At 41.0% G+C, this 142826-nt stretch overlaps 8 protein-coding genes across 10 annotated transcripts; 3 read left to right on the forward strand and 5 right to left on the reverse strand.

The window, feature by feature from the left end:
* Positions 1-346: 346 nt before the first annotated feature.
* LOC146663315 (cilia- and flagella-associated protein 337) lies at positions 347-15987 on the reverse strand. The gene is given in 16 exon segments (XM_085416003.1): positions 347-565; positions 643-791; positions 1495-1543; positions 1545-1638; positions 2164-2348; positions 4974-5123; positions 5229-5696; positions 5815-6006; positions 6953-7141; positions 7288-7440; positions 7527-7573; positions 7657-7828; positions 7907-8029; positions 14104-14250; positions 14438-14675; positions 15593-15987. Coding segments are annotated over 16 exon segments (2646 nt in total). The 5' UTR covers positions 15664-15987.
* Positions 15988-17596: 1609 nt separating this feature from the next.
* LOC146663316 (myoferlin-like) lies at positions 17597-44653 on the forward strand. Of its 3 annotated transcripts, XM_085416007.1 has the most exons (55): positions 17597-17847; positions 18421-18476; positions 18754-18845; positions 22743-22851; positions 22955-23048; positions 23171-23334; positions 23684-23812; positions 24012-24074; positions 24152-24202; positions 24292-24322; positions 24775-24890; positions 25027-25153; positions 26847-26950; positions 27065-27133; positions 27280-27323; positions 27957-28039; positions 28257-28295; positions 28589-28713; positions 28822-28935; positions 29436-29613; positions 29701-29825; positions 29982-30091; positions 31262-31454; positions 31706-31861; positions 31970-32101; positions 32219-32382; positions 33012-33126; positions 33303-33405; positions 33483-33625; positions 33872-34042; positions 34262-34355; positions 34454-34531; positions 34672-34853; positions 35204-35362; positions 35716-35814; positions 35912-36073; positions 36768-36933; positions 37702-37778; positions 37891-37947; positions 39661-39672; positions 39776-39874; positions 40007-40135; positions 40262-40417; positions 40504-40595; positions 40687-40857; positions 40960-41108; positions 41805-41944; positions 42032-42120; positions 42201-42296; positions 42447-42588; positions 42726-42825; positions 42904-43094; positions 43390-43499; positions 43591-43738; positions 43871-44653. In XM_085416007.1, exons 1-55 carry the CDS (start codon positions 17760-17762, stop codon positions 43907-43909), a joined length of 6225 nt encoding a protein of 2074 aa, XP_085272133.1. In that variant the 5' UTR covers positions 17597-17759; the 3' UTR covers positions 43910-44653. The 3 variants fall into 3 exon arrangements, with proteins under 3 accessions (XP_085272133.1, XP_085272131.1, XP_085272132.1); XM_085416005.1 differs by lacking the exon at positions 37891-37947 and having other exon boundaries at positions 17598-17847; XM_085416006.1 differs by lacking the exons at positions 28257-28295; positions 37891-37947 and having other exon boundaries at positions 17598-17847.
* A 37-nt stretch (positions 44654-44690) lies between these two features.
* Positions 44691-47852, reverse strand: aarsd1 (alanyl-tRNA synthetase domain containing 1). The gene is made up of 12 exons (XM_085416008.1): positions 47733-47852; positions 47063-47191; positions 46752-46911; positions 46602-46659; positions 46366-46522; positions 46164-46280; positions 45948-46078; positions 45794-45860; positions 45535-45623; positions 45322-45376; positions 45147-45241; positions 44691-45064 (listed from the first exon to the last, which is right to left on the reverse strand). The coding sequence occupies exons 1-12, from the start codon at positions 47769-47771 to the stop codon at positions 44926-44928; spliced, it is 1236 nt and encodes a 411-aa protein (XP_085272134.1). The 5' UTR covers positions 47772-47852; the 3' UTR covers positions 44691-44925.
* A 599-nt stretch (positions 47853-48451) lies between these two features.
* ptges3l (prostaglandin E synthase 3 like) lies at positions 48452-50304 on the reverse strand. The gene is made up of 7 exons (XM_085416009.1): positions 50103-50304; positions 49880-49993; positions 49711-49777; positions 49527-49625; positions 49049-49138; positions 48863-48925; positions 48452-48687 (listed from the first exon to the last, which is right to left on the reverse strand). Exons 1-7 carry the CDS (start codon positions 50135-50137, stop codon positions 48679-48681), a joined length of 477 nt encoding a protein of 158 aa, XP_085272135.1. The 5' UTR covers positions 50138-50304; the 3' UTR covers positions 48452-48678.
* Positions 50305-52031: 1727 nt separating this feature from the next.
* kat7b (K(lysine) acetyltransferase 7b) lies at positions 52032-57943 on the forward strand. The gene is made up of 14 exons (XM_085416010.1): positions 52032-52219; positions 53154-53304; positions 53405-53653; positions 53764-53846; positions 54237-54320; positions 54453-54551; positions 54652-54762; positions 55022-55213; positions 55433-55522; positions 55625-55765; positions 55871-55964; positions 56101-56247; positions 56820-56926; positions 57174-57943. Exons 1-14 carry the CDS (start codon positions 52202-52204, stop codon positions 57273-57275), a joined length of 1668 nt encoding a protein of 555 aa, XP_085272136.1. The 5' UTR covers positions 52032-52201; the 3' UTR covers positions 57276-57943.
* LOC146663320 (uncharacterized) lies at positions 57840-59237 on the reverse strand. The gene is made up of 6 exons (XM_085416011.1): positions 59124-59237; positions 58568-58664; positions 58419-58448; positions 58241-58294; positions 58002-58073; positions 57840-57874 (listed from the first exon to the last, which is right to left on the reverse strand). The coding sequence occupies exons 1-6, from the start codon at positions 59235-59237 to the stop codon at positions 57840-57842; spliced, it is 402 nt and encodes a 133-aa protein (XP_085272137.1).
* Positions 59238-128849: 69612 nt separating this feature from the next.
* Positions 128850-132485, forward strand: dlx4b (distal-less homeobox 4b). Its single transcript, XM_085416012.1, has 3 exons — positions 128850-129459; positions 130422-130615; positions 132023-132485. Exons 1-3 carry the CDS (start codon positions 129138-129140, stop codon positions 132278-132280), a joined length of 774 nt encoding a protein of 257 aa, XP_085272138.1. The 5' UTR covers positions 128850-129137; the 3' UTR covers positions 132281-132485.
* A 5512-nt stretch (positions 132486-137997) lies between these two features.
* On the reverse strand, positions 137998-140611 carry dlx3b (distal-less homeobox 3b). The gene is made up of 3 exons (XM_085416013.1): positions 140081-140611; positions 139054-139238; positions 137998-138772 (listed from the first exon to the last, which is right to left on the reverse strand). Exons 1-3 carry the CDS (start codon positions 140421-140423, stop codon positions 138455-138457), a joined length of 846 nt encoding a protein of 281 aa, XP_085272139.1. The 5' UTR covers positions 140424-140611; the 3' UTR covers positions 137998-138454.
* Between the last annotated feature and the right edge of the window lie 2215 nt (positions 140612-142826).

A 142826-nucleotide genomic window follows, 5' to 3' on the forward strand; every position in this document is an offset into this window, starting at 1 on the left:
ACACATTTCTGTCAAGACCACTAGTCACAATAAAAATGTTATTTCCATCTACAGCTGTTTATATCTGGATGTACGGCCCTCTGCTGGGACCTTCCACCATACCATGCACAAGCATGGAAAGATGCAGAAATGAGCAGGGGCATGGGAATGCACGGTAGACCTGACATTGATTAAGTTGGATACAGCATGAACAGCATGAAATGGAGGAGGTGGGTTGCAAGGCAGATTGCAGAGGATGCAAGCCAAAATAACTCAAATAGCAGATCCAGAACCATCATCCAAAAATGCTCTCTGTAATTCTTTATGTGTTTTTTTTAATAATTAATGAAGACACAAGCCAGTTTACCTACCTATGATAAGTTCCTGGGTCAGCGATATTCCACGTCACCTCTTGCCCAAAAAACCCCACATGATTGCCGTCCTCTGTCCATAGTCCAGCAGAACCATCAACTGATGCTGTCAGGACAAACAGTCTGTCAAACACTTCAAGGACTTCCACACATATCAAAGCCCTTTTGTGAGCCCTCCAAGATTGCAGCAGCAGTGGAGGTTGTTCACAAGTTGCCTGTATGAAGAAAAATATGTCAAGTATATGGGGATATGAGGTGCAGTGCACCAGGTGCAATCTTATTCCCAGCACACCTCAGGTTGGATGTCCACTGCAAAGGAAGAAATGTCCCAAATCTGAAGTGAGCCTGTTGTGTCACCTGAGACCAGAAAGGTGTTTTTAGACTGATCTGAGTTCAGGCTAAGCACACGCTCACCTGGCTGCTCTGGAGCGTAGAAATGACCTGGAGGGAAAAAACACAGAAAAAATAGACTTGTGCTCATAAACTCATCCAAGCATAAAGTACTAAGTACAATCTAAAAGAAATTTTCTTGTAACAATAGGCTTGGATATATCTTTATAGGCAGTTAAAAAGTCTGCTGGTTCACTCAAAAGTGCATGCAAGCAAATCTATTTATATTCTGCTTTTGTACCATTTTCAAGAATTCTTTCTTCACTTCAATAACAAAAGTACTTCTGAGACAAACTGCAAACTCTTCAACAGATTTTAGTTGTCACCTGCATTCCTCTTATGTCATGATTTCAAATCCCCCTCTCTGCTGGAAGCATGCACAGACACATAGATACATATATAAATCTATACAGACATACAGTTCACTCAAATGCACTCATGCAAGCCTGTACCCATATGCAGTGGTTACAGTGCATGAATCCCACACCACTAAACACAGATGGGATCTGGAAAGAGACATAGTTGTGGGCTGCCAGGAATGGTACCGGCTGGCAGCCAAGTCGACAGTTCAGCCTAACTGTCACTGCTTGCAAGGGCTGTTTGTAAATCCTTCTTATGGGAGGAGGAGAATTAGAAGTGACGGATGATTAAGAGTTTTTATCTTAGATTAATGTTTTCTACTGCAGCATCTTTTTTTTTTAAAGGACCTCACATCAATCTCTTCTTTAAGCTTTTTCTTGTGCATCCCACTCACCATAACTGTGATTGTCATCAGTGATGCTCCAAAAGCACAGCCAACCAACCACCCTGGGATGACACTAGGACACCCTTGTTTCTTAATTGTTTCCTGCCAGCTCGATGCTGAAGGAACAAGATGCTATCCACGGGGAGAGCTGACCTGGACGCACACAAGCAGAAAGAAAACCACAATCATGAATATGTCACTATCAGCTAAGGATGCAAGATACTTGACTTCATTTATTCATCATTTAATTAACTGTCAGGAAAATTTATGAGAAATTAGTTTGATTATGTCTTCGTTACTTTAATTACTTATTCTTTTATACCTTTATCATTCATGCATGATGATAAAAGGAATACCTTTTTTGAGTTCTGACATTTTACATCTATTTGATATTTCAATAATAATCTGCATGTTATTTAAACATTTGTTAATCTAAGCTTTTATTGTGTGTTATCGTCAATAAAGACTGCAGAGAGCCAAAGATAAATAATTTTTTACCACGCCAGCAACAAAATTTGATCTGGGATATAAGAAACACGATGTAAATTAGTAGATAAATCATTAGTAAACTGATCCATGCTGATTTGTTTTGTGTCAAAACCTGCAAGTCATACACATCAAGTTTAATAGTAAACCCTCACTGACTGCAAGACAGCACTCGGAGCTGCATCTCCTTACCGTGCCTGCGTCCCTCTCTGCAGGTGGAGCATCGGTCCTTGTGTCTCCATGCTCCAGATCACTACCTCTCCATCATAACTGGCTGTAGCAACAACGCTCAGAGCGGAGCACTGACACACAGCCAAGATGTCTGATTTGTGGACACCGCTGGACTTCCAGGACATGTCTGCTCTCACCTTCAAGTCCTTCAGTGCACGAGTAAAAGAAAAATAAAGCACAGCTTAGTGCACAAGCATTTTGGTTGAAATGATGATAACTATATACCTATATACCTCATTTATAAACACAGTTTATAAATGAGGTGAAATAACCTGTCTCTTCTGTAGAAGCTCTACTTACTTCCCCAGGTTGCTCATAAAAAAGTGTACCATGTTGCAGTAGACTTTTTTAAACAAATTATGGCTGTGTGAAGAATTTGAACTTACCAGGGGCGTATATAACGTATGCATATATATAAGTGCAATTTACTGATTTGTGATTGCCCCTCTAGGTTTTGGAAATGAAAAAAATATATAACGAAACAGACAAGCTAAGTTCTGCTTAAGCGAGGGACTTTACAGTGAGAAACATTATGTAACTGGGCAGAGGAAAGGAAAAAAGCAGCATTAAGAATCTGCTGCAGAAGCATAAATACTCAGTGCTACTACTGTTCGCTTTAACAGATGACTCCAGCCACAGAGCAGATGGCAGCTGAAGGTTGAAAGGTAAAATGTAACACAAGAATTTGAAGCTTGAGAATAATGTGCAAATGCAGACTGTTATATATTTATACACTGAGACCTGTGCAGCAGCATGCATAGCTGTAGGTGGATGTGGGTTTGTATTTATGCGCTGAAAAGACTTTAGAGACTTTCTTCACTACTGACAGGAAAACACAAGACTTCTGAATTATTATACTGAATATGATGGGACAAGTTAGTGTTACTATTGGAGGAAATATTTTCTGAGCCTAATTTGGACCACAGTCTTCTTAAGGCCAAGTTGTTGTTGGCATTCTTAAAAAAAACACTTAAATGTTTTCTGAGTCTGTACTAGATTAGTCACTATGGTGACAGCTGTTTGTGTAGGACTCATCACGCTGCTTTAAACATCTGGGAAAGAACTTGTAGCAAGAAAAAAAAATATGTCAAGGCTAAAACTCTGTGAGACTAATTTTATAGCATCTTAATGTATCTGAGCTTCTTGGGTGGACTGCATTACCCAGAATCCCCTGTCAATCAAAAGTTTATGTAATGCATTTAATACTTTGTTATGTTGTTCTTTCTTGACCCACAGCTAATGAATTTTTTTCACTGCCTTTCCAATCTGAGAACCAGCAGCTACTGTCAGATGACTAAGAGTGTGGAGATGAAGGTCAGTGTTACAAATGCAGGTAAATTTAAAAAGCAAATATAAAAGTTAATCATTATCAAGTTACAGCAAAATAGTTCTGAGAACACATTTTAGCGTGTCTTTTGCTGCCTATGGAGGTTCTCAGTCATCCAGATCACAGTAGTTTTGAGAGCTTGAAAAGCCCTCACGTGCTTCAACTATTTTTCTTTTGTCCCTAGCTGGCGGTCGGCAGGGAAGGTCGTCCACCAAGCCAATACGTCGCTGTGGGTGCCGCAGGGTTCTCATCTTTGTCAGCGATGCACTTCCAAGACTTGCGATCTGGCCTTGACCTTTTCTTGCTTGAGGATTAGACGTCATTGTTGAAGATCGTCTTCAGTTTGCTTGATCCAAGTCTTCTTGGGAGCGTCATGCTTGATTCCCTAGTGTGTGGCCAAACCATTGCAGTCGTCGCTTCTGGATCAGCTCTTCCATCTAGGGCTGATGGTGACATTGACTACGCATTGTGCTGTTGCTGAGACGGTCACGGGGGGACACCCGGATAATCTGATGCAAACAGCGCACGTGGAAGACCTCAAGCTTGTTGAGGTCATGCTTGAGGATGACCCAGGTCTCGGATCCATAGAGAAGAATGGGCAATACTAGTGCGCGGTACAGTTGAATTTTGGTGATGAGGGTGACGTTTGTCTTACGTGCTTCATCTACCACACCTTACCTATGTTTCTATATATTCATACAAGCAGCATAAGATATAGGACATTCTGCCTTCTTCTTTCAAACTCTCAGTGCTTGTTGTTCTTTACAGGACTGTTTATCTGCACCTAACCAATGCCTGATCAAACCTGATTGGTCAATACTGCAAGCCACAACAGAAAAGTTCCAGTAGCTCACATTCTGCTGTTTGCCTACAAATTCAGCGTGTTCCTGTGACGATTAGACATTACTGCTTTTGGAAAACTTACAGTTATCCCTGTCAAAACCACAGGCCAGCTGGTTTCTTGCTGTGTTGAATATACACGTTACATATAAGTTACGTTGAATATAATAATTTTAGGTGCATTTGTGAATGCTTGTCTCTCTTTGCCGTTTGCCTTGTGATTGATTGGTGACCTGTCCAAGGTGTACCTGGCCTCTCTCATCCTATGACACCTGAGATAGGCTCTTTGACCCTGAAACAGTAAAGAAAATGGATGGATGGATGGATGGATGGGTGTTGACTGTATAAATGGCATCCATGGAGCTTTTTTTTAGATAAAAGACAGAGCCGAAAAGGATAGTAAAACCCAGAGTACCAAGTCAATCTTAATTTTAGGATATTTTAGGATGGAAAGATAAACTATAATCCTCCCTGAAAATACGTTTTCTTTCTTCTCTGCAAAACTAGAGCGGGAAGAAAAACATTGTTTTCCAGCCTGGTGTTCAGTAACCCTTAAAACTGTATTTATGTGTGGATTATAACTTTAACGCACCCTTGAGTTTACCTTGTCTCCTGCAATGCTGTACTGAGTGATGCACTGGTTCCACCCCACAGCCAGTAAATGGTTGTCATGGAGGCAGGTCAACCCAGTGACTTCAGAGTTGGTGACGGGCTCCAGCTTGTGTAAGTTTAGGCCATTTAGTAGATTCCACACCTGCTTGGGGAGTGGCCAACACTCTGATTTAAGTATTTTACACATTGATGCATTACAGCCAAATTTCTTTCTCTATATAATAATAAGTAATAAGATGTATTGAACCTTAATAGTGCCATTACGAGCTCCCGTGATTAGTCTTCTGTGAGAGGAGTCCAGTGCCATAGAGGAGAGCACCTCTTCTCCATGAGCATTTAAAATGTAAAGCCGCCTCCTTCCTGTCTCTACATCCCACAGAAAGACTGATGAGTCAGCATGTCCAGTCACCACCTGCCTCAGGGTGGGGTTGTACAAGGCGCAGGAGAGGTATGGACCCTGTTTAAATTCTGTCCTGAATTCCTCATCAGTCAACCAACCACCTCCTCCTCTTCTCTTTTCTGACAGATTGAGCACTGCCAGGTAATCTTTGCAGGCCACCACTAAATGAGGTTGCATCTCATCAGGAAGAGGAGGGCTAAGCAACAGGAAGGGGAAATTTCCATGTTCTGGGATGCGACCTGGTTGCAGACAGGGAAACTGCAGACGGAGAACTTTCAAACACTGATGGGTAGAAATGTCCCAAACTCTCAGTTCCTGGCAAAAGAAGACAAATGCATCATCATTAATTCGAACATAAACAAGCTCTACTAGCATATATTCACATAAAATATACAATTATGTATGCATTTATGGTAAATCCTAATTCACTCACAGCATCTCTAGAGTAGCTGAAGATCTGCCCGACATGTTGGTAAATTGCAACATCTAGTACCGTGGTGTGGTGACCCGGCAGTGTAGCCACAGGACTTGAAGTCACATATTGTGACCACAGTCTGACTTTTCGGTCAGAGCCTCCTGTAACCATCAACTGTAGGGACGCGTTGTAGTCGAAACACTTGGCTCCCTGACATGAGGCAAAAGCATTAATATCGTATAGTATACAGAAGATGGTGTTTTATGCAGGTGAAAATATAAATGAAGTGGTGGTAAATGCTTCTTTCCTTTCAAAGATACATGACTGAGATTTTTGTTTTACAATGTTCAGACAGTTATTTGGAGAGTAAACCTTGGGTTTCAAAAAAACAAACAAAAAACAAACAAACCCATTGTGAGTGACAGGAAGCATCACCACCCAGTTTTACTCCTTTCACAGCAGCCGGTGACACTGTCTGTTTCTGCATACTGCTGTGTTTGCTCTTCTAGATAAAACTGGCCAGTTATAACAGCATTTACTACACTGTAACACTGTCACACTAGGACATTTAATACTATATAAAACTCTTTCTCTCTTAAACAGAGTTTATTTTCACATGTCAACCTGCCCTCGTAGGTCTGTGTCACCCAGTCCCCAGTGCTGTGACACACAGGTCTGACTGACATTGATCCAGATCAGAAGTGGATAACTATGAAAATCACAACAAAGTCTAAAAGCCACAACATGAGAAGTTGATTTGAAGTCAGTGATGTTACCAGATCTTATAAATAAAACAATTCAACTAAAATGTAGAAGGCAAAGGGGAGGATAAGAACACATTTGATTTAATTTCTTCAGGTAAAATAAATGTATTCAAAATAAAACAGGTAATGTTAATGAGCTTATCTCCTGACATCAACGGAGTTGACCCTGGCTTGGCTCACTCTAGCATGTAGAGGCCACATTAAAATGAAAGCTATAGCAACTGTTTTCACTGCAGATGACATATTACATGTTCAGTACTACAATAATTATGAAATATTATAAATAAATAATGCTCACAAAAGTGGTCCAACCTGGTGCTGGAAAAATGTATTTTTGAAGTGGCCAATGAGTGTATTATCAATCAAACTGACCTTGTTACCTTGTTAATTACCTGGTTAAATTTCCAAATGTAAGGCTCCTGCTTCAATGACACATTCATAAAGACCACAGATGTGGTGTTACTTTCTGACGATGTCATGATGACATTGGCACTGGGTTCAAACATTACTCTGGTAATTGGTTCCTGGTGGATGCTGGGGATGTGTTGATAGGACACCATGTCGCTGTGTTCACCAAGATCCTGTGAGGAACGAGGGTGAAACAAGAAAAAACAGTGAGTCCAAATGATGTTTAAGGAAAAGTTGTAGTGTAAGCAGCAACACTTCAAAGCTTCTTGCTTCCATGCTTCTGTAACAGAATTCAGTAAATAGAGGAGGGAAAACCTACTTGGAAAAAGATCCTTTGTGGACCTTTGTCTCTCTTTGATGGTTTCTTAAAAAGTCCCTTGGATGAGTTTAGGAACCACATCAGGTGGACTCCTCCTTTTTCATCCCCCAGTAGCAGCAGAGGAGGCTGTTCTAGACTCTTGGAGTGAAAACCCTTTAGATTGAAGTGATGCATTTAGTGCTTTCCAAATGGAGACATCCAGCTAAAACAGTAACATCTCACACAAACAGTTGTCCTACCTGCACATCATACCAGTAACACAGACAGGTCGGCACACTGCGAAACCCTGGGAGCAATTATAGGACAAAGAGTTAACAATATTTCCGGGCTTCACGTGGTTTAGTTGGTTTTTGTTAGGAATAAAAGTACCATATAAGTGAATTTCCTCCAACAAACAGTTTGAAGAAATAGTAACAAAGCGCAAGTCCCTGCAGTCAGTTGCTATGGCAATCTTGTGGACGTTGCCCATGTACACCGCATCGGTGGTCCAACCCCTGAATCTCCTTGTGTTTGCCACTTCCTCTGTTGGGTCTCCAGCAAGCTGGTTTAAATAGAAAAACGTGAGTGAGTGTGCTGTAATTCCACGTGGATATTAAAGTAGCAACATGATGTCACTCACCCCTAAAGTTTTGAGGGTGTGTAGGCTGCTGTTCCAGGCGGTGATCTGACCCCCCTTACTGACGCTAATATAGCGGAGTGGAGGAGGATGGGAAAGAGCAACCACACGAACTGTTGGCTCCCGCTGCAGAGCAATAAGTATGAGACAAGTGTAATCAATTAGAGAAAGGTTACAGGAGGAAAAAAGTAATGGTTGTCAAAAATAACATATAACTCAGAGCAGAAAAATTAAGATGCTTCATCTTTCATCTATTAAAGTAATGGAACACTTTATTCATTATAATTTATAGGAGCAGCTGAGTGCACTCTTTTATACTTACATTGGTTAGATTTAACAGACCCTGATGAACCCTAGAGTTATTAAAAAGGTTTGGCAAACTGCCCTGCTTAACTCCTGCAGGGTGAAATCCAAAAGTAGTGAATGATACTATAATAATATATGAGAATATCTTCACAGGCCAGGTGAAAATAATTAAAATAATGAGTTCCAAGGTCTGTTTAGCTTCTTTAGCCATTTAGTGCAGCACAGTTAGCCTGTAACCATTATGGCTGAGGCAAGAAAGTCATCACAAATCATGTGTTTCACTACTGTAACCAGTCAAAATGTCTCAAAGGCTACATTCACACTGCAGGTCTTAAAGCTCAATTCCCATTTTTTGATCAAATCCGATTTTTTTGTCTGCTTGTTCACACTACAAATAAAATGTGACAGCAAACGCGCTCTAGTGTGAACCCACTGTTAGGGTCCCTGGGTCGTTGACCCAGTGTTTTGTGTTTTTGGTTCTTTGATTTTGTTATTTCATTATATTCTAGCTTTGCTTTATGGGTTTTAGGATCATTCTTAGTTTAGGTTCTCTGGGTGGGGTTGGTTAGAGTTTTAGTGTTCTGGTTTTCTGTCTGTGTTCCATAGTTGCTGTCTTCCCTGTCTGCTGTATCCCCACATCCAGTCAGTGTTTGTGTCTGCCCTGGTCCCACGTCTCTGTTCCCTCTGTAGTGCCTGCATGTGAGTCTGTGTTATGTGTTTCCTGTTTTACTTTGAAGGTCTCTGTCTTATCTCAGTGTGTTCAGATTACGCTTCTTTGGTCTCGTCAGTTCTGATTTGTCCCAGCTGTGTTTCCCTCCTGTTACTCATTCCCTGATTGCTCCCTCTGTGTATTTAAGCCCTGTGTTTCTCTGTGTCTGTGTCGTGATCTACCGTTTATTTTGCTGTGTGTTTTGCCAGTCCACCGGTGTTAGTTTATTTTCAGTTTTTCCCAGTTATGTTATGTTTGCGTTCAGCATTAAAGCTGTTTTGGTTTAAGTTTGTCTCTGGAGTCTGCATCTTGGGTCCTATTCCTGTTTGCACACAGCCGTCACCTAACAGAAGATCGCGACCAGAACATGGACCCTGCAGACTCCTTTTTCTCAGAGTTCAACGGCGAGATGGAGCGGCTGGTGAGCCTGCTCGACCGCATCGCCCAGTCCCCGGATTTAAGGACCATGGCAGTGGGGCTGAGCGCGGTGGAGGCCTTCATTCGGCATAATCCCCGACTTAGCCAGTTTGCTAAGGACACTGATTTGGGGAACACCATAACTGCCTGGAGAGAGCAAGTCAGGGCTAGTGAGCTTGCTCTCTCTCTCACTACATTTTCCCCACCGCTGCCGCAGGGCAACGCACACTCTGCCTCATCGCCACTGCAGGCTTCCTCCCCTTCCTCACGCCAGCCGGGACCTTGTTCGCCTGTCCGTTCGCCTGCCTTTTTTCTGGCAGCTGTGTGGTCGGAGGATGAGGAGGAGGTCTCCGTTTCTCCACCGGTTCCTGTTCCCTCGTCTAAAAGGAAGCGACGCCACCGTCACTCCTCTCTTCGGTCATCCGTTCAGCCTCACGCCTCGTCAGCTGGAGGACCCGAGGAGCCCGTTCAGCCTCACGCCACGTCAGCTGGAGGGCCCGGGGAGCCCGTTCAGCCTCACGCCACGTCAGCTGGAGGGCCCGGGGAGCCCGTTCAGCCTCACGCCACGTCAGCTGGAGGGCCCGGGGAGCCCGTTCAGCCTCACGCCACGTCAGCTGGAGGGCCCGGGGAGCCCGTTCAGCCTCACGCCACGTCAGCTGGAGGGCCCGGGGAGCCCGTTCAGCCTCACGCCACGTCAGCTGGAGGGCCCGGGGAGCCCGTTCAGCCTCACGCCACGTCAGCTGGAGGGTCCGAGGGGCCCGTTCAGCCACCTGTCTCCGCTGGAGGGTCCGAGGGGCCCGTTCAGCCACCTGTCTCCGCTGGAGGGTCCGAGGGGCCCGTTCAGCCACCTGTCTCCGCTGGAGGGTCCGAGGGGCCCGTTCAGCCGTCTCTTCCTGCTGGAGGGTCCGAGGAACCGCTTCAGCCACCTGTCTTCGCTGGAGGGTCCGAGGAATCGCTTCAGCCGTCTCTTCCTGCTGGAGGATCCGAGGGGCCCGTTCAGCCTCTTGCCTCGTCAGCTGGGGGTCCGGGAGGACCCAGCCAGCACGTCCCAGTGTCTGCTGATGGTTCTGGCGAGGCCGTTCAGCCACCACCGGCTCCACCGCCTGGTCCGGCCCCCGAGTCTGCAGTTCCACCTGGTCCGGCCCCCGAGTCTGCAGCTCCGCCTGATCGGACCTCGGCCTCTGCAGCTCCGCCTGATCGGACCTCGGCCTCTGCAGCTCCGCCTGATCGGACCTCGGCCTCTGCAGCTCCGCCTGGTCCGGCCTCCAAGTGTTCAGCTTCGTCTGCTCCTGAGGTCTCCATGCTGTCTGTTCCTGCACGTCTTGTCCGGCCTGCACGTCCTGCACGTCTTGTCCGGCCTGCACGTCCTGCACGTCTTGTCCGGCCTGCACGTCCTGCACGTCTTGTCCGGCCTGCACGTCCTGCACGTCTTGTCCGGCCTGCACGTCCTGCACGTCCTGTCCGGCCGATGACTGGACGTCATTGCCGTCATGGACGGCCCCCTGAACTACGTCGCCGCCGGTGCCTCCCTCCCGCCCGGCCGGCCTCCTGACCTGCTCCGCCGCCGGTGCCTCCCTCCCGCCCGGCCGGCCTCCTGACCTGCTCCGCCGCCGGTGCCTCCCTCCCGCCCGGCCGGCCTCCTGACCTGCTCCGCCGCCGGTGCCTCCCGCCCGGTCGGCCTCCTGACCTGCTCCGTCGCCGCCGGTGTCTCCTGCCTGCCCGGCCCCCTGAACTGTTTTCTGGGCTCTTGGGCCGTCAGCCTCCGGGCCGCCCCCCTGAACTGCCCGGGTTTGGACTATTGTGCTGTCAGCCTCCGGGCCGGCCCCCTGAACTTTTTGTGAACTGTTTTTCCTGGCCGCCTGCGCCTGTCGTGAGCCTGTTTTTTGTTCTGTTGCTTTCCGGGCTCCAGTGTTTGCACTTTTTTTTGTTTCTGGCTCAATGTGTTTCATTTGTTTTGTGCCCTCCGTCCTGTTTTCCCCCACCGCCCACCCTGGTTGGGTTGCTTTTTTTTGTTTTTGGTGTTCTGGTTTGGGCTGTCTGGAAGCCAGCCCTTAAGGGGGGGGGGGGGGTACTGTTAGGGTCCCTGGGTCGTTGACCCAGTGTTTTGTGTTTTTGGTTCTTTGATTTTGTTATTTCATTATATTCTAGCTTTGCTTTATGGGTTTTAGGATCATTCTTAGTTTAGGTTCTCTGGGTGGGGTTGGTTAGAGTTTTAGTGTTCTGGTTTTCTGTCTGTGTTCCATAGTTGCTGTCTTCCCTGTCTGCTGTATCCCCACATCCAGTCAGTGTTTGTGTCTGCCCTGGTCCCACGTCTCTGTTCCCTCTGTAGTGCCTGCATGTGAGTCTGTGTTATGTGTTTCCTGTTTTACTTTGAAGGTCTCTGTCTTATCTCAGTGTGTTCAGATTACGCTTCTTTGGTCTCGTCAGTTCTGATTTGTCCCAGCTGTGTTTCCCTCCTGTTACTCATTCCCTGATTGCTCCCTCTGTGTATTTAAGCCCTGTGTTTCTCTGTGTCTGTGTCGTGATCTACCGTTTATTTTGCTGTGTGTTTTGCCAGTCCACCGGTGTTAGTTTATTTTCAGTTTTTCCCAGTTATGTTATGTTTGCGTTCAGCATTAAAGCTGTTTTGGTTTAAGTTTGTCTCTGGAGTCTGCATCTTGGGTCCTATTCCTGTTTGCACACAGCCGTCACCTAACACCCACAAAGCGGCCCGCATGCGCAAAAGAAGGCGTCACACACAACGTGCTCTGTTTAGACCCAGACCAAACAATATTGTTTGACTGATGGCCCTTAATATAAAGACTTGTTTCAGACTTTACTTTTCCCAATTTTGCTTTAAGTTATAAAGTTATTTTGTTATTTACAAATGGCCTAATAATTATCCTTATTGCGGTTTTAGAGAGGAGCGGTGCTTCAAAGTATAGTTGCAGATTTCTGTCAGAATCTGCAGATTATACAGTACAAATAAAATGTTCACGTTTCTCCAACGTTGTCGTCCCAACAGTTTCACTAACATCTACGTTTGCAATGTCTTCTCCGGCGCTGATAATAACAAGACATCTGTCTTGTGTCGGTGACGTAAAAGACGGATTTAATGCGACATGACCGTTCAAACAGCAGTGGCTTTCTAAAACATCAGATATGTATCAGATTCAGTACCACATACGAAAGTGACCCAGATCACTTTTAAAAATATCGGATTTGTGCTTTTCACACTGTCATACCATGATCGGATATGGGTCGCATAGGGTCAAAAAAGTCAGATTTGATGTACTTTCGCCTGCAGTGTGAACGTAGCCAAAGAGAGCCCTAAGACACAATTTTTGGCCACAGAAGAACTCTTTAAGCTAGGCTAACAAGCTAAATAACCTATAAAAAATATGACCACCTAATACTTTTCTCTGAAGTCAGGTAATAAATTAATACAGTCCAACATTATTATATTCTCTTACCTTTGTTGGTCATCTTCCATGAACAATGGCTCTGTCTTTTTTCATTGCTAACTCTATAGTTGCTAACTTTATCTTTGTGCCATTGTTATTTTTACTAGAGACTGTTAGCTTAGCTGAAATGAAGAAAAAGTTTACACAGTTGTCAAGGGACATAAAACCTTTTTTAAAAAAACAAAAAAAACCCCAACAAGCTTTAAATAGACAAAGGCTTTGTAGTGCTGCAGTGTTGATTTTTTTTATTTATATGCGTGATAATCTTTATATTGAAAGTAGTAATTTAATTCATCAAATAAATTTTGCCTAAACTAGTTAAACTAGCTTAAAGTAAGTAAAAGTGACTTGCTGTATTGGATTTTCTTGTAAAGAAGCTTGTATATTCATCTCCTACAAATACACAGCATGCCAAAATATTTTGATACATTTTCTACTTTATTTACATGAAAGTATAAACAACCTATTAGAAAGCATCAAACGTTTAGGAAATAAATATAGCATTAACATTAGAAAAAGTAGCCTATATTAATAATAGTAGTATATTTGGTATCATATCTATTAATGTATATGTGTATGCCGCTTTTAAATTACATTTTCAAAAATAAATCTTTTAAAAAAAATCTTACTTCTAATTAATTGAAAAATGTTTTCAAAAGAGACTTTTATTGAGTGCTTATTGTTTATTGATTTCCATAAATCAATTTCCCATTTGAATTATTTATTGATCATATAAATATTTTTGTAAAATTTTTTTTCTTTTCTTTTAAAATATCTGATAGTGATAGATAATTTGAATGTCTAAATATACAACAACAATTTACAATTTAAGTAAGTTGTCATTGATTTTAATATATTTATACTGTACAAATCATTTATTAATGGTTAATTCCATTTCCTCTGTATTTCTTTTTACTGGGTAGTAAAATATAAATGTTCCATTTTGTAATATACCATTAAACTCTTAAAAAGTGATTACATATTGTTTTAAGTTTTATGTCCTTTTCCAAATACTAACTTGGAGTCACTGACCATTTACTCTCTATAACTGTTTCTCCTTTAGAGATACAAAATACTCTAATCCATTTGAGTTTCTTTTCCCCAAGTTTGTTTAAGTCATATTATAATGTTGTTCATTTTAGTATTTGGATAGCAATTTTGCTTTGAGACAGTTTTTTTTTCTGCTGCACTCAGCTTTTGGGAGGTTTTTGAAACTTGAATTCTCTAAATGTTAATTTTGACTAGGTAGTTGCCTAATTCTGGTAAGTAATTTAAAAAAAACTGTCTAAAAATCAGACCATCTGACCACGATGCACCAGAGTTACCTTGTTATGAGAGCAGTGTCTAATCTGAGGCTGGGCCTCCAGCAGAGCAGCTGTGGGATTGGAGGCCCGCTGTCGCTCAGTGTACTCCAAAAGCAAGTAGGAACACAGCTGCTGCCATTTTATTTGTCCAGTGCAGCTGATATCTACCTAGACATGAAGAATGTAAGAGTCAAGTCAGCAATACACCACTGTTGTCTTTTAATAGGACAGTCACTTCAAACCAGTAATAGACTGACAGGATGCTGTTTTATAAACTTTTTTTTAAATCGTGGATTACAATATAACCCGCATCCAGTTTTGTCAAGACTTATAAAAAAACTTTATTACTTTTTACCTCATAAAAGAATCTCTTGCACCACGTGTCCTCAATATTTGGGCCGATGACAGACTTCAGAACATCCCAAAACTCCTCAAACGTCAATCCACGTTCTTCACTTGTACCTCTATTGCTTCCCTTCAGCTTGTGTTCCTGTGTCTCAAGTCCAGCCTTTGAACAGGTAAAAGCATTTCTCAGAAGCTGTAGGTGCTCTGGGCTCAGTTTCTCTGCAGGACTGACACCGCAGGCCGGATCACTGCAGAAAGCAGCACATCAATGATCAGTGAAACGAAAGAGCAGAAGTAGAATAAAATGTGGAGGACATTGCCAATAAGGCAGCACCCCAGCTTAACTGAGCATAAAAACATGATCATTTCTTAAGCATTAAAGAACTGTTAAGTTCAGTGTCTAACCCCTATTTTATTTTTTATTTCTGATTCTTTATTGAAGCCATTACATCACTGACAGCTAGTAAAAAGCTCACTGCAGAATGAGTGCAGCACTCCCATGTGGTAGTTTTGATATAACACACTTTTTTTTTCAAATAAAGGGAATACGTAATGAAAGAATATGTAAAGTTAGGGGGATGTGTTTTTAAGAAAAGCGCTCCCTGCCACCAGCACCTCCGGTGTGGGCCTGTTGCTAAGGGAAACTAACAATAAGTCACATGTCTTACCATTGTGAGGTATTTTCCTGGTCCATTGGGGCATGCATGAGTGGTCCTTTACATCATACACATTACTTACAATCAGCAAATGGAACAATAAAATAATTAAGTAATAAAGAAGCTGTTGTCTCTGAGTTTAAACTGTGTGGAGTGGATGGAAGAGAAATGAATGGAGAAATGTGTGAATTTAAGAAGTTATTTGAACGTTTGATACCAGTGTTCAGCTTCTATTGACTTTTCATGAATTGTTTAAGGTGGAAAAATGGAATGAAGTACAAATAATGAAAGTTAAAATGTTTTTTTTTTTTTTTTTTTTTTTTTAGCTTATTAGAAAATATAGGACAGAATCAGATATAAGAATGTGTTAGCAGGCACTACTATCCAGAGGTGACAAAAATCCATATCAATGTGCAAAGTTTATAAAACAGATTTTCTACATAAAGCAATCCCTAATTAAAAATAATATTTTATGTTTGCCAAGACCAAACAAGGGGAAAAAAACTTACCAAAACCTGCTGTGTGGCACCTCTTTCTCATAAAGTGTCCACAAATTTTTTTTGTTTCTAAAAGTATCCATAGTGATAGCCCGATTCTACCTTTATCACAGTCTGAACTCCTCCTTAAACTCTTCTTTTATGGTGAGCATGAAAAAAGAAATGAAGAGAGAAGCCAAGACTTCTGTATAAATGAGTTGAGTCGACTCCGCGATCCTGGCTGTGCCTTGAGCCTAACCATGCACAGCCGTTGTTTCTGTCCACTCCTCTCGCTTTTCATGCAGTCCTCAAACAAAGCCTGTTGTCTTCAGACAGGGAAGGAATGTCCACATCCACAGAAGCTATCGGTCGCAAATGTTTGACCACACCGACAAAAGATAGTCAACACATCTCTGAAGAGACTGCCAAGGAGACCTGAGAATTTCCAAAGTCTATTTGGGGCAACAGAGCCACAAACCCCACAGACCTCTGTGGGTTAATCATTTAAAGAAGCAAAGTTATTCACCACCAAGAAAAGGCTGAGCTTTCTGAGCTTTATCAAGAATCTATGTATATGGGATATAGTTTCTACCATAAGTAGGACTGTCCAGAAATCCTAGATATTAAATCAGGAACATCTATATTCAAAATTAAGAGAGGGTAAAAGCGAAAAGTCATGATATGGTGGCATATTTTCAGCTATTCTTATCGTTCTTCAACTGATGTAGTTTAATCATTGCCAGGCAACCAGCAGCAGTTCTCTTCCTTATAATGAGCTATCAAAAGTGCTGTCTTACTATGTTTAATGAATATACTCAAGTCCCAGTGTTTCACAGTCTGCTGAGCAAGTCCTTGAACTTGATCTCCTTTTAGGCTTGCAATGTCATTTAAAGCAACCTTCTTTTATCCATCTGATAAAAGAGTCAATAACAGTCAAGAAGTCAATAATAATGAATAAGCTCAAACTGACCCACTGAGTGTTTTATAATGCACGTAAAAAGTAAAAATAAAAAGGGACAAGTGGAAATGATAACACATATGTTAATAATTATATTATTAAGTACCCCCACTTTGGTTTTGGTGTGTCCAGAATGAATAACCTGCACAGGCAGAAACTGTTAGAGGAAACATTATGTATATGTATTATATATATTTTAAAATATGATATACTGTTAGTAGACATTATTAAAAACTACCCAGAACTACTCATCCATTGTCTCTCACTCATCCTGTCAGGGAGACTGGAGCTTAACACATTCACACCAATTTAAGAATCACCAATTAACCCAACCCCACTAACTGCATACCTGCATAACTACCACCTGGACGCTCCGAAACTTTCAGTTGTACGCCTTGTAGTTCCTTTATCTACAAGGCTTAAACAACAAGATGTTCACACACACACACACACACACACACACACACACACACACACACACACACACACACACACACACACACACACACACACACACACGTAAGATTCTGAAACTAACACAAACATCGACATGGAGAATTAACTACAAACTTGTAAATAGCAATTTAGACCTCAAAAACACAAATATGGTAGTTAAAGCCATAATTTGAAAAAAAAAAACAACCGATGGACTGACCTATGAAAACTACTCACGTATTCACACGTTTGATCCCGATTTTTTTTCAGTTAGGTTAAAATCCATAAATGCATGAAAATTCGTGTCCAATAGACATTTCGTGACTATTTCAGGGACTGCTGAGAGACCAGGTCGTGCATCCGGGTACTGCCACCAGATGGAGCCAACCACGGTTGCAATGATGATCTTGGCTATAAGAGCTGGATTTTTTTATTTTATTTTATTTTTTAAAAGACACTTGCGAAACGTTTTTAAAGATTTATTTTTTAAGTTATTATCCGTTTCTTTTTCAGGAATGTGAATACACTTTTGTAGCCTATGAAACAACTATTTCCCAGTGAACCGTTTTCCAGCTGCGTTTTCTCTTTTCCACTCACACCAACAGAAGGCAGCAATAGTTAAGGCTGTTGCTCAGCATAATTATAGACCCGTGATCCGCCCTTGTTCCTGAATCCTGGAGCTAGACTTTGTCAGCCCTGCCCTGACAGCTTCTGTGATGGGGCCGTGAGGATGTCGGTCTTGCGTGGACATTTCTTCTTTTAAACTGATTAGTTTAGTTTTCTTTTCATTTAAACTCATTTGGTGTCATGTTGCGGGTTGTAGTAGAGTCGGCTAAGGGTCTACCTAAAAAGACCCTTGGAGTTCCTGATCCAATTACCACTGTGATTTTTAGAGGTAGGTCTCTTTTCTCTACACGTAAAACAGTTTGGGTGTGTTCTTGTCTTCAGTAAAAAGTAAATGTTGCCTAATAATTTGTAATAGTGATTGTTGCAGGGCTTGAAGTTTTTTAGGCATCTAATTTAATATTCTTTCATCTGGTTTGTGGTAGCTGAGGTACAGAGGTGCTGCTGAGCTCATCAGATGAACTGGCCAGATTACAAATGTTAAAAAACAAAAGTGCTTTTTTTTTTTTTTTAATCCAAGAATAATTTAATTTCCTGACGCATAGCTGGGGAGTGACTTGTTTGCATGTGTGTGATACAGTGAAATGAACTCGGGCAAAGAAGTGAACAGACAAGTTTGAGTCTGTACTCAAAGTTGGCTTCAGCCACAGAATTAAAATCATATATGACAGTTCTGCACAAGACAGAGCAGACACAGTACTGACTTACAGTACTGATCCTAGCATTGCTGTTGCTATAAAGGTACCGTGTCATTTGATTTAAAACAATAAGATGTGAATGTTACTTTTCTTAACTTTTCAATAAAAAGGGAGCATTAAGGAAAAAAAATGTGTTCCCCTTTCAGATGACAAGAAGAAAACAAAATCGATTGACAAAGAGTTGAATCCAGTGTGGAATGAGGTAAATCACACAGACAAAGAAACACTCTGCAATACTTCACTCCCTTTTACCTGTTTTTATTATTTTTTAAGATGAATTGCCAGGAATGTAGCAATACTTAATGCAAACTTTCCATACTGCAATTGCAGTCCCACACACCACATGGCTAACATACACACATATATGATTATCTGTAATATATATGTTGTTCCTTGATAAAATGTGCTTATTTAAGACATGACAGCAGTTTAGGTTCTGTATCTGATGGCATGCTTTTCTCACATTTGTTCGCTTGTAGTTGGTTGAATTTGATCTAAAAGGCAAGGCACTGGACTCCAGCTCCTTCATCGACGTGATTGTGAAAGACTATGAAACTATTGGGAAAGATAAGTAAGTACACTGCATGCCTGGAAACTGAGATCCCCTCTCAGCTTTGTGCAACAAGTCATGAAAAGCTTTGCCTCACCTTACTGAATTACAATACAAGCTTAGTATTGTCTGAAACAGGAGCTTGTAAGAATTGAGCCTGTTTAGTCAGGTAGCAGATTAGTCAACACAGGTAGAGGTGTGTGTCCCGTTTTCTTTTATGTTGCTTTTAAGAAACTGATTATTCGCTTACTGCAGAGCCATCATAGCTTGAGCTGTGCATGGGCTACCTGCTATTTGCACATGTCACAGGCTGCTACTACCAGTTGCTTAGAAGCAGGATCAGAACAACATAACAGCATCAACATATTGTGTGTGCGTGTGTGTGTGTGTCAGAACAAGGACACACCAATATAAACAAAAAGAAGTTTGATGTGTTCATAATAACTCAATATTGCAGCTATGTAGTTCGTTTTTTCCAACCCCCTCAGCCTGCTACACCCTTCTTGCCATGCTGAGACTTGCAGAGCTGTGTGGGATGCCTTCTTGTGCAACAATGGATGTCTTTTTTTCCCCCGTCTTTGAGATTTGTGTAGCACAGTGTGATAGAGAACAAAGCAAATTCTCAAAGCTAATGTGGAGTTGTTGTAGTAGATGTAGTGGTATGAGCTATTTTAATACTGTCTGAGTGAGATGTGCTGTAATGCCAAAAAAAGCCTGAACCTGCTCCAAAAATACACTAAAAGGTTTTCACTTCCAGCTAAAGCCAGAATCCCATATGGGACTGATTCAGGCCAACCACAAGGAATGTTTCCCCAACATCACTAATTATCACGATCAAGGTCTTTTTTATGCTAAGAAAACCGATGATGCTAAAAGTTCTTGTTTTGTATGAAACATGTCAGTCCTGAGATGGATTTCCTGTGGATTTATGCACACATATGTGCTAAACTGAGTAAAAGTTTCCCTTGTGCATGGGACAGTCATAACTGAAGGAGGGGCTTTGCAAATGTGTCTCCATACAGAGTAAAGTTTTCCACTGAGCTGGCCGTCTGACACACTCTCTAAAGAGCTACAGAGTGGAAGCAGAGGAGGATTTGTCCTTCTCAGATAGCTTTGCAGATACTGTTATGGGTATTCCCTGTCGCTGTAGCAACAGGAGGGAGGAAAATACGCATTCTTCCTGACTAATTTGATTTTGTGAGGAATCAGAAGATTGTGGGATAAAGTCTCCCAGTGCAAACAGCGATGCAGTCTTTAACATGAAACTGAAGAAAAAAAGAGTCCAAGTATCAACAGCCATCATAGTTCATACCCTGCAGACAATGAATATCTACAGCATATTTCGTTGTAACTGCGACACTGTTTTCCACAGCTTCTGGTTAATAACTTACCTTTGAAGTCCATTTGAAAGCTTGTGGTCTTAACTATCCTCCCTTTACCTGCTTTGCATCCATCCCTGATAGAACTTTTCATTTCCCCTGTTATGCAGTTGAGGCTCAAATAGAGCTGTAGGCTTTTAGAAATCACTGAATGGTTCATGACTCGACAATAAAAAAATTAAAATGTAAGCGTATAAAATTTGACTGTATATTTGAAATGCAGAGATTTCCAGTTTGTCACAGTTTTTGGCTGAGGGAATTCTTTCATATCAAACGCTTAAGTAGTCTCATTTCCTGTTGGTCTGTGCAAATATTTCAAACCACTTTTCACTTGCCGATGAAAGATATTTCTGGGCTTTTAAGCTTTTTAAGTGCAACATGGGTGATTTTCACACTCTTGTCACAAATGTATCTCAGATGAGCCGCAATATTTCAAAGCCGAGCAGTCGTGCAAAGGGAAATGAATGTTGACAGAGGGTGGGTGGCAGACATTCAAGGTTATTTGTACTGTAAGTCACTCATTCCCGTTAACACATAGTTAATTATAGTGATTGAACTGATATAAGTGAGAACGTCATTGTGTCAGAGGCACCCTTGTATATTTGTATTCTTAGAAAAATTTAACATCCTGACAAAGTGGAAAAAAAACCCTGAGTTATTACAATAATAACTCAGTATGAGTTCAGATTTTATCCTGCATGTAGGCGAGAGCAATATTTTGAACATGACATCACCAAGCCTCGACAATGGTCACAAAGTCTGCTGGTTGTTATTTGTTTAAATGGGAAGTTGGCACTCCAGGTATAATTTCCCTACTCTGCACTTACACCAGGGCTCTAATGATTTTCCCACTGCTCAGTGAGGACGCTAACACAGTTAGTACGGCACTACTTAGTATTTGAATGTTCTAAAAACAGCAGATATGCAAAGTCATGTGCTGAACCATGTCAAACTCTCTGCTGAATGGCCTTCATTTGTCGAGAGATTTTGGTCAGGCTATGCAAGGAAAAGCTCTAACACAGGCTCTTCCTGCTTGGAAACACTATTTGATAGAGCTTTAAATTCTGTTGTGTAATAAAATACACAAAAAGGGCTGGTTTAATATGAGGTTAAATGCCAGTTTCATGAGTCACTGAATGTCTAGGGAGTACCAGTGTTGGTCTCCTTCCTCATGTGGAATAATGACTGGATCTCCTCCCCACAATAAATTCTGTCCAAGTATTTGTACAGTGTCCTAAAGTCATCTCGACAAGTTAAGTTACTGCTCATCGTATCACCATGTCACACTCACTGCTGAGGTTTTTTGAGTACACTATTATAGTGCATGGATAGTAGTATATTTAAATCTCTTTCACACGAGATGTTTAAATGCTGTAGCCTTTGGTGTCAGATGTAGGTCAGCAGCAAGTTTATGTTGCAGGAATTCCTCTGCCAGGAATGCTGCCAAAATAAAATAACAGTGTCCACCCAAAGAGAGACAACTTACACGGTGTTCATAACACTCCATTGGGTTAGCTGTATTCCTTTTGGACACAGTAATGTTTTCTCTGTCTATATCAGGAGGAGAAAACATGGGTTTGAAATTCTGGCCTTTTATACGTTTAGTTGCAAGTTTTGCAGTTTTAGTAGTTGCTGTCAAATTTCTTGTAATTGTGAAAGAATAAGCAAGATAAACAGGAAACAGTGTAGTTTTTGACTGCGCGCCAAGGCAGACACAGACACAATAAGCAATGAAAGGACAATGCTGGAAATGCTGAGATACACTGTGTGACACTGGTGTTTTGGGCATAGCTCACATAGCTCACAGCTCACATAGTTTCATTTGATTTGTTTTCTTTAAAACATTAAAGGACACGTTAACTGAGGAAAACAATTCTGTTTTTCCCAAGGAACATTAATCGGGTTAATAATTACTTGACTTTGGAGATGAAATAATTGGGTAATGCTGTAAGTAATATTACTTTTAGTAGATGTTTGATGCCTTCAAAGACGCATGAGATTTATCAGAAAACCTGTTTTATTCGATCATTGCATGATACATATGGCAGTGGTGTTTTGCACATTTTAATACTGTAGAGTTGTATTGTGTTATTCATTTATTATTATTTGGAAGTTTAAACTTTATCACTCCCACTTTTTAAAGGTCTCCCAAATAGGAAGCGTTAATTCATTTCCGTCCTCGGTGCAGAAAGTTGTTGCTGTTTAAAACAGAGGCTGGTAGTATTGAGTGTGTGGTAGCTCATAGTGTTGTGTTTGTGCATCTGAACAAGTATGGTTTGTTAGCTCTGGGTGGTGACCTTCTCCATGGCTTTTTGTGTGAATGTAGACTTCACTGTGCACACATGCAGCTTTTAATTTTTGTGTAATCTGTGTAATCTGATTACTGGTAAATTTGCCGACTAAAATGGTAGCACATGTTTTGCCCGATTCAATCAGGACATTGAAACAGAATGGTCACCCGGCAAAGTCCTCCAAGTTGTGTGTGTGTTGTATGTATTGAAAAGTATGCTGTCTGACACTGTTTGTTTTTTTCCAATAGATTCCTCGGGTCTGCTAAAATCTATTTGAAAGACCTCGCTTCAGGTCAAGCGAGATCACTGCCGTGTAAAAATGTTCCCCTGGTCAGTGAAAGTGGACAGAATATTGGAGTAAGTTTTCATCCTTTGATATGAACTCAAAAATATAAGCAAAATATAATTTCATAAAAAATATATATTTAAAATAGAAGACTAGCCAATAATTTCCTTTCAGGCAACAATCAATCTTTTGGTCGGCTATGATGCTCCAGCAAACGCTGTACCAAACCCCAATGATCCTCAGTCAGGAGAAACTACAGTGGATGCTGGTATGTTTATGTAATTTCCAGTAATACTGCACAATAGAGCATGTGTCTACTGAGAGTATTACATTTTTTTAGAGGTTTGTCAGGTATTTGACCTGTGATCGCCCTGTCTTTGTGCTTTTTAGGAGGTGGTGGTGGCGGCGAGGAGGGCAATGGAACTCTTCCAGATGGGAGCCAAAGCGGCCCTGCAGGGACGTCCCCATCCGGTGGTCAGTCGGTTAATCTTCGTCGGGGTGTGGCCAGGGCACAGAGTCGATATCGACTTGCAAATAAACCTCAGGACTTTCAGGTCAGTTTGATTATCAATAAAGATCAATAACTGCAGAAAAAAACTTTGGATGTGCTGGTGAGGATCAGAACACGAGGATCGTGAACTTTAAATTAAGCCCTTCATGAGTGAGATGTTACTAAAATATTTATGTAGTTGGTGGTGTACAAATTTGTACAGTGCATTGATTCTATGTTCATGGGAGAAGATTGTTTATAGACAAGATATATATTCCTCAGACAAAAATCTGTGAGGAATATTTTCAGCACCTTGTTAAATCTGTACCACGAAGAATTAAGGCAGGTCTGAAGTCAAAAGGCTTCTTGTGTGGTGTACCTGTAAATTTATCCTCCCTCATTCTGTCTCTCAGATTCGAGTCCGGATCATCGAGGCCCGTCAGTTGCCTGGCAACAACATCAAACCAGTAGTCAAGGTTTACGTTTGTGGGCACACCCACAGGACCAGGATTAAGAGGGGAAACAACCCCTTCTTCGATGAGGTACTGCCATTTATTTGCACAGAGTGACTACACAAAACTCAGATATGGATAAAAATATTTTTCTTATTCTATCAATCTCATTATAACTAATTAAAGTCGAGTCTATCCAAACATGCCACACCAGATTCTACAGAGATGTGAAATGTTTTGCTTTGTTTGAACCTTGTATGATGTTTTTTTCCTTTTTCCTTTTTTGCAGATATTCTTCTACAATGTCCACATGTTACCGTCCGATCTGTTTGATGAGAACATTAGTTTTCGGGTTAGTATTAATAGGAAATGTTGAAGTCCTCTGTTAGCATTTATACCACCTGCTGATGGTTGCACTCTTCTCTGCAGGTGTATAACTCCTGTTCACTGAGGGCTGACAGTCTTATGGGAGAATTCAAGGTACCCGGTCTACTCTCCTCCATACAAAATGCTGAAACATCTAAAATGACAAACAAGTCTGGCTAATCTCATCTTATTCTCTCAAACAGGTGGACGTTGGTTATGTTTATGATGAGCCAGGTAAGCTGGTTCAACCACAGATTTGAGTGTCATTTGCATCCACACAGACGGTACTTTAGTTTATTTTGTGGAGATCATAATGCAGTGGGCTGCTGTCAGTGTCGCATGGTGCATGGTGGAGGAGAAAATCTTAGACAAAGTGACCAGTTTAAAGGTCAAAATCAAGACAAAAAACTAAGACCAATTACAACTTTGTAGGCAAAATGTCAGTATTGTGTTACTGGTGCCAACAAGGGGCCAAAAAGCTTGTGCCAGATTTAGTAACCACTATGTTATTTAATGTCTCCACATCTAAAATGCTGAAAACTAATTTTCTTTTACTTTTTCTGAGATTTTTTCAAAGTTACAAAGTCTGAAGTGCTTTTTAACTTCTCCACACACTCTCCCTGATGGTGCCCTAGTAAAGTCTGTTTATCCTATGTGGTATTTTTATGTGTGTGGTCCTTTTACAGCCCATTGTGTCATGAGGAAGTGGATCCTTTTGAATGACCTAGATGACTCCAGCTCTGGGGCTAAAGGCTACCTGAAAGTCAGCCTCTTTGTTGTCGGGACTGGCGATGATCCTCCGGTATGACCGATGAGCTGCAGCTCTCAGAGGACTTTGACTGCAGCTCTTTGCTTCCTCCTCCACAATGTAAATAGGCTGCTTACACGATTCGCTTTCTCTCATGCATTCTTTCTTTGTTCTGCCTCAAACGCTGCAGGTGGAAAAGAGAGAGTCCAATGATGACCATGATGACATAGAGAGTAATCTGCTGCTTCCAGCGGGCGTGACTCTTAGATGGGCCACGCTGTCACTGAAGGTGTTCAGAGCTGAGGACATTCCCCAGAGTAAGAGCAGATCTAGATCAGCATTCACTCTGCATTTATACCAAACCGACTGGTCATTTAAATCATAATAAAATGAAGTTTAGTTCTCCTTGTTAACCCTATTAAACTGATGTTTTTATTGTCTTAAATAAATTAAGACTGATTCTTTCTTGCACTGTGTTAAAAACGGTTCTTTTGATTCTTAGGGCCAAAAAGACACAGCTCAAAAGTGGTCTTTTACTTTAAAAAATGATCTTTATTTACATATCCCGGGATATGGAGACTGAGCACACACAGAAACGCCTGCTCACATCAGCCAGTCTCAAACAGAAAACAGGAAGCCAGGTTATTTATGTACCTCTCGACGTCACATACGTCACACACAGTTTCATTACCAGTGTTGGTCAAGTTACTTGAAAAAAGTAATCAGTAACTAATTACTGATTACTTCCCCAAAAAAGTAATCCCGTTACTTTACTGATTCCTTATTTTCAAAAGTAATTAATCACTTAGTTACTTAGTTACTTTTTAAAAACACGATTTACAACCTGAATAGGTGATAAAGCGATAGATCTCTCAGCCCAATTCTACTTTTTCTACAATCCATCATACAAAATGTAATCAAATGGAAAAGTCCCTTTTTAAAACTTGTTTTATTAGTTTTAATCTTTTAACTTTATGCATCAAGCAAAAATGTAATTATATGCAACATTCTCTGACTGGAAGAAATTTGTTTAATATTTAAACCTATTTTCTGCACATTCCAGCACATAAAAAGTGTTTACACTCAGTCTTTCAAATAGATGCAAGTAAAACACAGCAGAGAATAAATAAAATCAAAGACTAGCGGTCCTTTTGCTCTATTTTCACCTGTAAAGCAGGAGTGAGGTAGGCGGAGATTTACCCTGGTGCAGGTGTGCCGCAGCGGTCAGTGGAAGAATCCGCGAGTTTCTCTGTGAATTTCCCATTACGTCGTAGCGCACTCGGTGCTTGCTTGGAAGTTTAGGGGTTTTTTTTCGCTGTAAAAAGAAGTTTTCTTCCCACGCACGATGGACGCTAATGTTTTTGTCACTTTTTATGGAATCAAACTTAAAGTAAGGTCAGTACTTTCACGCTTTAAACGCTGCACGCTCATACTCTCTCCCGCACTTGATATATGATCCATTGTTGATCTGCAGACAGCTGTTGTCACGAACATCGCACTCGCTTACGTCACTGTCGTGAGACATTCTCGCAAAAAAAATCACGGTTTTAGTAACGCAGTAATGCAGCGTTCCTACGGGAAAGTAACGGTAATCTAATTACCGTTTTTGCAATAGTAATCCCTTACTTTACTCGTTACCTGAAAAAAGTAATCAGATTACAGTAACGCGTTACTGCCCATCTCTGTTCATTACACACAACACTTCTTCTATTCAGTTCCTCTTTTCTGTGTCTGATTTTATTGATATGCCTGTGCACTAAAACTTCCTGTGCAGCTTGCAATAACCTCCTCTTTCTAAAGTCTGTTGAGAGGGCAACCTGTCACCCTTCTGTCTGAACTTAGTTTCACTCTGTCTGGAGCTCATATTCTACAAAAACATGCAGTTTCTGGTCAGCCTGTAACCTAGTTTTACACTGAAGTCTGGGTCTCTCTCATATAAACCAATAATAATCAGCATATAAGCATTTAAGATTATATATTTATTACCTAACAACTGTTTTCTTGCTACAGTGGATGATGCATTTGTCCAGAATTTGAAAGAACTTTTTGGAGGAGAAGCAAACAAGAAAAACCTGGTGGATCCCTTTTTGGAGGCTAGCTTTGCTGGCAGAAAGGTTCTCGATTTTCCTCCTTTTTTTTGGGCTATAATGTTAGATTAAGAAAATTAGATTTTTTATTCTTATCCTATAGAGAAAAAAATGCTGATGTGTGTTATTCTGCCTCTCCAGTTGTGCACACAAATCATTGAGACGAATGCCAACCCAGAGTGGAACGAAGTACTGAACCTTCAAGTCAAGGTAGTGCTCCTTAAGATAAAAGCTAAATAGCAGAAAGTAACAGAGAAATTACTGTGTTTAAGCTGTGTGTGTGTGTGTGTGTGTGTGTGTGTGTGTGTGTGTGTGTGTGTGTGTGTGTGTGTGTGTGTGTGTGCGTGTGTCTCTAGTTCCCCTCCATGTGTGAGCGTGTCAAACTAACGGTGTTTGATTGGTAAGTTAAATACAATTACGGTTTAACTGTAATGTTCTGTTCTTCTTCTTTTTTTATATTATTACTAAAGAAAATATGAGGCACTTGCTTTTGGCTGAAACAGTATTGCACAAAGTTTGTGTAGTGTGGTCAGTGTGTGTGTGCACGCAGGTGTGTGCATATCCTTGTCCTAATACTAGCTTTAAGAGAATAATGCTGTGCTAGCCACACCCTTCCCTGAATAACATGCTCGGCTGGCACTGACTCTCGGGTAATCATTGTGTGTTTCTGAGAAAAGCAACTGTCAGATAACTCGGCTCCAGGAAGGCTGGATAGAAAAAAAAGTGCCAGAGGAAAAGGTTAGAAAAAAGTCTGTTAGGTGTTGAAAATATACTGAGAGGGCCATAAAGTCCACTGTGAAAAAAAGAAAGAAAAAACAGAAAACATCCCAAAACTTCCAACAAAAAGCAATAAAACGTGAGCCATTGTTCAATGTCCTACTTCATAGTGGTAGTGGACAAAGCAGAGCGTAGCACCGCAGATACACTGTGACATTTGCATGTCATTTTACAGTTAATCGCACGAGTGCGGGCTATGTGTCTATGTGTGCATGTTTGTGTGGACTGGGCCTGAAGTTATTATGTGTGACTGCAGGGATCGTTTGACAGGAAATGATGCCATCGGCACCACGTACCTGAATCTGGCCAACATAGCCTCCTCTGGTGGAGAGATAGAAGGTAATCATTTATTTATGTCTACTTTATCCCAGAAAACAGGACCAAGACGTAACATTTTAGCTTTAAATTAAAACGTCAGCAGAGAAGTTGATTTTTTCTTCATCTCACATATCTAGATGTTGTTGTATGAGTGTATGAAAAATGCATTATACCAATGTGCCTCATTGTGTTCCCTTCTAAATGGTACTCGACTTGTCCTTTTCTTCTCCTGGAATAGAGGAACATCCAGAATATGGGGCAACGGCGTCTTATGAAGGTTTCTCTTTTTGCTCTGTGTTGCATGGGTCATAGCGCATGACGCTCGTGCTACAATGTTGATTATGTCTAACTTTCTTTGTTCCCTGTTGCCAATATAACTGTGCGTTGCTCTGTTTTCATATTGAATGTTTTGCTGTCACAGTCTCTGCACCTGCTTGCCCCACCATTCACTGCCTCCAGCCGCCACCTCCAATAGTCACCTAGTAACACCTAGTGGCATCAAACCTTTCGCTTTAGCTTGACTTTGCTTCACTATATCAGCTTGACTGTTTTGCCATTTTCTCTCTCCAGGTAACTCAGGGGAGTCTGAGGTGGGCTTCCTGCCTGCGTTTGGGCCCTGTTATATCAACTTGTATGGCAGCCCCAGAGAGTTCACTGGCTTCCCAGACCCCTATGAGGATCTCAATTTTGGCAAGGTAGTGGAGAAGACACGATAACTGCTATCTTATGAATTTCTCTTTCATGCTTTTTCTTCAATCGCCTTTGTTGGGTTTTTAAGATTTCATTATGTTGTCCTTGTAAAGGGAGAAGGCGTGGCGTACAGAGGCAGGATTCTGGTCGAGCTGTCCACTAAGCTAGAGGGGAAAGCAGACAAAGCAGTAGACAAAATCCACAGTGATGACGTCCTGGTGGTACAGGTATTGGCTGTCGTGTGGCTGGGTTCAATTTTCACTTTTCCTGTTACTTTTTTCATAGGTCAAAACCATAGACTGTATATAAAAGATGGATGCATATTTGGATATCACCCTTATATGAGTGACTTGTCAATCTTGGCTTAAGGCGTACCCTGCTTTATCTTCCATGTTATTCTGAATGAGCCCATAAGTTAGAAAATAAACAACAAGATTATAAGCTAGTTATTGAAATCATAAGATCTTTAGAAAAAAGTTTAATGAGCCAATGAATCGTGTGGAAGGCTGACTAATTTGGTCAGAGACTTCTCATGGACATAGAATTGGGTTTCTTTTTGGAACCAATAGTCACCCCCTGCTTTCCATTAGGAAGAATGCATTTTTAAGGCACCTTTAGCGCTGGGTTCAGTTTTTAAGACCAGAAGCTATGGCCATCTTTTATATACAGCCTATAGTCAACAACTTTCTACCTCTCTTTCTCTGTTCTGCGTCTCCTCCTTAATCAGAAATACCAGAGGAGGAGAAAATACTGCCTCTGTGCAGTCTTCCACAGCGCCTCAATGATTCAGGAACCTGGAGAACCAATCCAGTTTGAGGTCAGCATCGGTAATTATGGCAACAAACTGGACACCACCTGCAAACCGCTGGCCTCCACCACACAATATAGTTGTGCTATATTTGATGGTGAGTGGTGAAATCTGCACTGAATACATGATGTTCTCAAGCACTGAATGACCACATGATTTTTAATGGCATGTAATGTTTCTCCAGGTAATCATTATTACTACCTGCCCTGGGCAAACACTAAGCCAGTGGTTGTGGTTACCTCATACTGGGAGGACATCAGCCACCGTCTGGACTCTGTCAACATCATCCTCTACATTACTCACCACTTGGTAATACTGCAATGAATGCTTTCAGTTGAGTTTAGGATTCATGGCCTGTACAGAGCCTGCTTTGAAACGGCTCTGCTAATGTTTGACATGTGTTTGTAACTCCGTGAGGTGGGAGCATAATCCAACATAATCCTCACCACTGTTTTGTTGTTGCAGCAATCAAACTTGGAGGAATTTAAAACGGCAATCTTGGCAAAAGTCTCAGACAACCAGCTAGCTGAGGTGTGGCTGAAGTTACTCAATCAGCTGATTGAAGACCTAGAAAGGTAAATGGAGCACGTTGTGAGAAATACAAATAAATGAAGCACAAGTACATCCTGGTGATTCACGGGATGGATCCCTTAAATAAATAAATATATATATATATATATATATATATATATATATATATATATATATATATATATATATATATATATATATATATATATATATATATATATATGTATGTGTATATATATATATATATATATATATATATATATATTAAAAAAAAAAAAACACCCAGCACGCCCCTGCGGGCGGTTTATCCTTCAAGCTCGGGTCCTCTACCAGAGGCCTGGGAGCTTGAGGGTCCTGCGCAGTATCTTAGCTGTTCCCAGGACTGTGCTCTTCTGGACAGAGATCTCCGATGTTGTTCCCGGGATCTGCTGGAGCCACTCGCCTAGCTTGGGAGTCACCGCACCTAGTGCTCCGATTACCACGGGGACCACCGTTACCTTCACCCTCCCTATACATATACATATATATATATATATATATATATATATATATATATATATATATATATATATATATATATATATATATATATGTATAAAATCCATTTATCAAAGGACCTGTGACTTATCTCACCTGTTTTGAATTGCATTTTTTAGTTCAAGTCTTATTTATCCTCTACTATAGCCACTCTTAGATATGTGGTAGTACTGGTCATAAGACATAAGCATGGAGGGTTGTTCAAAAAAATTTTAACATTTTATGGATACATACACTTGAAAAGTTTCCCTTTAGACTCACTAGCTTAGATTAATTTGTGAATGAATTCTCTGTGTCATATCTCTAATGTGTAGCAACTGTTTAGAGATCATGGTCCTTTTTTAACTCTAGAGTGACCTACTGCCTAAGAAACATGCAGTGTATAATGACTACTCGGCCTGATTCCTACATGAAGTACACAAACTATTGAGAGTACATGATTTATATATTAGGTAAAAATGGGGGGGGGAAAAGGATTTTACATAAAACACTGTCTTAATTTGACAGCAATTCATAACAGTTGAGATATGCCACATATTTGCTTGAGAGGATTTTGAGTATATAAGATGATAGTAGGCTGAGAAAGAACCGGCTTCAGTTATGAAGAGTTAACTGCTTAATTATTTAACTTTTTTGGCCGCGCTGAAATGAGTAAGATTGTGTCTGCTTTCCTTGAGTTTCCCAACACCTGAGCTCGAGGGCCACTCCAACCTGACAACTCTGGACATCCAAATCAAGAAGCTGCGAGACAGGGCTTTGACCAGCATCAAAGATGGAGCGAGACGCATGAGAGAGGAGGCCGGAGAGATCCGTGACACTTTGTCCGATTTGGAGTCCTGGGTAGAAAAGCTCAAAACGCTGGCTGAAGAGGTATAAACACAGCAAAAATGCTTCTTTGATTTAAAAAAAAATTGCATTAGTAGGAAAAATAGTATTTGTAGGAATCTGTACAGCATTGATTATATACACTGTGTCATGCAAAAGCCTCGTGATGCAGTAACATGTCAAAAGAATACAAGACATTCATCCTAATTATTGGACAAATCTGTGTGCTAAGGCATGATACACAGTCTTTCCATAAGCACTGCATAAGTTCACATGGTTTTTCTAACTGTGTCCAGCCCCAGATCAGCATGCCTGATGTGATCATCTGGATGCTACGGGGTGAGAAAAGAGTGGCCTGCAGTCGCATCCCAGCTCATCAGATCCTCTACTCTACATTCAGTGAGCAGGCCTGTGGGCAGCATTGCGGCAAGACACAGACTGTGTATTTACAGGTACACATGAACTGTCAAAAACAGACTAAATAAATAAATAAAAGAAATGTTTGAATGTTATGTAGTAATCAGCTGCTTTTCTATGCTTTTTATTCTCCATCTCCACAGTACCCCATGGACAAGAACAAGGGCTTAAAGGTGCCAGTTCAGATTAGAGTTAACATGTGGCTGGGTCTGTCTGCACATGAGAAAAAGTTCAGCTCATACTCCGAGGGAAGCTTCAGTGTGTTTGCCGAACTGGTATGTTTCTCCCACACATACCTGGGATTCACACACAAGTATTACATTGTAATACATGTGTCTTATTACAAGTGTTCTCAGCTCCTAAAACCAAGCCCGTCTTCCTGTGTATTACAGTACGAAAATCAGGCTCAGGTGTTCGGGAAGTGGGGGACTACGGGACTGGTGGGGCGCCATAAGTTTTCTGATGTAACCGGCAAACTAAAGCTAAAAAAGGAGTACTTCATTCCACCCAGAGGATGGGAGTGGGAGTCTGAGTGGTTCATTGATCCAGAGAAAGCGTGAGTGTAATTGGAATTGGTCATCTAAGCAGGATTTGTTTGATGTTTTCACCACTACCTTACCTTGGTAAACACTGAGTGGTGCAGTGTGAAGGAAATAAGCCACATGGACTCTCTCATGTTTACATTCTCCTCATGCCACAGAGCAGTCAATTAATGGAAATGTATCAAACTGACGGAAGTCATTCACGTAATCTTTTTAACCTATCTGTAAACTCAGAGGCGAACTCATTCTGCACTCCAAGTGTTACCAGCCGATTTTTGCCTCTCACTGTATACCCAAACTTCTAGCTGTCAAAAAAAGCAGAGTAAAGTGGAAAAACAGAACTCCCAAACATTGTTTGATGGAGGGTGTCAGACGTGAGTCTAACAGTAATAATATGGAGCACATACTTTCAGTAAGATGAGCACAGGGTTTGTTAGGCTAACTTATCGGTTAGGAAACTCCCAACATGTAAACACTGCTTGACAAACTATGTAAACGCTTCCTTGTGTTTCACACCACACGCACACACGCTACAGTGCACTGATGTTGCCGCGTGTTTTGTGTTTTTGATACTGACGTTTGCAACGGTAGATATTCTCATTGTTGAATTCTCTTTTCATATTTAGTCTTATTTCATATTCAGTCTGCTAACAGAAGCTGATGCAGGACACACTGAATTCATGGATGAGGTTTTCCAGAATGAGACCCGCTTCCCAGGTGGAGACTGGAAGGCTGCTTCTGAACCCTTCACTGATGTGGTGAGAACACAGTTTTCTTTTCTTCTTGATAAACAAATATTGAGGCATTAATGTAACCATACACGTTAACTGCTGACTCACCCAAATGCCTGGAATAGATAATAATCCCACACTCTTAATATAGATACATTTATAAGCATATATATACCACTAAGTGACTCTTTTTGGTTGTGCAGAATGGAGAGAAAAGTCGCAACCCTACAGAGTTTGATTGTCCCCCAGGTTGGAACTGGGAGGATGAGTGGACTGTGGATATCAACAGAGCTGTGGATGATCAAGGTGCAGACACTCACCTCACAGCATAATTTAAAAAAAAATTTAAACCATATAACTAAGGACATTTTTGGTGTTTAAAGGCTGGGAATATGGAGTCACCATTCCTCCAGATGACAAGCCTCGGTCCTGGGTTCCTGCAGAGAAGATGTACCACGTTCACCGCAGAAGAAGGCTGATTCGACCCCGCAAGAGGAGTAAAGTCCCCGGAGGAGCAGCTGTGGAGGTCAGCACTGCACAGTAGGGCAGGACTATGTACTGCTTTGCCATTTCTTTTATAATTGATTCTAATTTTGTAAAATACAGTTGCAACTTCCATGCGTATTGACACATACATGAGATAATTTGCCAGGGCTGTGGCTGTGTTTGACTTGGTGGCCTGCCTGAACTAATGCTATGCTCAATTTAGTTCTTAGATCCAGGTAGAACAAATGTTTCTACCTGTTAACTACAAGTCCCTTTTTGCACGCAGAGACGGGATCAAGGCAACCCTGAGGGCTGGGAATTCTCTTCTCTGATTGGCTGGAAATTCCACAGAAATGAGAGGTCATCAGATACGTTTCGGCGAAGGCGCTGGAGGAGAAAAATGGCACCGGAAAGTCGCCTCGGAGCAGCTGCCATCTTCCAGCTGGAGGGAGCATTGGTGAGAATGAGAAAATGGCATAGTAGTAATAGTGCGAGAATAAGCCAGAGAGGATGGGATGTTATACAAAGCTGGAAGTCAACCTGATCTTGCTGAGTCACCAAATATTTGCTTATGAATTAACCCCATCTACAGAGCTGTCATGTGTGTGTGTGTTTTCTTTGTTCCTGGGAGCGTGTGAAATATGAATGTGTAATAACTCTCTGGTTTTCTTGGCAGGGTATTGACACAGAGGAGAACGAGAAAGATTCCAAGGGTGACGCTACCAAGCTATTTGGTGCCAACACGCCTACTGTGTCCTGCTCCTTTGACAGTGAGTGATGCACATACAAGTGAACATATGAATGCATTTCGCATTTGCATAGAAGGATTTTTGACTGTCCGCTTCATTCATGTTGTGTTCCTCTTTAGGGTCATATATGTACCATCTCCGTGTCTACGTCCATCAGGCACGCAACATGACCTCCATGGACAAAGATAGTTTCTCTGGTAAGATTAAATCAAGAATGAAATTTAATGCATATAAAACCTAAGACTTCGAGTGGATTTAGATTTGAACTTAAATAAGTATCACTGCAAAAGCCCTTTGTTAAATAAAATGGTAAAACTACTTTTTTTTTCCACCACAGATCCATATGCACATGTCTCCTTCCTGCATGTCAGTAAGACAACAGAGAAGCTAAGAGCAACTCTGAACCCAACCTGGGACCAGACTCTGATTTTTAATGATGTAGAGATTTACGGAGACCCCCAGAAGATTGCTTACCGCCCTCCCAATGTTGTCCTGGAGTTCTACGATAGTGACCAAGTGGTACGCTGAGGGATATAGAGCGTATATAGAGAAGTCTTCTGCACAATGAATCTGTTTGTTCAGTGCTTACAGTGTTGTAAGATCCCTGATTGATGATTTTGTGCAGATACTTACAGTAAAACTGTATTTTGAAATCACACTGAAGTTGACTTCAGTGAAACTTTTTACTTTTCCAGCTTAAATTATAAGAAAAAACATTTGACATCTTCCTTTACACAGTTTTAATTGTCTTTAAAGCAATATACATCATTCATCTGTTACTCTTACAACATCCTCTGTAAAACTCATGTTTATTTAATTATGCACACATATCAGAATATGCATGGTAATCTTGGAAGTTTCTGTTTCAGGGGAAGGATGAAATGCTGGGCCGCAGTATTTGTACCCCAATAGTAAAACTGAATTCTGCTATGGATCAGACACCAAAACTGTTGTGGCATCCCATCATCCAGAAGGGGAAGGTGGCCGGGGAGGCTCTTGTGGCTGCTGAACTCATTCTTAAAAACAAGGTTTGAAAAGAAAGTAGTGGACAATAGTCTGTTTTATAGCATTGTTTAAAAATTGTTCTCTGGGCCTTCAGGTCTGTGAGACGTCCTCAAAACTGTGTTACCTCCGTCGCACGCAGTCTGTCATACATACATACTGAGTAATAAATCCTTAACTTAAACAATGTTTTCATCTTTTCGTCTCCTTTTATCATGTCCATGTAGTTTTGGTGATTACTGTTGACATTTCTTATATGAAATGTAAGGTGTAATGTTGTTTTCGTCATTCCTTTATAACTCCCATGGAACCAAGTGTAATCTTGTAGGAAAAATAACAAGAAAAAAATAAAGCCTAATGAATGCCTCTGTCTCTGTAGTCAGGAGACTCAGATCTTCCACTAGTTCCCCCAAAGAGAGAGAACATCTACATGGTACCTCAGGGCATTCGGCCTGTGGTGCAGCTGACTGCTGTGGAGGTAAAATACAGCCTTATATATAACTTTCCCTTCTAAAGTGATGGACACGCATGGAATTTGACCTCATTAAAACTCCCCAATCTATAATTGATTTCAGATTCTTGCATGGGGCCTGAGGAAAATGAAGCCATACCAACTGGCAGCAATATCGTCACCCAGCCTCGTGGTGGAATGTGGGGGGCAGAGGGTAGAGTCGGCCGTCATCAAGAACATGAAGAAGAATCCAAACTTCCCGAGCTCTGTCCTCTTCATCAAAGTGGTAATGGCAGTACTACACAAGCTCTATGTTATGCATAAGAATTAGGAAAATAAGTGTCTGAAAGAAAGAATAATTTAACTAAATTAACTTTTAATTTTGAAACTTTTTTCGATTCATTTCAGTTTAGTTTTGTTTATATAGCCCAAAAGCACAACAGTTTCTTCAAAACACTTTATATTTTAATGTAAAGACCCTACAATAAAATAGAAAAAACAGAGAAAACCCCAACGATAAGAAGACCCGCTATTAGTAAGCACTTTTCCAACCGTGAGAGGGAAAACTCCCTTTTAACAGGAAGAAACCTGGGGCAGAACCAGGCACATCTGCTATTACCATATGTGTCGTGGGTGAGGTGAGGAAGACAAAACAAAGACATACTATGGCAGAGAGCCAGAGATTAAAAGTAAATAATGATTAAATGCAGAGTTGTGTATAAACACTCAGTGAGTGAAGAAGAAAACCAGTGCATCATGGGTAGCCCGTAGCAGCCTAGACCTCTTGCAGTGTAACTAAGGGAGGTCACCCGATCAAGCACCAACTATATGCTTTGTCAAAAAAAGGAAACTTTACTCTTGCTCTGAAAAAGTCTAAAAAAACACCAACACCCGAATCATTCAACTTAATATTCAATTATTATTTATTATTGATTTAAACCCTGATTATTTATTCCATTTCCTCATTACTCTCCATCCAGCTTCTTCCGAAGGAAGAGATGTACACGCCTCCAATTGTGCTGAAGGTAATAGACCACCGTCCATTTGGCAGGAAGCCCGTGGTAGGCCAGTGCACTATCAGTTCTTTGGAGCAGTTCAGATGTGATCCATATGTCATCACCGCCGAAGGAGCAATGTCATCTAAAAGTAAGAGCAGATCATAGACTGCAGCAACCTGCAATGAACGTCATGTTGAAAAACTAGCAGTTAACTTTTGCTTTGCGACCAGAGGAATTGGTCCCTACGGCCATTAGAAGGAATTTAAGTTTAAGGCACTTAAGCTGGGACACTGTGCAACCATGTAATAGAAAAATAATGTGATGATTTCAAAATCTCATCACAACAGAAAATAGAAAACTTATCAAGTGTTTATCAGAAAAAAAATTACTTTTGATGGCAGCAACTTTCTGCAGCTATAACAACAGCATGGATTCCTAGGAGAAGAATCTGGGGTCTGGATGTGGCCTGCCTGCAGTCCAGACGTTAAAAACATTTGACACATCATGAAATGAAAAATTCCACACAGAAGATTGAGAACTGTTGATCAACTAGAATCTAACATCAGACAAGAGTGGGACCACATTCCCCTCCCAAAAGTTCAGCAACTGGTCTCCTTAGTTCCCAGATGTTTACAATCTGTTTGTTAAAAGAAGATGGGATGCTATACAGTGGTGAACAGTGCTGCCACCAAATTCAAAAGGAACTAATTTTCTTTCTTAAATTATACCATTTGATATGTTTTATTGGGCTTATGAGATTTCTGAATCTTTATTTATCCTTTTTTATTCCCGGCATCCCATCTTTTTTGAATTAGGGTTGTTTATACAGCCTGTAGTATGTTAATAGAGAAACGCTAGGTACAAACTCTGATACAGTTTATGCACAGAGATAAAAGTAACTGCTCAATGTTAACAGTGGCTCTGATGATGGCGTCGCCTCACAAACATGTCTCTATCACCATGGAGGAGACAAGGCCACTGCTAGAAGCTCAGGTACGCCCCACCACCTTTCCTAACACTCAGACGTTTCCTCTGTTCACCTAAGAGCAGAATTTGACTATCAAGTCAAATCTGACAAACTTACTCTGATTACTCTGGCTTACAGTTTATGTACAGCATGTCAGCTGCTGTCGACAAAATGGCATCCCCTACCTCCCATTTTGTATGTATGGTTACTTATTATGGCTTTCTAATTCATAAGGCGGGGCTCCAATGATGCTGAATGGCTGACAATCACAGAGCTAAAGAAAGCTGAACAAAAATCCTATCACAAAGCCATGAATCTACAGGGGAGTTGCCACAGTAACTGCAGTCTTATCTGGCATATTTTATTGAGCACATTGTTATTGTAGCATCGATTGTAGCATAGATGTTCAGGCATCTAAACTTAGAAGCTAGTGCTGCTACTGAAACCTCAAAAAGAACATGCCTACAAGTTTCCTACTTAAAGAAAGTTTGATACTTTGGGAAATACCCTTATTTTTCCTATATTTTCCTGCATGGAGTTTAAAAATGAAACTGCTCTAAATGCTAAATGTGATGCTACTGCTAGTACTCAAGTTCAGACTCAAATTAGGTAGAAAAAGCTAGTCTGGGATTGTCCGTGGGTACAGTCTAAGTGCTATTATTAATTCATTCAACAGTTCAAACAGTAGCCAGTATTAAATCTGTAAAAAAAATACTACTAACAACAGCAGTCTTTATGCAGAGATAACTGGGTGGTGGCAGTAGACTCAAATTTAGCACATAGACGTGTGTGGAATCATAATGATTGTTTGCATCTAAATCGTGTGACTCAAGAAAATAAAGGTACAGTATTGTGCAAAAGCCACCTCTCATTCATATATGAGGCTGTTGCTGATTCAGTGCTTTCCACATGCTATTTTATATGGGAGCAAAATCAGAAGCTATATTTCTGCATTTATAATTCCATCAGTTTTGACAGGATGCTCAACCTGACTGGCTTAAATGCAGCTCCAAACCATGTTTTACAGATGGCTGTAGACAGCCACTGTTGTACCTCTCTCTTGTTTGTGGTGACAAAGATTTGAACCAAATGTTTTCTCCCTGTTTCCCTTCCTTAAGAATGGCTTCTTGACAGCCATCCTTACATCGAGACCATTTCTAATGAGGCTTCGGATACTAGAAGAGGCATTGCACCTAGTTTTGTTTTGTATTCCACTCGTCCAGTGTCCTTAAATTTCTTTAAGGACACAGCGCAGACAATTATCCTTGGAAGTAAAATATGCAGAAATGAGGGGTGGCTCAAGACATTTAGACAATACTGTATTTCCCAAAATGTCTTTTTTTCAGTTGACCAATAAATAAATTGTTGTTCTGACCACAAAAGAAACTTAGTGAAAAATGAAATCTATGAATGACGTGAAAATTTAGTCCTTTGATTTATTTAAAAACAGATGTCAGTCATGGCAGGCAATGGGCCTCACCACCAGAGCCACGCTACCTGCTATTAGCACCCTTTTCACAGCAGACATTTTAAACTGGCATAGCATGAAGGGCATATATGAAAAATAAAATCAATATTGATTCAGTAAGTTAACACAAGATATTAAAACAGCAATGTCGAATATTAAGGTATACACTAAATGAAATGAATCATTTAGATCTCAGTTTGATATGTCAAAATGTCTGCTGTGTTAAAAGCTCATTGTTGTTGCTACACCCTTTCACAGAATCACTGTCAGTCATCAAACTGTGGCTGAAAGCACTTTATCAACTTCTTTGCATTTCGATTTTCTGCTATCTTTTCAGTTTTGTTCCATTTAATGTTTGTCTTCTTACTTTTTTTGTTACTGTTATAAATATTTTTGACTTGTTTTTATTTTTGTTTTTGGTGCATCTTCAATCGCCAAAGGTTGCTGAGAAGGTAAGACTTATTAGTAGTTGATGAAATAAGATTTAATAGCAGACAAATCAACTTCTTTTCCCAAATGCAGTGAGATTAAAATGCAGGACAATTCCATCTTTAGGAAAAAGAGACAGTTGATTGGTGGAGTAAATTCTACGTCTCGCTAGGAGACCAGGAGAAATGTGGTCCTTACCTCAAGAAAGGATACGATACCCTCAAAGTAAGCCAGCTCCATTTCCTCACACAACACTCATAAACTAATCATTCATCTTGGTCTATGTATTTCAAATAGTACGTACGCTCCTCTTTGGTTGTTACAGACAACTTGAATGTGAGTGTTGTTCATTTTCAGATCTATGACTGCGAACTGGAAGATGTCCCAGAATTCAAAGGGCTTACTGATTTCTGCGACACCTTCAAACTCCAGCAAGGCAAGAACGACAATGGCGATGATGATCCCACTGTGGTTGGAGAGTTTAAGGTTGTCTAACATCATTTAGAACAATAATATTTGGAGATAGAGAAAAACGTTAATTAACTACAACGGGGGGACTACAGTGAACTTGATTTCTTTGTTTGAGTGTGGGGTTTACTCTTGTACCTGCAGGGTTCGTTCAAAGTGTACCCCTTGCCAGATGACCCAGGTGTAGCTCCTCCACCGCGTCAGTTCAGAGAACTCCCAGATAGCGGACCTCAGGAGTGTCTGGTTAGGATTTATGTGGTTCGGGGCATGGACCTCCAGCCCAAAGACAATAATGGCAGTGTGAGTGTTAATCTGCATTACCTACAGTAATACAAATCTTGTCAAACATAGTACGGTCAGTACCGTTTCTTGTCTTTTCTGCTCAGTGCGATCCATACATAAAGATATCACTGGGAAAAAACACGATCGATGACAGAGACCACTACCTACCCAACACCCTCAACCCTGTGTTTGGAAGGTAAACCTTATGTGTCAATGGATTCAAACAGGTATAAATAGAAAATTTATTACATCTTAAGATTTCTATAACTGTCCTTTTTGTTGTTTAGGATGTTTGAGATGACGTGTTTCCTGCCCCAGGACAAGGACCTGAAGATCTCTGTTTATGACTATGATCTGCTTACTCGTGACGAGAAGGTCGGCGAGACAGTGATCGACCTGGAGAACCGCTTCCTGTCTCGATATAATTCATACTGCGGCTTGCCTCAAAGCTACTGCATGTAAGGAAGCAGATGTGCCTGAGTGGGAAACCTTTTAATATTTTTTGGAAAACATGGAGTCAGAGCTGAGGAAATATTAATTCCAACTGTCCTGTCATCTAGTTCTGGCATCAACCAGTGGCGGGACCAGCTGAAGCCATCTCAGATTCTTGAGAATCTGGCTCGTCTTAAAGGACTTTCCAAGCCCAGGACGGAAGATAATGGAAATTCACTCACCTTCAATGGAAAAGAATACACACTGGCTCAGTTTGGTAAGGGGTTAGAAGTATAATAGTATAAATGAGTGATTTAGATGTTTTGTGTTGAAAAATGAGCAACAATTAAGCCCTATTATGCCCGTCTACATGCCCTCATTGTTTGGCAAAGATTAACAGTACGTTTTGTCTTTAGCACATTTCACATTGCTACATATTGTTATAGTTTAATTCCCTAAAACATCTAATACTACCGTATATGTTTTATTAATTGAACAAAATTTATTTGAATGCAGCTAAAACAGCACAATTGTTTTGAAATTCAGATGTGTCTCCAACTTTCAGATTTCAAGAAGATGAATCAATTCATTTGAATCTCTTACTGTTTAAATGATAAATGACTGATCATCATACAGCACATTAGTATCCTACTTCAGCTACCAAAGTGCTTTGTACAGCATGTCTCATTCATCCAATCACATACACATTCACACAAGCACTTTATTCTACATTTAAGGGCTTTATATCGAACTTTCACACTCCGATGAATGTACTGGGAGGAAATTGGGGTTCATCATCTTGCCCAAGAATACTTTGCCATGCAACTGCAGGCATCGAACCACCAACCTTCTGATTAGTAGATGCGTAGGTCGCAACAACAATACAATATTGTTGTGACTGAACTGTTTTGCCCCTATAACACCAGATTGTTTTAATACCAATCTAGTGATCGATTTCTTTTTCTACATTAAGAGAGCAACAAGGAAATTCATCAGCACTTGGGTCCACCTTATGAACGCCTCTGTCTGCACGTGCTCAGAACACAGGGTCTCGTCCCTGAACATGTGGAAACTAGGACGCTTTACAGCACCTTTCAGCCCAACCTCTCTCAGGTTAGACATCTCATACTGTACCTGTTTCTGGCTGCAATGACTCAGGCTCAGTTATTTTTGTAAAATGTATATATTGCATTGGTTTAGGGACAACTTCAGATGTGGGTGGATGTTTTTCCCAAAAGCTTAGGCCTCCCCGAGCCTCCCTTTGACATCACACCACGCAAACCAAAGAAGTAAGTGCTGTGTTTCTCTTCAGTACTTCATCGCTGCGGATGTCACTGAGAGCTAACAATGACTGTGTTCAAATATTCAGGTATTTCCTGCGTGCTGTCATCTGGAACACCACAGATGTGACTCTGGATGAGACCAGTATCACTGGAGAGCGCATGAGCGACATCTATGTTAAAGGGTGTGTTAATTCTGCATCAAAGCCCTTGTTTGTCCAAATCTATTGTTGTTTACTTTCTCCAAAATCTTCCTTTAGGAGGTAGCAGCACTTTGTGTTAGAGGGTTACTGTTAAAGGCCAATGATTATTCATGCTTGTTGTTTATGTGCTAGCTGGATGCCAGGAATGGAGGAGGACAAGCAGAAAACCGATGTCCACTACAGGTCTCTGGATGGCGATGGTAACTTTAACTGGCGATTCGTCTTTGGGCTTGACTACCTGCCAGCTGAACAACTCTGCCTTGTATCCAAGAAGGTGAGGCTTGTTGACAGTTGGTTTATCATACTGTAGATCAAAGATTATTTTAATACCATTTTAAAAAAATAACACAGGTATTGTTGGAATTAAGTTAAAGCATGTTTGAATGTCTTCTTCTTCTTTTTTTATAACAGGAACACTTTTGGAGTCTTGATAAAACAGAGTTCCGGATTCCTCCCAAACTGATTGTTCAGATTTGGGATAATGACAAATTCTCACTGGATGATTACCTAGGTAAGAAACTTTCAAGTCCAACCTGTGTGTCTATGCCTAACCTTTATAAAACCTGAGTACAATGTGCTGTGATCCCAGGTACTGTGGAGCTGGATTTGCGTAACCTGGTTGCTCCTGCGAAGACCCCAGAGAAATGCTCTCTGGATATGATGGATAATGTGGAAATAGGTCCACACAAGGCAGAGCAGAACAAGTCTCTGTTTGCTCAGCAGTCAGTCAGAGGCTGGTGGCCTTGCTCTATTGAACAAGATGGGAAGAAGGTCCTGGGTGTAAGTATGAATAGAAACTTCAGTTTTCATTTGATAAGATGGAACCACAAGACATTTGGAAATGTAGAGTTAAAATACAATATTCCCAAAGTACCATGAAGAGAAAAGATTAAGAGCTTTGGACAACAACATTATACTTCTACTTTATTTTCTATTGACTAGTCCTAAATTCCTAAATTGGAAATGTGTTACTTGCAGAACATTGTCAGATAAATTGGTCTTAATTTAGTTGACGTATTCCAAAAATATCACAGGTCCTTGTCGTCTTGTCACTCTGTTTGTGTTGGGTTTTCAGGGCAAAGTGGAGATGACACTGGAGATTGTGAGTGAAGTGGATGCAGACGAGCGACCTGCAGGAAAAGGTCGGGATGAACCCAACATGAATCCAAAACTGGACCTTCCAAAGTAAGAGCCTGCTGTACAAGATTAGCTGGGCTGAATTTTGAAAGGTATACAGGCAAGATGTCTACTAAATACATTTTCTGTCAACTACTAGTCGCCCAGAAACATCCTTCTTCTGGTTCACCAACCCATGTAAGACCATGAAGTTCATTGTGTGGAGAAGGTTCAAGTGGGTCTTTATTGGACTTATCATCCTCATCATAGTGGTCCTCTTCATCGCCATCCTGTTGTATTCTTTACCGGTAAGGACAGACAAAAGCGAACCACTGGACACCAAAGTTTTCTCATATTATAAAATTGTTCAGTCTTATCATCTTTGTACTTATAGGAAACTTGTCAATGTGTGATTGATTGTTCTTTCTTGCATTTTACAGAACTACATCTCAATGAAGATCGTGAAACCCTTAAGTTAGCAATAAGGACCACCAGGAGCAACGAACTCCACACAGATACTGCCAGATTATCTCAACTTGTACCTTTTTTTAACTTTAGTTTTTTTCAACAAATGGGAAGGGGAGCTTGCACATTTGCACTATTTCAACATATGAACACATTTTCTACACCACCGAACTGTGACAATACAGTCCATTACAGTCTAGTTTTGAAAGGGTTTTGTTTAAGACACTATATGGAAAAGGTGTTTCCCATTAGCCCAGTTTGGGTGATATTTAGGGATTACTTTTATTAAACAGAATATTCCTTTTTATTAAAATGTTTCCATATTTGTGGATATTATATATAAATGGGATCACAATTAATAGCTCAAAGTTTCTTTAAAGTGTATTTGTATTACTTGACTGCTCAAAAATTGCAAAACTGCAATGTGGAAAATTCCATCTTTCTCATCTCGCAATGGAGACCTGATCCTTAGGGCGTAGTGTGTTTTGGGTTTTAAAAGCCACAGAGATGCTGTGTTTTGAGAAAATGTGTCTTAGATGTTCTGATACTCCTCACACTTGAGGACTCACTACAGATTTTACTAAGGCAGCAGTTGTTCTTTTTCCCCCTCCTGGATCGCCTGGAGCATTCTTTAGGTACCTTCCAAGCTTTGACAATTGTCCAGCTGGAAGTCACTTGAACAAGTGATGAAACGTTTCTCCCACTGAAAATGCCACAACCACAAAGACAGAAACAACTTTCTGAGATTTCCTTCCTGGATAAAAGATGGGATTAAAAAAATAAATTGTTCAAAAATTTGGATTTTGACTGAATAAAGCCAGCACTTTACATTTAATATTGAAATATGTACAGCACATGTTGTACAGAAGTTGAATTATATACATTTTCACAAAATGGTCACTTTCTCATGATGTGTAACCCAACACATCATTTAGTGATTACCACAGATTATGGGTGTATAAAACAGCCATGTAAGCCAACCTTAATGTTCCCCTTTTGGAAGTATAAAACGTTTCTTTCTAATGAAAATTTATTCTTCCTGTGAGCTGCGTTGATTGCAGCGCTGCTTCAGTAAAGCCTCCACCTCTCCTCTCCGTGCCAGGCTGTTGGCTTTGCCTTGGAATCGCCCGTTCTTCCCTGCTCCCTTCCCTTGGAGCAATTCTAACACTCTGGAAAGTAAACACACAGATACAGTGCCAACCTACATTAAGATTTTAACAGTAGAAGCTACATAAATATGAAAACTCTTACTGTGGTCCCATCTCAGTGACTAGTTCACTGGGTCCAGCCAGCAGAAACAAACCAGGTCCCTTTTCCTCTCCAACAGTCAGGAAAACCAGTGTTTCCTATAACCAGAGTAGGGATTGAAAATAAATATACTGACGTGGTAATGCCTAGCAGTAAAGCAGTGAAATTGTGATCTTACCTCAGTGTTTATTTCATTGGCAATGATATTCATAAACTCATTGTCTCCCTCTTTTCTACAAGAAGAACAAGAACACCGTTTTGTTATTGACATACTCACCTTGATGCCAAAACGTCACCAGGTTGTAAAGAATGGATCATTTCTGAGGGTTTTTTTTAAATGGATAACTGGTTAGTGCAGTGTGCAATGACATCTCTAAGCAGAACCTCTTACTTGTGGAAGGTGAAGAAGTCTTTGTGAGGATCATTCTTAAAGCTCTGAGCAATGAGAACCGCCATATCACGAAGCAGGCTCAGGTTAGTCTGCCAAAGACAGTTTTGTAGTAGTTGAGGAGCCTTATATGCAATATCTTAAGCTGAAGCATATTTACCCTGTCAAAAAATCTAATTCTACTATTATTAATTTATTATTACCATACCATTTTTTTTTACCAAATCTGTCAAACAGTAATCTAGAAAGAAACTGTTCTTACTTTCTGTAGCAGCTTAACAGACTTCTGCAACTTGTCGACTGCCTCAACGTGCTCATCTGGTCCCGTTCTGATGATAAATGACCAAAAGGAGTTTTCACTTCAAATTTCTGAATGATTCAAAGTTAAATTTTGACTATTCAGATTTAGAACTTACTTTAGAAGTGACACCAGTGAACGCTCTGTGTTGTAGCTTTTCTCTGCATACTTTAGTACCCTTTTTCCTGCCAGGAAAATTAGGTTGGTTTTGTTTTTCTTTCCTTTCTCAGTTCCCAGCAGCTTTATTACCTTAAATTTGAATACAAAGAAATTAGATACACAACGGTTAATGGCACAAACACTAAATATAATTGTGAAAGTGTCAATGTTGTACCTGTAAGTGACCGAGGTTGGAGACGTGGGTTCCACAGCACATGTTGGCATCTATGCCCTCTATATCAATGATCCGAATGGGTCCTGCGTGGTCCTCTGGCAGCCCTCGACTTCTCACCTGATTTGTACAAATACATATTGTGTAATACACTTAACACAGGGCAACAGGTCTCTTTTACAACCAGTAAGTGCAATATCTGTACCTTCTCCACAGCTGGGTCATCTATAGAGAGAAGCTGAACCATGACAGGAATGTGAGCTCTGATCTTCTCATTTACACATTCTTCCAGTTCCTGAAGCTGGCCAGGTTTCACACACGGAGTGTCCAGCTCAATGGTGCTTCTTTGACGACCCAGTTCCCTGATAAAAACCCAGAAAATCTGTAATCCTACAAGGCTTAGTGGCTACATGGAAAAGAACATATGCAGTGGTAAAGTACCAGGATGTGGTCTTGTATCCAAACATTGTGTCTGCCAAAGCTGTAATCAAATGCTGACCTAAGAGTCAAGAAGAAAACAATTACTGCTTAGGCAACAGGTAAAACAAAATGCGCGATGGCGTTTTTTCCTGTCTCTGTGGTGATTATTACCTGAGTGCTGCTGCATATGATCAAATCTCCTTTCCCAGTCTACCTTCACTTGAACCTCCTGACCCACCTCCAGAGGTGAGGCCACAAAATGCAGGGCGTCCGGTCCCTGCCTTGTCACTCTCAAAACTGGGACATCTCCAAGGAATCCATGGTCATCTGGCTGCAGGAGGACAACGTAAAGCATGCAAATTTTGCAAGTGACATTGTACAGTCTCGCATTTGCATAAACATTTGCAATGAAGGAACATGTGACGTACACATTTAAATAATGGAGTAAGAGCTTGAAAGAAAAAGAAAATGAACATGCTTACCTGGCCACCTCCCTCAGGAAACAAGATGGTATCTTGTAGCTTGATGTGGAATCCTTTAATAGTTTCTTTCTTTCCATTTACTTCTTGTTTTAGTTCCGCCGGGCAGCAGGAGACTACAGAGGTAACAAACTGGAAGGGGACCAGAGAAATAACGATAATAATCGTGTCATATAAAATTTACAACCAGAAACATTACATGCTTCTTAAAGGACTGCAGTTGTTTAAGTGTGTGCAAGATTTCAGTCTCATACAAGACTTTATAAAGGTCTGGCTTTGTAAAGGACAATTTATGTGACAGCAAGTACAAAGACTGAAGACTTAAAAAAGGAGACAGTATCCTAAATTCTCTAAATGCATAGCATTTAAGGTGATTTATTACTTTTAAGCGGCGTTTTAAAGGAGAAAAATGATACGATCTGAAATATAGAGTGTGGAAATTACACAATTACAACCTCTAACAAAGTAAAACTGAATAAATCTAAGGTTATGTAAGATAAAAGTGCGACTCGTAGACTATATATAAACGACCTATAAATCAGTTGCCAGCCCTTGCTCTGGTTACAAAGGTAGCTAGCAGGTGCATCAGTTAGCAGGCATGCTAATCACTTCTGCACCGAACTGCTGATAAATTTCCGGGAGGTCTTTTCGGATGCTTTTAAAAGCTTCGCACCTCTTTCATATAGCAGTCTCGCTGACACTGAAAAGCCATTTTGTCCTGTTTTTGAAAGGAAAACTGCGCCAGCCGGTAGCACGAGCACGGGGAGGTGAAGCCTACAGCTGTCAGCTGACGCCTACGGGTACCATAATAGCCCAAACTTAATGACTTCGACTTTCGCTTCATAACTTTTTTAACTTAAGCGAAAAAGATTAATTAAGCCACTATTATTTAATCATCTTTTAAGTGCACTTTTTTTTAACAGGAGGAAGAGAAAACCTTAGGATGTGCTCTATAAAATCGAATAAATTGCAACCCGAATTGTAAAATGTAAATAAAACCAGAATGCAATGATTTTTTAAATCTGATACAGCTATAAATGATTCTCAGTAGAACGCAGACAACATACCAAACGTTGAAAGTGATGAAATGAACCGATTTAAGAGGAAATGGGGTAATTTCAAATTAGACAGCATTTCAACAAAAGGCTGGAAACGTTTTTTTTTTACAACTAGTTATGTTAACCGGCAACAGGTCACTAATATGACTACGTATAAAAAGCGAGGCTGTGTTTTTAGTGCATTACTACGAGTGTAAACTAAATTTGGGCTACTGATTGAGACTTTTAAATTTACTGCAACGTTACTGCCATCTTCTGGAGTTACCGACACAATCATGTTCTATATCCCCCAGTTCATTCAGCTAGTGTTATTACCTCAAGCAACATAATGCAATTTTGTGTTTAATAAAACTTTTATTATCAATCACATGCCGGTGTACAGTAAACAATTACAGAGCAATAAATAATCTCACATAAAATATCATCATACATTTAAAAACAGCATTTTGGACAATAGCACATCCATTTTTAGCATATAATACAGCTTTCAGTAAACAAACTGTTGTCCTCAGTATCCTGAGTTATACATTTACAGCAGGCTTCACCAGAGAGGATAAAGTATCAGTCAGACTGTTGAAAGGGAAAAAAATGGATGAATGGTCAGTCTCTGCAATAAAATGATCAATATAAGTTACAGATTTTCAGTCGGCATTGATTGTAGAATACTTAAATATAGACTATTGCAGAAGCAATTCCCAATTTTACATTGTACACTCCTCACTTATATGGAGAACACTTCACTTACATCACTAAGATCCCCCATATCTGGAGCTTCTCCTTTGTCACTGTTAGCCATCTCTCGGATCATCTGTAAAAGGAAAGCCATTTAAACAAAAAAATAATGGAAGGTATTGCATATTACATGCACTGGGATCAGAAGCAATATTGGAATTTGATTGATCTTATTACTAAGAAGACTGAATTCACTCACATCCACATAACGGTCATATTCCTCCTTTCCCTCATCGTCTTCGTGCTCCCAGTCCCTCCAGTTATCAAAGTCAACTGAAATCCAACTGGCCTGTGGAATGAAGACATAACAGCACCATTTTAGGTATTATTTACTAAAAGTAAAGTTGCAAGAATTACAGAACATCCTACTTAGTTAGTTGTAATATCCTCAGGCACTCTATTAATACTTATATAAAGCTTCTCTTTGCTTATATAATGCATTTTTATGAGACGGAAACAGTGAGCTAAGACTTTTTCAACTTAGGGTTTGTGATTGAAACTGGTAAATGAATAGTGAGGAAGTATCATTGGTAAAAAAAAAATTTCTTCAGCCTCATAAAAACAGTCTTAACATGAGCCATGCTATTTTTATGAACCTGAGTAAATACCAGATGAGAAGAATAGAATACCTTGATACTGATCGGTTTAAGGACACAGACACAAACACGTGTGCTTACCTTAGCTGGATCTTTCTGAAGACGAGGCCAAGCACAATCAGGTTTCATCTTCCTTAGCAAGACATTGATGGTGCGGTCATAGACCCTTTCTCTGGAGTCCTTTCAAGTGATGACAAGTTAAAGGAGCGTTTAACAGCCTGCTTTCTGTACATTGAAGAATACAGAATATAATGCGGATGCTTACGTGGATCTGGACTTTGTCATAGAAGTGCAGCTCGTTGTAGTACACATCATCTGTTTCGTTTTTGCAGCTGTTGCAGAGAGGCAATGGGGTTGTCAAAGAAACCATTTTAGACATTTTCTAAACTGAATCACATGTGACTTCAAGAGAGGGAACGTCTTTAAAAACTCACCACAGAATCAGTTTGTCTGGCTGGATATCAACTTGGACATCTTTAGGTTTCTGAACCATGAAGTTGATGGTGACGTATTTCTTCCTGTCAAACCACAGCGCATGTGCTGGCTTGCTGTTAAAACACCAAGAAACTGCTTAGGAATCAAACCTGAAACCTTTTCATAATGAAAGATTTAGGAAAAAAACATGCTTTATTGCTCAGTGAGTTTGGCAGCACTTACCTTTCCTCTGGTCTGACAATTTTAGGTTTGTTCATTCTTGTTGTTGTTTTTAAATAAAAGAGAAGTTGCTATACAATTCCTTTTTACCAAGAGAAAGCTAACTCACACGTGTCCAGCTGAGTTAGTAGTGTGCCCTGATGCAGCGGCCAGGCCCTAAAAGCTATATATAGACCATCTGGTATCAGCTGCTAGGAGACTTGCCTGCCACAGCCCCTTCCGTGCCCTTTATAGCCTGACTGTGGAACACTCGGGAAAACAGATGCATTTTCTGGGTTCTCAAAGTGGTTCAGCCACCTTTAATTGATTGTTTAAGAGGATGGAGGTGGGGGCAGAAAGAATCCAACAAGAAAATTACCTAATGGGACCCACTTCAACACTTGGGAGGTTGTTGACCAACATTGCCTGAGGGATGCAATGGAACTTTAAGAATTTTGGACAAAATCTTGACACATTGATAATTTTAAAATTGATTTTGCTGAATTTATGAATCATTTACCAACATACACATACATGAATAATCAAGTGAATTTCATTTGACAGCGTTTCATTAAGTTTAAATCTTAGTTATGCAACAAAATTAAATTACTTAAAATCAGTATTTTGGCCATCAATATTGTTTAAAGAGTAGAATTGTAAATGTAAACTTTATATATAGGAAGGTAGATATAATAAAGATAAAATACTTTATTTATTTTCCAAAAGTAAAAAAAAATCCTGTGGTAGACCAGCCAGAACATCCACTACATATATATATATATATATATATATATATATATATGAAGTGGGTCCCATTAGGTATATATATATATATATATATATATATATATATATATATATATATATATATATATAAAGTTTAAATAAAGTAGAATATTTCAATAAAGTATGTGTCAAATACACAATAACTTAATAATGTAAAAAAAAAAAAAAAAGGAAAAATACAGTCAAATGAAATAACAGGGCTCAATAAGTAAACATGTTGATAAAATACAATATATGATAATAACGATATGACCAAATTGAAGTTAACCAAACAAAATATGAATATACAAGAACGTGGCTCTTCTAAGTGAAACAGCTCAGTAAAATCAGTAAATTCGACAAAGCAAAATTTAATAGATACAATTTAAAAGTCTTGAGTCAGCCTTTTTTTATATTTTGGTAAGGAAATTGGAACTATGTGCAGGAACTGACTGGAGCATGTGTAAACATAGATAGGCCAAAAACAGAGTTGGTAAAAATCCAACAAGTTTAAAAGGCAGCTTGGATAATTTTTACGAGTTTGAAAGTCAATATTTGGTATGGCCATCTTTATTCTCCAACACAGCCTGAACTCTCCTAGTCAAGCTACTGTATCTTGTAACTTCTTAAAGTAACCTTCAGGATGAGTTCTCCGGGGTTTTTAAAGGCTTCTTCTTTGGATAAAGGCTGTTATCCAATACTATTCCTTAAGAATAACTTCTTGACAGCCACCACAGCACTAAAGCAATTTCTGAGGCCAACAGTAAATGGATCCGCTGAAGTAACAGATATATCAGGTCTTGTGTCAGGTCCTTGATGGATTCCCACCCCCCTTTTTCTTAAGCACATGATTTTTCAGATACTGTTCATCTGCTGTAAATCTCAATTTTCAGTGATTTAACAAACAAAAAAGCATTCCTCTGAAAATGGTCAGGTACAAGGACTGAACTGAAAATGTCCCAGAGAAAGCCTTGGGATCTATTGAACAAGAGCACTTTTTTCAAAATGGCAAGAAAGATTGGCTCCTTGGGAGTCATATTTTTATTAAAGAAAAAAAAGACACGATACTACGACAGTGCATTTCAAATTAACCCCCACCCAGCCCACTTCAGATTTTAGACAGGCATTAGTAATACATTTATTTTATCCGGAAGTCGCCCCCTGCTGGTCTACTGGTTACCGGAAATTCATTTCTTCGCTCTGTCTGAGCGAGGAATGCAGCTCGAGCTACTAAACGCTGTGTACATATAAACTAATAAAGTAAAAAATCTATAAATCATTAAACAGTTTATTTTTTAAACGTAACGTTTACATTTGCTGCTTTAGACCATCGTGAAGTAGTAGCCATCAAGAAGAACATGCCTCGTAGAAGACAGGTAAGAGTGCATGTAGGTCGCACAAGAGGGTAACGTTAGCTAAGTTAGCGCTAATGGTTAACCAGGAGGTTCCACCATATTCCATTCAATATTCTGACAGTGTAACGCGCTAAAACACGGTGTTAGCATCAGCTGATAAATCTGCACAGAATAATTTAAACATACTGACTTTAACTGCATTGCCACATTCAGCTTGTGTCGGTATTGTTCGAGCTCATTAAACACCCAGTGTACAGTTAAAAGCAGCTAAAAGAAGCTAAAACTTTTACTTCACGTTTGGTGAAATGTAACGGCGCTTTGCGGTTCATGTATATGTAGGCTTTGCCCTAAGACTAAAACAAGATCAGTCCTGCTTAAATTGCTGTTTGTGAATACAGTGTTGTGCCACATTGGCTGGGAAAAAAACAAATACTAAAAACCAAGAGCAGAGCTAACCGTTAACGCTAAGCTAACAACAATAACAGTTGACGTGCTAAGCAGACTGGTTACTTTGTCGTGGTAATTACTACACGTGTGACAGTATTTGGCCAGTTTTTAACACTAGTTTGGCGGAATATATTGCTTTGGTATTAGTAAGGGGTAGATGGTGTTAAGACCTGTTTATGCTGATAATAATAATTAAACAGCTAATGGAGAGCTATCATTTGATTGTAGCCAGTCAGAAATCGAAAAGAAAAATGTCCACAAACAGCACTTTTACAGTGTTACCTCAGCTACGCTTTTAATTTGGTGGATTTATGACTCAACAATGAATAGATATACTGTGAATGCTGAATTAACTGCTCTGTAAAACTGTAGTTGCTATCGCCAGAACAACTCTGTCTTTTTGGCTTGTGGACACCATCAGTGTTATCCATGCTTGTTTTTTTCCGCACCTCTATTTGACATTATTTAGTAAAAGGTGCCTTTCATTTACCGTTTGTTCCCCTGACAGAGACACATGGCTGGGAGTGGTTCAGATGGAACTGAAGACTCTGACTCCTCTGCTGAAAGAGAACAGACCAATAGCTCAGAAAGTGAAGGGACTGTGCCCAAGAGACAGCGCCTCACCAGAGCCTCTACTCGCCTTAGCCAAAGCTCTCAGGGTTGGCAACATAGCCTATACATATGCACACACACACACACATATGTATATATATACTTTTACAGTGATTTGAAGATTACTTTTATTTTATTTTCCCTTAGATACTCAGGAATTAAAGCGAGCTGTGGATCACGATGAATCTCCACCACTGACGCCCACTGGAAATGCACCCTCCTCTGAATCAGAGTTGGACATCTCCAGTCCCAATGCCTCACATGATGAGAGCCAGGCCAAGGACCAAGCCAACAGAGATTCGGATAAAGATCTCTCCCACCGACCTAAACGCCGCCGCTGTCACGAAACCTATAATTTCAACATGAAATGTCCAACCCCGGGGTGCAATTCCCTTGGTAAAATATATTACTTTTTTTGCCAAACGTCAAAAGTGTTATTAAAAATTTGAACATTGGAAATATGGCATATCAGCAAACATCATGCTTATTTTTCTCTTTTTTCTTAGGTCACCTCACAGGAAAGCATGAACGTCATTTTGCTGTGTCAGGCTGTCCTCTTTACCACAATCTTTCTGCTGATGAATGCAAGGTGATTATTATAAATCATGTTCAGAATACTTTACAATATTATGTGAATTTACTTTATCTATACAGTTATTAACCTGAAACACTGGCAGTGGCTGGACTGTACAACTTTCTTTGGGACATAACTGATACTCCAAAGGTTGAGTGTAGTAAATGACAATTTCAGCTGTAGTACAAGTACACAATGTCTTTTGCTATCAGTAAAAACAGCCACAAGTAACACTTCATCACTTAAACAGGGATGTTCCCAGCAAATGTTATTAATGTTGTAGGTTGAAGTGGCTGGTATGAGTATTTGGCTGCCTGAGCCGTATCAGAGAGAAATGAGAGACCAAGAAGAGATATAATCCATGCTTTATTTATTTATCTATTTATTTATTTATTTATTTGTCAGGTAAAAGCCATTAGCCGTGAGAAACAAGAGGAGGAGGTAAAGGCACAGGAGGACAGCAACTCGCGCCATGCAACTCGTCACCAGGTAGGTCTGCTTTAGAAATGAGAGCATGACATTGAATTTTACACTTTGCTTAATTATCTGTTTATTATTTTAACTATTGTCAGTAATTTCTCATACCAGGAAAGTGAATTGGTTATTTATCCTTATTTGTAGACACCAACACCGAAACAGATTCGATACAAGGAGCAAGTGGCTGAGATAAGGAAGGGTCGAAACTCTGGCCTGCAGAAGGAGCAGAAAGAAAAGCATGTGGTACGTCACCAGTACTTTTGTTTTGCTATTTCTAAGCTTATTCCACCTCATAGTTGGCGTGTTACTTCATTTCCTGCTTGCCTTTTCTCGTGGCCCACAGGAGCATCGGCAAACACACGGCAACACCAGAGAGCCTCTGCTGGAGAACATCACCAGTGAATATGACCTGGAGCTGTTCAGGAAAGCACAGGCCCGAGCATCTGAAGACCTGGTAATGATGGGGTTTCACATCTCCATAAGTACTTTCTTTTTAGCATTTTAGAATAAGATAAAAGGAAATGAAGCTAGAACTGGTGCCTTTCATTGTTCCAGGTACATTATTTTTCTTTAAAAACTGAGTTGTCACTATTTTGTTTTATTTATTTATTTATTTATTTTTTAAACTGTCAGTATGTTAGCATTCTAGTTTTTTGATTGATAACCTCATCACACACATTGGACATTAATGTTTCCCATCTTCATGCCTGCAGGAGAAGCTGCGCATCCAGGGTCAGATCACCGAGGGCAGTAACATGATCAAGACTATCTTGTTTGGTCGCTACGAGCTGGACACCTGGTACCACTCGCCCTATCCTGAGGAGTATGCGCGTCTGGGTCGTCTGTACGTCTGTGAATTCTGCCTCAAATACATGAAGAGCCAGACCATCCTCAGGCGACACATGGTGAGAGAGACTAATCCCAAGTCATTGGAGTCGTGCTACACTTAGAAATGATTTTTATAAAAACATTCTAAACATTCATTTTTTAAAGTTCAGTTTTGGCAAACAGCCGTTGCTCTTATTACATTATATATTTTTACTGCACGGTGGCCTTTAAATAAGAATAATTTATCTTTATGAACTCACTGGTTTGGAAGTACTGTATATAATTTGTCTTTTCAGGCCAAATGTGTGTGGAAGCATCCTCCAGGAGATGAGGTGTACAGAAAGGGGTCTATATCTGTGTTTGAAGTCGATGGCAAAAAGAATAAGGTAAGAGTCTTACTTAGTGAACACTGGCATTTCTTTTCTTTTTAAATTGTAATCAAATATATAAGCCACTTTTAAAGTAATCAAGGGCCATATCATCCCCAGATCTACTGTCAGAACTTGTGTTTACTTGCCAAGCTTTTCCTGGACCACAAAACACTTTACTATGACGTGGAGCCTTTTCTCTTCTATGTCATGACTGAAGCTGACAACACTGGCTGCCATTTAGTAGGCTATTTTTCAAAGGTAAAGAAGAACAAGGTTATTGTTTTTACCCACACAATGATTGATTTTATGTTCCAGAACAGAAATGTCTAAAAAGTGTTTTTTCCTTCTATTTATTTCTTTAAGGAGAAAAATTCCTTCCTGAACTACAATGTATCCTGTATCCTGACAATGCCACAGTACATGAGACAAGGCTTTGGAAAGATGCTCATTGACTTTAGTATGTATATATGTTAATTTATTCTATTCTCAATGTAATCATTAAATTGCATTTTAGTCTTTTTGCATAATGAAATACAGATAATTCTCTCTTCCTTCTGAAAGCGTTCATTCTGACTGTCCTGTGCTTTATTTAGGTTATCTGTTGTCAAAAGTTGAGGAGAAGGTGGGCTCGCCAGAGAGACCTCTCTCTGATCTGGGCCTCATCAGTTACAGGAGTTACTGGAAGGAGGTATTACTCAGATACATGTACAACTTTCAAGGCAAGGAGATCTCCATCAAAGGTAAGTGAAAGCACAAACCCTATAATTTGGCAGCTTAAATTATATGTTTACAAAAAAAGCTGAAAGTGGCTCTGTACTTTGTTACCAGTTACCAATTACCAGTTTAAAATAATCTTAATTTTAGCTTATATTGGCCTTGGTGAAGTCCCAAAGTCCATCTTCTGACTAGTAACAAGACAGTTTAGCTTCTTTCCCTCTTAGCTCACCTCTTAAGCTATGTTTTTTTCTGTTTGGCTGTCCCTTGCAAGTAAAAGATTTGCGCAGCAGCAGCTGGGTGGGAGTGCTGCGCTCAAAGTCTGAGCTGTGTGCCTCAGATAACCATATTAAAGAAAATCCCTCTCATTGACAGTCAAGAGCAGGAAAAAATGCCTAAACCAGAGTGTTTAGAGAAGTCTGAAGCTTGAGCTTTAGGCCCTTAAAGATTACTTGTACATACACTGATCTCAGAATATGTATATCGATGATAGATAAAAGGAAGAGCATAATGAATCCGCACAAGAAGATTCATGCATTTAATAAACAAGACAAATGCATACAATTAATATTTGTTTTAATATTTGCGTGCTGCACAGAGATCAGTCAGGAAACTGCTGTCAACCCGGTGGACATTGTGAGCACCCTGCAGTCTCTTCAGATGCTGAAGTATTGGAAGGGAAAGCACTTAGTACTGAAGCGTCAGGTAAGCTGGCTCCTCTCCATTTTATTTATGCTTGTATTTATTTATTGAAATAATTGCTTTTGTATCAAATTATTTGGGTTACTGAGATCATTTACTTGTCTATTTCTAATATTTTGATTAATTTTGGAAGTAAAATTTTACGTTAATGCTGTAAAACACGTTTTATACCAGGCCCTTCTTTCTATTTCTATCTTACTGGAAAAATTAGATGTGATAACCTAGCTCGTTACCCTGTTTCTCATCCCAGGACCTGATTGATGAGTGGAAAGCAAAGGAGATCAAGCGAGGCAATAGCAACAAAACCATCGACCCAAGCTCGCTAAAATGGACCCCTCCCAAAGGGACATAAACACTGAGAAGCTCAGGCTACTGAAAACACTCGCCTCTAGCCTCACCAGCCACAAGTAGCCTAGACCTATGAACTGTCAATAAAGATCAGTGTTTTTTTTCTTTCATCCCTTTGACCCTGTTTATTTCTTCTTGTCTGTAATGTGAATTTTTTAAACACCTTTTTATATTTTACTGTCATTTCTAGCCAAACCAGCATACGTTCCAAGTCAAATGCTTTTTGTCAGCATTGTGAAAAATGAGTGTCGAGGATTTGCTTTAAAACTGCCTTTGTGTGCTGAATGTTAAATGATGAACGGTCCAATGTGATGGATAACATTAATGTTAGAATAGCTACATTTGAGTGCATTTAGAGGTTATTTTTATTTACTATGAGAAATGTGCTTTTTGACAATGGTGGTTATTCTTTTTGAGCGTTAATACAGTAACTGTTAGCATGAATCGAAACATGAAATTGAGCAGGGTGTACTTTTAATGAGTATGATTTATGGCAACACGCCTTTGGTTGGTATAAAATTGTATAGATCTTCGTCATAATGTCTTTTTTTTTTTTTTCCTAATTCCATCAATACAGGATTCTGATCCATTCCTTTGCTGAACCTGCCAATGATGAGGGGAAAGAGGAGATTTTTAATTTGCTGAGGATATAAAATACAAATGTAACACCACTATATGAATGCACATAGAAACAAAACAGCCTCAGGTTTTTATACTGGTACAATCGTACCTTGCTTGTATGGGTTCTCTGAATCATGGATCGCAGTGGTCTTTGCAGAACGATTTACTTTGGGTAGAGATTCTGTAATAAACAGGAAACGTTTGACTAGGATGGTTTTCGGCTTGTACTTTGAATCATAGCTGTGTAATGTGTATTAGCACTTTGATATTTTTAATATCAATAAAGCTGCCTTGATATTTTGAAATATCTACAATTTACATGCGGTCTATTGATGATTTTATGCTTACCACCACTGGAGATGCTTCTTCCCATCAGGCCCACAAACATTTCTCCTTTATTTCCTATAAGAATAAGAAATATGCAATGATGCTGTGATTAAATATTAGATTCCAATTTCTGGAACTACTAGTTTTCAAAACCGTTAGTATGATAAGAGTTCTGCTTCAATAAGATCAAGCCGCTCACGTCTTTTTACTTGGTAGGGTTTTTTTGCATCTGTGAAGAGATAAATTTATTGTCATGCAACAGGCTTTAATACTTATTATGAGACATAAAAATGGTGATAAGCACAAAAATGAGACATTATGTTATGCATGGATATGTTTCAAGGTTACCTGAGCGTTTCCCCATGAGTCCGTAGAATCGAAGGGCTTTGGATCTTTTTATTACACTGGACATTGGACTGGTCAGGCTTGTCTGCAGTGATTCATCCTGCAAGAAACATTTCACTATTTTATTTAAAGTAAACCAGTTTTTATATTTAAAAAGTATATCTACAAGAGTCTACAAGCAAACGCATTGTTAATGCAATGGTCGTCTAACATTTTGAGTTTTCTTTCTGTATCTTCTTTCAAATTAGTAAAAAAAAAAAGAAATACAGATTTATTTGCAAAAATGTTAAAAATACTTATGCACCATTATAATATGTGTTACTTACAGAACTTTGCCTCTTGTAAAAAACAAAAACAAATGCAGAATTTTAAAACACACAGCTTTCAGACTTCTTTGAAAGTATATTTTTTTCTTGTATATAAGCAAGAAATCTCAACAATCATCTAAGATTTTCTCCTCTTCACCTAAGCTTGAACAGAATAAGTGAATGAACTCAATGCTTTGATATTTAAATTTGTCCATTGCTCAACCCATTATAAAAACAATAGTGCTTCTCACCTTCCACTCTTTCAGAAGTCCTCTCTGCTCTTCTGCACTGCACGAGAATCTCTGATAGGTTTGCACCAAAGCACAAAAAGTCACAATAACCAGCTGGATCTTCCAGTTATCCATTGCTATCTCAAAGAGAAAAGCTCTGCTTCTACTTCTTTTTAATCAAATATATTGTTTATCCCAGCAAAGCTAATAATACATTACAGATGATGTTGGCAGGATGGGTTTTCGTATTATTCAGTCTGTGCGAACTGCATCCATGGCGCCTTTATACCTCTAAACCCCTGCTAATAGACCCCTCCCCTCTAAACAGGACTATTCACTTGCCACCATTCAATTTATTACAACTCCCTAATTTATTGTATTGGAGTATTTGTAAAAGATCAAGCTTTTAAATTCTTTCCCTCATATTTTGTAGTCATTAAATGGGAGAAAATGTGATTGAATTAACAATTAAACTTTTTTTTTTTTGAAATAGTTGGACCTATAAGACGTCATCTAAAAACTTACAGGCAGGGGTCAATTCTAAGAAAAAAAACCCACCTCTTCAATATCAAATATTTACATTTGAGAAGGTCGCCTTTCATTTCCATCTTTATTAGACGTCTAGATTGTGGTTGGTCTAAAAATATTCTCCTCTTGCTCATTTGTGACCTTGTGATGTTCACATGCTTCTTTGATATTACAGAGGAAGAGGGCAGGTGTGTCGGGTCTTTGAGTGATGCTTTGTAAATATACCCGTCTACTTTGAAGGTTTTATTGGGTTGCCAGTTGACTTGGTGAATGTTTAGCTGGGAATTTATTAAGCAGGAGAGCACAGCGGTGACCTCAAAGGTCAAGTAGACTGAAATAAAAGTGCGTTGACTTATTACGATTTAACACATGTGGAAGCGCTGAAGGTTGTGTAGTGCACCTGATGGTCAGAAGTCATACACGACAAGGTGATGGATGAAATCTCAAAAACGCAGATGAAATTCAAGCGCAATGAAGACTGTATGAATTGTGTTACATGACATTTGTGACCTCAGATGTGTGGAAAATGCTGACAATGTCAATATTTGTAACTTTTCCATTAAGCGATATGTCAGCAGGGTGATTTATTTTCCATCTCCTGAGATAATTACACTGTTATTAAACCTTTTGATACTCTTTACTTACTTAGCCATTTAAATGCTCTGTTTTAATGAAAGCTGACCCCCCCCCCCGCACACACACACACTCTGGTCATAGAAATTTCTGGAGGGGCAATTACTTGACAATCTGTGTGCTCCAAAGACACCCACTCGAAACAAAGCTGACACACACATCAAATGCTTTGATCCACACACAGGTGCTTCTGTAGGAAGACGAGCCCAGGACAATTATCCCTGAAAGGCAATTACACCTGAAAAGCCCTCGTGTGCACGTAGTCTAAGCCACGGCTAACGTGGAGAGGCGAATCAAAAGAAATCAGAGGCACGGCATTTGCATATGAAATGGTTGAGTCACAAAGAGCTCCCGTAATGACAGAACGCTGCATGTGACGCAGTGGTAGAGGCCTTTTCAGGATCTGCGCTGCTCTGACAGTGATTCACTGCGGGGCGCTGAGTTTGAACTTCACCTGTGATCCATTTCACCTTTAAATAAGTGAAATATGGGTTAGGACTGTTCTCATTGTTCTTATCTTTTCATTATATTAAAAGAGACATACAACTACAACTTACACACACACTGTTGTTAGTACTACGCAGCCTCTGAAAACCATTTTTAATGTCTTCTGTGTCTCTGGTGGGAGCTTTCTACAGCAAGTAACCATGCTGATGTCATGTTTACCCAGGCCTCTAATTGTGCATTCAGCATTTCCCAGTAAATCCTCTTCATCTACTTCTTTATCCGCATTACAAAGACTGCTAGAACTTTCCTCACATGTGTAAACATTGTTCAATAATCAAAAAAGTTCAAGCAGTAATCAGAGGGGGCTATTCCTTATATTAGCACTGAAACACATCCACTGTATTACACTAATCAACATCAGGCAGGGAAATTATGCATGACAGAAACCAATATGCTGTGTCTGTGGATAATTTATCAGTGGTCTGAACTAATGCAAACCATACTCTTTTGTATTGTTGAGTCCATTACATAACTGGTTTCATATGGTGTTCACATGTCACCACGCTCTTCTTTTAATAGGGATGGTACTTTCTGAGACAGCTCAGATAGACTTTAAAGTGGCTTTAAAAGGCTATAGGCACATACCTAAATGCCAATACATGAAACAAGGTGGTGCAACCTGACAACACCAGTTACGGATCTCTCATTAGAGCTGGGGGTCATAATATCCTGCTGACAGACACTGTATTGTAAGATGTCTCGCTGTGGTAACTTTAGTCATCAGGACTGATACTATCTCTTCCTGTCTTGGGGTGGTTTTATGGTTGTCACAGTTCTTATCTGCATATCTTAATCTGTCTTAATACTAACAAGTTGGTCCATTCATTTGGAACTAAGTGGGTTTTGTTGAACTGAATGAACCAGTGAATGCATTTTTAAAAAATGTGGCAAAGCATGGTCACTGTGCTGGAATAAAATAGTGTATAATATGTGTAGGAGCTACAATAGTGTGCAAAAGTCTTTGGCTGCCCCTCATTTCAGACTTCTCCAAAGGTACTCTCTCTCTTTCTTTGGACTTTGGCTGCTTTTTCACTTATTTTCAGTCCAGTTCTTGCATTGATCATTTCCAAAGGAATGATTTGTGCTTGTTTGTTAAGCCATTTAACACTGATCTATGATTCATTCAAGTATAAAAAGGCACTTAACTCAAGGGGCAGTTATTGTTTTAAATGTGCTATATAAATAAATTGGACTTTCATGAATGTTTGCATATTTCAATAAATCATTTCACCTATTTCTAATTTTTTGCACAGTACTGCACATCACAATGTATTTTTTTCATGAAGCATGTAGCTCCATAAAAAAGTGATGTAATTAAACTGAATTCATTGAATTAAGATGGTTAGTTTATTACAAACTACCTCCTACAAAATGATCATGATCATACATTAGGACTTGGAACAATTTGACTAGAAAGCAGAAGTATGAATTTGAAGAAGTCATGTTACGTCTATATAAACGTATGTGTACCTGTATACAGTGAACATCTTATCCAGCAGGTGTCAGTGTTGTCTAACACATAAATTCAAAGCACCAGAACCTCACTGGAGAGACCAGGCTTGATGAGTATATTTTCCTCCCCATGGGCTTGTTTTTGTCTATTTATATGACATAGTCAAAAATGAAAGAATGTGATTGTATTGTTTTGGTCAGGGGCATCATCACACATGTTATGATTTGTCTTTAATTTTTGTGGTTCTTTTTTGTCTTTTTTTGTGTCTTTTTTCCTTTTTCATTTTTTAATGAAAACAATATTTTACCACTACAAAGACATCTGCTTGTGCGTTGTTGTACACTGTGAAGTGGCATTAAACCACATCCATTAAAACATGAAACTTTTGCTGCTGCGAAAGTACCCATTTTGCATAAATAAATGCTTGAGACTTTGTGTGATGGCATCTGCTCAGGCCGCAGTGTCGATAAATGTGAAACACATTTCAACACTTTCCGAGTCAGAAAGTTTCAAAACTGGCACCGGTAGGAAATTATGTAATAATGCTAATTATTCTATATATTTCGCTCAGATTCTGAGCACACTAAGGCACAACTAAAAGCAAAAACACAAGTGCATATAAAAATATTGTTAAGATATAAGAGAGATCAGGTTTTGTCAGTAACTCCCACACAGACCTGATGCCCATCATTTTCATGAATCACACAGGAACAACCTTTGTGTGAAAGAGTCCACTCATACGTTAGGCATTACAAAGCAGTATACACGTAACTATAAATAATATTAAACATTTCACTATTTCACTTAGTCTGAACGCCTCTCTTAACTCTCTTGTTCCCCAAGTTGTTTTTCTCGTTTGGTGCCCTGTGGCACTTTACTGTGGTTTCTCTAGAGAGGCATAAATTTGGCTCTTCAACGCTCTCTGAGAATGAAATACCACTGTCTGCCTTTGCATGTTCAGACTGGGGGCTTCAGGCTGATCGTGGTGGCTCTAGCTTTCTCCAGTAGTGTGAGACAGCCTGGTGTCATGGGATTGAACCAAAAGAAGCATAAGATGTGTTTGATTCTACCACACCAGCTGCTCCAGCACTGTCATCTCAACTTTCTTTTGAAAAAATTGGAAAAAAATAAAAGTACAGATACCTTTGCCATGATTGATGGCAGCATTTCACACAACTTAAAAAGTAAGCAGTCTTCAATGTAAACAGATTATAAAGAGCCGTTTCCTGTTTGATAGATGATAAAGGCATTCCACTGCCTCACACATACATCTTATCGCAGTGGTCACGCTTTTTTGGAAGTGATGTCAGGTGGAGAAATTTTGTCAAAGACAGAAACATGTTCTCTCTGAGAGGCGTGTGCTGGAAGCAGCTGATTGTTTACTTTGGAGCTCCTCAAAATCACAACTAGAGGTGTTTCAGTGTTACCGCATAAAATCATCAAAAAAGAAATCATCATTCCCTTAGTATTATGAAAATCCTCACATTTTTAAAAAAAATTTTTCCTTTGCAGAGCTTGAACATAGCCGTTGTCTTACCGGTTTAGACCAGTTCCACCCCTAACTTCTGTGGGCCATGTTAGCTGATTTTGACATTACACAACTGGGTTATTCTGATCATTATAATGATTAACCTTTGTTGGAAACAAAGTGTTCTTAATACTAGTTTTCAGATGTGTCACATATGGAAAAGATATATATAAATCTTATAAAGTTTGTATCTGTCTTTTGTGAAACTTGTATGAAAAGCATACAAGAGTGAAAACAGATATAAGATCCCTTGAAAAATTATATAAATCAAACTTGTATGTTTTGGATACTTTACTAAAACAATATATGAAAGCAATGAGAAAGTGGCCACTTTCATGAGTAAATCATATAAGCCTTATATGATTCACTATATGAAGTAGGCCACATCTTATGCAAGTCTCTTACAAGTTTTTACTATTTCTTTTCCATATGAGGTAGGTCAAATCATTTAGATTCCATTCAAAATCGGTTTGTTTTACTCTGTTCACTGGATTTAACTACACATCCTTTGCCTTAAGGGATAAGCTAACATTTTGTCAATTGTGCCCTGTGAAGAGAGGATAAATGTCACACTCATCTGTATGCTTATTGTGAAAGTACAGATACTTCACTGATTTTAATTGATAATACATTTTATGTCACTTGGACTCAAGCTGACCTTATTGGAATTGCAGATGTGGAAAGTATAATTTAGCTCTTAGTTAAACACAAGGGAACCAGTTTACTTGGTTCTGTTTATCTACAACAGAGGGATGTTGCTAACATAAACACACTTCATTAGGAAGATAAACCCAGGTATGCAGATACCTTCTAATTCACACTGAAAAGCTATCTAAACAGCTCTTTAGAAAAACATTAACCTCTGAAGAGTTTTTATGAAGTTTTCTTGTGAGCCATAGATTTGGTGACAGCTTTGCACCAGGCTATGTATATAGCATTTTAACTTTTTAATACTGTAAAACTTGAACATGAGAGTCTATGAGATTTGTCTTCTCTTGACACCAGCCCCAAGTGGCCACACAATGAACTGCAGTTTTAGCATTTGGGTTGGTATCTATTAGCCTAATTTTTGAGCCTCAGCTCTGCTCGGTCCGAGACAACTAAATCTACATGTTAGAACCTCTAAAATTGATGTTTTTCATGTTTTACTCATATAAACAAAGAGGTGTGCTCATGATATAGCTCTGGCTTGAAGCATGCTAGCTGTTTCCCCATTCACCAGTGGGGAGAACTGGAAATTATGCTAACTCTGACATGAACTGGATGCAGAATAGCTTCATTTTTAGTATTAAGGCTTTAGACTTGTACTGAACTTGTCTGTGTCATTTATATGTTGGATTCCTCTGTCTCAGTGTGATTATTTGTTGTCTTTTCCCAGCCTCTCTTTAGCATTCTCCAACATCAGTTGGTCGGTCAGTGCCCACTGGTCTCCAGAGGCCCATAATAAACAACGTTACTGGTCTTCTTGTTTGCTGGGCTCTTGTGGCTTCTTTGACACTCTCAGCCTATGGCAAGGCCTCTTTTGGTCAGATCTGCTTACTTTGTCGGGGAGCCAATCACCAATTCATTCCCAAAGCCTCAGAGGTTCAAAAGCCAAGTGCATAATTGCTCCTTAAATCAATCTGCAAATTTCGTGGTATCCGAGCGGCAAGTTGGCCTGGAATCGTTTATTCACAAGGAACAGCTGTTCATAGTATGCATTTAGAGTCGCAGAAAATATTACAGCGTCCTGGAGGAAATTACATGTGAATTGGGGATGATACATTCAATTATAAGCCTGTGGTTTCCATGCATTTCATATTAGCCTTAGTACAATTCATCCTTTTTGTTAACCTTTAAGGGCATCATTGTGTTTTTGCGGTTCTGATAGTGGGAGAGACCACACAGCTAGAAAAGTGTCCCAGCTCTGTGTCTGACAGGTTTCCCACCACATAGTTTGAGATGTGTCCCTAAATCCCTCTTCATAAACTTCACTCTGTTTGTGTGCGAGACAGAAGATGCAGCCAGCACGGTTGTCACAGTGTCACTTTAAAAAACAAAGAACAGACAGGACTCATGTCAGTCTTTCCACCTTAATAACAGCTCCTCTTCACACACACACTTTGATGCCCACGGCTTTATGAGTCCTGCTTAATTCACACTGTCCTGCTTGCTGCCTCAGTCTCTCTCTCTCTCTTTAGCTTTCTGTCTCCATCTCCTTCTTCCTCTTTCCCTCCCTCCTTCTGTCTTTCTCTGTCTCTTCACTCCTCCCACTCCTCCTCCTCTCCCTGCTGTATTTGCAGTCAGCTTTAGTGCCAGACACCCTGAGGCAGCGGTAGCGCCAGCGAGTCTTCCCACCTCTGTTTTTGTGGTGGGAGATGACATGTCGAAGCTTTGAAGGGCAGAGGAAGGGAGGGAGAGGGGGAGGGAACGGGAAGGGAAGGAGCACATCACTCGGCGCGGAGGAAAAGCAAGGGACCCAGAGAGAATGTCATGTGGCCTGCAGTCCGCCCAGATATTCTCTTTCTCTCCCTCTCTCTCTCCTTCTCGGGCTGTCTATGTGGGCAGGCAGGAATGGCGACAGGAAGCAACCCCTCCTCCTTCCTCCCTTCATCCTCTCCTACCCTCCTTTAGCTCTCCGCTCACTCCTCATGTCTTCCCTGCTTCGCCACCCCTTTTTCCTCTTTCCTATTCCACCTCCCTCTCTGCACCTCTTCTCTCCCTTCTCAGGGCCAAGTTTCTGTTCGTAAACTGTCTTTTTTTTCCTTTTCATCCCCTTCTTTCGCTTTGTCTGTCTTCCTCACCCACAGGCGTGCCTGTGCATCATAACTCACTTGGTGTTGAAGTGTGCTGAGGTGTGTTGAGGTGTGTTGAGGTGTAAACTGTCAGTGACTAGCAGACAAAACATGTTTGATTTTGGTATTACTCATCTTTCCTTTAAAAAAATCTAGGTGTATTTTTTTCCATGAATACATAGCTACCATACATGCCTTACACTGCATTTTAATACGCTATGTTTCACAAAGCCGGTGCCATTAAAATAACTGTAAAATTCCCACAGAGCAAGGCTAATAAAACAAAATCCTAATAAAATACCAGCAAATGTGATCTGGGCTTTCAGGTATTTAACTGTTTATATTCCCACTGGAGGAATGTGGGGTTTGTGTACTAATATGTGTATCGGAGCAATGGGATTAGCACTGAGGTAGACAGGATGGGGCCGCACACAAATGATCAAACATCCTGTCAGATATGCTCTGGTGAATGAAAGAGGTAGTCTTGCCTTTGTTTGTTTCACAGAGAAAACAGAAGACGCTCACAGTGACTCTCCAAATCAAGCTAATAAAATGATGAAAGGAAGACAGAAGTCTTCACCGTGGCATTAAAAAAATCCCACTAACTTTGATATGTGCTTCTAACAACCACACCACCACTCTTGTGGCTGCCTTCTCACCTGTGCTCTTTCAAAGCAGTGACATATCAGTTACACATGTAAAGCACACATGAAAACACAGACAGAGTTTTAAAATGTCTGAGCTGTGATCAAAGATTTACTGGTTAGTGCCCAAAGAGACACTGACATGCTTTTAAATTTATCCAAAATTACTGAGTGTTTTGGTTGAGCCTCAGTGTACTCACTAGTATGTTTGTATTTTTAAGTGTAGCTCTTACTACATTTAGCCCTAGCTGACTCTATTATGCTTTGATAAATTATAATGCAGACAGTTACAGTGGCTTCATTTTTGGCTCTCATCATTCATAAAATTAAGCATCATCTTTATCTATTTTGTCAGGTCTAAAATCATGCTGCATTTCCTTTGTGGTGACTCACAGTCTGTTTTTCTGCAGACCATATGCAACACCATATGCCAAGCAGCAAAACTGTATTTCCGCCAGTGGCCACTTGAGGCTTACAAAATCCATATTGACTATTGTGTTAAAATATCTAACGTCAGCATTGAACTAAACCACCTAGCACAAAAAATGTATAAATAAATTGTTTTCTCCCTAGTTAGAGCTGATAAGTGTACCTGGCAACTCTTTTGGTGAGTGAATTTTTAGTTTTTTTAGCATTAGCCCACAGTTCTATGGATGTAGCTTGCTAACCAAGCTAGCTAATGCAGCCTGATAACAATTCATCTGATCTAAATGAGCTCCAAAGAAAGAAAATGGCTTCAAAATGCTGGCATGTGCACACAAATTTGGCAACCTTGTTAACAGAACGTATTATTAGTATTATCTCAAAAAACAAATACAAATACATTGTTTCCCTACATTTTCCATTTGCATATCTTAAAAGTGAGTTGAGATAACCAACTGAGATATACTGGATCTAAGATTGAAATTTGGTTTTATTCTTTTGAAGTGAAGTGCTTTTAATGCAGATTCTTTAGTCAACATGCAAATCTGAGTACATGCTTTTATACATACTGAAATAAAATAAAAAACAGATAACTACTGAGAGTTAGATTACGACAATAACACTCCCGAGGATACAAAACAAAATAGGCGTCACTTGTTGACCAAAATATGTGGCCTTCTCTCATCAGATGAGCTCACTTGCTGCTAAAACACTCACATGTATGTGTGTGTGTGCGTGTGTGTTTATATCATTGAATGACATACTATTTGTGTTTACATGCATTTGTATGGATTGTTTCACTGCAGGCCAGTTTGATATTTCAAGCCATTGCGAGCGTCAGAAAGGGAAGAGATTACAGGGTAGAGCAGCAATAACACACACTATTAGCAAGACAAGGTGTTATTATGCCTCTGGTGTCAGGTGAGATGTCAGAGCAGCGGCTGTGTGTCATGCTTACAATTGCTAGATCAGCAGACTTACGAGTAACGAGTCAACCTGCTCTCTGAAATACATTAACAAAGAGGCAAATATATAAATCTTTTCTAAATGAAAAGTAATGTTTTGTTTTCATAGCTTGATTAGTTGATATTTTCTGGAGAAAATATGGTTGGTTTTGGAATAAAACATTCAAAGATAAATCAAAATTCATACAAAATGACATTTTGAAATGCCTAGTTATGAAACCTGTCATCGCATTGCAGCATATACAGAGTCTCTTGATTGTTTGGATAAAGTCACAAACCAGCCTGCTGTTACAGTGCACTTTTATTCTTTCACTTTCAGATTTGAAATTTCCTCTGTGAGCTTTTCTCTTTACAGTAAGTGTGTTAAAAGCATTAAGAAAATGCCCGTGGCCGCAAATGTGAATGAGCACATAAATTTTGCCGGCCTCTTTTTTCTCTCCTTCTTTCTTGTTGCGTCTAAATTTTCCATGCCTGGCCTCCCTACTGCTGAGAGTGCTGTTCCTCGAAGCCGCAGTGTATTTTGAAGCAAGGTCGGGAGAGAGCCAGAGGCTCCAAAATCAGTCACAAGACTCCCAGTGTTCCACTGTTCGGCTTGGTCTTGGCATCGACTCCTGACCAGAGAGGTCTAGCTAGCCGCAGCCACTGTGTGTGTATGTGTGTGTGTTTGTGTGTGAACATATATACCCTTTCCCCCTTCCAGCTTCTAAGACTATATAGAAATAGCTACGGTTGCCTCGTTTATGGGCTCTCCCACATAGACACAGTACCCAGGTGTGAGTCAGAGAGGCTCGAGTAAAGTTTCTTTTGGAAGAATTTTCAGTTTTTGTTATAACCCCCAATCCATACACACAGTCTCCGCAATAGTAAAGTATGCATGTAACTTAAGTGGAAGTGAGCCCAGATGTACTGGAGTTTGACAAATATGAACACAGGCAATTCAGGGGAGCTCCTCTAAATTGCTTCCATACAGGCTGACAGTGATGAGGTCATCCCTCACAGAAAAAAAAGAGCCAGTGATTCTGACAATGCTCAAATTTCATACTTTTTGCAGTGCTGTTATTATAGACCATCATACAGCAAGAGGATAGTCTGTCGTCAGCCATAAGCTTGTCTTAAAGATAGACCTACAGCATTCTGTTTAGAAAAAAAAAGGATGGCATTGGTGGATGAGGGTGGACCACACATCAAATGCTCACACTCGATTAACACATATGGATCTGACATTAATCCTCAAGGTTCCTTTAAGTATGTCAATGGAAAGCTATCCATCTGTCTTCGTCTTCAGACGGAATATCCACCCGGGGTCTGGAAGTCTAGGACGCAGCACGCAAAACCACAGTGAATATAAATAAATGGCTGTATTTCTCTCTCTGCTTTTGTCTGGTCAGGACACTCCATGGAGAGCCTGCCAAGTTGAGCATCTACATTTGGGTTTGGCTGTTCCCCTCTACCGACAGCTCAGCCCAGGCCAAACCACAGGAAAAGGAAGCAAAAAGGTTCTCTCTGAAGGGCTTATAAAATATTGTCCCGGGTAAAAATGGCCGAGGTGAATGGCAACATTCAGTTTCTCCACTACAAACAAAGGGGTTTTTGAAGTACAGACACTGGGTAGTCATTGTTATTTTTTCTTCCTTTGCTGCTCAGGCGCTTATGTTTTGCTTTTCTCATAGTTCATTTTATGTTGTTAGTAAGTGCTCTGTGCTTTCTTGCAGAGATATTGTGCATGATATGGTTTAATAACCCCAAAGAATAGTACTTCTAACTGTTTAGTATCACCTCCGTATAGTAATGATTTCAAATTATTGGAAATATCATCACTTATAAAATTTGGTCTGTGAAATCCACGTGATTGCTTTTTTTAAACAGTTTTATATCAGTTGGAAATATAGTAAAAGTATATGATAAAACCCAGACTATTTGCATAACAGCCAAATGTGTTTGGGAAAAATTAATGATGTAGCTTCGTGGTGCTCCTTTAGCCAAGCTTTTCAGGTGTTAAATGCTAATGATCAAACTCAAAAAAGTATTACATATTATTTACCAGTATCATTGTGTCAGGGCAAGCAAAGTCAGCTGTGCTTGTCCAGTGAAATCTAAAAGGCATCAAATTAAAACCTATTAAAACCTAAGTAAAAATGATCTCCTTTCTTAGAGCTCAAACATGATCTGGTCATAAAAGTTCTAGTTTCATTATTTGAACTACTGCCATTTTTTGTATCACTGTAGTTGGCTAATGTTTGTGGAACTGAGCTTGACTCTGACACACTAAAATCTATCATATTTGTCATTTGATGGGTTACCAAAGAGACACAAGTTTTTGTGGATAAGCCTCTGGTCTTTCACGTGAAATTCATGGGAGACTAGCGTGCTAGACAAGCTGCTGCTGGCACAGCTTTCACCACTCTGAGATCAGTTACAATACAATCTGCACATTGTGTGGAAACTGGCCCAGCATTAGGCGGTAAATGAGTACTCTGTGACAAAGATTTTTCTATTTTGTTTTTTACAGAAAGGCAGACATTGTCTCTATTTGCCTTTCTGTAAAATTACCACTAATATTTTCCATAAAAACAGGACACAAGTATTTGTCTTCTCTTATAGAGAGATATTGCAATTTAGTAGCATCCATAATGGAGGGTAAAACAATTCATGACTATCTTTCATCCCTCAGAAACACCACTGGAACCTGTGCCTAATCAAAACTGTTTGTGTTAAGCAGTGTTTATGGTTTGATTTTACGTTACAGTGATTTATTATAGGATTACTTACCTGTAGGAGGAAATCAAGGCTTCCTTCTGCTGCCTTTCTTTTCAAATGGGTGAATAGTTGTTCAATAAGATACATTTATAAGCCAAACCGTTTATTTACAAGTATTACATTATATGCAGGAATGCTGTTATACTAGCATAAATCTCTCCTTCTCCAGAGAATCCCAGTTTGTTAATGGTGAGTCATACTTACATAAGAAATAAGTATTATCATATCCTATTATTATAGGAGTAGGTCATATTGGCATCTTGTCACTACTACCCCAAGCACTCTGAATGACAAATGGATGAACATTTGATAACTAGCTATGCTTAGCTAATTAGCTTTTACATTATTGACACATCCTGACAGAAAATATGCATGACTGTTTGTACTTTGCTTTTATCTTAGTGACAGTGTAAGAAGTGGGATTCTTCACTCCTCTGGCAGTAAATTTGTTTTTAGCTATGGAAATGCTTTGGAAGATCCAGTATGTGGATTATAAATACTTAAATGTTGCTCTTCTTTCAAGACGTGGTCTAAATATGTTTGTTTGAAACTGCTGGAAAAATTACTATCCAGCATTGGCCAGTTAGCTGTAATGGTGTTTTTGCTTTTCAGGGTCATGTAAATGCAAACTATGAAGTCCCTCCAGTGGGCGTAAACAAATCAAAGCTTAGTGCTCAAAGTAGCAGTGTAAATGAAACATATGAAACCAGAAAAAATTGAAAACATTGTCAGACTTTAAAAAGTTAAAGTGCCAGTAATGAGTTGAGTTACCAGTTTTACCAGTGTTCAGCATACCTGCAATGTGAACATATAACCGTAAAGTTGAAGCAATCTGTGGTGGTGGTGGAAAGAACCTCTTCCATTCCAATGTTTTTCCATCTCTCCTCTGTGGAGATTTACCCTCACAACAAACACACATATATAATACAAACCAATGTCAAAAATAGTTAGAGTCAAAAAGTAAAGCAAACTAATCACCTCCTACACTCACAGATACAAACCAAACACACAAACATGCACCACATGCATCCTCCCATCTTCCCACCCACTGTTTCCTTGACAGTGTCTTAGACAGAATGTAGTTGCATATCTTTTGTGCATGGATCTCTGTTGCATGTCCCACATATTTCCCAGTAAGCTTAACAACAGATCAGAATTAATGAGTGTTTAAAGACTTGAAGACATGAAGGTGCATGAGTGCATGGCTAAAAGCACCGGAGCATGGAGCGTATGCACGCATGAGGTGTGTTTGAGGGCTCAGGCCGCCTTTGTCATGTGATGTGCATGGAGGGCCATCTGGTCACCCATGCCATGCCGTGGTCCCTGTGAAGTGCTGTCAGCGTGGCTGTTGTGGTCTCCCGTGGCGACTGGAGGCTTGCTGCACAGCACTTCCAGCCCAGGCAGCCGACCTCAGAAAAGGAAATTTGGGTCGCTGAAATGGAGGGGTTGCTCCCGAGCTATTTACAGAGCCCTCTACCGGTCCAGCACCACCCACGATATTCCATATGAGAATCAGTGTGTGTGTGGTGACTTGTGGTACATGTGAGTGTTGGGGGTTGAGGAATAGAAGGGGGTGGTGGGGCAAGTTTGTATGTGCCTGTGTGTGTGAATACTTTTATGAGGAAATGCTAGCTTTACACTTATATGTGCTGGCATGTGTGGCGTGGCTTAGCATTCAAAAGCATTTATATTTAAAGCGTTGTTAAAAAACAATGCTATTCTATAATCAGAAACTTTACACCTTGTCTACGTTGCACTTTAATTATACCCTGAAACAAACAAAACAGTAACCTTCACTTATTCATGTGGCACATGCTACGCAATATATAGGAGCTACAAGTTGGTATTTTGTGAATGACAAATCATCAGTCCCTCTCAAATTTATGGATACTGTATATAAAGAGACAATACTGGAGCTGCAATCGAGCCAATCCTTTTCTAACCTTTCCTGCATAAACATCTGGGGGCGTCATGGTTGCTGAGCATGGAAATACGATGAGGATATGGAGAAGAGCGGAGCCTCAGATTAATGAGAAACCTGCCTGTAGGAAACTTTGGTTCAAGTGAGATCATGGGCATTCTCTTTTGATGCCCATCACTTTGGTTTAGTGGTTTTCTGGTTGAGACTCGGGAAATAATGCTGAAACGGAGCCTTGGAGCCATTCACCGAGATGCAGAGAATGCGATATACTGTATTCGCAGTAAATCACATCACGCCTACTTCTTTCAAACATGACTTGTACTGAGAAGTGGGAAAGTCATTTGATTTTTGTAATAAATCAGTAGTTCAAATGAGTACCTTGCCTTTGTGCTTTTGATGTATCTGAGATAGGTAAGCAAGTAAACAATCTCTTGACGCCCACAGGACGAGGACAGTGCACTGCCACCCAAGGGGAGACCTCCAGCATCACTCAAAGTCTTCTTATGTTGTGAATATTAGGTTAAGGTTATTTTAGGCCGACCCGCTCCAGCAGCAAATTACAGTGCAAGAAAGGGGGTGAAAAACCAAGTGGGCTGTCTAGTGTGTAATTTTCCTGTTTCTTTTTCAAAGGATGAGGTATTCCTCGAGGAAGCCCTGTTAAATTTACAAGCCATGACCCCACATCAGCGGGAAGGAGACTCCTCTGACAGGGAAGAGGAGGCATGGATGGAGGTTTATGACTTGATGTCTAGCGCTTGATGGAGCTAGCTTGTTGCTTTTCAAAAATCTTTACTGTCTATTAATCAGATTCAGAGCAAGTAATCAAAGTACTGAGTTTGGCTCTGAGTTCAAAAGAAAAAAAAAGCGATAAATCAGACACGTCAAGCACCTCTGTCATGGTTTAGCGCAAATGTTCGTACATACCAAACTTGGCTGGTATGAGATTCGTGAATAAAACCCTGATTTAAAGAAACCTCACCCTGAATAAAGGTCTTTCCTGCCTGAACAAGAGATCAGCCTTTAGAAGAATGAAGATGATCACTGCTTACTCTTTAAGTGCAACTCCAGACGTCTCAGTCATAATTATGCCAGTCTAGGAGAATTACAGGCACCCTGGCATTACCTCTAATACACGCTAAGATACACACACACTTGCTTCTTCTGTATCAAAAGGTTCTACACTCTTGTTTTCTCATGATTCCAGTTGGTAAACTCTTCAGAAAACCATTTAGCTTTGCGACTTTGATCTCTGCCAAGATTGCTGGCTATAATTATGAGTTAAGCAGCAGAGGCTAAATTACAACCAGGGAATTTGTGACACCCGAAGGCAAATGACTGAGACTGTTGCCGTGTAAGGATGTTAATACACATATATATGCATTATGGATACCTCCACTTCTTCTCCCCTTCTTGCAGTATGAGTCCATATAGTCTTCCTCTGATTTTCCAAGGGGCCCTTGGCTTACTAGTGTGGGGAGGGGGCGGGGATATGCTCTGCAGTGCGGCTTGCTGGTTAATTATGGGTCGCGAGCTGCTGCTCGGCTGGCCTGGGCGGGTGTTGGAGCCAGTGGGTCTGGCACAGGGAGGTCTGGCCACAGACCCCGGCGGTGACGGCATGAAGTCTGGGACGAGTCAGAACACCAGCCCGGGGTTTGGAGCATTCCTCACATTCCCTCCTCCCATGGCTGCCTGCCTGCCTGTATGTGTATGTGTGGATATGAATAAGACAGAGAGCAAGGGAAGGAGATGTGTGAAAGATCCAATATGTTTGCATGTTCATAAACATATGTACACAGGATGTGTGCATGTTTTACATCTTTTGCTGAGTGGATAGTGCAGCAAAGGCAAAAACAGGGCCAGATCAGTGACAACAAGCAGTAACTGTGGTGATATCTGAGGCTGAGAAGGAGAAGACCAACTTGATTAAATAGCCACTGTACAGACAAACATCTTTAGAAAACTTACATGAGTTGCTCTTGAATGTTTTTGACTAGACCAAGCAGTCTATTATTGTGCAACTTATTTAAAGCAAAGCAGTTTAGTTTCACTCTTAGTGGATGAAAAACTGTGCTAAAGACAGAAGTCAGAAAACATGAATTTGTAGCATCACGAATCCTCTGAAACATGGGCTTTAATTTAGCAGATTTAACATTTAACAGACTAAGACACATTGTTAAATCTGGAAAGCCCCTTTCACATAATGCTGCTGCCACCATGCCTATATGTTTGTTTTAAATTGCAGTTTTAATATAAAATCTTAGATAAGTAAATGAACAGGAAAGGCTGTTGTTTGAAATACTTTTCAGAATTGTCCTCATCTTTCCCCCTACTTTTTAAAATCGTTTGTAAATAACATATAATTTATATTTTAACTGTCCTTGGTGATAGCATTTTGGCTTTATTTTATGATATAGCTTAAGATTAAGGCACTGAATGGAAATATAAATATAATATGAGTATCAGCAAATCATTTAAATCACTGGAAATAATATTAAGGGCCAAATGAATATACATTTGTAGTTTTTGGCATAGCTGCCATACAGATGTTGCCTTTCCAGGTGAAGCCTTGCTTGTTTGGAAAAAAAAGAAAAGAAAAAAGCCAAAACCACATTCTGTATGTCTTCCAACAGCATGGCTCATAGTAGTACTCAACTGGGTACTAAACTTGCCTTCCTGCAGTCCAGACCTTGATTTCAATCAAAATGGAATAAAAAATATGAGAATAGAGGCTTTAAGACTAGAAGTCCTAGATTGTGCAAGAACGCCCAACATTTGATGTCCTCAGTTGTTGAATGCTTACAGAGTGCTGTTAAAAGAGAAGGTGATGCAACAGATGTTAAATATGGCACAGTTGCAGCTTTTCCGAGATGTGTTGCTGGCATAAAATTCAAAATTCTTTTTTATTGGCACAATTTTATATCATTTATACAACGATACATTTTTTTTGTTTGCTGTTTTATTTACTACTTAGCATCCCACTTTTTTCCAGAAGTGTAACGAGTGCAGCTGAAATATAAAGTACGTTGATATTTGACATATTATAAACTGTAATTGTGATTAGCATCAATTTTACAGCTTTTTTTTTTTAAACATTTTCAGTTTCTATCATTTTAATCAAAGTGTGTGAGTTTGTATTACAGAAGGAAGAAAGTGCTTAAAATCTATCAAGGCCTACTTTAACCATTTAACATCAACCTGTCTGCATTTAAGTGCTAAGTTAACAGGTTTCCATACTGAGCTGGCAGGTCATGCAGTGTAGACAATGCCTTGTTAGTGTAACATGCAATTTTCTGATCTTAATCTGAACCCTGCTGCTTGTGACAGACAGTGACTGCAAGTTTGCGCCCCACTTGCTTTACAGCAGAAGTTAAACAATGTGGTTTTAGTTCTGAGACACCTGGTCTGAGACTACATTGGACAGGTTTCTTGGAGAAGTTTTGGTTTTGAGAGAGTGTTTGGAAGAGACGAGACCTGCTGTAGACACAGACAGGTGAGTGGGCTGGAAAGACAATGAGGAAGTCTCGGCACACTGAAAACGTAGATCAAAGCTGGCTGCACATCAACAGGCTGCACTGTGTACATAGTTCAGGCCTTGGCTTACAAATCACTGTATTTCTTTCTTTGTCACTGTGTCAAAGGATTTATACCTTTTTTTCATAAACCTGTCACATCAGCTCACCTGTGTGTTGTCCCACAAGCACCATGACACATACTCTGAACTGCCTGTGTCAACATATTTACATGCAGTCACCTTTCTCGTGCAGCTGTTAAAATTTCTCGACTGCAAGAGAGGGACGCAATTTTATTTTTAGCTCTTTTGATGCTGAGCTATGCTTTAAAAATACTCACACACGGAAGGAACCTCCTCACTTTTGTCTTCAAGCATCATATTCAATCTGTGCAGCTTCACCCAAAGGTAAAGAGTTAGTTTACTCAAAATAGCTCCAAAGTGGGGGAGAGGGCCACCAAAAAAGCCCTATTTCTTTCTCCCCACATAACCTTTATTTTGACAAGGCTGGGAGAATAGAGTATTTATATATGGGGCTGTGTGCTGTGGTTTCCCCACAATTACAGAGTGGCAGTGCTTAGACTGAGAGGCGTGCTGGAGGTTTATAGAGGGGGACATGGAGGAGCGGGGACGTGAGGTAACCAGCCCTCCTGAGGCTCTTACAACCTGATGTATATAGTCTTAAATGTCACGCTTTGGTGCAGAAATATGACATATACCCAAAGACTTTTTTAATATTTTCCAACAAATTTCTCAAAAACTTTAAACTTAAAAATGTGTGTCTTAATATTTTTACGCATTTAAAAGTATGAACAGAATTTGTGCAAGGGTGAGCCAAACCTCCATAGCCCCAAACCTTTACATTGCAATGAGGCTCAATTTCAGTGTTTAAAAGGTGGTCAGTAATGTTTTGAGTGGTTCTGGCGTGGGCCGGAGTTTCTCTTTGTAGATCTACTGTTTTATGGTTGAGATATAAACAAGGATTTTCTACCAAACGTCTTGCACAACCGCTGCAAGCCACGTAGAGGAGAACAGTGGGAGTTTGTGTTTGTTTCGTGGATGCTGTGTTGAATCTGGCAGCGGCCTCTGCAGGGGTGAGCAGAGAGGGGGGAAGCGGGCTTTGCGGTTCTGCCGGGAGCCTGGAAGTCAGTTAGGGCGGTGGCTGAACCACCTTCCCTCCGCAATCCAGCCCACTCCCCAAACACACGTACGAGTGAGCGCATTTCACAGAAAAGCACATGAGTACACACACACTTGCACAAATTCACCAACTTCATCTCCTCCTCTCTTCTTACAAGTTCCTCAGCACAGTGGATGCAGAAAGATGGCGTGCCAGCCAGGCAGCAGCAAATACAAGCCAGCCTTATTTACAAGGATAGCACGTGATGGCAGCAGCTACACGCACCAGAGAGGCCGATGCCACAAGAGAGTAAATTTAATTAAACACTTCACATTCAAAGAAGAATAAGTTGTTTGATGATATCCACTTTTAATCAAATTTTCCCCCCTTGCTCACCACTGAATTTCATTTTGCTTCAGACTTGCTCTTGCCTGCCTATATGTCAAGCCTGGCTTTGAAATGCAATACTTCGCCAGGGGTGTGAACAAGCTTGTTGTGTCTCTAGTGCTAGAATGACAGATACCTGCAAGGGGCTAACCAACAAGTAGAGCTGGTGCTGATAGGAACACATACAGGACAGTGTGTGCTGTGAAATAGGCATTTCTCTCTTTGGCATAATGTGCCAGGCATATTCTGCAGTGTGTGATGATAACAGTCTGATCCTGTGTTTTTTATATAATGCCAAACTGATCACCTGAGTCTCCCTGTTCCTGTTTCCATGCTTGTTCATGTTCCCTCCTACGCCTAGATTCTGTCACTATAGCGGCAAAACAAATACTGGCATTAGAGGTAGCATTTCAGTCACAAAAGCGGCGTCTTTTACCCACATTAAAGGATGTTATGGTTTGCGAGCGGAGACAATAGTGCATTAAGGTGTACAGAATGCATTGTGGCACTGCTTGCATTTGTGGTTGTTGGACTTAGAGTGCATTGTGCTGTACACAGTGCGGTTTCAAGCACAACTGACGATAAATGGGAGAATTTTGTGATGTCACGGCCACGGTGAAATGTTAAGATGCTGCTGGCAGAGTTGGTTAAATGACTTTCTGAAACGTGAGCTGACTAGAAGTACCCACACGTCTGGCTACGAGGAAATATAATTGTTAGATCAGTTTTCAACCTTGTAAGTGTTTATGTCCAGTCAGTCATTGTACTGGTGTATTCAAAATGCAACTGGAGATAAACAGCAAAATGAATAAATGCACTCATGTTGAAAGACCAAGTTCTGGGTTATATTTTAGGTATGTTATTATATATTACAACTGTTCCATTGTTCCATGTAAGCAGACTTTTTTGTTGTACGGGATCAGAGCGGTCATAATGGAACATTCATAGGGTAATGTAATCTGTAGGAAGATTTTAGAATAACAAAGATAGCACATAAATTGTCACATTTTTATCTGTAGGTCATTTATATATCTATATATTTACATATTTAAAAGTATAATATGTAAATGAATGTACTTGGGTTTTTTTGTTTTGTTTTTTTTCCTCCACTAATGACTTAATGCCAGGATACAGACGTGTGGTGGTGAGTAATGCTTAGAGCAAGAAGGTTCTGGGTTTTAGTTTCAGCTGGTTCAGGCCTTTCTGTGGAAGTTTTGCATGTTCCCCCTGCGCCTGCATGGTTCTTTCCAGCCACTCTGGTGTTCTTCCACAGGCCGAAGACATGCTCGTTAGGTTAATTGGTGATTCTAAAATTGGCCATGAGTTTGAATGATTGTCTTCCTCACTGTTTTCACCCTGAAAAACTGGCTTCTGGTGCAGGGTGTACTCTGCCTCTTGCTTTATGACAGCTCGGGTAGACTCCAAGCCTCGACCCTGAATTGGATAAGCAGAAGACAATGGATGCACGGATATAATTTTTAATATAAAATAGCAGAGAAAAAAACAAAACAAAATTGAAACATCTCACACTTAGCGTGATTTGTAGCATGAATTGGATATAATTGGAGATTATGTATCAAAATTTCAGTAGCGGGGCCACGCCTCCAAACCAGGCCCGGGAACCGTCGCCAGTCCCTTTTGAGGCCTTCCCCAAACCGCAGCTCAATGCATGTCCAAGCATTCACCTTTCCCTACTAAGACGCTGTCAAAACTAAAATGAGGACGTGAGGCCAGCTAGTGAAAAACAACTTTGGGGAGAGGCTGGGTCTTTTAAAACTGAAGACAAAAATGGGAAAATATCTTGTTTAACTCATTCCGGGCCATCTACATTGCATAATACGATGAAAAGATTCATGGAATCCAGAGAATTAGACAGCATATGTCACATCACACGTCGAAGACATCTGAAAAATAAATGCTTGCTCTGAATCTGATGCCAGAGTGGCACAGCATGGGCGGGCACATTAATGGTGCAACTCTTTGAAGGCCCCGCTAAAGTTGACTGATATATATACGCGTCCCAACAGGTTCTAATAAACATGCTCCTCTTTCAACTATTTTGTTTTTTTCGAGTATGCAACTGGAATCAGTTTCAAAAGGACGTGACATTTTCCGAGAACAAGTGCTACGTATTTTCAAACACACAGAGGCTTTTTAAATGATCTGCAAATCACTGCGCTGTGTTTTTCTTAATATTTTATACAGCAGCCCAATTTTTTTGGGGGGGAAAAACTGGGTTCTATTTCACATGTCATATCAGCTTTCATCGACAACTACTGAAGATCAACATGCTACCACCCAACAGGTTTGTCATTAGATTTGCATGCAGGCCAGCTTTATTTTCTCTGCCTCTTCCTCTTCTCTCTGCACTCGGTGGCAGATCAAATAGGAGTCGGTCCCGTCACCTGTCAGAGGAATGTGCCAGCACTCCCATCCATCAGCAGCTCAACTAGATCAGGCAGAGCCGTGGCTCGCTGTAGGCCCCAGAGAGCCTTCGGGGCAGCAGCACCTTACCTGGTTAATCAGCTAGAATGCTCATGCGCAAGTGTGTGTGTGTGTGTGTGTGTGTGTTTGTCGTGCAGGTAAAGATCAGCACACAAGTCTACACTCATGCATGTTTACAAGGCATCGACGCAGGCAGCGGTTCCATCACGTGACCCGACATGTCCTGCCCTGCTTTAGCGGCCTATGTGATGTCTGCGGTTTAGACAGGGCGTTCCAGCGCGTTCACCACCAAGCTGGGAGAAAGAGGGGGATTTGGCATGTGTCAACAGGCATACCTGTAACCAGGGAGATGTGCCCTGCAGGCACCTAGTGATTTTCTCATGATTGTGATGGCCAGACGCAGACGACAGGGCTTGCAAAAGTAGACTCCTCAGCAGGACTGAGGTGGCTTAGCGTGGCGTCAGACGCACACACCACTACATTCCACTGGGATGCTTTTTTTGCCCAAAGGGAGGGGTGGTACACCGAGTGTGTTTGTGTACATGCGCGCTACTGTGCCTGTTTGTGTGACTTTATCACAATTACTGTTTGTGTTTGTGGGCATTGAGGGCCAGTGTCATGATAGCACTCAGGGAACAGAACACAGGTCCAACCCTGAGAACCTGAGGAACCTGAGTAGACGTCAGGGGACTATTGGAGTCTAAGGGGCTTAGCCTTGCCCGACACAAACACTTACTTACTGTGTCTGCTGTCTCCATCACTGTGTATTGTAAAACAAGAGCTTTAGTGGAGACAGTGGATCTGACAGGTAGCCCTGGTCTCCTACCTGGGCCTGAGCTTTTCGTTACATATCTCGTGTTTATTTTTGGTTTTGCTCATGTTGAAACGACAACTCCATCACTCACAATATTCCTCTTGTATTTTCTCTCTCCCATGTCATCCCCCAGACTTTTCTGTGAAGCGTTCCCAAAGCCAAGCCACAACAACAACAAGGCCTCAAATGTGTGGAAAAAGGTGGGTGAAGAATATTAATCTAACTTGGCAGTTGAGAGGAAAGGCCCGTCCTGCGTGAGAATTTGCGGGGTCTTTAAGTAATAGCTGGCAAATAAAAGTGAATGATTCCCATCAGCTGTCACGAGGTACAAGAAGAAACACTTGCTCAAGAGAGAGATGCCAGAGCAACTCCTACAGTTGCACTTCTAGGACAGCCACACCTAAACGCTGCCTTCTTTGTGATCTCAGTTGTCACTTTTTGGCTTCATGAACAGCAGCGAAAGTGTTCTTTACTTTCAGTGTTACACACTTTTATTCAAGAGTTTCTCTGGCAGTGAGAAGGTGATTAAACAGTGAAAATAACATAAAAAACAAAAATATATAGTCCATTAAAAAAGTTACGTGCACTGATTACGCCTAGACTAACTTAATGTAATGTATCCCCATATCCAGTCTCTTGCCAGTTAAAATTAGATAAGTGTTTCACACATTTGCAACCTCATTTACCTCGTAATAGCACTCATTATGCTGTAATGGCCCCACATCCTTTTGTCAATAATTTACATTTGGCTAACAGGAAAGCTGATATGATAATTAGCACGAACTAGTAACAGACCCTGAGGTAAGTCTTTCCTAGCTGACTTGTGTAATAATAATAATAACAGGGTTCCTCCATGACCAGTGATAGTTGAAGCAGGGGGAATCTCTAATTGCTCCAATTATCAAGGGAAACCTGCATTCCAGCAGGTGCAGCGTGAGCCTGGATCTGCCGACTGTTATGACTGCACTTATTAGATTACCCTGAAAAACAATTTAAATAAGTGCCTCTCGCTTTTTCTAGAGCAAAAAAAAGAGTTTCTAATAGTCGATTTTACATGAGAAAGTTATTTAATATTTAAGATGTTTGTTTAGGGTGTGTTGAGGGTGTTAGTAGAAGAACAGGGTGGCACTCTGGATTAAAACGAATGCACCGATGAATGTAATCAGCTATTCACCTCAGACGAACTCGTGAGTTTACAGAGCGCTCAGGGCACAATTCCAGTGACAGTCTTCTCCTTTGTTGTGCTGCCAGCTTGTTACTGCAGATGGACTCAGTCCATGTTGAAAATGAGATTTGTGATTTCATCTATTATGCTTTCTTTTTCTTTCTGCTTATTCTGGAACAAGGTGCACATACGCATGCACTTCCAAGGCCAAGAGGCGCCAGAGCGCAGGACGTTGTCAGCGGCTGTCACGGCTAAGCCTGGGCCATCTCGTGTCAAGAGCTTTGGATTAGTCACACTCTTAGGTATGCTGTGTGAATTATTTATTAGCGAGCATCACCACATGCGCACTGTCAGTGACAGCTAGGATTTATATCTCCGGTGTCCATGGCAGGAGCAAGAAGCGCACATTAATTAGGGAAATGGAGACAAAGTGTAGCTGGACAGCATGGCACTTGATTTATACTGGCGTTCTACCCCCCATTGTGCATGTTTAATTGGAAATATCATTGAAAATGTGCATTGCAAGATCACACAGCTGATGAGTGGGACCCAGAGTTGCAAGCAACAGCTGATATTAGTCACTCTAAATGTAAAGCCGTGGGAAGACACACTCAAAAGTTACAAAGTAGTGTTAGGCCAGAGGTCTTAGAGGAACTAATGGATGGAGGTGAAGGGGTTTCAGAGTTGTCATGAATTATTAAATAGGATCAGGTTTCCGGTGCTCTTGTATACATACAAATCCTCCAGTGCATGGGGAGTAGGACCTTGGTTCTTCTTGCACAGTGGAAAGAAAACCAACACCTGTAATCCCTACAAGGTGTCGAGCAGGAGGAGGATGACGCCGCTCTGAATTTCATGTGTTTTTAAATGTTCAAAACATGCAAACATTCAGTATCTGTGCATGCAGGCCTGTAGATTTGGTGTATATTGCATATGGAAATTGCGGAAAAAGGTTGATAGTTAAAAAAAAAAAGTAAAAATAACAAAGAAAAACTCAACAAAATAATTGCAAAGTTATATATTCACAATTTCTTCTATTTCGCCAAGTCATTTGTGTGAATTATTATGGATTTATTTTCTAATCCAAAAAGGCTCTTTACAGGATAGTGTAGGTGTATGAAAATAAAACTCACAGCGAGAAAGCGACAGGTAGGTTTTTGAATTCAACCTTCCCACTACCGATAACAACAATGACAGCTGTCCCAATGGTATTCAGAATAGTTTATGACTTTGTATGTCGCCATTGTTAATAAAGTGTATAACTTACTGTTCAGTCAAGTTCTTTAACGTGTGAATGTTAGAACACCCATCTATTTGTGCATGCACGTTTCTGACCTGCATGCTTGAGTCCCCATTCATCGACTAACAAGTTAGGCAGGGGTATGGGGAGCAGCAGCTTTATTGCTGTACTTTGAATTATTTAAACATCTTTACAGACACTGCCGCTGATCTCCGGGAAGTACGATGCCCCCCGTCAGCTCCTGTTTCCACAGCACTAATTACATCTACATTTTCATGGTATACCTTGTCTTCTCAAAGGAACCACTATTGAAAGGCTCCCTGTTAGGATAATAGCAGAAGATGATAATCTAAAGCACTTTGGGTATGGGGACAGTTTGTTAATGCCTCGCAAATTACTTTACTGGCCTGTTTAAAAGTGAAGATTGCCTGTTATTACCTTTCAGTGTGGAGTAACATCTTAGCATGTTATATATTTAATTTTAATGACAACCTTTCATCCACATCATCGTGATTTAGTTGTATGTCTACTTCGGAGGGAACAGTCACTTGCACAGTCATCCCTGAGATATGACCTATTTTCCTGGAGTGGTTTGTTTGTATACATGACAGATGTAAATATATGTTTCGTGCCATTCAACCTTCTGGTGCTGGCGCCACTGATGCACTTTTTTGTTGCATATCACACTTGGCACAGACACACAAACCTTCCACTGCGCCTTGGAATAAATCTGAAAGCAGCGTAAGGAGATGTCTACCTTGATTTTGGCTTTTGTGATGAAAGGTTTTTTTTGTTTTTTAAAGACTGATAGAAGGACGGGAAAGAAAATCAGAGCAGCTTCAAGACAAAAAGCAGCTCTGTGGTGTAAATCACATTTTCAGACCTTCATAGGTGTCTGCTGCAGACTTTTCTGGCTGTGTCAACCACTTCTCTGCGTTAGCTCATCATTTGAGGATTGAGAGGGGTCTGAGCATACTCCCTTCAGGGTGAAATGGAAAATCCCAATCTGTCCTGTCCTCTGTATTTCCCTGACAGTGAGGTCATGTTGTCTGCCTAACCACAGACCTTGGAACTGAAGCCCGCTGGTTTGGATCACTGGGTGGCAGTGTTGAGCCAAAATGGAGGGAAAGATGGAGGAGGGAAAAGATGAGAGGAGGACTGTGGCTCCATGCACATACAGCACATACAGTACAGTATGTTCTCAAAAGGCGAGATGTGAATGTTGACAAGCAACAATAAGTTCATTAAAACAACTCTACGGGGAGAAATTGTTTTAGATTTCCTATTTTTCTTTTTTCTGTTTTCATTAAATGATTTCTCAGCCGTAGTTCACCTGTTCATTTTCAGGTGTAAGGACAGGCCACCCTACTCACAAAACTTTTTTATTCCTAAGTGACCCAGTTGTTTCCTCGGGGGCTGCAAGAGACTGAAGGCATTGTGAGTGCTGGGTCTGAGGGACTTGCCTGTCACCAGCTATAGCCCTAAGAAGAGGGCCTCTGTCTCTAATTTGTTATAACAGTGACACGAGGACAAGGAGATACTTCCAAGGGAACCTTGTTTTAGAGATCGGTTGATGATGAAGTGTCCTGCTCTGGATTCACAAGTGTTGATGGCAGCTGTCAGCACTTCTTTGATGGGTGTCCCTCAAAAATGCCAGTAAACTGATAAATATTACAAACAAGACAGGAGGCTTTTCTGCATGGCATTTCCTTTTCTCTGCATGACTGTTTTGTAATCTTAAAAAAGTAAATTCCAAAATGTCTTTAACCTGCCTTTCTGAAGCCTTGACCCTTTGAATGCTCTCCACAAACCTCTCTGTTTCAGTCATTTTGGAGTGGAGACATACCCAGCGCTCCTTAATGGCCCTTTGTTCAACCTACAGGCTTACAGGTCAGGGGTCAACTGCACCTGAGGCCGATTCCCACAAACAAAAGCTCTGTGTTTACTGGCACCAAGTGACCACTTCCCTGTCTACCCCAGGGGGAACACACAGAAATATAACAGACAGAATAACAGAGAAGCACGTAGCTGTGGTTATTTGTCATAATGCCATTTGGATGTTTGCTTATAATTGCTGTATCTACTAAGAGCAATTAAAGTAAAACAGTCATTGTATCATGGTACTGCTAAAACAACTAAAGGGAAAAGCAACCTTCGAAAGGCATGAGAACCTAGAAGTCAGGATGTTTTCTTATCATCAAGGACTATCCCAGAGTTTCTTTGTGAGAAGATGAAAGTTTTTCATAGGATGACATATAAAAAGCAGCTCCACCAGGGTGGCATTTAAGAGCAAACGTGAAACTGTGTCCAAAACCTCTCCACAACCACCCAAAACCAAACCATATCAAGTTTAATCTAACTTCAACCCCAGGGACATTAATCCAAACTGAAGGGTTGGGTCAGCATTTTCAGACCTTCACTCTCTTAAAAAAATAAAATAAAAAATGATGTGGAGACAGAATAGACAAAACATTAAAACCATCTGTCTAATATGTCCCCGTTGTGCTGCTGAAACAGCTCAGACCCATTGTGGCATGGACACAGGACCTCTGGGGCACATCCTTTTTTAGATGTCTGGCACCAGGAAGATCCTTTGGGTGCTGTGGTGGATGAGGCTTATTCCTGTGCATCTCATGGACCTGGGCAGTTTGGATGCTGGGTCATGGGTTTGGGCTCTTTTTTAAGTTTCAAGTTCCTCAAAGCCATTTCTGTGTAGTTTTGGTAATGCGGCTATGTGTGCTTGCAACATTGTTTAAAGGCTTCTTATTGTAACAAAAATGATAAGTGTTATTGACTTTGTCAGGTTTTAATGTCTCAATACATTCATCACAGACACATCAGATATTCCAAGCATCTTGATTTTTTGTTTTTCATCATCCTGCTGTATTAATGTCCTGAAATCCTTGCTGACCCTGTGTAAGAAAACAATTCCCTGTACCTCCTGCAACAGAAACAGCCAATTCCCAGCTCCTCTGGCACAGCGTCAAGGACAGCAGATGGGAATCCTTAAGCTGCCATCTACATGCTTCAGAACATCTGCCCACGAACCAGAACATAAGGGGGGGCTTTGCTGACCAAACTGAACCCTGAGAAGAAATAAAAGAAACCGTGGGGTCTGGCAGTAGTTGAGCTGGGGGTGGGGTCTTTGGCAGAAAGGGGATCTTACCTGTCAGGACACGAGCAGAACAGGTAAGAGCCCCCCCTCCTCGTCCCTAAGGCCCTGCCTGCTCTTGTTTTGTTGCATTCAAACACACACAGCTCCACCTGTCACTCTGTCACTTGGACTAAGAACCAGCAGGGTGCTTCCCTCCACCCTTTCCACCCTCTATTACATACTCCATCTCTGTTACACCCACCCATTCTCATATAAGGCCAACTGCTTCGCTGCGCTGCAATTTTTATTTTTATTTTTTACCATAAATTGTTATTTGTTCTTCTGCAGGCTTTTAATTTAATAGTAAATTTTATAGTTTACTACTGCCTTCCAGACATCCAGCTTTAGAGCTTTCTGAAGGTGCCCAGAGTTTTCTTTCTGCTGTTGAAAACTGTCCACGGTCTGCTCAGCAAGTATACCATTTTCCTTCCTTTTTCCAGAAGCAGCAGCAGTGTTTTGATCTGTGCAGTTAGCGTGAGCAGCAACATCTGCCACTTTTGGACAGACAAATAAAAGAAACACAAACAACATTAACAGCAAATCCCAAAAAGACACCGCAGTCCTGCCCACAGCCTTTGATTAGCAAGTGATCTCTGAGTAACTGCAGTACACAAACACTACAGCTACTTAGCGCAACAGGGGCTAAAATGTGGTAGTATTAATTGCAGGGAGGTGCGGGTTTGTGTATGTGTCGAGGTGCTGGTGGTGGTGTGTGGGGGGTTGTTTGGCAAGGCTTGGGTCCATTATTTCTCTGCAAACTTTAGGGCTGGTGTATGGAGCTACTGCAGTTTAGATGTGGATGACCAGGGGATCAGGAGAATAAGTGGAATGAATAAATAAACAAAGAAGGTGGTTGCTGGTCATCTTGGACCTTTTTTTCTCGTTATATTATTTACTTTTTAAAAAGTAAATTGTGGGGCATGAATTCTTTTGCTTTCTGAAGTGGGGCCAGAAAGAAACCACTGGCTTGGTGGGAACGGCTACTGCAAATGAAAATAACCTTTCCCAATGGTGAAATATTCCTAACATGATGGGAGTAGTCCTTTCTAGGATGCCAGTGACATCATCTGAAGGGGATTAGGTGTCATCAAATAGTACAATATGAAAATTGTATGAATCATAATGCATGGTCTTCGCAGTCTACACCCAGTTTTGGAAACTTCAAGATTCAAGATTCTTTATTCTTTATAACACGCAGTGAAATGTATCCTGACACGCTCCTCGAATGTGCAAAAGGGGAGAGAAGAACATTATGTACATTAAGTGAATATACATGGGGGACACTATGTGCAGTAAGTGGCATTGTGTGCAGCAAGTGGATGAATTATGGATGAATTATGCTTTTGGGTTGAACTGCATTCGCTACCATACACACCAAATGCAAAACTGTCATTTGGACGAAGGGTGTTAGATCTCACCAATAGAGTTCCAGAAACTTGGAGACTCATTACCAAGAAGTACTGAAGCTGTTCCTTAGCACAGAGTGACCAAACATGCTACTGAAACGCTCTATATCGTTTTTTCCTCATCTTTAAAACTCATTTCTACATTATTTCTATAACAAAACCAACTCTTTCCTATATTGTTGGGTATAGATTATCCAGCCAGCTCTGGTAGATGGATGCTACCTTTCAGCATCAGCTAAAGGTCACATAGCGAGCGGCCTGAGGGTATGAATATTACATAATTTGAATAAGGAAAAGTGAACATGCTTGGTTAATTTTCATTAAGTAACTACTATTTTTAAAAGGAAATAAATGTTTTGGTGGAGAAATGACAAGCAGTGAGTCACCGTGAACAGCATGACTCTGACTCACGGCCGCGGTGCCAAGCAGCTGAGAGCTGCTGAAACCTGTTATTGAAAAGTACAGAGCTGCACGCAACGCTTTAAATCTGTAAAAGTTTACTTGCAGAATTGCAGGATTTTAACAGAGTTTTTAAGACTATAAACTGAAGAACAATACTGCCGTTACACTTACGTGACATGGTGGCTCAAAGGCTTTGTGGGAGCTGTAGTGTTCACGCATGTTAACATTATGGTAATGCATGTGTGTGCAGCTACCTGAGGGGCTCGCTGTTTTACATGGCCTTTTAAAAGTTCCTGTGGGATTAAATGAGGTTAGATGCACACAACACACTGCTATTTCCCTTAGGCAGAAGAGGAACCTTTCCACTCTCTGCTCACACTCCCTCACTAGTCACGCAAGCCCTGTCAGAGATAGGTGCATGCACGCACACTTGCACAGTCACAGGAAAGCTCGCAGACGAAAACCTCACACTTAAATGAAATGAGTCAAAGGAGTACCTCAGAATGGTAGTTTTACATGCTGTGTAAGGCCATATTTGTGGCTTGTGTGGTTATGCGGAATTCTTGGAAATTCTCGTATTCTCTGTGGCCGTGATTTTTGTATTTCTGAACTTCTTGGCTGTCTCAGCCTCAGAGAAGAAGTGAGAACTGTGTGGGGATAATTAGGATTTGTGTATTTGCATGAGCAGTTGAGTTCACACATCTACTGGAAGTACTGTAACAACGACACACTGCTACTGTGATTTCCCTTGTGGAGCGTCGCTGAGCGTGCTGCATAGTTTCAGTAAATGTGTGAGAAGCACAAAGTGTGAGAGAGGAGGGACTGTTCTAGCAGGATACATGCTTCAGAACAGGCTGCAGGGCATTGCTGAATGACTGATAGGAGACACATTTAAAACAAAGCTCCAAACACACACTCACTCTCTAACACAGACACAGTTTACACGGACACACCCGCTCATCTGCACAAACATAAATACATACACTGCCACATGCTATCCAAAATAAATAAGAGCAAAATCCTTACAAATCTTCACCTCAGTTCAACCTTGTTTGGTGTCGGCTCGTCTTGCGATGACAATTATTTGTTCACAGCATTTCATGACACATGCAGTCTGCCATGGCAACACACAATACACAGCGGTCACGACTTGACAAAGGCTTTCGTGCCTTGTCTCTCAGCGGTGCATCCACCCACTGGCAATTGCCAACCAACTGGCAACTGCCATAGCAGGCAATGGGTGCTGTTCAACCTGTCACAAACTAATGTTTTCTTTTTCTGCCCTACCCAGCTTAAGTCAGACATGAAGCTGTGGCTTTTGAAGAGGTCAGGAAGGTGTTATTTAAGTCTGAATGTCCTTGGTTGCAGATCCTAATTTTAGTTGCCAGGTGTGGGGTTTAGACCCTCTGAATTCCTAAGCTGTATAAATGCTCTCAGATGCTTGGGGGTTAAAATGGGCAGGGGGTTGGATGTGCTGCACAGGGTCCTGTGAGACAGCAAGAGACAGAGATGGAAAGCAAAATCCAGGCCACTAGTCTGTACATGAGAGAACGTCTGAGTTGTTCCTCATGCGATTGGTGGCATTGGTTTGGAGACTTTCATAACACAGGCAGAGATTTTGGATTATAATTGCCACAGACTGTCACCACCAGTCAAACCACACGGTTTGGTAGATGCAAATAAGGGCCTCGTAAGTCTCAAGCACGGCAGAATTACTGTAACTCTTCATGGTTGCTCTTCCTGGAACTCCCACAGAGTGCTGTTACATGTTAAAAGACAATTGTGCAGCTCTGGACTTTGATATATTTTGTTCTTAGTGGTCTATAAAGCAACACAGAGAAATATTTCACTCTTTTAACTATTTTGCTGTCAGACATTTTTCTTTGTTTGCTATTTTCACTGCATGCTAACATGTACAACTACACGAGGTATTCTACAAGAGGAACACTATACACTTCTTGCCCTCTAAACAGAGCTATCTTTGCGACATGGGCGAAAAAGAGGATGATTCATCCTCAGCACCGATGATGATGCCAATGCTTCACTATATAGAAAATTGGGCCACACCTCTTCATCTTTGAATTCAGGTGTTTGCACTCCCAAACACCTGAATTCCAATAATAAAATTGGACACTGTGCAACAAAGTCTACCAATAGAAACATTTGTGAACAGATGAGTTGAAAGAGCTCATGGAATTTGAATTCAACAAGTGTCTTCTAAAATTTCCTGATCAACTGTAACTGTTATTACTGCAAAATGAAAGTATTTAGCCCAGTAACTCAGCCACAAAGTTAAAGAGCCACTGAGTTCTGAGGCGCCTAGCTAGCTAGTAAAAGCCACCAACACTTTGCTTAGTCAATAAATGTAGAATTACAAACCTCCTCTGGCATTAACATCAGCGCAAACACTGTGCTAGAAGCTTCATGCCATGGCCAAGCAGCTCGTCTAGGTGTACTTTTATCAAGCTAGCAAACATCCGGAGATTTATTTTCAGGCTTTGCAGATAAAACTATAGACTATATTAGTTGTGGGATTTCTTTTAGTATTTACAAGGGTTTAAATCTTATCTTTGCCACAGAATAGTTGAGTGTTATGTGTGGTCCAACCTCACATAATACTCAATTTCCAAATGTTCACAAAGCTGCTGCACAAAATTAGCAACTAGGGACAGGCCCAGTCAAAAATTGTGCAAAACTGAAGTCTAATTTGAGACAACACTACCGTGTTGAAATTCATTCACTATGTAAGGAAGTACATTGTGTACATAGTGTGCTGCATGAAAATTAACATATTAAACAAAGTATACAAGTGAGTGTGGAGAATATCCAAAAATCCTCCACTTCCTGTCACTGGTGGCTGTTTAGTTCATATACAGTGTGCAGGAAGTGATTAACAGTAAAAGATCAAAGGAGGTGGACAGGATAAACATTCTTCCCTAGGACCCTACTCCTCCAGGGTATACAGCACCACTTCCTCTTTTTGCAGACTGGCTGCTGCCTCCACCACCACAGCATAGTGCACACATTGTCACCACATGAGGTACTGCCCCACAATTCAGATAGTGTGTGTGTGTGTGTGTGTGTGTGTGTGTGTGTGTGTGTGTGTGTGTGTGTGTGTGTGTGTGTGTGTGTGTGAGAGAGAGAGAGAGAGAGAGAGAGGACGATGGAGAGATAGAGAGAAAGGAGGGGTGTTGTGTTTATATGTTGTGTGGGTGCATGCATGACGACAGCTGAGGCAACATTCAGGCTGCGCTTGGAGTTTGAAAATTATTATGTTGTGCAGATGCACAGATGATCTTAGATGCTCAACTTATGCTAATTTCCCACAGTGGTGCACAGCTGTTCTGCTACAGGACTGCCATTGGGAGTTGATTATGTGACCCGAGCAGCTGCAGGTGTAAGAGAAAAGGCAGGAAGAGCAGGAAACCCTCTCTGATGTCAGCAGTCCTGGACACGGAATGTAAATTTTAACTGACTGCTATGCAGAGCATGTTCAGCTTGGGGAAGGAGTAGAAAGGAAGTAGTTTGTATGTGTGTGCAAGCATATGGCTGTGTCTGAGCAACAATAAAACAAACAGAATATAAAAAGGAAGAAAACTAAAACCTCAATAAAACGTGCATTTTACTAAGTACCGGTGACTTTCAACCTGAATAATTCCATGAATCACCCTCTTCTGAAGATCGTGTGCAATGTTTGGATCATCAGTCCCAGATGTTAACTTTTCTCTTAACATTCCAGGTTTGCCATATTGGTGTTGACTCTGCTTTCTTAATAATATCAAGGCATTCCTGTTTGAATTTGAAATCACTGCCTTCCAATAGCACCCTGTCCAACCTGAGGTGAAACATAACCCCCTTTTGGGCTGAATGGATGGCTGATCACAGGCGCTCAAGATCTAAAGGACACAATTATCCTCAATTGAAGGCTGACAAGGAAGAACAAACTCCTCATAAAGGGGGAGGGGCAGCTAATCTACTGACAGAGGACCATGAGAGTGACTGGGTCACCACATCTTCAGGTAAAGAACCCCAAATCCTACTCCCTCATAATAGCGCAATGAGTGAGAGACGAGAGGTCTGCGTCTGTGTACATGGAAAATCAATGTGAGGTCCAGTTGGCCCTACAGCGCGGCCCAGAACCAACAATTAAAACTACAGTGTTTGACCTTGCTGATCCTTTGAAGCTCCAGCCTCAGGGACAATGTTTTCGTCTTGGGTTCAATGATGGCTCCAGCAGCCTTTGCTGTGGTAGGAACTGAGCGCCAAGTCCAAATGTGGGTTTAAAAATAGAGAGGCCTGTGATGTGTGGCTTGCTCTCACTGTTTCTCTTAGCAGATTGAGGTCAGAGCATATTACCCATAATCCGCTTCATATGCAAAACTGCATAATATGATTCCGTGTCACTACAGCCTGCCAGTTATTCTCACAGTCAATCAAATCTGAGAACATGCAGATGAGGCAGCAATATTGACCAAAGGAAATAAATTGTTACATTGCTGTTTTTGTGTGCTGTCCCCTTCTGAGTTAACAAACAAGAAATTTTCCTCTGCATGTCTGCCAGAACTTAGCCTTTCATTCACATATTGGTTACAAATGAGCCTCATTTTGAATGATAACCCGAGAAATGCACATATGGCTTCAAGTGAAAGACCCACGTTTGGCCTCTCTGTCTGCCATTAAAAAACATTTAATCTGATAGAATCATTTGTCTTTGTGTCTGGAGCCGGCAAATCCAAGGGCAGGTTCCAGCATCTAATTGGTCGAGAGGATCATTGACATCACAAGAGGTGAAAGGTCAATCTGGGACAACCTTGTATGTTCTCTGGTGCCAAGTTTTGCCTGAGAGTTGCCATGTGTGAGAAGCTTTTCTTGTTGTTCTTGGGCCTTTATGAACATCTGCGTCGGACTACTAGCCAGTGCAGAGAATAAGAGTCACGCTGAAGCTTGAGACTTTGAAATCCCCTTAAACACACAGTAATTTTGAGAAAATACACTTATGGGTGGAGAAATGGCTAGGGAATTAAACCTCTTTGCATTTCTTTGCTAAAGTACTTTTTGACACTTTCACATAATGCAGTCTTCACAGGCATCGAATAAACTACATAGAGATGCCCTTTGGTGAGCTACAGGAGTTTGTGTCCTCCAGTGGCATTAGATAAATGACTGGTTAATTGTGATGGGTACAGTGTGACGATCTGCTGTCAGCTTTATACTGTCCACGCCTATCCTGAAAGGATATAACCATAATGATACAATTTCAATTCAATTCAATTTTATTTATATAACGCCAAATCACAATAAAAGTCGCCTCAAGGCGCTTCATAGATACAGAGAAAAACCCAACAATCATATGACCCCCTATGAGCAAGCACTTTGGCAACAGTGGGATGGAAAAACTCCCTTTTAACAGGAAGAAACCTCCGGCAGAACCAGGCTCAGGGAGGGGCGGCCATCTGCTGCGACCGGTTGGGGTGAGAGAAGGAAGACAGGATAAAGACATGCTGTGGAAGAGAGACAGAGGTTAATAACAGATATGATTCAATGCAGAGAGGTCTATTAATACATAGTGAGTGAGAAAGGTGACTGGAAAGGAAAAACTCAATGCATCATGGGAATCCCCCGGCAGCCTACGTCTATTGCAGCATAACTAAGGGAGGATTCAGGGTCACCTGGTCCAGCCCTAACTATATGCTTTAGCAAAAAGGAAAGTTTGAAGCCTAATCTTAAAAGTAGAGATAGTGTCTGTCTCCCGAATCCAAACTGGAAGCTGGTTCCACAGAAGAGGGGCCTGAAAACTGAAGGCTCTCCCTCCCATTCTACTTTTAAATACTCTAGGAACAACAAGTAGGCCTGCAGAGCGAGAGCGAAGTGCTATAATAGGGTGATATGGTACTACAAGGTCATTAAGATAAGATGGGGCCTGATTATTTAAGACCTTGTATGTGAGGAGCAGGATTTTGAATTCAATTCTGGATTTAACAGGAAGCCAATGAAGGGAAGCCAAAACAGGAGAAATATGCTCTCTCTTTCTAGTCCCTGTCAGGACTCTTGCTGCAGCATTTTGGATTAGCTGAAGGCTTTTCAGCGAGTTTTTTGGACATCCTGATAATAATGAATTACAGTAGTCCAGCCTGGAAGTAATAAATGCATGAACTAGTTTTTCAGCGTCACTCTGAGACAGGATATTTCTAACTTTAGAGATGTTGCGCAAATGGAAGAAAGCAGTCTTACATATTTGTTTAATATGTGCGTTGAAGGACATGTCCTGGTCAAAAATGACTCCAAGGTTCCTCACAGTGTTACTGGAGGCCAAGGTAATGCCATCCAGAGTAAGAATCTGCTTAGATACCATATTTCTAAGATTTTCAGGGCCGAGTACAATAACCTCAGTTTTATCTGAATTAAGAAGCAGAAAGTGTCACGGGCTGCGATGGCAGACCGTGGAGTGACAGTGAAAGCAGGGCCCAAACGCGAGACTCTAAGTGAAGGACAGTGGATTTATTTACAGGAGGTGAAAAACACACAACTATATACAAAATCCCAGCACTGTGGTCCCGTGGTGATTCTCCCTGAATCCCACACAGTGCAGATGTCCGTGAGAAGTGAAAGGTGGCGACTCCAAAAAACTCCAATTCCCACACCGTGACTTTAGAGGCGTACTCCGCTCCCGATTCCTGGTAACACAAAAGGCAGAGGGTTAGCAGGGGATCTGTTTCCGCGGAGGTTACGTAAAAGCTCACGGCAGTACTGACGAGTTCTGACTCAAGGATCCAGCGTCGGCCTCAGCTCAGCTGCAGTCCTAAATGCCGTTCCTAGACGAGCGTAATCTGCTGCAGCTGGCAGAGGACGACGAGCGGCAGGTGCGGCCGTCTCTTGAGTAGACCACTCAGTCTCCTCAGCGAACCCACACCTCCGGAAGCTCACACAGAGACACATGGAGAGATGGAGAGCAAACCAATACAACACACGGAAAACATAAACATAAACATACACTGAAAATGCCTGAGCCCTGGGTCCCTAGACCCAGGCCATGACAGAAAGTTAGCGGCCATCCAGGTCTTTATGTCTTTAAGACATTCCTGCAGTTTAACTAATTGGTGTGTGTTATCTGGCTTCATGGACAGATAGAGCTGGGTGTCATCAGCATAGCAGTGAAAATGTATGCTATGTCTTCTAATGATGCTGCCTATGGGAAGCATGTATAATGTAAACAGAATTGGTCCTAGCATTGAACCCCGTGGAACTCCATAATTAACCTCAGTGTGTGAAGAGGACTCTCCATTTACATGCACAAATTGGAGTCTATTAGATAGATATGATACAAACCACTGCAGTGCAGTACCTGTAACACCTACAGCATGTTCTAATCGCTCTAATAGAATATTATGGTCAACAGTATCGAATGCTGCGCTAAGGTCTAGCAGGACAAGCACAGAGATGAGTCCACTGTCAGAGGCCATACACACTAAAGCAAATACTAAGGCCCAAATGAGAAAAGTGTTTCACTCGTTAGATCTTTAATCTGACAAGTAAAAATATCAAATATGAAAATCTAATATTTGATTTAATGTTTAAAAACATTTACCTACTGCAGTAATACTTGCACAGCAACCAACTTCATGGTTTTTAACAGCCGATACTAGGAGCTGTGGATGTTGGCTGATATTTTCCTAATTTTCTGTCTCATTGTTCTAACCGAGGATATCTGTTTTAAAGTTCTTTTGCCGGACTGCCAAGCTGTTTTCACACATGCTCTGCATCCCTGACCTTTCCCAGAAGTTTCCCTCCTTTCATGTGAAAATGCAAATGTCTGATGCAGGAGGTCTGGACACAAGACGCTCATTACCTTGCCAGCTCCAGAGTACAAATGTAATATCTGATTGAGTCCACATGAGAACGGGGCACATATGTGTCTTCTGAATTCAAAGTGTGCAAGCAGGCGTCATGCTTGCTGCCTCCTGTACGTCCCATCCAGGAAGCACCGCTGCTCAAACCAAGCTGAGTAGTTCCAGAAGTGTGAATGCACCTGACTCACATTTGCCATTGCCTGTTGTGTGCTGCATTTAAGAAAAGGCAACTTCTGGCAATGTCATGACCTGATTCTCTGAACAGTTTCTGGAATTCATATGTGAAACTAGTTCAAATGTCTGGACATGTCCTGAGCTGGAAAGGAAGAAGGAGATATAGTTGGTTGTTAAAGAATTGTATTCTGTTGATTATTGGACCCAAGCCCAACACCCTCTTCATGCATATTCTCTTACTTGCAGGGATGTTTCATAGCCTATGAACTGAGCCTGGATTCATTCACATTCTGTGTCACTTTATAAGAGAAACCAAGTCTAGGACACATGACAGTCAAACGTGTGGCCTCAAACAGGCAAAGAGCACACAGGGTGAATAAAAGCATCACATAAAAGGATACAATATGTGCAGTTACATTACAAAACTTCTAACTAAACTCCAAACTAATAACTTACTTAACTGTAACTTTAAACCTATTTTGCAAAACAAGGTACAGGTTTATGTATGCAAAATTCTGCAAAGGCTGGTGTTCATTGAGTTAGTACTACTTGCATTGACGAGAACACATTGAATTTTTATAACAGATCTTTATGTAATGGCTAGTGGTAATGTTTTTGTTGTTTTTTATTTTAATACAGTGAAATATCCTCTAGCAATAGGGTCCACAGTCCGGTCAGAAGTGTTGACCACGCCCTCTTACTGTTGGGTCACAAGCAATCTAACATTAACTGTGTTATGTGGTTCAGATGGCTGTGCAGCAGTTACACCTGTGTGCATGTGACAAATAATTAATGCATGGCATAGTTTAATTTAATAATTCATATATCTTCACTTAGTAAACAACTTGGACAAGTTCGAACTTGCAGACAGCTGGTGCAACTGTTGCATCTTGGATCCTAAGCACAACAAGGCTTTATAGATTCCTCATATGATATAAATAGACAGTATTTACTCACACGTCTAGTTTACCCAACAAAGGCCTACCTCTGTGTCTGACCCTTAACATAAACACTACAGGGCTCCTTTCCCCAGTGACCCAAGGGGATGCAGGTGGTCCACATGGACACCTCTATATGGGTTCTGACCCAGGTTCAAAGGTCAGACCCTCAAATGACGGCCTTCCTTGCCGCCTCTAATTGCCCTGTTTATTTTTAGTCCACAGTGGGCCATGTTGAGCTATTAAAAGAAACATGAACATGAGGCCGTGTGCTAATTACTGTTGGGCCGGCAGACCCTCACTTTCTCTGATTGCTACCATATGTTAACCCACTCAGAGAGGAGAATCTCATCTGTCACCTTCACTGTCTCTCTGTTTTTTTCTGTTTATGCAGCACTGCATGGTGTAACTATGTGCAAGCGTGTTCTAAAATATCTTCAGTGAGGATTTAAATAGAAAGTTTTGTGGAAAATGGAATCTTATAAACATTATAAAGAATGTAGAACCTCTGAGTTACTGTGTGAGAGATTAATACATCCGGCATCTCAAAGATGTGCACAAGTGTCCGTCTATGTTGGTGGCCTAACACAATATCCCCATGCTTAAATGCAGTTAAAGTCCATTTGCAGAGAGGACAGTAGAGTAAGTCTAGAGTACGTTTTTTTCAACTAAGCTACCTTGGTTCAGTTTCCAGTTTGAGAGTTTATTTGGTTGGTGTTTAGTTATATTTGGGGTGTAGGTAACAAAAACAAATTGGTTAAGTTTAAAAAAAGGTTGTGGTCTGGAATTTGACAAACCCATTCACAATAGTATGTTCAAAAATTAGGCTTGTTCAACACATTTTAATGTGACCCTTGACAAGTGAGGTGTAGGATAGATGCCAAAGGAGACATGGCTGGTTTTGTGACAAAGGCATATAGATTAAACATGTAAGATTATGGCAAGTAAGTGCATACATTTAAGCATTTAAGGAAGCAGTAAGTAATTGGGTTGATTTAGACCTATTTGTGGTCACAGAGAGGTTGAGATAAAACAGCAGAGGACACCAACTTGCTTAAGTTGTAAAGTTTACAAAGGATTGATTGCAGTAGGATCCTGTGGATTAGCAGCGCCTGGATAAAGAGGCAGTGAGAGCTGTTGCAAACATTTTAAATTACAATTAGTAATCATAATAGTAAGTCATTAAATTAGCATTTTAATAAACTGCTCTCAACCAGTTTTATTAAATAGCTTTATGATAAAACACATTATGAGAGGCTGGGATAGTTATATATACCCTCTTTGTTTCAATTTCTAAATTAACAATTTAGCTATTAATTTGTTTTAGCTATAATAAAGCAGAGTAAGATAATGGTCAGTCCTGATTTATGATGGTTTCTTGGTGCCCTTGTTTCCCTCAGTGTCTGCTGTTAGTAACACATGTGTCAGCTGTGAATCCAGATTTGTCAGGAAGGAGTCTGGACTATGTCACACAGCACAGGCCCACCGGCCTCACCCTGCCCTGATGGATTGGGTTTCCGTTTCACCTAGATGCAAACAAACTTGCTATGTCCTGCTGAGATTAATCATTTACTGGGAGAAAATAGATATCCACTCGAGAGCAATGCATTACACTACTTAAACTTTTTAAGGTAGCTATTATGATGTTAAGTTTCCTAAGCCAAAACCCGTCTTGTGTTCATGGTCAATATCTGAAAAGAGACGTCTAAATGGATAAGATCTGGCAACTTTAGGAGTTATTGATTTTGACTGGCAATTCATTTGCATGATGAGCTTTACACTGTGGAATCACTAATCTGTTTACGCAGCAAGTATGGTATAATCATTTGTGGCGAAAACAATTAAAAACCTTTATTGATTGTTTGGGTTTTCTAACTAATTGGTCTTAAAATTGTATCCCTTGGATATGATTTATTGGCACACAGGTTATGAATGCATCACTTTAATAGACTTAAAGTCTATTACAGTCTATTACCGTACAGTGAAGCTTTGAGTCTAAGTACTTTTTCATGCTTGTAAATCTAGCTGCACCTTACTGGAATTTAGCATGGACATTTATGACACATTTTATTAATGATCAGACAAGTTGAAACACAATTAATCTTGAAAGAGGCAATAAAATTGATGCTTTTATTGTAAAATAAGTATATGATGTTCCAGCTATTTACCTCATTTTTAAATGTATAATTATGCACATACAGCCTTCAAATGAGTGAAATTGAATCTCACTGCTTTATGTTCTATATTATAATGTATGCTGTTCAGTGGCTCACTTGTAGGAGTGCAAGATTATATCTCAGCTTAAAAAAGATTCCTTAAATCTTCCTACAGTTCACAGAAAGATTGAGAAAAGTGCAGACTATTGCACAATTACTAGTCAGAGCTTCTCCCTTGATCACTGAAATGTACTTAGTGTTATTATTATATAGCTGAAATGTATTCATGTGAAGCTATGCTTAGGAAACACCAGAACCCAGTTTCATATTCAGATCAAACTGCTACCAACTGAATAACACTCAGTTGCTGAGGAAAGTGTGAGATGAAAAAACTTAAAGTGCAAAGATGTGAGAACAGATGATCACATTGTCTGGTCTGGTAACACTTTTGCTATCGGGAGCGAAGGATGTGGATTACTTTTTTATCTCAGCGCTGGAATTTCAGACATTGCAGTTTAATTGTGGAAAACTCTGAAGTTTGGCTCCTTGGTTTGGTTTGCTGAGGTAACACCCAGCTGTAGCAGCGATCTTAAAATCTGGAGTTCGCTCAGTTCGCTTTTCTTGCCACTATTGCTGTTGTTTGTCTTTTCGCCAGTGTGTAACATGGTGAGACTTTATATGGTTGAGGTAATCCTTAAATGTGCCATGCAGATGTAAGCAGATTTCCTTACAGCACCTTTCCCCCCTTTGCTCTTTTAACATTAAGGCATTTTGTTTTTAACATTTTTTCGACAAACTAGAATTTTTACTTTACTAGTCAATGACATCCAGTAGAGCATTTTGAAATTTATAGTCACAAGGAAGGAAATATAAGTGGGTTTTAAAGTTAATAAGAATTAAACACCCACGCACTCTCACACACTGACTTTCCTGTACATGCTGTCCATACACGCTGTGTGTGTGTGTGTTCTCATTTCATGCTCAGCACACAGTCTGCGGGGGCTGAGGATATGCTGTCATGCTCCCTGTGTAACCAGCAGTGCTCATGTAATGTCAGCAGTTGGTGGCCCTGTGTTGCCACCCACACAGCTGTTGTGGAGCCTCAGGCCACCTGATGAGTGCCTCAGCACGGTGAACACACCTGATGGTGCTCCCTGTGGTTCTTTTCTCCTGGGAGTCTGGCAGACGGCTGGAACGTTGGTTTTGAGCAACGCTCCAACGCTAACACGGAAGTCAAGGGAAACCAAATTTGAAAGCAAAGCCCATAAAATCAGCAATCACACTTTTATGTTTGCTAACAGTCTGCTGCCACTGAGGAGAAGCCCCTTTAATGAGGCTGTGTTCAGTTATTCATAATGGAAAGCTCAGTAATAGAAAACTGCTGTGTTGCAGTTGCGTTGGTTTCGCATTTTTGAATGGTCGCCAAACCAGTGAAGCAGAAAAAAGCCTACAAGGTTGTTGCAATACAGCATGAAATTCAAGACCTGAGAATTCCAGACTTGGTCCTTCTCCAAAAGGTTCTCTAAGTGGGAACAACAGCGAGCTTCGCTGGGACACTCCCAGTTCCTCTACCACCTCCTAATCTTCCTGAGAAACCCAGGTGGGACTCCTGGGGGAAAGGGCTGCTGTCCCTCAACATTCCTGACCTGGCAGGGGGGCAAGGATTGGGTTGAAATGGCGGGGCAGGGTGAAGCATTGAGGCAAGTATGGGCATTGTATATGTAGGGGCGGTGACTAAGTCGCATCTAGCCCTTTGGCTTTTGTGATTGTTGTTTTTTTTGGTCATTGTTGGCCAGTCTTACTCCAACATTCCTCCTGGCTCTGGAGTCAGTGTGCACTAGAGAACAGTAGCAGGAAAGGACAAAGATGACAAAACAACAGGATTTTAAATCTAATGGGAAACAATTGAAGGTGACCTCCCTTGGGGACTTTGTGGCCTTCAGGACTTCAAACACAAAAAATAGATTTAAAAAAGTAAACAGGGAAAAAGGCTGCCTAAAAATGATTTACTAAATATGATATTTCTCTCTGAAATCAACAGTTAATTATTTCACTGTTTAGCTGCAGTGTCATTATTTATATTAACAGTTTAACATCACACTTTTCATATTTGCTCATCTTAAACACACACTCCCCTTTGAAAATGTCTATCTGTGCATCAAAAAAGGTTGATTTGCCTTTAGAAAATGAAAATGGCACCCTGCCAAAGACACTCAATAAATGGGACGCACACTGTAAACAAAAAAAATCAAAGCAACTGGCTTAAAGTGACAAACTTAAGAATTTAAACATTTTGCGTACATGTCATATGTCCTACTTGAGTACAGCCGAATCACGTAAGCACATAGTTTCAGTTCGTAAAGCGAAGCCTTTGAGCTAATTCAGGAAGTCAAATCAAGCATCATACAACAGGAACATACCTCCCTCTCCCCACGTCATTTAAGCTGACATGTCAGTGCTGCTGCTCGCGTGCATACCTGCCGGCTCTTTCAACCCTTCACTAGCCCAGCATCTCAGTGGGGAGTGATCTCAGAATGCAGACGTCAAACTCCAGTTATATTCTGCTGCTGCTGTAAATATTCTGCGTAAACCAAGCTGTTGTTGTTGTGTTTAATTACCTTACATTACGTAGCTATAAGTAACATAATTGCTACTCAAATCAATTAATTATTAAATTTTTACAATATTTACAATATTTCCATAAAAGAATTTTTCATATTTTACTTACTGAGCAATAACCGAGTTTGTATCAACTTCCATAAGACATCTTACCTCAAATACACAGCAAATTCAAAAGTGTTAAATGTTTTGGTGTTAGTAGTCTTCTTGCAAAAGTAGAGTTCATTTTACTCTAAGTAGAGTCACATTCTTTTAATGTAACTCTGAGGTGTAAAATGATAGTAGTTAAAATCGAGTGTTAAAAATGAGTGTTTCTATGTCAAATCTGGAGGTGTTACAATGGAAACATTAACTCTTGACCTCTTAACTCTGAACTCCTACAGAGTAAATTCACAGACTCCGCCCCCAGCACCATAGGCTCCAATCGAAGCTGTAGTGAAGCCGTTTACATATTTACATATTTGAGTTGTTTGCCATGCTTGGTAAGTCATTTTTTCAAAGATTGTTTCAATTATTATTATTAGCTTTTACTTCTGTGGCTCTTTCGAGTCGAGACAAAGCTGTGTGAAAGGCATTAGCCATGTTGCTCGGTGATAGCATAATAAGTGCAATAATCCTTTCTGGCATCGTTGTATTTTTACTCAGTTGTATATAGCATTCGTATTCTATTTTTATCTTATTGTATATTTTTATTCTATTTTATTCTACTGTATATAGTATATTATTTTATTCTATTCTGTACAGCTGTGTACTGTATTTATTCTTATTGTATTCTAATTTTTGCGTCATAACTTTTGCACTGTCCACTTCCTGCTGTGACAAAACAAATTTCCCACGTGTGGGACTAATAAAGGTTATCTTATCTTATCTTATCTTATCTTATATTCTGTTTTAGCTAGCTGAAAGGTATTGTTTGCGGGCAAATACCACAGCCTTGAAAAAAAGCTTGCATGTGAATTTTCAGTCAAACTTTTGGTCAAATACACCTAAAACAATGTCTAGAATGTGAAATGTTGGTGTAATGGTGCTACTTGAAGCCTGAAAACGATCTCCCATAAAAAAAAACGAGCAAACAGCAGTAGCAGGCGTCCTGACTGGATTCTACGTTAGCATAGATCCCTCCAGAGTTTTGTGCACACGGTTTAGGTAAAAATTAAAAAGGTTGAGGTTTTACATTTAGTTCAGTATTACCTGTTGCCTGTGTCCTTGTCTTTTGGAAAAATACTTTACACAAGTAATGGCTCAAAGAGGATTCCTTTTTTTTTTTACTGTGCTGCAATTGTTTACTGGATTATTTGTGCCATTAATTAGTGTCAACTAATTTTTATTCAATCTCCGCACAGGATATGCTTGTGAAGATGGAATATGGGGGAGAGCAGAAGTGCGTTGAAGTTCCACAAAGGGATGAATGAAGGACATGCATATTGTATTGAAGAAATAAAGTGATGAGAATGCTGTTATTTGCATTTACCAGCTCAGCTATGTCAGACTATTTGATAAACAAAATTCTAATGAAAGTGAGAACATGTATACTGTTACATCTTTCAGAAAATGTTTTGAAATTGTGGTGCACAGTTCAGAATAAATGTTTTTCAAAAACCATTGCGTCTTTTTAGTAAATGTTTATTTCCAAAAGAAATTTCTAGAAGTTCAGAACAGTAAAATTCCCGCTTTTTAGACTGAATTAGAAGATAACTCTTACGTAGTTAAACTAAAATACTCTTTGAGAGTTAATATATAAACTCTTAACACCAAGTGTTAAATTATCAACTCCAGACAGATTTGGTGTTTAACACTAAATCAGAGTTAACGTACCAACCCTCCAAAAAGAGTTAAATTAACACTCTGGTGTGGACCCATATAGACACTTTAATAGTGTTGAAATCAAATCTGACAGTGTTAATTTGGACATGCTGGATTTGCTGTGTATCTTACCTTTTTTTGGCACACTTTATGAATCTTTTCAAACACACTAATAGTAATCTACCTAGCAACTCATTTCACACATGGCGTCAAAACCTATTCCAATATGATGGCAGATAAAACACAAGCTGAGCAGCTGAACTCTAACTGTAAATGAAAAAAATATAATAATTATGTGTAGCAAAGCTAAGATTTGTTAATGCTAATCCCACTCTCTATGTGTTACAGTACAGCGGTCCCCAACCTTTTTTGCGCCACGGACCGGTTTATGCCCGACAATATTTTCACGGACCGGCCTTTAAGGTGTCGCGGATAAATACAACAAAATAAAACTAGTACCGGTACCGAAAAAAAGAAGATTTATTCATAACACACTTGAAAAGACCCAGGAAAACCGAGTTAACGATAAAAACGATAACAAAATAACGCTGAAAACCGATAGAAACCTTGAAAACCATACATTTCACACCTGAGCCTCAACTCTCGCGGCCCGGTACCAAACGACTCACGGACCGGTACCAGTCCGAGGCCCGGGGGTTGGGGACCGCTGTTACAGTATTAATGAACTATGTGCAGACTATAGTGCATAGATGGGCGAGATACTGTACAGGCAAAGAAAACAGACCAAAAAAATTAATAGGGCGCTGCAATATGCCAAGAATCTCCAGGCAAAACACTGCAATGAATCAATACTGCTATTTAATGCAATTCCAAAGGAATGTGTTTCATCAGTGACCTACACTGTAAAAATAGAAGAAAGAAAACTCAAAATATCAAGGCAACTAATTCAACAACTTTTGAGTTTTCTCAGCTTTTGACTGTTGTTGCTGACTTTATTAAGATTTAGTTCTGACAATTTGAACTTTAATTAATTATTCAGGTTTGGTACCAGCAGTGGTATCAAGTAATCTCAAATGATCAGTGATCTCGGGACCTCTCATGTGTTATGTAAACTTTTTAACCCCTACAATATTCCATCCATCCATCTTCATCCGCTTTATCCGAGGCCGGGTCGCGGGGGCAGCAGCCTAAGCAAAGAGGCCCAGACCTCCCTCTCCCCAGCCACCTCCTCCAGCTTATCCGGGGGAATACCAAGGCGTTCCCAGGCCAGCCGAGAGATATAATCTCTCCAGCGTGTCCTGGGTCTGCCCCGGGGCCTCCTCCCGGTGGGACATGCCTGGAACACCTCACCCAGCAGGCGCCCAGGGGGCATCCTTGTCAGATGCCCGAACCACCTCAGCTGGCTCCTTTCGATGTGGAGCAGCAGCTGCTCTACTCTGAGCCCCTCCCGGATGGCCGAACTTCTCACCCTATCTCTAAGGGAGAGGCCAGCCACCCTTCGGAGGAAGCTCATTTCTGCCGCTTGTATCCGCGATCTCGTTCTTTCGGTCACTACCCACAGCTCGTGGCCATAGGTGAGGGTAGGGACGTAGATCGACCGGTAAATTGAGAGCTTCGCTTTTACACTCAGCTCCCTCTTCAACACGACGGACCGGTGCAGCGTCCGCATTACTGCAGCTGCAGCCCCAATCCGTCTGTCGATCTCCGGCTCCCTTCTCCCATCACTCGCGAACAAGACCCCGAGATACTTGAACTCCTCCACTTGGGGCAGGAACTCATCCCCGACCCGGAGTGGGCACTCCACCCTTTTCCGGCTGAGAACCATGGCCTCAGATTTGGAGGTGCTGATCCTCATTCCCGCTGCTTCACACTCGGCTGCGAACCGTTCCAGTGCGAGCTGGAGGCCCTCACCCGATGAAGCCAACAGAACCACATCATCCACAAAAATCAGAGATGAGATTCTGAGGCCACCAAAGCGAAAGCCCTCCGCCACTTGGCTGCACCTAGAAATCCTGTCCATAAAAATTATGAACAGAACCGGAGACAAAGGGCAGCCCTGGCGGAGCCCATCACCCACCGGGAACGAGTCCGACTTATTGCCGGCAATGCGAACCAAGCTCTTGCAACGGTTGTATAGGGATCGAATGGCCCGTAGCAATGGGCCAGACACCCCATACTCACGCAACACCTCCCACAGGACACCCCGAGGGACATGGTCGAATGCCTTCTCCAAGTCCACAAAACACATGTAGACTGGTTGGGCAAACTCCCATGAACCCTCAAGTATCCTGGAGAGGATAAAGAGCTGGTCCAGTGTTCCGCGACCAGGACGAAAACCGCATTGTTCCTCCTGTATCCGAGGTTCGACTAGCGGACGAACTCTCCTTTCCAGCACCCTGGCATAGACTTTCCCAGGGAGGCTGAGGAGTGTGATCCCCCTGTAGTTGGAACACACCCTCCGGTCCCCCTTCTTAAAGATGGGGACCACCACCCCGGTCTGCCAGTCCACAGGTACTGCCCCTGATCTCCACGCAACATTGCAGAGGCGTGTCAACCAGGACATCCCTACAACGTCCAGAGCCTTCAGGAACTCGGGGCGGACCTCATCAACACCAGGGGCTCTGCCACCAAGGAGTTGTTTAACTGCCTCAGTGACCTCGCCCCCGGAAATTGGCGGGTCATTCCCCTCATCCCCAGACTCTGCTTCCTCCTCAGAAGACGTGTCAGTGGGATTAAGGAGGTCCTCGAAGTATTCCTTCCACCACCTGACAATTTTCTCAGTCGACGTCAGCAGCGCTCCACCAGCACTATACACAGTGCAGGTAGAGCACCGCTTTCCCCTCCTGAGACGCCTGACGGTTTGCCAGAATCTCTTCGAGGCAGTCCGAAAGTCTTTTTCCATGGCCTCTCCGAACTCCTCCCACACCCGAGTTTTTGCTTCAGCCACTGCCCGAGCCGCATTCCGCTTGGCCTGTCGATACCTGTCGGCTGCCTCCGGAGTCCCACAGGCTAACCAAGCCCGATAGGACTCCTTCTTCAGCCTGGTGGCTCCCTTCACCTCTGGTGTCCACCATTTGGTTCGGGGATTACCACCACGGCAGGCACCAACCACCTTGCGGCCGCAGCTCAATGCAGCAGCTTCGGCAATGGAGATGCTGAACATGGTCCATTCGGACTCAATGTCCCCAGTCTCCCTCAGAATGCTGTTGAAGCGCTGCCGGAGGTGTGCGTTGAAGATCTCGCAGACTGGTGCCTCTGCTAGACGTTCCCAGCACACCCTCACTACGCGTTTAGGTGCACCAGGTCTGTCCAGCGTCCTCCCCCGCCACCTGATCCAACTCACCACCAGGTGGTGATCAGTTGACAGCTCAGCCCCTCTCTTTACCCGAGTGTCCAGAACATATGGTCGCAGGTCTGGTGATACGATTACAAAATCGATCATCGACCTACGGCCTAGAGCGTCCTGGTGCCACGTGCACTTATGGATAATCTTATATGTTCGAACAGGGTGTTCGTTATGGCCAAACTGTGATTAGCACAGAAGTCCAATAACAAAGCACCACTCTGGTTCAGATCAGGGAGGCCGTTCCTCCCAATCACGCCCCTCCAGGTCTCGCTGTCGTTACCCACGTGAGCATTGAAGTCTCCCAGCAGGACAACAGAGTCTCCAGGTGCTCAGAAGGTGCTCCCCAACCTTCTGACCACAAGGCGAACTGCTAACTCTTGAGCCATGATCGCCTTAAATAGCGATGATAATAATACTTATGTGATGTAACGCAAGCTTATAGGACTCATGTTATATACTTTTCCATAGCATTACATTTGAATTCAACAGTTCAATCTTTCAAATAACTTACAGATATTTGTGAAATCATGATACATTTGTGAATGTATTTTAACAATCTAAATATGCATACGTACAGACAAATACATTTAATAATCATGAAAATTGTGTTTTATTACATTGCAGTGATTTAACGTTAATTTACATTTGAAATGTGAAGTCAAAGTCTATTTACGTAACTTTAATGATATTCTAGAAGAACAGAACAAAACTGTGAAATGCACAGTAAAATACTTTTATATTAGGATTTTCCTACAGTGCAGCCATACCCGCGACCTTGTGGTTGTTAGTTCACATTCATTGGCCGATGCTTAGCATCATGTTATTATGTGTCCCAACATCTAATGGCATGTCACATTGTTTTCATGGCCACACCCTCACCCCAGGTGCAGAGGCCTATTTCTGTTCAGGAATGTTGTGAATACTTTTGTTGTGTATTTTGGGTTATAACAGGATCCGTAGTGGGCTTGCCCCGATGCATTATGGGAAATGATGCTTTTCGGCTGTTGCTCGGGCTAGCTCCATGTTAAGTTGCTCCGTTATAATAAATACCGCAAGTTACGTCGTGGTCCGAGTATCATTGTTATACTAGTAACCCGGAGTGAAGATATAACAAAAGTGGCGACGAGGACGTCTGGACCGACGCTGCAGTCCGCTTTGGAGTTTTACATTTTTTTTCCTGCTGATGCCTTGCGCTAACCTGGTGTTAGACGGCGCCGGAGGTAGGACGACGCTACCGGTGTGCGAAGGTGGATGCCGTTTTTTTTTTTTTCTCAGCGAAACGGGGAGGAATGTACAGCGGACAGGACGACGAAGGCAGACTCCGTAAGTGACGTTAACCAAAACATAAGCGGATAAAAGAGACGTTACGAAAAGGAACAGTTGTGAGGGGAAGAGTGCCATTCAACCAGGAGCCGAGTAATGGCTGGAGTAACTGGCCCTATTGGTCCCTTCGACGAAAGCACGGAGCAATGGAGCTCATATACGGAGCGTTTTGGATATTTCGTTGCGGCTAACGACATACAGGATGCTAAACTGGTGCCCATTTTTTTGAGTGTGATAGGCCCAAAGACTTTTACCCTGCTAAGGAGCCTGCTACAGCCAGCAAAGCCAGGCAGTAAAAGTTTCACAGAGATCGTGGACACACTGACCAAACACTTCTCGCCCAAGCCCCTCGTGATCGCTGAACGGTTCAAGTTTCACAAGCGAAACCAAGAAGAGGGTGAGTCTGTCACAATGTTCGTTGCATCGTTACGCAAATTAGCTGAACACTGTGAGTTTAAAGATGTTTTAAATGACACATTAAGAGACAGACTCGTGTGTGGTTTAAGAAATGAAGCTGCACAGAAGAAATTGCTCACGGAAAGTGATTTGACTCTTGAGAAGGCAATTAATATCAGTGTGACCATGGAAATGGCATCAAAAGAAGCCCATGCGCTACATGCTACAGACAGAGTACACAAACTAGACAATGGTAAAGCAAATGCACAGGGACCATGCTTCCGCTGTGGCAAGTTAGGACACCTTGCTAGTGATTGCTGGTGCAAAGAAATGGATTGCAACAACTGTGGAAAAAAAGGTCATGTAGCACGGGCATGCAGGAACAAAAGGTGCAAGGATAAGGGCTCAAAGCCTGGGAATAAAAGAGGCACTGCAAGATTCAAAAAACAAAGACATGTTCACACAGTTAAGCTTCATGAGGATAGAGCAAATGACTCCTCAGATGAAGAAGTGTTGTCTGCAATAAATACTGTGCGAATACTGAAGGTGGACGAAACCTCAGACGGCTTTTGGGTCACGCCCAAACTGGAGGGACATGTTGTAAAAATGCAGATTGACACTGGGTCAAAAGCATCACTAGTGTCATATAATGTCTATAGGACATGTCTGAAGCACCTTCCACTCAAACCCTCCGACACAGTATTTAAAGGATATACTGGACATCGAGTGCCTATGAAAGGAATGGCAGAGGTGACTGTTCAATACAATGGCCAAACTGCTAAGCTGCCTGTGTATGTTACGCAGAAGAACTGCCCTGCTATAATGGGACGTGTGTGGCTCAAAACAATCAGACTCAACTGGCAAGAGGTGAGAAAGCTGTCGCATGGTTCCTCTCAGCTACAGGCCATACTGGGAAAACACCAGGAGGTTTTTCGTGAGGAGCTGGGCAGCATGAAAAAAATTACAGTGAAGCTGCATCTCAAGCCTGACTCCAAGCCAGTCTTTATGAAGGCTAGACCTGTGCCGTACGCCATTCGGCCCAAGGTGGAGTCTAATTTAGACGCATTGGTCAAGAATGGTGTTCTGGAGCCGGTTACGACCAGCGAGTGGGCCACGCCCATCGTTCCAGTTCCCAAAAAGGACGGCGGAATCCGGATCTGCGGAGACTTCAAGGTATCCGTGAATCCTGTATTAACAGCAGAGCAGTATCCCCTTCCACTGATTGATGACTTATTTGCTGGTCTGAGTGGAGGGCAAAAGTTCAGCAAAATAGATCTCAACCAAGCTTACCTGCAAATGCACGTTGAAGAGCAGTCACGTGACATGTTGACTATTAACACACATAAGGGACTTTTCAGATTTTGCAGGTTGCCTTTTGGCATCACATCAGCTCCAGCATTATTTCAACGAGCGATTGATCAAATCCTGAGCGGACTACCTGGTGTGCAATGCTATCTGGATGATATCCTGTGTACAGGAGCAGATGATGAAGAGCATCTGCGCAACTTGGATGCGACCCTTCAGAGGCTGAAGGAATACGGATTGAGAGTCCGTAAGGAGAAATGTGACTTTTTCCAGTCATCTGTGGAATATCTAGGGCACGTGATTGATGCAAATGGACTTCACACTGCACCTTCGAAGATCACAGCAATCGTGGATGCACCCCCACCACGAAATGTCAGTCAGTTAAAGTCTTTCTTAGGGCTGTTGAACTACTACGGACGGTTCATACCCAACTTGGCATCACTCCTGAAACCACTGCACAACCTGCTACGCAAGGAAGAAGCATGGGAGTGGACAGCAAGCTGCCAAGACGCCTTTCAAAAGGCAAAGGATTCACTGACTGCATCTGAGGTGCTAACCCACTTCAATCCCAAGTTCCCAATTCAGCTTGCTTGTGATGCTTCTCCCTATGGGGTGGGGGCAGTGATTTCCCACATTCTCCCAAATGGCGAAGAAAGGCCAATTGCATTCGCATCAAGGACATTAAACACAGCAGAGTCCAACTATGCTCAGCTGGAACGAGAGGCGCTGAGCATTGTATTCGGTGTTCGGAAATTCCACCAGTACCTGTACGGTAGGAAGTTTACACTGTTTACTGACCATAGGCCTCTCACAACCATCCTGGGACCCTATACAGGGATTCCATCTCTTGCTGCTTCACGTCTCCAGAGGTGGGCGTTGATATTGTCAGGACATTCTTATGACATCAAGTATCGCAAATCGGAGTCTCATTGCAATGCAGATGGGTTGTCCAGGTTACCCCTTCCTGTTAAAAAACCCGTCTCTGACACAGTTGAGATCCTCTACTTCAGGGAGGTAGAGACAGCACCTGTTTCGGCTGTGCAGGTGAAAAAGGCGTCCAGAAATGACCCTGTGTTGGCAGCAGTGCTGGACTGGATCATTAAGGGTCTGCCTGCAAGTAAGGGTGTAGACCTGAAGGCTTTCCTGGGAAAGCGGGCGGAGCTTTCTGTTCAGGCGGGATGTTTGCTGTGGGGGAGGAGAGTCATCATTCCCATGTCACTGCGACCAAAACTGTTGAAGCAACTGCATGCAGGACATAGTGGAATAGTGAGAATGAAGGAAATAGCGAGAAGCTATTTTTGGTGGCCAAATATGGACAAACAGATCGAGGAGATTGCTAAGAACTGCTCTTCGTGTCAGATGGTCCGGAACAACCCACCACTTGCTCCTCTTCATCCCTGGGAGTTCCCACAGGAGCCATGGCATCGGGTACACATTGACTTTGCAGGTCCATACGAGGACAAAATGTTTCTTGTAGCTGTTGATGCACACAGTAAATGGCCTGAAGTGACCATCATGAAATCAGCCACCACTGAAAAGACCATAGAAGCTCTAGGAGAAATGTGCAGTAGGTTTGGATCTCCTACTCAGATAGTCTCTGACAATGGACCTCAACTGGTTTCACAGGAAATGGAGGCTTTCCTACAGGCTAATGGAGTGCAGCACATTACGTCAGCTCCATACCATCCTGCAACGAATGGTCTTGCAGAAAGGTTTGTTCAGACAATGAAACATGTACTGAAAACATCACAAGGCCAAGGAACACTGCATCAGAGACTGCACAAGTTTCTGCTTAACTACCGGAATAGTCCACATGCGACCACAAGGACATCTCCTGCCAACGCAATGTTCAAAAGAGATCTGCGCACTACCTTTGATCTTTTGAAACCCTCAACTGTGAAGGACACTGTACAAAAACAACAAGAGAAACAAATCATGTACAGGGGTCAAAAGGTCAAGGGCAGAGTCTTCAGCACCGGCGAGTCAGTGCAGGCCAGGAACTACCGAGGAGTACACAAGTGGGTTCCTGCAACTGTCATTGCTCAAACTGGTCCAGTTTCATATACAGTTCAGGTGGCCGATGGAGTCTGGAGAAGACACGTGGATCAGGTACTCCGGTCCGCACCAGTGTCTGCAGAAGGGTCTTGCGGAGATCTTGAAAATGCACTCATCGACTCGTCAGCCCCTTCACACACACAAGTAGAGAACTCCACCACATCAGGAACAGTGGTTCCACCTGTAAAGGAGACTGTAAGAGAGACTGAGACATCTTCAGTGTCAGGAACAAAGGCTCCACAAGAGAGCACACAGACTGACGTTACCACAGACCGCCGATACCCCAATAGAGAGCGGCGGCCTCCTGTTCATCTGAGTTATTAGATGGCACCTGACCCAAATGAACGGGGCAGAATAATCCCCATGGGTCATGGGGGAGGTTGAGGTAGTCCACCCTCACTCCCCAAGATAGCAATTAAAAGAGTTGGTGTTGTAACCTTACAGTTAATAAGAGGTGAAATGTTTGTGAGGCTATTACTGTCATGTGCCAGTGAAGACTGAAGTTTGTGAGTAGATCACCTGTTTATTTCATAGTACATCCTTTGTAAGAGGGGAGGAGATGTTGTGTATTTTGGGTTATAACAGGATCCGTAGTGGGCTTGCCCCGATGCATTATGGGAAATGATGCTTTTCGGCTGTTGCTTGGGCTAGCTCCATGTTAAGTTGCTCCGTTATAATAAATACCGCAAGTTACGTCGTGGTCCGAGTATCATTGTTATACTAGTAACCTGGAGTGAAGATATAACAACTTTCAGATTTATATTAATTGCGATTCCTACCTCTACATTTATTTTTAATATATATAATTAGCACAACGTGGCCATGCAATGTTTTATATGTTTTTTTTTAGTTTTTATTCCTATTAATTATATTTTCACTTGTTACCTCTGAATTATTGAATCAGACCTAGATGACATGAAATCTTCAGCAAAATTATAATTCAGATACTCCTTTAATTATTGATTATTCTCATTAATTTTCGATCATTTTATATATTTTCCCATAGTATTACATTTGAATTTAACAGATCATTCTCTCACATAACAGACAAATATTTGTGAAATTATGATACATTTCTGAATGTATTTTTACAATCTAAATATGCATATGTACAGAAAAACATTTAAAAAACAAGTAAATTGTGTTTTACTATATTTACAGTGATGTTATGTTATTTTACCTTTGACATGTAAAATCACAGTCTACTTATGTAAATTTAATGATATTCTAGAAAGACAGTACAAAACTGTAAAATATACAGTAAGATACTTTGACATTACTATTTTTTGGAACAGCCTGTAATCATGTTTCAGTTCAATAAACATACGTGTGGAATGTGTCATTTTATGTGGTGCTTAATTCACAAACCAAAACTAATAACTCTTAAGTAGAGAAATTCTACAAGAAACTATCAATTTTAAGATAGCAACATTTTTAAGGTGTAATAATATAAATTTATTTAGGTTACTTGGAGCATTTGGTTTTAGGGTACATTAAAAAAAGATTCCCTGGGCCTAATGGGATCAAAGTCGTGATGCAGTTTTAAAACGCACATCTCCTCAGACAACCTCCCGGGGCTCTCCTTGTGGGCTGTATTTATAACAGGTACATACATCTAATTGGGTTGTTTTAGCCTAAAGCTTGCTGTCACTGAAATATGGATGTGTTTGATATCATGCTAGTCTCTACACAGCCAACGAAGAGCTTACATGTTTGGGTTTGAGCAGGATCAGCGACTCTGCTGCTGTTATCACTACATCATGTCTGCTGAGTTCCCCGGCCAGAGATTACTATCCTCAGGTCACTGCTTGTTTCTCGGCTTCTGTCCCTGCATTTTAAAAATGGTTACCATTTTAGGTGTAGCCACAAAAAAATATATACTAACATTATTTTTGATGTTTTTCTTTCAATCACTCGACTGCACAGCTATGTATCCACACATTCAGATTTTCAGAAGTGGCTGTATCTGTTATCTGAAGTTCAGCTCTTGGAGAAAGCGTTTCCTTTCCGCCTCATTCGAACAGGAAAACTGCCAAAGCTCCATCCATCAGATAAAAGATTTTGCTTCTTTCGTCTCTGGGTCAGTCACATGAGAGGAACGTTTTGCTCGGAGCATTTCTATGCAGTTGCCAGGCAGGCAGAGGTTTTTCAAGGCGGGCCCTGGGGACCAGATTATGACTAATGAGGTCCAAGTTAATGTGACCGGAGGAGGCAGCTGGTGAGAAACAGGCCCCATTTAAAATCTTTATCATAGGATCTCTCCACAGGCTAGACGGAGGGACAAACCAACGGGAAGTACATCACTGCCGACGCCAATCACGTCTACCACAAATGAGCTTATAAGGAAATCTTGGGGAAAAAAATGCTGAAATGTTCCGCAGTTGTGCGTACATGGTAAGGGTTATTTCTCTCGGCACACCTATCCTGCAAGAGGGGGATAGAGGATTGAGGCAGATGGTATTGTGGTTTCATTTACCTGATGAAGCTGCATACAGTACATCCAGGACACCTGTTCCCTGGTCCTTTGTGTCCCATTTTGTATGTGCACTTGTCTTTTAGCCAGATGATCCACAAGGGATGATGTTTTTATATTCAAAAACATGTAGAGACATGTTTGGCTCATTGTGTCATTGTAGTGAAACTTTTATGCTCGCTGTTAGATATGGTAAAATGGTAAATGGCCTGTATTCGTATAGCGCTTTACTAGTACCTAAGGACCCCAAAGCGCTTTACACAACCAGTCATGCACCCATTCACACACACATTCACACACTGGTGATGGCAAGCTACATTGTAGCCACAGCCACCCTGGGGTACACTGACAGAGGCGAGGCTGCCGGACACTGGTGCCACCGGGCCAGATATATAAAATTAATGTCAAAAAAAAAAAAATCTAATCATAGCTTTGAATTAAATATTCTTGCAATTATAGTTTTCCAGTGTGACTTTGATCCCCTGTGTACAGCTTTAGTGTGCCCCTTCCTGCTGCTTTATTGAAACCCCTTGTTTGTCGTGGCTGGCAAAACATAAATCAGTGATCAGTAATTGTTTTGTGGTTCTGTGGCCAAAAATCAATTAAAACACCTCCCCAGCAATAATTTCCTCCGCTGACTTAAACACAAGCTCCCTCTAGGTTAGTCATCAGGCCTAATTGAGACCTGGGGAACTCCACTGAAGGATGATTTCATTTTTAGCTGCTTTGGAGTTGTTTTACAGTAAATTCCCTGTCTGGTGACTAAGATGTCATTCATGCATTAGCCCAAACTGAAAAGAGTTGACATATTCCTTTAGTCAGATACTATTTGTCCAGTTAGTGATTATTACAACTTTCACTTGAAGCACCAGGCTGCTTTTCTACTCCTTGAATGAGATCTTCACAGTGCCCAGGTGAGAGCAGCAGGTGTGGGGAATAATCGGAGACCCACCCAGTATGCCACGGGCCCTATTCTCACTGAGCCTAAGCTGTCGTCCATTGTTTCAGGCTTGCTGAAGAGGAGCAGAGAAACAGGACAATTATGACATTATGGCTGGGTGGCTGAGCAGCAGTCCCAGCTGGTGGGAAACAGAAGGGAGGAATGGGCAACCAGAGAGCAACTGTTCCCACAGGAAAGCAATCCACCACATGGAAAGACTATGTTCTTCATTTGTGGGTGATGATGGATGCTTGACTAGCGCTGTAATGATCTGATCCAATTCAGCTCAAGATTCGAACGCAGACGAACTTGTTTTGTGTGTGTGGTTTTTTGTTTTTTTTTATATTCACAACCATTAACTATAACTTACACAAATAAATATCAGGCACGGTGTCAGCACTCGTCATCGGGGCTCATCCTCAGTACGTATATTTTTGCAGTTAATGGATGACATTTATTAAACTCTTATTTGCTGACAGATGACTAAGTATGCTCATGCCTCAGCCAATTTAGGACTGTAGTCTCATTTAGCTGTTGGGTTTGACTTCTGTCAACCAATGGAGACTGACATAAGTGAGCAACATATAAAACAAAGGCAAAAAAATAAGGATGGATAAACTGGATGGATGGATGGACAGAAAACCAAAAATATTAAGGCAACATAATTCAATAGATTTTTGAGCTTCTGAACTTTTTACTGTTTTTATTGACTTGAGTTACAGTAAGCCCTGTGCAGTTAACAATGAAATATTTGGTTTGGCAAAGATTTTTAATACCAGACATTCTTCTTGATTGAGGCTCTCATTTATATGGGCTTTGGAGGGGCACTGAAAACACACTAGCTGAAAATGAAGGGGACACAGCTGAAAGTTGTAAAGGCAAATTTGTATGTTAATTTTTAAAGACTGTGAGAATTTCTGTGTTTGCTGAGGCTATTGAAGCTAGAATTTTATTGTTAGTCCCACAGGAATACTGTTAGCTGAATAAGAAAAATAAAGCAAAGTCCACAACAGCAATCACGTGTTTGGTTTTCTCCATGTTTCGGTTCTTTGTTTTTTTTTGTTTTAAGGGTGTGGGATCATTTTAGTGAAACACAGTTGCATCATACAACAATGCATGATGATCATTCCAGTACTGCAATAATCAAAGCTCACATTGTTGCAATGAAACTGATATAATAAAATGATTTATGTGGTTTTTTTAGTAACTTTTTCTAGAACCTTAAATTATGAAAATGATTTGTGTGCTTATAGTAGGCCTACAAGGTCCCTAATTGGTTGTTCCATATCCACTTGAGAAGTAAAAGATTAACTAAATTAGGGTCAATCTCTTTCTAAATGTAGTACACATGTTGCCCCAAATAAAAATGGCAAGGACTGATTCCGTTTTTATTCTGCTTATATTCTTATTATACAGCAATTAATACACAATTTGATTTAATTAAAAGTAGGATTGACACATAATTACACATAAATTCTGTTAAATGTGTGTTAAAATGTGTTACAAGTGCGACAGTGCATTTATTTTTAGGTTATTGTTAATATATTTCTTCTAAGAGTGCTCCATCATCTTATAAAGACCTTTACATGTACTGCTGCTTCAGAGATGGCATAATATGAAATATGCTTTACCTTTGCTGGAAATTATGCACTTGTTGATCACTGTAGGCTCTCTCATTAGAGACACATACAAATGACCATCGCGCTGTCTACGTTTTTAACCAATCAAGAGCTTTTGCCTATTTAGTAATAAGCTCATTTATGCCTTTTGACTGTTAATCATTTTTGTGTAACATTAACATTAACATTAACATTGATTTAAACAGTCTAATTTCTTTTAGTGTACTACTTTTTAAAAATAGTTTAGATTTATTGATGGCACCCGCTCATGTAATATCTAAGCTGCATTCCTGTTTAGTTACGCTACTTCCAGGTGCTTTTGTCTCTCGCATCATTGCCCTATCCCCTAAACCTGACCACTTTTGACTTCAAAGCAAAGGTGTGTTGTTCCCTCTCCACACTAAGGAGAGTGTCATGGGAGAATGACCCGGCGAGAGGCTGATCAAGCCCCAGGACAATGTGGAGTCACCTGAGAGGAGAGGTCATAGCATTCCACTGTAAAGGCTGAGTGGCCCTACGATGCTAAGACAAGAAGTCATCATATGCCTGAGAGAAAGAACCTGTTTCACAGTCTCAGCTACAGACCTTGCAGCACACAACATACCACGAGAACAAATCCGGTGACTCTTTCCTGACTATAAAAAAACGATTTAACCAGTGAAATCTTCTTCACTAGACGTCGACTTACAGTTCTGCATAAAATGTAAGCTTTAAAATATAATAATGGTCACTTGGTGCCATTATACTGTTATTATAGTATTCCTACTTTAATCTCTGCATTTCACTTGGGCTGCAATAACAATCTTTTATCCTAAACATTTACGTCAGGGTGCTTGCGGTCCTTTTTAAGGGTCAGCATGTCTGCCCTCTGTGCTGTCCAGTTGCATACCTGAACTCACACAGTCAGTAATAAAGTAAGACCTCCTTTGATCTGATGTCCCACCCAGAGGCTTCTCCCTCCACGTAGACAATACTCTAATTCATTACTGAACCTGCCTCTTCAAAGCTGAACCACTCTGCACTGGGAAACCTTAAACTTAGGCCCCCAGATAGGCTCCTGAAACCCCCCCAGGTAGTGAGGTGGTGGCTGGGCGAGTCCACGTAAGTCACGGCAGCCTGCACATATCTCCTCAGCCCTGCAGCACCACACCTATCCCCCTCAGGTGATGGGTGGATTATTGGGCATTGGTATTTCAGCATTTTTTGGTCCAGCTACAAACACGCCCACCGAGCGTGGGAAAATGTCACCATCATTTTTATGCGAATTCCTGTCAGATTGTTTCAGTTAAGCGAGTTTTATATTTCTGGAACGCGATTACATAAGATTTGAACTATGCTTCACTTTTGATCTCAGGACAGGATATTTGAAAAAAAAAATAGTGTAAGATGACCTGTACAAAACATTAAAACGTGATGGTACAGGAAGAAGTTTGCATTCTTTACTGTTTTATCATATGTCTTGAAACTATCAGCTTACACTGAGACAGGTTTGTTGTTGCTGTGTAATCCCTTGTTGTGGGTTCAAATGGATGGCTGCTTGGGCACTTAGAAGCTCATTTAGCCACTTGAGGAAAACAGAAGTAGTTTGACTTGTTCATTAGGGTGACAGTTATGTTTGCGTTTCTCTCTGATCTGCAAAAAATTCCTATTCCCCAGGATTTTGGGGGTGTTTTTTGCCTTTATTTGATCCAACAGTGAAGATTTTTCAGACAGGGAGACAGAGTGGGGCAAGACATGCAGGAAAAGGACCCTGGCCCAGTCTACTGTATTGAGCCTTGTGGCATATGGTCACCTGTCCAACAAGGTGAGCTAAACATAATATAAGCGAATCATAAAACATCAAAGCTTTAAAACTAAATGTGGAAAAGTATGCCAAGTTGAATTCAGAAATACAGGGATACGCTTACACTACTACTAAAGTTAAACACAGTATTATTTAACTACATGGTCTTACATAACTTGATATGGTAAAGAGGAGATTTCCCCTTGGGTGCTAAGAAGTTGAAAGTGTCAGAAAAACCTGCGGCATCTCATTTTTCTTCTTCTCTGCCCCTGTTTACCCAATAACTTGCCAAGTCTGATGTCAGCCTTCTGCACACAGGGTCCCCAGGTGAGTGTACAGTTTCTGTTTTGACACCCGTTCCTAATTACACATGTAAATGATTGATCACCTGGACTCGGCGTGGGCCGCACTGATGGAAGTCCCTGTTGCACGATGGCTCTGCAATTCTTTTTGTCAGCGTTCAGGACAGTCTCTTTTGCTGGGAGCAGTGGAAACAGATACCTGCAACTGCCCGCGAGAGCTGGGAGATTAAGTTCTGAGCAAGCCACCATTTGGACCAAATCGTCTCCCTGTTAACGGTCCTTGAGGAGCAAGTTGCACAGGTGCGGCTGGATATCTATGGCTCTTTGTTTGGTCTAATCCCACACAACTTAAACCAAGATTTGTCGCCTGCCCCTTTAAGCTGACTCCGTGACACCTGAGGGGCCTGGCCACTGAAAGCAGAGCTCAGCTACTTTTGTGATATGTGATTTGGCTAATTGATTTTGGAGTGGCCAGTCTGAGTGCCCAGAGGGAGGGGGGGCACAAAGATGTACTGTGATAGAAGCAGAGGCTGCTTCCTTTATGTGTAACAGGTGGTGAAATTAACCTGTGTCTACATTAGCTCTCTCCTTTCAATTGCAAGATGCTAAATACAAAATGCAGATGCTTGAACTCATATCATTAAGAAAATAAACAGTGGACCGAAGCCAGAAAGCGTGTAATGCTTTTACAGATGCGGTGAGAGCCTCTTGCTTCCCTCCTCTGCCCGGCAACAGCTGTGGATTTGTCTGGTGCTTTGACTCAGGTATGGAGCCAATCTGAGGGCCAGGAGGGTTTTAACCCCAATCTTCTCCTCCCTCGTCTCACAGCCTGGCACACATGGGCCTCGCAGCTGCACTTCCCATTGATCTACCAGGGGATGCTGGGATAGCTGGCTGGAGGGAGATAGATTGGAGGGGAAATGGCTTAATTGTCCTCACTCTCTCTGCTGGAATGCAAATAGCCCTCGAAACTGGCCTCCACTGCGAGGTGAGCCGAAAGTGGAGAAACCAAGGTCCCGCTTATTGTGGCGAGTCGGTAAAAACACATAATAAAAGCCAAAAATCACATCCAGGCTACTTTCAGTCCTGGCTGTCAGAGCTGCATCAGACAGTAGATTTCCATTCTCCAAACTTTATGCTGTCTCCCCTTTGTTTTTGTCCAATACAGCAACATTTCATAATCACTTCAATGCCACTGCCGCTCGTCACACAGAGCCCAAACAGACAGGCAGGTGAAGGGTCACGATGAGTCACAGAGAATCGGTGAGGGATGAAAAGAGTTAAATGCTGGGTCGTATGTATCCTGTCTGTCTTTGATCTCTGCCTCAGGTAGCTCTTTCACAGCCATCACTCTTAGCCAGGAGCTGATGGAAGGCTGCTCCCTGTGAGGACGGACTTGCTCAGACTGAGACTGTCTCCTTGCCGTGACAGAGGAATGGCATGACATGTCAGGCATCTACACAAAAACTACACGCAAACAAAACCCTCAGTGGATTTCTGTGTTTATCTTTCTACTTGATTTGATTATGTTCTCCTTTTTAGAACTTTTTTCCCTTTTTTTTTTTAATTATCAAATTAAACCGGTGGTATAAGGATGCAGGGAGGGAGGGAGCGGAGAAGGCGTGTTTTGGTGAGGTTCAAAGATAAAACGAGACAGTCTCGAAGGCTTTGATGTTTCTTGGCAGGCTTTAGGCGGCCACTGACAATCTGATGATCTGGGAGCGCAGGCCTTTTTTTTTTTTTTGAGACCGTGCCCCATCCTGGCCCCAGTCGTCTAGCCCTGCAGTTACAAACGCTTTAATGTGACAAGGTTAAACACCTGAAGTACTGCAGCAAAATGTCACAATGAAACCAAGGTCAGGGGAGCAACTTTAATCTTGGGATAGCTTTCTAGTTGAACAGTCTGCTCGTTTATTTATGACAGTTTAAAGCATAAAGAGTCCTCTTCATTCGTCAATTTATTCTCAAGGAAAATCATCAGTGTCAAATCTGCTTTAATCAATATCTTCATATTGAGACTTGATCATCACAGGACTACTGAACTGAACTGAAGGGTGCTGCCTGCTTGTTGTGACAACCCTACGGAGAATTATCTCCAGATGTCGCTCTCAGCTCTGTTAAGATTTATAACCTTCTTAAACTCACTTTGTTGGTTTTCAGGAACAAAATTTATTGTTTTGGTTCACTCCCACTGTTGTAGTCTGTATGCATGTCAAGGATTTAGCAGCTACAGAATCAGGCACAGGAGCTGGTAGTTGAAAACAGAATTAAAAGTATGGATAATTTATATGTTTATATATTTCTGTATACTTTATGTAGGATATCATTCTTACATGCTGTGCTGTATAATTATAGATTTGTTTCTGAGCTTTATCACAGTTGTTGTTTCATAATAACCTAAACAGGAGGAGAGAGAATTTGTCATTGTCCAGCTTCATAGTGGCACCTTGGCATAATATATTTGTCATGTGACCAACATTTTTTTCCTTATTGGTAGAAGTTTGTACTCGACATCCTTTTGCAAAAAATAAGTACCCCCCATGATTCGTTAGCTTGTAGCAGCACCTTTAGCAGCAATAACTTGGTAACTTGAAGCCATTGTTTTCCATATGACTTTATGACTCCCTCGCATTGCTGTGGAGGAATTTTGGAGGAAGTCTTTCTGTAATCGTACCGTCACAAACTTTAACATCTAACACGCTAACTGAGCCCTGTAGAGTCTGACATGTAGCTCTTGAGGGATCAGAACTATCAAAGCCTCTGCTTTTATAAAGGTGCTCACACTTGCTGCTGATCAGTTAATAAAGTGCATTTGATTAGCAGCACCCACCTGCTCCTTAACCTCTAAATTCCTATGAAAGCAGTAAAGGTACAGGATAGAATCTGTACTGTACACATCATTGTTCCTATTTTATATGTACACTGTACTGATTTTTTTTCTTTTATTTTCTTTTTAAATTTAAAAAGGAGCACATGATACTTCCAAGGTGCATTTCTTAATATCAATTTGCCAAGCTTTTCTCCGAGAGATGTTGTCATTTGATAGGCAGCCCAGTAGAGGCAGGGTGCTGCAGGGGCATTGTGTCTTGTTGTAGGTCACAATGGAACTTAACACTTGACAGAGCCAGGGCTTGTTGTCAGGAGCTAAACTTGATCCAGTCAAGTTGTTCCCAGTGAAGAGGTATAAAGAAAGGGCTTTGACCTCACGGCTGTGAAAGATCTATATGGGGCCAAATATTAATTCCCTTATTAAAGGATAGTCATACATAATAGGTGATCTGCTGTAGGTGTTTCTGCTTTACTGGAAACTTGTTTTGACACTTAGTTTACATGTTCCTTGTCAGAAATTCTCACAAGATCCTCGTCGATGGGAGATAAAGGTTACAGCCGTGTCTCTCAACCTGGAGCCGCTGCCCGTGTGATCCATTCTGCTGCTCAGACAGGCGTCCCATCCTCCACGGTTTGTCATCCCCGTCACCTCTGGCATTTCAAACCGATGCTTGTCTTGCACACAGTTGCCCTGCAGACCACAAAAGGAGTTCAAGTTACCAGAGGGGCAGGTAATTTCAGATGGATAATCCTTGGACCTGGTAAACCGGTCTTTAACAGGACCTAGTGTCTAAACCTGGCAACCCTGAGCCCTGTGTCATTGTATGTTGATCGGGTGTGCATCTGTGATTCCCCCTAGGGAAATCATCGCCCAGTGTTTTTATCATTTCTACCTCCCATCACCTCATCTGCTCTGGACTGAGAGAAAAGGTGTTTTGCTTTTTTTATTGTGATGCTGTGCACATTTTAATTTCTTACATGTCTAAACATATGCAGCTTGTTAAACCTGTGGGCCTTTGTAGTGACTTAATGAGTGCTGTGAATCTTTTTATTGTTTAAGAAGGAGATTTATGGCCTGAAGATGTTCTCTGTCAAAATCAGTGTTGATAAAAAATAATATTAATTAAAAATACTGCTTGAATCTAGCATCACGTGTCTTCAGAAATGTTGTAAAGGCCTGTGATGCCATCCCATCAGCCGTTTCTGACCTCAGTTAAACTCATGTGCCATGTCAGCCACCCAGCCACGCAGGATTTTCTCTCTTTCTCTGGAGCCGCTGCCACCCTCCTGTCGCCTCCACTGATCCATGCCAGCTTCAAGCTTTTGTTGTTCTGCCTGCCTCCCTTGGTACTGGGGGCAAGATTTACAGTGGAAAAATATAGCATTTTTTTTCCCCCATGTTGAGCTGGTGAGTCTGGAATGTGTGTTTGGGCAAGATTTTGCGAGGAGTGTGAAAAAACAACAGAGCTGTAAACACCGAGGGTAGACCCAGACTGGCTTCTTTGTTCCAGATGTGGAGCAGGCCTGGAGATGTACCTCTATACACTCCCACTGCCTGTCCATCAGCTGGGCTCTCACTGTATCCATGCGGACAGGTTAGTGCCTGCTGACACAGTGGCATTTTCATGGAGAGATAAGTGCGTGCACTGGTCACGGTGTGCGCCCACAGTCAGAATAATACCAACTGGGTATTTGGAGCCGCCACTAAACCAGAGAAGAAGGCTGGAAGAAAGAAAAAAAATCAGCAATGCATAATTTACCCATATGCCAAATGCAAATGAAGCCATTTAAATCAGATGCCCCGTGTGCCATCAAGCTCAGGCTGCACTAGAATGGTTCATCCTGCATATTGCGGCTAACGGTTTCCTGAAGGATTTTTATTTATATCTTTTTCTTTTTTCTTTTCTTTCTTTTTTGTACAGAGTTGCCTAGACATCTGTATTTAACCAGTCAGTTTTAAGTTTAAGTTTAACCGTGAGCGGCAGTGGGCGATGCTGCTGTCATCTGCTGTCTGGCAACAATTATGCCAATGATGAATTTAGTGCTTAAGATTGGAAAACCAGGCACATTCCGGCATTTCCCACGCAACAATATTCACTTCGAGTCACTTTAGCTTTTAGATTTAATTGTACGTGTGTCTTTTTCCTCTGAGCTATTCAGGCTATCTACCCATTTTCTCTATGTCCTGTGTCCCCTTTTCTCGTTTCGTCTTTATTTTGGTGCCGAATTTTGACAGATAGCTCAATAAATGGGTCGGATTAAAATCTAAAAAACAATTTAAATTTTGTAATTGCACAAAAATGCGTCATAAGAACTATAACTGGTATAATAATGTATATTTGGACCTTGGGCTATTTTAGTCTGAATATTTCGCAAAGAATTCATCAAGAAAAAGATCGTTTCTCCCTGCATTTTAATTATTTGAAGATGCTGAATAGTCATATTAGCATTTTTCTTTTTCCATTTTATTGATTGCTAGCACACTGGCATCTTTAATTATTTATTTATTTATTGGCTCCAAAACTTTTTTTAGTAAAAAAAAATAAAATAAAATGTGAAAACAGAATAGAATTAATTTAATTAAATTGCAAATAATAATAGCTAGACTGCAGACACGAACTTTTTCACAAAACTACCTTATTAAACAAAACTTATTGAAAATTATATATTTACGAACGAAAACATGTTGAATTTAAGGAGGAAAGAAATATTTGTATTTGAATTTAAAACAAAAAAACCTTAGTTTTATTATTCGAAAATGAGGAGATTATTAAAAAAAAGTATCATGAACTTGAAGTGGTGAGTGGTGAGCTGTTCTGTTGTGAAATTATAAATAACATTTAAATTAATGAGCGGTGGGGGAAACATGAAACCGCAGTCCGTCTTCTCTGTGGTTCGACTGGCAAAGACAAAATTCATGAGGAAATTGCGTGATGAAAAAAATAATCCAATGAGCAGGTGTTTTATTTTTAGTCAGAGGAACCAGTGAGTACACATTAGATCTGTGTGTACCCGGCACTGGAATGATGCTGATCATGTGACACAGCTGAACTCTGTGGGCCCTCACAGGCTGCCAGCAAAGGCACGGCACTTAAGGAATGAGGATCCGGCCGGTGCAGATATGAGTGTTTCTGTGTGATGACTTCGCCTGGAGGTGAGATTAAGGCTGTTCATCCTCAGCTCCACTCTGGAACCTTCTCTCTTCTCTACTTCTTTCGTTATTTTCTTTTTTCCTGGGGCAAAGAACAGTCAGAAAAATGTCAGGCCTATTGTCTGCACAGATGAAACACAGCCGCCTCGTTCGGACACATTCTTATGTTTTATTTTTTTATTTTTTACCGGCAAACTAGGAAGCTTTCTTCAATCTTAACACCTAAAATACGAAAGCATGCACATATGCGACATAGATATTCCTCAATCTCACAAAATAATTTAAGAAAATCCTGGGATGTTGTTTCTGATCCATTCCTAGTTGGATAATTGTGTCAAAGCACGCCTCGGCTTCAGAGCCATCAGGCTGTGCCGCTTAAATTGGACATGTGGGTCTTTATTCGGGTCTATTATGTGCTGAGTTGAGCCTGTGATAATAAATGCTTGCATCCACTTCTCGGGGTGTGCGGGGGTCATGGACTGTCATCCTGTATCTGGGCCTCGGCTCAGCTCCAGCAGCACAGGGTTACTTGTAGAACAAGACGTGCCACAGTGGGGAAGATCACAGTGGCGGCAGTTGCCTGGGAGTGTGTGTTTTTTCTGGTGTGTACACAAAGAACACTGTCACTCTGCATTAGAGATGGACAAACTCGATCGGTTTGCGTGCTTGTGTGTGTTTAAGAGAGAGAGAGAGAGAGAGAGAGAGAGAGAGCGAGAGAGAACACCTATGTCAAACACACCTCTGCAGATTTGACGCTCATGCGCATTGTGCAGCACAGTAAGACGCCAGTAAGTCTGGGCTGCATTCAGGAGTGTGACTATTTCTAACATCATCCCTGTGCGTGTATTAATAGAGCAACGTCCATCCCTGCCCTATGACTGCAGGGCCCGCCTTTGTTCTTTACCGGTAATACAGGCATAATTACAAACCTTAAAGAGCCTCCTCACCTTGCTTCCTCCCTTCCCTTAGCTCTGACACACATCCAGGAAGTGCCTAAGACCAGAGCTGTGTCTGTATACAGGCCATGCCTTCAAAGAATTAAACTGAGGCCGTGCGTTGTGCGGTGCGCAATGGTGTTTTAAGCCGTGAAAGCAACACCTGTTCCAAAAGTCACATCAGTTCCCTCCAACTCCAATCTCCACGCTGCAGTAACACAATAATGTTGCAGTAAAACGCCAATGGACGTAACACCTCTAATTTCCCAGAGACCATTTCCATTTACAACTCTTATGTGTGAAGCCAGTGTCGCCCACAATATGAAACTGGCCTCACTGCCGATTTTTTTCTTCTTCGTTTATTGTGACTGAAATTTGACTGTGATAATAATTTGTGGCTTTGTTCTGGCTGGCTGCATGGTTGAGGCCTGTGGGGAGATTTGGGAAGCAGTCCAGCCCCCAGCAGGCCCTTTAATGCCGCTGGATTCCCAGTAGTTTCAGGCAGGGTAGGGACATGACCAAAATGACGGGGTTGGACAGCAGCGCAGCACCACACTCAACCCACCAAACACTCTGTTTATAATTTCGCTGCAGCTTATATGTGATTTATCTGAGATCTGTATCAAACTGTGTTGTAAAACGTGGTTTTATTGAAAGCAAAAGCCTCGGTAGCCGCAGTAGCTTTCTCGTAGTAGTCGATTGAGACTGCAGCTCCAGACTGAAACAGGCATGCCTGAAAATATAGAAACAGTTATTACTACTTTGGGCCTCTTGCCACAGTTGTCTCTCCATCTGCATCCACGAGCACCTTCTAGATTTTGCTGACCACGCAGTTGCAATTCTGCCCTCTTTTGGCAAGTTTCCCTTGTTTTATAAACCTTATCGTGTGGTGACAATATGAGTGACGTGTGGGCTGACCTTTTTTTTCCCTTAGTTTCACAGAACAAAATAAATAAATACCGGACTTTGTTATTCTTTGTCTTCTATTTCTCCCTCTGGTTTCCAGGGTATGGAAATATGTCTGGAAATATTTGTCACATTCACACATCTGCAGTAGCCAGAACCTTCTAAGACTAATAAATGACACATACTTTAAAAAAAAATGTGTGTCACTGAATCTCTGTGTATTATTGCCCGCATTTCCCTGCGTTTAAATTGACTGTAGAAGCATTACACAAGCTAAAATAATGAAAATATGATATTTTAATGAGCATTAAATGAACAAAAACATTTCCTGTTACACTTTAATAAATAAATAAAGCATGCTTTGTAAGCAGTTGTATATGTACTTGCATTTATTAAGATTTTTTAAGTGTTTGTTGCAATATCAAAGAAGTGAATTTCCAAATACTGGAAAATGTCTCTCGACGATTTTAGGGTTAGTTCAGGGGTTATTCGCAGTAAACTACTATATTTTTTTTAATTCTTTTTTTTTCTGGCAGCACAGTGCAGGAATGTCGTTGAGTACACTGCTGAAATTTAGAAATTAAACTTTTTGTCGCAGATTTGATGCAGGAAGAATTTATTAGAAACTTCGTTTGCCTTAATTTCGATTATTAAAACCAGAAGAAAAACATTGGAGCTTTGGAAAAAAACAGCGTTCACAATCCCGACCTTAATCGTGATCATTAACGCCACATAAGAATGAGCAAAATTAGCATGATGTTTTTCTGCTGGTTACTAAATTGCTTACACCCCCGAATGAGTCCGATTCGTTCTGTAAAAGAGCGTCGGGCACATGGAAACACACAAACACATATTATTCAGTAAATAAAGTCAAATAAATTTAGTTTGGCTCGTTTTTCCTCTCTTTTTCAAATTCTCAAAATGAGATTATTGTCCTGGGAGTTGTTGTTTATATTGCTTAATGGAGAAAGGAATAAATAGTAATTATATTTATTTGCTAATCTATGGAAGGAGGTGCCTCTGGGCTGCAGAGCTGCATCCTGTATAGGTCTATCATATGTTAATGAAGTTAATGGCGGAGCTTCAGTGACAGCTGGCTGCCGAAGACCAATCAGAGCGCTCGTAGATGGAAGCCAGTGTGAGTTTGAGGTTCTGCAGGCAGGAGGTGTTTGAAGAACCATGTGAGCTCTGTTCGTGATGTAAAGACGGATCCTTTCGCTTTTATTTGATTTTTTTGACTCCCCGACAGTTATGAGCATGCACCCCACAACTTGTAACCACTGGGGGCTCTTTTCTCGCTGATGATGCGTTGGAGTTACGCGTGGATTTCTTCCAGGCTGTCCGACAGAACTCATGAAACCCTCTTCAGAGCGACGGTTTGTGGACTTGCGCATTAGCTAATGATGTCTGTGGGTTTTATCCCTGACAGTCTGAATGGCTCAGATCCCTCCAAGTCGGCCTTTCTAGAATTCGGACACGGACACTCGACGCACCAGCAGCACTCCTCCGGACTCTCTCACGTTTATCCGGTTCACGGCTTGCAAGCTGCTGGCCATTCCCAGCACGAAAGCCCCTTTCCTGGTACCGCGTCCTATGGCCGCTCTTTGGGCTACGCCTACCCCGGCACGGTGAACACTCATCCCCCGTCCGCTTACATGCCCTACCAACACAGCAATCACAGCAACAGCAACAGTGTGACCCACAGCAGATTAGAGCACACAGGTACGTGAGAAAGTCACTGAACTGTTGCATATCATTAACGGCCATAAACTGATATGCCTTAAGTCTATTTGCGCACATGGCAAGGGAGAGGGGGGGAAAGCGCGTTTAGATGTGTAGTGAGTTGATTATATATATATATATATATATATATATATATATATATATATATATATATATATATATATATATATATATATATATATATATATATATATATATATATATATATATATTTTTTTTTTTTTTTTTTTTTTTTTTTTTTCATTGCAAAGATTTACTAAAAAAATAATTTTAGTGGAGGTACGTTCACATTGGGGTATTTTTATTATTATTAATGCAGAAATAATAAAGGACTAAGTCTCGGTAGGGTGTTCTTTCTTTGCCTTGTTATATAAGAAAGATATGCAGTCGCATTAAATATTAATTATTATATTAATAATATTCTCTGAGTATGGTCTGGGCCTACCACAGGTACCCCTATTGTTAATGCACATTAACCCAGTGGTGTCGGAATAAAACCGTCCTTTCATCCTTGTGTGTGTGATCATTTGCTGCGTGTGTTGTTGGCATTACGGCCTTCTGATCCAGAAAGCTTAGAAGTGTAAACATTGCCACGTGAAGCTCACACTAAAATGTTCCGTCCAGATTAAGGTAGAATTTGGGAGCATTAGATTAATATCTGATGCGCAAATGTAATTCGTTTCAGGCCCTGGCGTTTTGTGTTGGCGTCCAGGGCCTATCAGATGCAGTATCCGGAGACTACAATTTGTATGCATTAAGGCTGTAAAACCGAACTACTCCTCTGGTCTTCGTGTTGGTTGCAACTGTAGGTTTTGCTCAGAGACCACGTTCAAAGCTTGTCCAATGGGACTTTTACGCTTTGGTTTGACGGATATGATGAAAACTCATAAATCGGACGTCTTCTTCTGCTCAAACTCTGTGCTCTGTGTTTCATCTTCAAGACCACGACAAGTCCTCTGTGATTGAAGGCAGAGACATTCGTCTAAATGGAAAAGGGAAGAAAATTCGCAAGCCTCGGACCATCTACTCCAGTCTGCAGCTGCAGGCTCTGCACCAGCGCTTCCAGCAGACACAGTATCTGGCCTTACCGGAGCGCGCAGACCTTGCGGCAAAGCTGGGGCTCACACAAACTCAGGTAGGCCTTAAACGCATCACTTTGCGAGGCTCTCTATCGTTTATGCACTATATTAACTAATAAACAGATTATTTAGGAGGATGTAGTGAAAGCTAGAAATAGTCAATATGTTATGGTTAAAATGACTCCCTTGCAACATTTCCACTCCTTGTATAGACTAATAATTTATATACAACAATTTTGAATCAGTGTGACTCATGGTAGACTGAATAAAATATATGTATTAGTGAAAGAGGATAGTGTTGGATATGATTGAAAAGAAATACTTGCAGCATTATCGAGGATCACAGCAATTTCATACCCCTATCCCTTAATGCATTCCTTATTTACTGGCTGTATCTCTTTTGTCATTTGCGGTCCTTGAAGAGTTTTTGTGATCAGTGGCTGCAGTAGGAACAAAATTACCAAAAGGAGGAAAAAATATATGCAAAAGCAGTGGTTGGCAGATGTTTTTCAGTAGTTTATTATAGAGTATTAAACCAGCCCCTAACAATGGGATATGCTTGTATTTATTCGTTTTTACGTACTTTTTTACGGTGTAGTTGTAAGTCTTTCAGTACCTATAGGCCACACAAGCACACATGCACACGCACTATAATAATTACACGCGTTTCCAAGACAAACAGGTGCACGTGTCAACTGACCCCCCTCGGATGGGACAAAAATGAGACCTTTGGATCACTTTTTTTTGTTTCAGTTGAGTTCTAAAGTTAAACGATTAAGTCGTCAGAGTTTTAAAATAGAAGATAAACAATATTATGAAATCCACCCTGTCATCTCAGCCGCCTCCTGCACTTTATTCTTAATCCCTGAACACTTCTCCCGACAATTATCTCCCAGTTGTTCTGCCATTCGTGTGGTTGTTGGTGCTGTTGTTGTTGCCTAGATATCCAGCGGGCTCTTTGGTGCTTTCTTTTTTAAAAAATGAATATTCACACCATTGTTCTCGGGTATAAAAATAGCCACCATGAACTGAACCCACAAACATTTTCGCTGACCTATCACGGCGCGTTTGGAGCCGCTTTTATTTCACAATTCTTTCAGTCCCGGCTTGTTGCTGTCACACTCATGCATCACTAGACTTATAAAACAGCGAACAATAAAAGGGCTTAGCTTTAATGGGTAACAAGTGGCACTCATCTGCAAGGCTGAATAGCTAACTGTGCGCCAAGATTAGGCCTGGGACTTGCAAAAACAACCCCAAAAGATGAGTTATTATGAGTTTTACTTTCTTTATTGCTCACAGTGTTCCCTTCGGGGTAGTTTATGATGAAAAGAGCACCGAGTTTAATGCGGGGGAAATATGCTAATAAAAAGAAAACGACAATGAGATTTCTTTTATATTGCTGCTGATTGTTAACTGCAGTGACAATTATGCCCATTTTCTCTTTTGTTCTCCCACTTTAGGTGAAAATATGGTTTCAAAATAAGCGCTCCAAGTACAAAAAGATCATGAAGCATGGCAGCGGATCAGAGGGAGAACATCTCCACGGCACCAGCTCCATCTCTCCCTGCTCGCCCGCATTGCCCCAGCTATGGGAGGTCTCTATGGCGAACAAAGGAGCCCCGGTCCATCCGAGCAGTTACATGAACACTTTCGGTCATTGGTATCCGAATCATCACCCTCATCATCAGGACGCGATGCACAGGCCTCAGATGATGTGAGTGGACAGTTTTTGGACACTTGAGTCCATCGGGCTGCACTGAACTTGCTGGTGCCTCCAGAGGTCTCCTCTCAGAACTGAGAGTTTAGGAGACCTTGTTTATATTCACTGTATTCTGTGTGTGTTTTGAATTTTAAAATTCTCACTACAAGAACTATTCAGGCATCAAAGAAAAAAAAAGGGGGGGGGGGGGGCGTTATATCACTGCAAGCTCTTGTTGCAGGGTCTGACATCAGTGAAACGTGGGTTTGTGTGTGCAGTTTAAAAGACATTCTGGATAAAATAACTTTTTTCAAATATACTGTGTCCGTGCGTCTGCTTTATTAGCCAGCAGTTAACCAGCTGTCACTTTATTGTCACTAAATGTCTTTGCTTAGGTTTCTTTATCTTCCCCTCACTTTCAGGTAATTTCAAAAGAAAGATGGAATTGCCGGTTCCTTAAAGAAGCCTGGATTAATAACAACCGGTGCTATGAGACACTGACAAACACAAGCTTAAACTCTTCAGAGCTTTCTGAGCACTGCACAGCTCGGCCTGTGATAATGCCGTGCGAGAATAAAAGCTGTCTTTTGTCCATCAACACTCCTGAACTGCGATCCACAAAAACCTGCGACCCTGCTTGAATTTCGACAGCCATTGTCAAAACACCTGGGGATTGATTTCTGTTAGACAAAAAGCAAATATCGGCCCTGGTATCTTTTTTCGGTTTCGTAGGCTGTTTTGGTTTTACCGTTTGAGTATGACTGGGCTCGATATAAATCGAAAGGAAGGCTGTTGCCTTACAGGAAAGCAGTTGTTTCCAGCTGAGACAAAAAAGAGAGGGTGGCCACCTTTACGCACCGTGGCTGAGTTTTAACGTAACATTTCTGCACAGGATAAAAACTCTAAGACACGTGCTGTTCAAATGCTTTTATCTGAAAGCCAGTATTACAGCTAAAAATACCTTTAATATTATTCAAAAATAACATTTCACTGCATTTTTATTGCTTGTTTTGGGTGTTGGTTATAAAATGTGTTTAGTCTAAAAACACACAGTTGTATGCGTTTAAAGACGTTGAAGAGAATATCCACCATCCATCTTTTTTCATCATCAAAGTGGAGAGCGGAGATGACGTGCAAGAAAGCATTTTTACAATATTTCCCTTATTTTCCAGTGAGATCAAAAAGCAAACTCGCCCTATCATAATCAGATGATAAATGGCTGCTCTGTCCCGACAATAAACCTCGCCTGATTTATAGTCTTTTGAAATGATTTGCTAATTCTAGTGCTTAGACTGTTTAAACACGGAGAATTAGCTATTTATACCTTTGCAAACAATCGGGGCTGATGCTCTTGATTAAATGGAGAGTTGATTTCTGCTTAATGAAGCTTAGAGAAACAGCCAGTGACTTCTTTTTGTCTTTTTCATTCATCACTCTGCTGCTTCAAACTGTCTGGCAAGCATTAGTTATCTTTTTTTCCTGATGTCACACTCAGGGTTTAAAAAAATAAAGTGAAGCCTTTTGGAAATATTTATCCTAAACTTGTGTTGCTATAAAGTACATTGCTGAAAATTCTGCATATTTTAGTTGTGTGGTGAAAGGATTTTCATGCCTCATGCTGAAGTAGAGAAGTTCCCAGAAAATGCATTCATAATAATCCAGACAGCCACCTTTCATAATTCTAAACAAAAGCTAAGTGAACTTCTAGCGGAGCACCTGGTAAAAACAAGCTTTAGTTGCAAAACAGCCTCTTTAGATACAAAAACATAAAATAACACCCATTTCTAGCTGCATGTCCACACCAAGTCACCAGAACACTCAGTCGCACAGCATGCAATCAGCCCTGCCTTACCTAGTCAGAGAAGTGGTACCTTGTTCGGGAGCTCTAAAGCCTTCTGTGGTGCTCCTGTGAAGAACAAAGCCACACCATAGCCCCGTGTTTTCGCTCCTCCGAGCTGATTTTCTCACATAACGACAAGCATTGTGTTACATTAACATCTCCTTCTTTATATATATATACACCCTCGTGCCCTTTTCCTCATTCCTGATGATTATGTGCCTTGTTAAACATGCGGACCCAGGGAAGAAGAAGCGAGCATTGCTGAAGCAAGTGACGGGGCATCAGGGAAAATTATAGGCAATTTCACATCTCCAGATTAGAATAATGGGCTTGTGGAGTTGGACAGAGAAGAGTAGGACCTTTCAAACGGGGGGGCAATTATCATGCAGGCGGATTGAAGAGAAAGTGAAAAGACTCCTGGTGTAATAGACAGGCTAAAGAGGAGGGGGGTGGAAGCTGGGGTGGTGGGTTGAAGGGTAATGATAAAGCCAAGTCTGACTGTATCAGTGATGTGGATGGTCTGGGTTATCAGATACGAACTGTCTGATGGGTTTTAATTGCAGGATAGCAATAAGACGGAAAATAGCTTGTTATTAAATCCCACTTGCTTTGAATGGGTGAATGGCATAGCAGGTCTCTGGGGTGATTATTGTTATTAACTTGAGTGATCTGACATCTCGGGTAATTGTGAGCAGCTTCCCTGTTAGAGAGAGTGAATGCATGATTTGGTTTCGTCTGAAGGAAGGCCTGGCTTACTCTGTGGCATGATGCACACAGAGTCTGGAGGGATTACAAACACAATGCAGGCAGAAAGGTATGTACACTGACTCACACTTAGATTCAGTGAATTCAATTCGAGCATGCCTGTGTTATCATAAATGAAAGTGTGGGAAAATATAGTTTCCTTTTCTCCTTTTCAGCATTTGACAGTCTTTAAATCCTGAGCTTTAATTTATAGGCCAAGGTAAGATGCACAAAGGTCTCCTCGTGGCTTCATCGGGTTGTGACGACTGGCTGTGAAGCATCAACACACAGCCCGGCCCAGCCATGGCCTGAGGTCAGGCAGGGTTCACAAGTCCACAGCTGTCAAGAATGCCTTTCTCCCATCATTTCGTCCAAGTTTGCAGCAAAATGGAGAGCATGAGTGATCCTAATGCAGCCAAGGCCCAGCCCATGCAGGGACTCAGTGCAGGACAGCTGCTGAGAGTCTTTCCATGGATACGTTTGAGTTGCCGACCTCCGCATCAACCCGTTTTGCTGCACCCTGGGGACAAGTGCTGACACCACACTGTTGATTGTTGCAGTGGGAAAAAGGAGAAGAAGGGTTACAGGGGCCTGAGCAACAGCTCTATTTAGGGTGCTGTGATGTCGTGCCATGCAGGATCACATTCAAGTTCAACAGTTCACCTCCACCTCCGTGGCTACTTACACTTGTTGATGTTTAGGCATGACATACATCGACATGTCCTACAGCCCACACACACAAGTGCACAAATGTTTTCCCTGACAGCTACGGCCGAGGCCCACACACGCTGAGGGAGCCGCTGAAGGGAGGTCACATGTGTTCTTGATGAGATTTCATTGATATTAAAAGGCAATAGTAATCATATTGCTTTTGTCAAATCAGCACAGGGCATCGACATGATGACTGAAGCCATAGGCAACTGGTGTTGGGTTCAGAGAAATAAGCCAAGAAGACATTAGGGAAACAGAACTGGGAGCTGTGATACATTTCACTGTTTACAGCAGAATTATGAGAGAATGTGTGTGAAGTCTGGCAGAAACTTTGAGGATAAACGTAATCTCTAAACACACTACAAAGGGTGTGGAAAAACACTTGGTTTTTATTACAGCTTAATGACAAAAACGTGGGAAATATATCCAATATTTTAAAGTATAAACTATTTTTCTACAGCCCAATACTTATTATTATAGCTGCCATTATATTTCTTAATATCCCTCAGATTTGCATTATGTGAGTCAATATAGCTGTGTATTTTTTATTCTTTTTTAATTAAAAATTAAATGTAAAATAATTAAACAATTTGAAAACATAGTTTATATCGAACAACAACAACAACAAAAACAATATAATAATAATAATAATTATTATTATTATTATTATTGTTTTATCTCTACAAGTTTTTCTGATTACTGATTTATAATAATATTAATAATAATAATGATTATTATTATTTTAGTTTAAAGCTCTTTTCTTATTGTAATTTGCGTTAATGTACTCTTTTCCAATATTGCACTTTGAGGTTTACGTTTGGCTAATATAGCTAAATTATCCAAGGTTTAATTTCCTAACATAAAACTATTTATTAATTAGAAACGAGAATTATTTTTTTAAAGCTGATATCAGTATTAAGCCTTATTGAAATATTTTTTTTATTCCTGTCTCAGGTAAATTGAGAAATCAGCGAAATTATTTAGGGAAACCCGACATCATGTTGCAGTGAAGTTTCATACATTAACAGCTCCACTCATGGGGGCATACCATTCTTGTTACTAGAAGCAGTATAAAAGGTTATAAACCTCTCACACCCTTAGCCCCTGCCCCACCCTACGTTTTCGCTCAGTGCGTAATGGCGCTTTGGTGGTCCATGTGGATAAGCTCGCCATTAGCGGCTCTCCATCATGTCAGTTTTGGGCTGCATATTTAATAACGCAAGGTTTATGTGGCCAAACCGAGGTTATTGTCCACTGTCATTATTTATTAGCTGACGCAAGGGTCGAGGCTGGGGAAGGGGGTGGTGTGTAGCGGGGAAAGCTGTTTTTTCTTCTTCTTCTTCTTCTTCTTCTTTTCCTGTGACAGCCTTATTGTAGCTGTCACAACAGTCGCTGTCGTGTTTATGAAGCGTCTCTCAGGTGATTCATATAGGTGTTTTCCCCCAGCTTTTGTGAGCGCACACACAGCCTGTTTTACGTTATCACCTGGGAAAGCCCTTTTGTGAGATTAAAAAAAAGTGTCTTTTATATCACTGTGTGAATGACGGTAGCGAAGGCGAGGAAAACTAGTCTGCCAACGCAAAGGGAATGAATAAACCTTTAAACGGGTGCGCGCTCTCCCACACACACACAAACGCGCTTGTGTTTTGTCGTACCTTCAATATTTGGCACTGTTTTCTTCCATTCTTATGCGCGTTCATACGTGCGTGGGAGATTTCCCTCGGAACAGTCTTGCTTCACCTAACCACCCCGCTCCCTCCCCTACTAACACACATACACACTGAACTCTTTCTTGTTATCTGGCAGCAGAATCGTAATAAAACTGAGTGACTCCAATGTGTCTACACGTCAGCGCGCCACTAAATCCCAAAAAAGCCGCACTGTACCTGCGCCTGTAACAGCAGACGCCTCTCGGCACAGATGTTGGCACTGGCCAGTTTAGAAGTTGAAATAAAGTTACGTAAAATATATATAGTAAATATATTAAATATACATTTAAAGCATAGGCTACCGCTTGCATATTTGTTGTTCTTTACAAATGTCCGTATAAGCTGTAATTATAATGTCTGCTTCCAGTGCAAATAAATCTTCCACAGTTCAATCCAGTTCAAACTGGTTTGAAAATGCGTCGCAGTTTAAGGTGACATAAACTGAAAACACTGAGATGTGTGCACGGTTTTCCAGTGCGTCTCTCGACAGGCTCTTTATGAAAGGGGCTTCACACACCACGTACAATTAACACCTTTATTCAATTGACAGGAAGGCAACAAGTGGACTAATTACATGAATATAAAAAAAAAAAAAAAAAACAAAGAAGGTTTTTGAAAGCACCACAGTGCAGTCGTTCCGTTTGAACAAATATGATCATAGTGGTTCTGCATATAAACACATATTTACAGCCTTCGACATTTTGTACAAATCCATATAAATATGACCTGAGTTGTTTTGAGCGCTCTCTACAAACCCACAAGATTTGATGTAGCATGGATCAACCGCACAGTTTTGTTTTTTGTTTTGTTTTTCTGTTTTTCTTTTTGCTATTATTCGGTTTGTGTATAGGCATCTTATTTATTTAAAAAAAACTTGCATATTTACCATTTATTCATTTACAAAAGAAGGTAAGGAAAAAACTGAAGCGATAAATAATTTAAAAACACGCCAGATGTCCGTTAAATATGCTGCCACAAGTGATCAGAAATCCCTTATGTGCTTTTGTGAATGGAAACCCAGTTCTGAAACATTCTTGATCATCTAAAAAAAAAACCAAAAAAAAAAACCACAGCAATGTTTCATCTCAGGTTTGTCTCCCGGTCCAGTCATCGTTTTCTCTGCAGAGTCATTGTGGAGAGACCTCGCTTGAAATAAAACCGAAGACAGAAATCTGCTCTTGAGTCAGTGTTAATAAACAGCTCCCACGCTTTGCTGCGGGACTGGGTGGTGCACGGCTCCCGGGTGTTGTAGGTGTGATCCCTGCTGGTACCAGTGGTTATTATAATCCTCCAGGTACGGCGGCGATGAACTGTGCGTCGGCTGCGGCACCTGAGGTCTGCTGATCGGGGTGTTCTGAGGGGTGCTGCTGTTGTCCCAGACAGCGGGAGATGGCGGGGAGTTGCAGGCCATGGAGTCGCTGGCATTGGGGCTGTGCTCCAAGGGAACCTCGCCGTTTTTGTACAGCTTCTTGAACTTGGATCTCCGGTTCTGGAACCAGATCTTGACCTACGAATCAGAGGATCAGCATTAACTGTTATGTTAAAATGTTTGTGATTCTAGTTTATTCAAAGAGTGTTTAACTTCAGGATAGCAGCGCATTTAATTTTTAATCGTTTACCTAAATTAGGGATATCCAGTGCAGACACAAAAAGCATATATGCTGTGCGTAATTACGCACCAGGGTGTTATTAAAGGTTACATTATTGGCCATACTGGGGAAACCCTAATTCACGTGACTTTAAAGCGCTGATCATTTGGAAAATGTGAGGTGTTTACAGGTGGCTTACCTGCGTCTGAGTGAGGCCAAGCTGAGCCGCCAGCTCCGCTCTTTCAGGCAGGGCGAGGTATTGTGCCTTCTGGAAGCGTCTCTGCAGAGCAGCAAGCTGGTAGCTAGAGTAGATCGTCCTCGGCTTGCGAATCTTTTTCGGCTTTCCGTTTACCATACGAACCTCCGGCTCTGGCTCCTCTTTCACTGCAAATAAATAAATATATACACACATAAATAAATAAATATTGATCACTGAATAGAACTTCGAACGGCCTCAAAGGCTTAAACATGAAACACCAGGAAAATAAAATTTAAAAAACAAACAAAACGGTAGCAGTCTCACGGTAGTAAGACATTTGGCGATATGGGAATTTAGCCAGGGAGGGGGAAAAACAACAACTGAGAATAATTTTCCTAAATCAAAATAATAATAATAAAAATCTCCTCAGTTGAAAACACAAGTATGGCACTTTAGTAAGAACATCGGAGGCAAAGAAGGAAACCAAACTGTTCACGGTTCAAAAAAATATTTTTGTCTAAACTTGCATTTCACTTCAAAGGTTAAACGTTGGTAACATTAAAATTTATGAAGTGAATATATTACCATCTAACCCTTACCAGTTTATGCATACCTATTAATTGCTGTTTCAGTCCAGGGTAGGCAATTATAACACTACAGTAGCATAAAACGGCACACTACCACTGGACAAATGTTATCTTTTACGCATGACTGCACAAGAAATAAAATAATCAGTGAGCACCACGTTGCTTTTATATTTGTAATACTTTTATGTTTGGATTACTTGGATATCTACCAATTGTTATCAAATCAAAATGACAAAATGTGCGCCAAGTTGGCATTCAAATAGGAAATAAAGTTTATAATGAAATGTAACTTGCTATGAGGGATACCTCTTTTTAAAAAATGTCCAACCAGATCATGCAAGAGGGAAACAAGTGATTAGATTTAAAGTTGGCGTAGATCACATTATGCACACTGGAGATATACAAAACAAAACACAGCCTGTGATTATCTCTTCATTTACCTGAGCCCGGAGGTGAAGCTTGCAGGTGATCTCTGTTGTAATGTCCGTACTGTCTGTAGCCATTCGTGTATGGGTATTCAGATTTGGTGGCGTACGCTCCAGCAGCTCCCATTCCGTTCAGATTAAACTGGTGATGGTAAGAGTTCATGGGCTGCCCGTACGGCTGACTCTGATAATATTCATGATGGCCGTGGGCCGTCTGTCCACTGTAGTAGCCCATGTCCGTCACGGACGACTCAGGCAGAGTAGGGGAGTCCTTGGAGTTCGGATGGCAACTCATAGATCCTGGGAGATCGGTCAAAATACTCGCAATCTTCTTCTCGTACGTCTGTCCGGCGCTCATTGTGAAAGCAGTCCCCCCCAGAATAAAGAAAGTCCACTGGTGGATCCTTTCTTCTGCGGATTGTGCAAAGCAAATTCGCGACGCAGAACTGCTGTGTGCGCGCTCTTTGAACGCACGACTGTGACGAGCCTATAGTCCACTGAAACTCTTCCAGCTGCAGAAACTTGGTTGTGGCATTGCTCTGCCCCTGTGACACAGTTTTAAAGAACTGAGCTAGTGCTGGCTTCCTATTGGTTCCACTGCCCCCTCTCCTCCTCCTCCTTTGCGCTCCGGGCGAAGCCTTGGCGAAAGCCAGCCTTTAGCTAAGAGCGCATATGTGCACACATAGCCCATTGCCCCGAGTTTTTTCGTTCCCTTTACATTTGAATTTACTTGTTCACGTGTGAAACGTGAAGTATTGCATTTAGAGACTGTGTTCAAACTTAAACCAAAGGCCCAGTTTTCTCCCCAATTGCTCTACAGGCTGCATAGTGGGGTCGTGGTGCTTCAACACAAAAGTAGCCCAGAGCTTTTCTAAAGACTAATCCTTCAGCCAGGTCGTCTCCTCAATGTTTTATGCAATGTTTTCGTAACAGTACCAAGAGATCAGACATTGCTCAGCATGTTGAAAAGCTGCATACCCGTCTCCCACAGACTCCTATTGTCATTTAAAGGTGTTGGCGGACGGCGGACTTTACGTGAAAGAGATGCAGCAAATAGATAAAAGACTCGTTCAACTGATAATGCCTACGGCTGAATTCCTCCACACTGTCCGTGTTTTGCTTTTTGTAAATGCAAATTCCACCAACACTGTTTAAGATGACGGTTAAGAACTGCGCTGTACCAGTTCATAACAGTCTTTAGATAATATTAGAGGTAAAACTGTAGTTTTATTATATAATGTTTTTTATTCTAATATTATCAATGATTAAAATCCGTCCCTTCTCACTTATACAACTTTTCATTATAATTTTCATTGTGTTTCCTTGGCTTAGGTCCCTCCTGATGAAATCACAGTGCACAGCGCCCCCTGCTGTGCGAGATTGCAAATGTATCTTTCATTTTCTTCCTGCAAGAAGGAAAACCTGGAGCTTCATACAGTTAAAGGTGTACGAAGATTGTTTTTCTATCTACAGCTTAAAATTAAAATTTTGAACGACCAACTTTCATAGACTCACTATTAAAGATTATTTAAAAACTTTTCAAGTGAAGCTTCTGATTTGCTTTTATGCAACTCTCTAGATTCTCATGTGTTGTGAACTGCCGCCCTCTTTAGGTAAATTCCTGCAGCGCCGCTCTGTAGTTTCAAAAGTTCTGTTCACGAAATTTTAAATAAGACAAATTTAAAGGAGATACCCGGTTGGTGCTAAAATCTGATCCCGTGTTAGAACCAAAGTTAAAAGAACTCTAAAAGAAGAGGTCTAAATGTTTAAATGGCAATGACACAATTGATTTATTTAATTTGCACTAATGGGAGTGTAATGTTTGGTAAACCCTTTTTAATAATTATTTATGACAAGTGAGAAAAAAGGCTGACTAATATTTGCCTACATTTGTGGAAGCCTATAACCTGATATTGTAATTTCAGAGACATTAAAATAACACCAACCCTTTCGATAAACATAAATCAGTCATGAAGCGTAACATCTGCTCAGAACCTCGGTATCATCTTTAACCAGTATCTGGATTTTGTATCTCACATCTCAAAGCCCATCCAGTCTTTTTTTCCCTTCACCTTATAAATATTGCAAATTGCAAAAAATCAAATCTTTACTGTAATTTATCCGAAACTTTTAGTACACGCTTTAATTTTCTCCCTTCATGAAAGATGAAGAGACCTTTCATCTTTGCATCTCTCACATATCACGCCTATTCTCGCATCTCTTCACTGGCTTCCCGTGAAAATCAGAATCCACTTTAAATCATTTGAACATATAAAGCACTGCATGGACAGCACCTGCTATATAGCATGTCATGATGTGCCAGATGTTTTCAATTGGTGCAAAGTCTAGGCTGCAGGCAGACCAGTTCAGCACCCAAACTCCTCCCACTAAGCTGTGCTGTTGTTATAGACATCATCTTGCTCAAATACTCAAAGCCTTCTCTGATAAAAATCTTACAGGGATGGAGAATATATTGCTGTAAAACCTGAATATGCCTTTCAGCAGTAACGGTACCCTTCCAGATGTGCAAGCTGCCAACTCCATAGGCAGCTCCATACTGTCAGAGATGCTTTTGAACTGGGCAGTGATAACAAGCTACAGAGTCTCTCTTCTCTTTAGTCCAGCAGACACAGCATCTGTGTTTTCCAAAAAGAATTTCAAATTTCAATTTTTGTCTGATCACAGAATAGTTTTCTACTTTGCCTCTGTTCATTTGAAATAACTGGAACATGCTCACATGTGGCTTCTTCTTTGTATGATA

The sequence above is a fragment of the Rhamphochromis longiceps genome, linkage group LG8 (assembly GCF_057381845.1).
Source record: "Rhamphochromis longiceps isolate RC_006_pf linkage group LG8, R_longiceps_female_GT1.1, whole genome shotgun sequence".
NCBI lineage: Eukaryota > Metazoa > Chordata > Actinopteri > Cichliformes > Cichlidae > Rhamphochromis > Rhamphochromis longiceps.

What these genes read in the sequence shown, in the direction of transcription:
- LOC146663316 (XM_085416007.1), top strand. Translation starts at nt 17,760, where the DNA reads ATGTTGCGGGTTGTAGTAGAGTCGGCTAAGGGTCTACCTAAAAAGACC. An exon ending in AGCTGAGGACATTCCCCAGA is followed by an intron (nt 25,154 to 26,846) that starts GTAAGAGCAGAT and finishes TTCTTGCTACAG; the next exon opens with TGGATGATGCATTTGTCCAG. An exon ending in TCTACGATAGTGACCAAGTG is followed by an intron (nt 34,854 to 35,203) that starts GTACGCTGAGGG and finishes TTTCTGTTTCAG; the next exon opens with GGGAAGGATGAAATGCTGGG.
- aarsd1 (XM_085416008.1), bottom strand. Translation starts at nt 47,771, where the DNA reads ATGGCTTTTCAGTGTCAGCGAGACTGCTATATGAAAGAG. An exon ending in GAGACTGCTATATGAAAGAG is followed by an intron (nt 47,192 to 47,732) that starts GTGCGAAGCTTT and finishes GTCCCCTTCCAG; the next exon opens with TTTGTTACCTCTGTAGTCTC. An exon ending in GGATACAAGACCACATCCTG is followed by an intron (nt 46,523 to 46,601) that starts GTACTTTACCAC and finishes GGTTTTTATCAG; the next exon opens with GGAACTGGGTCGTCAAAGAA.
- ptges3l (XM_085416009.1), bottom strand. Translation starts at nt 50,137, where the DNA reads ATGAACAAACCTAAAATTGTCAGACCAGAGGAAAG. An exon ending in CCAGACAAACTGATTCTGTG is followed by an intron (nt 49,778 to 49,879) that starts GTGAGTTTTTAA and finishes TCTCTGCAACAG; the next exon opens with CTGCAAAAACGAAACAGATG. An exon ending in TTCAGAAAGATCCAGCTAAG is followed by an intron (nt 49,139 to 49,526) that starts GTAAGCACACGT and finishes TTCATTCCACAG; the next exon opens with GCCAGTTGGATTTCAGTTGA.
- kat7b (XM_085416010.1), top strand. An exon ending in CCTTAGCCAAAGCTCTCAGG is followed by an intron (nt 53,305 to 53,404) that starts GTTGGCAACATA and finishes ATTTTCCCTTAG; the next exon opens with ATACTCAGGAATTAAAGCGA. An exon ending in ACTTAGTACTGAAGCGTCAG is followed by an intron (nt 56,927 to 57,173) that starts GTAAGCTGGCTC and finishes TTCTCATCCCAG; the next exon opens with GACCTGATTGATGAGTGGAA.
- LOC146663320 (XM_085416011.1), bottom strand. Translation starts at nt 59,237, where the DNA reads ATGGATAACTGGAAGATCCAGCTGGTTATTGTGACTTTTTGTGCTTTG. An exon ending in AAGAAGCATCTCCAGTGGTG is followed by an intron (nt 58,074 to 58,240) that starts GTAAGCATAAAA and finishes TGTTTATTACAG; the next exon opens with AATCTCTACCCAAAGTAAAT. An exon ending in AGAGAACCCATACAAGCAAG is followed by an intron (nt 57,875 to 58,001) that starts GTACGATTGTAC and finishes CATCATTGGCAG; the next exon opens with GTTCAGCAAAGGAATGGATC.
- dlx4b (XM_085416012.1), top strand. Translation starts at nt 129,138, where the DNA reads ATGATGTCTGTGGGTTTTATCCCTGACAGTCTGAATGGCTCAGATCCC. An exon ending in CAGCAGATTAGAGCACACAG is followed by an intron (nt 129,460 to 130,421) that starts GTACGTGAGAAA and finishes TTCATCTTCAAG; the next exon opens with ACCACGACAAGTCCTCTGTG. An exon ending in TGGGGCTCACACAAACTCAG is followed by an intron (nt 130,616 to 132,022) that starts GTAGGCCTTAAA and finishes CTCCCACTTTAG; the next exon opens with GTGAAAATATGGTTTCAAAA.
- dlx3b (XM_085416013.1), bottom strand. Translation starts at nt 140,423, where the DNA reads ATGAGCGCCGGACAGACGTACGAGAAGAAGATTGCGAGTATTTTGACC. An exon ending in AGCTTCACCTCCGGGCTCAG is followed by an intron (nt 139,239 to 140,080) that starts GTAAATGAAGAG and finishes ATTTATTTGCAG; the next exon opens with TGAAAGAGGAGCCAGAGCCG. An exon ending in TTGGCCTCACTCAGACGCAG is followed by an intron (nt 138,773 to 139,053) that starts GTAAGCCACCTG and finishes TCTGATTCGTAG; the next exon opens with GTCAAGATCTGGTTCCAGAA.